Source organism: Marmota flaviventris, chromosome 10, assembly GCF_047511675.1.
Source record: "Marmota flaviventris isolate mMarFla1 chromosome 10, mMarFla1.hap1, whole genome shotgun sequence".
In the NCBI taxonomy this organism is placed as follows: domain Eukaryota; kingdom Metazoa; phylum Chordata; class Mammalia; order Rodentia; family Sciuridae; genus Marmota; species Marmota flaviventris.
The window spans coordinates 80,607,325-80,751,503 of record NC_092507.1 but is presented as its reverse complement, the minus strand read 5'-3'; the positions used below and the strand labels follow the sequence as shown (position 1 = coordinate 80,751,503).

General features: G+C 41.2%; 1 protein-coding gene, 2 long non-coding RNA genes and 1 pseudogene across 5 annotated transcripts; 2 read left to right on the top strand and 2 right to left on the bottom strand.

The window, feature by feature from the left end:
* Positions 1 to 38,311: 38,311 nt before the first annotated feature.
* Positions 38,312 to 45,528, top strand: LOC139707264 (uncharacterized). Its single transcript, XR_011708883.1, has 3 exons — positions 38,312 to 38,526; positions 43,188 to 43,320; positions 44,686 to 45,528. It is a non-coding gene; the product is annotated as an uncharacterized lncRNA (long non-coding RNA).
* A 395-nt stretch (positions 45,529 to 45,923) lies between these two features.
* Positions 45,924 to 128,394, bottom strand: LOC139707265 (uncharacterized). 3 transcript variants are annotated; one of them, XR_011708884.1, is made up of 7 exons: positions 128,212 to 128,394; positions 110,913 to 110,981; positions 109,218 to 109,397; positions 62,058 to 62,176; positions 59,381 to 59,526; positions 58,963 to 59,064; positions 45,924 to 47,782 (listed from the first exon to the last, which is right to left on the bottom strand). It is a non-coding gene; the product is annotated as an uncharacterized lncRNA (long non-coding RNA). The 3 variants fall into 3 exon arrangements; XR_011708886.1 differs by lacking the exon at positions 45,924 to 47,782 and adding an exon at positions 53,313 to 53,949; XR_011708885.1 differs by lacking the exon at positions 45,924 to 47,782 and adding an exon at positions 55,574 to 57,608.
* LOC114092575 (large ribosomal subunit protein eL32-like) lies at positions 123,036 to 123,820 on the bottom strand (annotated as a pseudogene).
* A 717-nt stretch (positions 128,395 to 129,111) lies between the features above and the next one.
* On the top strand, positions 129,112 to 138,958 carry F3 (coagulation factor III, tissue factor). Its single transcript, XM_027935085.2, has 6 exons — positions 129,112 to 129,300; positions 130,596 to 130,701; positions 133,709 to 133,908; positions 135,760 to 135,938; positions 136,641 to 136,800; positions 137,988 to 138,958. The coding sequence occupies exons 1-6, from the start codon at positions 129,201 to 129,203 to the stop codon at positions 138,122 to 138,124; spliced, it is 882 nt and encodes a 293-aa protein (XP_027790886.1). The 5' UTR covers positions 129,112 to 129,200; the 3' UTR covers positions 138,125 to 138,958.
* The last annotated feature ends 5,221 nt before the right edge of the window (positions 138,959 to 144,179 follow it).

Here is a 144,179-nt window from a genome sequence, read left to right as displayed (position 1 = left end):
AGGGTCCCTGCCACTGAGTATACAACATTATTCATGCAGAAGCCAGTCTGGCTTTGATGTAGCTGGCTCTGTGTCCCTGTGCATCCCCTAACATTCTTTGAGCCTCACATTCTTCTGGTGGGAAAAGGGATGATAACTTCTGCTCTGTTCTTCTTACAGGTTTGAATGACCATAAAATGATACAGGGCATGACACAGAGCTTTGGCATCTGTAAACTACTATGTAAAGCCCGGGATCCTCCTGATACCATCAGCATTGTCTGTAGGGTAGGGGCTTTTCTGGCTGACTGGGGATCGACAGCTTCATGGACATCTTGATGTCACCCACACCCAGCGCCTCACAGACATGTGCCTTCTTCCTGGCGCCAGGGTTAAATACCTTTCAGTTATTGTGTCTCTATGGGGTTAAAATGGCACAAAGTGATCATACCCCCAGAACTCGGCCACCACATCCAGGCCAGGGATGTCTGCCAGATGTGCACTTCCCAACCCGCAGCCACTGCAGAGGCAGGAAATTAGCAACAGCTCTGAGTAAACATCTCTCTTCTACATGTCCATAACTCAGCACTTTGCTGTATTAGTAACTGGCTACCATTTCTAGGACTGGACAGTACACATGAAAAGTCCCACAGTCCCCAGTGCCAGTGAGACAGTGATCCAGGATTCAGCCCTCTTCTGTCCCAGCCTCTGGTCAGTGCCCACTCAGATGGAGTGCTGTGCAGTGGTCCAATGATGCAGACTGAGGCAGCCAGGCAGGGACGGGATGTACCGGAACCTGTGACCTTGGCCTGTGGTCCAGGGTCCTGGCTCAGGCTGCAAAGCTAGGTTGCCTCTGAAAAGCAATTTTTTTCTCTTGGTAGGGTGCTCATTGGCCAGAGCTGACCTGGGACTATAGCTGGCAGCATCCTCACCTCAGGCTCTATAGTTGCAGGCATGCATTAGATAAATATTAACCAAGTGACGGCACCAACTAGGTACCAGGATGCATCAGGGAGGAGAATGGATTGTGAACTTCCTTTCCTAGCTAGAACGTATATTCTAGTTGGGGAGCAAAAATAATAAATAACTAGATTATGCAGCATGTTAGCAGGTGATGATCATGGGGAGCAGCAGGGTGTGGGGAGCAGGTGTGAGGGCGAGAGGAACACTGGGTTCTACCTTCAACAGGGAGGGCAGGGAGGGCTAGTCTAGTGAGGAGCCAGCATTTGAGTAAGTAGCAGGGGTAGAGAGAATTTTAGGCAAAGGGAGCAGCCCTAGCAATGGAGACTGAACCAAGTGAGTCAGGGAAGAAGTTGGGGAAACTAGCAGGTCAGGCCAGGGCACGCAGACTCCCAGGCTCTGTCTGGGTGACCTCCATTCAGGGATGCCAAGACCATGCTTCAAAACCTGGAAGAGATTGGGAGGGGAGAGCGGGGAGTACGTGGAATTACTCAGAGACCAGTTGTTAACCACGAACAGTGGGGAGAGAAATGAAGGCCTATGGAGTGGCACCCACTATTTCTCTGTATGTGTGTCTACCAAGTTTGTGTTACACACAAACTGCATTTGTTCTTCCCTCTCTTCCTTCCCTCCCTCTCTTCTTTCCTTCCTTCCTTTATGAAAAAAAAGCCATTTAAAAGCAGCCAGTGTGTGTGTGTGTGTGTGTGTGTGTGTGTGTGTTTGTGTGTGTATCTTTCTGAAAAAAAAAAAATCATGATCATTAAAAGAAATGTCAGCTGCTAATCCTGTCCAGGTAGAGACATTTAACCTAGTTGGGTATAATGTGGGGAGGCTGATACATTTGTTTCAATGGGATTCTCATTGTTCTACAAAATCCCTTGCTGTCTGGAATAGCTGAGGCAATCCAGAAACATTTAAAGAACAGTACGAAAAGTTTTTATTTCCATCTCTGGAGAAGATTCAAGAACCTTGACTCCAAAGTCTCATTCCTGAAGAAGTCGTGACCTCTAGGTGTGAAGACAATGTGGCTGGGGAGAGTGGATGATGGTGGAGTGGCAAGGTATTTCTTGGATTCTGACCTTGATCTACTTCTCCTCTTTTCCTGGGCTCTCAAGTCTACACCCAAGAGATCAACCACTTCTCACTAAGCTTGGGATGTGAAATAATTGTCTCCAACCTGACTTCCACCCACCTCCCAGCTGGTGTCCTCACTGCAGGCTCACTTTCTCCAGTCCCATCCATACAGCAGCCAGGGTTTCCTTCCACAGTAGCACACATGTGGACCCGGCACTTGCCTCCCTTAAAGGTCCCCTACCTGGGGCCTGCACTGGTCACTGTCATTCTCATCATGAGTCCTAAATATTTGGAAATGTAACTTATTTTTCAAATAAAGAAGACACCAATAAAACAAACAAAAGTTATCTATTGGTAGATATATACTTTTTTATTTCTAATTTTTTGGTACTGGGCAGTTAACCAAGGGGTATTTTGCCACTGTGCCACATCCTTAGTCCTTTTTATGTTTTTGAGACTGTGTCTCACTAAGTTGCTAGATTGCTGAGGTTGGCCTCAAACTTACAATCCTCCTGCCTTAGCCTCTTGAGCCTCTGGTTTTACAGGCATGTGACACTGTGCCTCAGTAGATATATTCTTTTTAAAATTTTTTTAAAATTGTAGATGGACACAATATCTTTATTTTTTATTTATTTATTTTGATGTGGTACTGAGGATTGAACCTAGGGCCTCACATGTGGGAGGCAAGCGCTCTACCACTGAGCTACAACCCCAGCCCTAGAAATACACTTTTTAAAAACACATTTTTAACAGTTACTTGTTAGAAAGCCAACTCTGAAAAATGCAACTATTTTGAAAAACATAAACATTCGACATTCATGTCATGGGTGCAGTTGCAATTTTATCTCAGCGTTGGTATCTGATTTATTTCTGCATTTGTTTCTATTGCTCAATGTTGAGAAACTTTGATTCACAGAGATAAGGCATAAGAATAGATGGTAACTATGGGTGATAACAACTAACTGTATATTTCAAAATAGCTACAAAGAAGATTCTAAATATTCCCAGCACAGAGAAATGATAAATGTTTGAGATGATAGATATGGTAATTACCCTGATGTGATTATTACACATTGTATACATGTGTTGAAACACCACACTGTACCCCATTAGTATGTATACTTATTATGTGTCAATTAAAAATTTACGAATTAACAACAGTTTCATTTTACATTTTATTTTTAGGTAGCCTTGAAATTTCAGGATTCTCTAAATTAAACAGATCCAAGATTTTAATGTGGAGTAGGAGGAAATTTTGATTCTAATATTGAACCAGTAGCACATATGTGGACACAGCACATCTAAGTGCTTTTGTGCCTTATATTAAATGTAAAAGTCAAATTAAAAGTAGCCCAAACCAGGAGAGGCACTCATGTAATATTATCCTGACTGCACAGCTAATCATTGTGCAGCATGGAGGGAATGAAAGCCTGGGTTTTACCAGCATCAGAGTGCTTCAGTGTGACCTAGTTTGCGATAGTGCACCAGTCCAAATTAATTGAGATGATTTGCAAGGACTGGATTTTAAGAAATTACCTATACAGAGCTGTACTCTTTCTATCCATTGACACCTTTATTAAATACTCAAAGTTAGACCTGAACTAATTGAAAAGACAAATTTTTGTCTATCAAAGAGCATTTTTTAATATAATTTTTTTCTTTATATATGACAACGGAATGCATTACAATTCTTATTACACATATAGAGCACAATTTTTCATATATCTGTATACAAATATTCACACCATTATCAAAGAGCATTTGCCTGGCAGCATGAATGAATACCTTCCTGGCCTTCAATATGTTAAAAAATTCATACAAATCATGTGTAAATATTTTGTAAAAGTATAGGTTTTTCAAAGTGATTTAAAGTACATATTTGGGAAAGCTTTAAGAATAAATCATTCTGTTTTTTAAATAGAAAATATGACATGGTGCAAAATTCAAAATGTAAAGAATATTTAGTGACTAATAAATCTAACCCCTCCACTCTGTCTCTGACTGATATTCTCCTTAGGGTAAACAGTGTTACCAATTTATTTGACTCCTTCCAGGGATATTTAATGTCTGCCACCCATGTGCGTGCGTGTGTGTGTATCTTAGTTTGGGTTACCCCAGAAACAGATTGACACAACTTCATCTCAAAGGGGCTCCCAGGAAACACCTGGGAAGGGATGAGGATAGATTCTGGGCAGGGATAAGAGCCAAGGAAGGAAAGAAGCCTAAGTAAATTACCACTGGGGCAACCAGAGCTAATCCTGCTGGGGACCCTGAGAGCCAGCACAGGACCTGGAGCTTGGAGTTATTTCTCCCAAGGGGAAATGAAGTTGGAGTTTTATAACAAATTCCATTGTTTAAGAGCTATGAGGTATGGGCAGCCAGCCATATGGCCTGGCCCAGTAGACTTCGGCAGTCGGAGGAAGCTCTTGTCAAAGAAATGCAAGGACCAGCAGTTAAAGTGAATTGATACGCATTGCAATGTTAAGGAGCAAGAGGTATGAGCAGGGCACCAACATTTGTTGCAATATTCTCCTAAATACATTTTGAATGAAATTTGAACCAGGCATTTGCAACAACTATGATCCAGCCCTGTGAGTCAGGCTTTCATAGAGCCCAGTGAAGGCTATTATCATTTGTATGCACAGCAAATAAACCCTTCTGGGGTCTGACTTCAGCAATTAAGTCTAGTTCTTTTCCTATCTTAATCTTAGTCAAGTTTCTGGCCCTTATTATACATTTAATCCATGCTCACAGGCCCGTAGACCTCCCATCCCTGCCTCTGCTCATGAGGTTCTCTAGGCCTCGTATCCTTTTCCTTTCCTCTTACCTGCCTAACCTTACTTGCTCTCCCAGGTTCAGGTGAGCTGGAAATAAGGCTGACCTTAGAGATGCAGAGGTCTCAGTGAGATGATGCCGACAGTGTTTAGCATGGTGTCTGGCACAGAACATGAGCTCAGCAGTGGCTGTCTGTGTGTTTGCCTGTTGTCTGTCCACCTCCCCACCTGTCTTGTGACTCAGAAGACCTCCCCAATATCCCCAGCCTGGGCTTACCTATTGGAATGATTTGTTTTCTTGTCTGGCCCCATTCCAACTGTGCTTCCTTTGGACAGGAAGCAGACTTTGCCCATCTGTAATTCCCCATGGCTGGCATAGGGCCTAGACATAGTAAATGCTTTTGAATACAATTGAACCAAGTACACCGCACAGTGGCCATTCTTCTGTGTTTGTAGGAAGTTTGAGGAAGGAGAAAGCACCATATATAAGCTGACCCAGAAAGGCTTTTTAAGGTGGACACAGCATGTCTTATAAAAGACATGCACATATAAAGACTGCTTCTTCTTTCTTCCTGGGGAGGCTTGAAGACGTGATTTAATTTCCATGCATAACTGTTTCCTCTCTCTCTCTCTCTCTCTCTCTCTCTCTCTCTCTCTCTCTCTCTCATAGCAAATCAGTGCACAAATGTTTTCTGAGTCCCTACCATGTGTTGGGCACTATTCTGGGGAATGGGGAGAGAGTTGTACACATGACAGGAGACCCTCTCGAAGACCTTATACTCCCTTGGAAGGTACAGAATGGACCATTTCTTTGGTGTGGTCTCTATTGTCTGCAAGTTCTGAAGAACCTGGAACAAGTGGGGCTCAGCAGAACCTGATGGATAGAAATGTCAGACTTTTTGGTAAAGACACAAGGGCCAAGACTCCAATCAGAGGAAGGAACCAAAGGAGATCAAGGATATCCTTTAGAAACACACTGAACACTGGTCTGTAACAAGAGAATGGAAAGTTACAAAGTTATGAGTCTCCATCCTTACCTGTGAAGTTCTGCTGTCCAGAACAGAAGAAGCAAGCCTACTGAGGTAATCCTTAGTAAATTACCAGTTGTGATGACCATCCAAGTAACAATTTTTTGGGGGGAGGCTGGTACCGGGGATTGAACTCAGGGGCACTCAACCACTAAGCCAAGTCCCCAGCCCTATTCTATATTTTATTTAGAGAAAGTGTCTCACTGAGTTGCTTAGTGCCTTGCTTTTGCTGAGGCTAGCTTTGAATTCACAATCCTCCTGCCTCAGCCTCCCAAGCTGCTGGGATTACTGGTGTGTGCCACCGTGCCTAGTAAAAGTAACAAATTTTTAAGCCATTTTATTTTGGAATAATTGTAGAGTCAAAGGAAGTTTACAAAAAATAGAGTGACTGTGTATCCTTCACCTAACTCCCCCAATGCTAATATTTGCAGAATTAAAGAACCATATCACAACCAGGAAATTGACATTAGTACAATACACAGACCTTATTCAGATTTAAACTTGTTTTTCATATGAGTCTATGCAATCATATCATACGTAAATCAATATAACAACTAACACAATCAAGACACAGAATTGTTTGGACACCACAAAGATATTCCTGGTGTTCCAACTTTGCAGTCATACCTCCAATCTTTCCAATTCCTCACTCCTGGCTACTGCTGAGTTTTGAAACTTTGAGTTTTTACATATGAGTTCTTTGTTATATATGTAGTTTGCAAATAATTTTTATTACTCCATATCATGTCTTTTCATCTTTCTTAACAAAGCCTTCCATAGGACAAAATATTTTAATTTTGAAATACAAATTATCCATTTTTTTCTCTTATGGATTATAATTTTAGTGTCCTAAGAATTCTCCGTATTGCCCTAGGTCCTAAAGACTGTCTCATATTTTCTTCTAAAACACATAAAGTTTTACATTTAACATTTAAATTCATAACACATTTTGAATTAGTTTTATCTAATATGTAAAATATTGATCAGGGTTTATTTTGGTCTAACAATGTCTCTTTATAAAAAGATCATTCTTCCCCATTGACCATCTTTCATCCCTACATTAAAAGCCAATTATAAATCCACACAAGTATGGATTTATTTCTGGACTCTCTACTATGTTCCCTTAATCTATCTATCCTTCCACTTTACACAATGTTTTGATTACTATAGACATATGCTAAATCTTTTAATTGAATAGAATGATTCCTCCCACATTATTCTTTTTTTCTAAAGTTGTTTTATCTATTCTAAATTCATTGTATTTCCACATAAATTTAATAATAATCTTGCCTAAGTCTATAAAAATCATGCGGTTTTTACTGGAATTTTGAGCTACACCAATTTCAGAATTCACATTTTTTTTTTAATGCTCAATGTTCCAGTCCATGAGTATGGTATGTTCTTCCATTTATTTACATCCTCCTTATTTTTTTTTAATCCTCATTTTGTAGTTTTTACCAGTCCTGTACATGTTTTGTTGGAATTATACCTATAATCCTTTTTGATAATTTTTTTTTGGTAAATGGTAACGTGTTTTAAATTTTAGTATCCACATGATCATTGAGAGTATACAGAAATACAAGTTGTTTTTGTATATTTATTTTATCTTCTGCAGTCTTGTAAAATTTTGTGCTATACCAGTTTCAGAATTCACATTTTTTTTTATGCTCAATGTTCTAGAAGTTCTGTTTTGTTTGCTTGCTTGTTCTTCAGTTTTAATTCCTTGGGATTTTCTATATTGGTTATTATTTCACTGGCAAATAAGGATAATTTTATTTCTTCTTTTCAAATTGTATGCCATCATGATAAGATTATCAATTTTGAGGGCCATGCAGGTCAAAAAATCATTATTTAATTCCAAAATATTCTACCTCACCACTCATGTCTAGATTATTTCCCTAGTAGCCACTGTGTGCTCAGGGAATACAGCCTCACTCTTACAATAGATCAAGCATCTATTATTAGGGAAAACATCTGGAAAGAATAAGATACATTCCAAAGTCAAGGAGGAAGGATTTGGGGGACTTTTCTCATCATGCCTCTTCATGAGCAAGGGTCATTGAAGGGTGACTCTCTGTACTGTTTGTTCCCTTAGGTGACGACCACCCAGGGTGCATGGATGACCTTCTCAAATCCACTCAGGGAAATGAGCAACTCATTTCCAAATACTGGCCAAGGTCGGGACCTCCTGAGGCAGGCTGAGAGCAGGGATTGAGGAAAGGGTAGAGTGAGGCTGTCTGAAAGTTGGGGAGTCTCTTCCTCCTTCCTGAATTTAAAGGGGTTTTTGATGAGTAAGTGTGAGGTAAATCTGTTTCCTTCACCTCAGAGCAGGGAAAGGGGTTCCTGTGGGATCCTGCAGGAGGTAGATTTAGGGGTGGTTAGAGAGAAGGAAAATAAGATGATGATTCCTGTCCTTCTTCCCAGTGGTAGTGAATCTATGTAAAAATAAAAGAAAGATTAAAACAAAAACAACACTAAAGAGCTTCTCAAAATGAAGTTGGGAGGCCATTATGGAAGCAGGACTTATGCAATTTAGCTGATGCCCAGAACATAAACTCTGATCTCCTCCACTCTTTAGCCAGAGGCATCTGGAATATCCTAAACAACTGAACAATTGCATTGTGTCCAGAGATTAAAGATGCATATGGAGAGGTCATTAGATTCTTGTTTCATGGACAATTCCATTATGTTCATACATTCTTTTAGGGGGTACTAAATTCTTATTGTTTCTATCCCATGCCATAAATAGCTGTTATAGCAGTGAAATAACAACACTATTATAATAGCTTCAGAAGTAACCCCACTAGTAGCAGTAGCCAAGAGAGTTTTACCTGAAATGCTGACACTGGCAGTATGAGACCTCCCAATGCAAAGAAAGTAGGTCCTTTAATTTTGTTTCATTGGGTACAAGATTCACCTCCTTTTATCAGGTAGTCCTTGTTCCTTCTCAACATCCAATATCCCATATAAGTTCTTGATTTTCCTGCCTTCTTCAGAACACTGATTCAGAGATATCTGAAACCAGGACTCCTGAATTTCAATATCTAAATGCCAAATAAGCTCCCTTTTACTTCTGTAGCTTATGAATTTGAATAGAAAAAAATACTTGGGGGGAAAAAAAGAGCAGTGTGTCCTTGATGCCCCTGGGGACATATCAGAAGTGAGGTTCAGACAAGAAAATGCCTTCAGTTTCTTTTAAACATCTTTTAGATGGCAAGATACATAGAACTGAAGAAAAAGTAATATAGTATATACTTCAAAATAAAAAGCCAAAGCTAGGGCTGGACATGAGGATCCCAGAGTCATCTGTGGAGCTGTACAAGCAATGCTATGTGAGTGGAAGGATTCAGTACCGGTAAATCTCTAGTTACCCAAACTACTTGGATTCAAAAAAAAAAAAAAAACAGTGCTATTTACTTTTCTGATAAAGTATTGGGCAATTCATGGCTGGAATCTACTGAAATATCACACTGTATGCAATGCTTAATTGATAGATTCGTTAAAGGTGGATGTGTGTCAAGAAGTTGGAACAATGAGAATGTAATTCTCTTCAATGTATGCTTGGCTGTGGAGATTTTTGTTTAATCTAAAATAACTAGTACCTTCATTTGCTTTCTGTAAAACAAGAGACCCAATTACATTTTTTTAGAGAGAGAGAGAGAGAGAGAGAGAGAGAATTTTTTTTTTTAATATTTATTTTCCAGTTTTCGGCAGACACAACATCTTTGTTTATATGTGGTGCTGAGGATCGAACCCAGGCTGCACGCATGCCAGGTGAGCGTGCTACTGCTTGAGCCACATCCCCAGCCCCCCAATCACATTTTTAAAAGCTAGGTCTATCTTGAAAATGGTAAACTAGAAGAAAACTTAAAAGCAAAATGTAGTTAATTGGGATATTGAATTTTTACTGTTTCTGTGTTTTATCCCATATCATGTGCACCTCAAGTGAAATAACAGCACTGTTTTAACAGCTTCAGAAATAATTTCACTGATGCAGATGAGATTTTCCAATCCAGAGGGAGTAGGTGCTTTGGCTCCATCAGATGCAGGATTCACCTCCTCTTACCCCACGTGGGGTCTGAGCACTTCTAGTTCTCCTTCACTGGTGTTTGTAGCATACCAACCCCTCTCTCACTTCTCACCCGAATACTCACCCTTGGATGTCAAGTTGAGCCTTCTTATTCTCTCCAGGAAAACCTCTTAGTCATCAGACATGGGGGACCCCAGACATCTCTCTATCCTAGCATTTTTAGACCCCCTTCTCTGTGCTCCAGAGTCACTGACCCTGATTCACCTTTGTGCCTTGTGTCACCTCTTCTCTCCTTGGTTTCTCGTGTGTTCTAGGCACCAACAGGAAATGCTCCATTGACTCTCAGGTGGGGAGTTGCTGCCTCTAACTTCAGCCCAAGGGGTCACTCAAAACCTGGATCTACAAACATCTGTCTTTGGATTACATGACAAAGAGCACTAGTGTATGGGAGGTTTGATTAAATATATCTTTGTCATCATTGGCTAGGTCTTGCCTCTAGCCATTAATAGTTACCACTGACTTTATGGTAGGATGTGGTTTTCAGCTTCAATTGTAAAGGGCTTTTAGAGGCAAGCTGGCATCTGATCTGGAAACCATTCCATGTTTATTCGTAGATCTCAGGTTACTTCACAATCTTTTCACTGGTAAAAGTTACCCATAATAATTCTTTTCATTTTTCCAAATCCTGAAGAGGCAGCTAGCTTAAATAGGGGAATGAAATCTATGAGCCAAACACCAAACCTAAGCACATCCCTGAGTCAGGGTCATTCCATCTTCCCACATCAGAAAAGCCTGGAAAAACTGACACTGGATGGTCTAAACCACCTTGCCCCTTAGGTTTAATTGTAATGGAGACCTCAACAGGATCCAACATGGAAGTCTGTCCCTAGAAGAGGCAATGGCTTCTGCTAAAGCTACTGATATGATAGATGCTTTCTCAGCTCCTAAAGGCAATAACCCTCTTACCTACTTCTACTTCAAACCCTGAACTGCTTTTCTTGAAAACCCTCACTCAACCGTGTTTTGAAGTCATTGGATAGTGACTTCATGAATTCACTGATTTGGTTCAATGATCTTAGAATGAGTTTTCTCTTAACCGTTGTGTTTTATATTTCATTTGAAGAAATCCACTTGCTTATTTATTTATCCATTTATTCATGCAACAAATACTTATTGGCTTCCTGCTATATATCTAAAATTGTGCTAAGTACCATGAACACCACCCTGCCATCAAAGGTCTCACATTGTGCTATTGGAATCAAGGTAAATTCAGGATAAGTGCAGGTTATAGGTGCTGGAATGGAACAAGAATTGGCTGATATGAAAGAAGATTCCCAACCCTAAAGAATAAAGTTCTGAGTTAAGTGATGCTAAAACTAAGAGTTTGATGGGTAAGCTGGAGTTGGTCTTGAAGAGAAGGGAAAAGGAGAGCTTTTTCAGCAGAGTCAAAGTTTGTGCAAAGGCAGAAAGATACACAAGAGCAGATCATGGAGGTTCATGGGTTCAGCTCAGCTGGAATAGATTAACATATTAGATTAAGGGAAGTCGTAGCAAATAAACTGAAGTTGGAATGGCATTATGGTTCTCTGATAAAACAGAACACACAGGATAGAATTGGCTCATGCAGTGATGGCGGAGGCCAAGTTCCCATGTCTGTAGGGTGAATCTGGGAGAGACCAAGGAAAAACTGTAGCTTCATTCCAGTCTGGGTCCAAAAGTCTGAGAGTCAGGATAATTGATGGTATAGTTCACCTTTGAAGGTTAGGAGTCTTAAGACCCAAAAAGAGCTGATGTTTTTGTTAGAGACCAAAGGCAGGAGGAAAGCCAAAGTCCCAGTTAGAAGGCAGTTTGGCAAGGAAAGTTCTTTCTTATTCAGAGAAGGGTCAGCCATTTTATTCTATTTAGGTCTTCCATTAGTTGGATGAGGCCCACCCACATTAGGGAGGACAATCTGCTTTACTTAAGTCAATCAATTTAAATGTTAACCTTACCCAAAACACCCTCACAGAAATATCCAAAATAATGATCAAATTTCTGGGCAATCTGTGACCAGTCAAGTTAACACATCAAAGGCATGAACTGTTGAGAGATCATTTTTGAATGAGAGGACATTCTGAAGCCAACTTTAGGTTACCTTCTCAAAAAGGATCAGGCTCTCTTACCTGACAGGCCAAGGGGTGCTGTGTTGAGAAAATGTTCTCTCTCACCTTTTAAAATCTTCTTATTTTCTTAACATTACTTAATGGATATCACTTACTGTGTACCTACTAAGGGCTGGCTGGCTGATCAGCAAACATGTCCCTTCATTCTCTCAGTAATCTTATCATCTACTGTAAGGAAACCAAGGCTCAGAGATCTGTGAACACATCCATGGTTATCGCACCAGTAATAGTTGGGATTCAATAAATGTCTGCTGAATAACATGCCACTTGTTAATGGCTGTGCAGCTAGTTAAGTGGTGAAGTTACATCTCAAAAGAAGGTTGTTTCACTTTAAATACAATAGACTTTAAGGAAAAAAAAAAAAAAAAAAAAACGGTGAGTACAGACCAGGAAAAACTATGTGATTAGAGTTTGGGCAGCCAGACCTCTGACATTCTATCTTACTCCTCCATGAGGTAGGCCAACATGACTGGGCCTGAAAAATTCCAATAATTCCAACAAAATCTGTCAGCATCTAGCTTAGCTCCTTGAAAGTGGCCTTGGGCAATTAAACCACACATATTGGCAAACCTAATCTCTGGTTCTGATTAACTCAGAAATTCACTAGCTCCATTCCTATCATGCTTGTGAGTATAAATTTTTCCCTGTTATGAATCCATACTTAAAATGCTTTGGTAATAACAAGAAAGATGAGGGACAAGGTATGGTTCAAAGCCATCTGACCTCTTTTGATTGACAATGTTCAGTTTGTGGAAGGTAGAGATGGGGGAGGAGGGCTGGTTATGGATTTCACAGAAATTATACTGGTCAGTCTCGGTGAGACATTTATCAAGGGACCAAGTCTCTTCCTAGTAATTTATTATATTTAAAAGCATGTTAAGTCTTGGAGGTCATGAGGCATGATGTCCCTCACTAGTGACACATGACACAGAAAAAAAAAAAAAACCCTTAATCACTTTTCCCAGATTCTTCCCAGCTTCCAATTCAAGGGAAGAGCACTGAGCCCTTCCTCACCATCTCTTGTTCTTTGCTCCCTGATCCCTCCCAAAGATATATGGAAACGGTTTTCCATCTTCAAAAAAAAAAAAAAAAAAGTGTGGGTAAATTCTAAAAGGGAGTTTTGTGATTTCATTTGAAATTGCCAAAGACTTGATAAGGATGTCTCTCCAAAGGACAATGTAGTTATTTCAATCATTTTAGACAATCGGTGGTGAATAGTCAGAAAGAGGAAAGGTGGGAGTCGTCTAAGAGAAAAGATTCATCCAGGCAGAGGCTTTAGAAATGCCCTATTGTCTGAAAGCAACATGAGTCATGTTCTTCCAGAAAGGTTTGTGACCCCTGTGATCTGACCACACTCAGTCTGGCCTCTCCCTTCCCTCTCCAACCACCTCTCTTACCCAAAGATAGGACCCCAAACAAAGACTCAGGCTTCATTTTCCAGTCTTAGAGGGAAGGTCAAGGGTTCACCTCAACATGTCCCTCCAAGGAACAATTACTGACCCTCCTTGAGCCTCTCCTGACCTCCAGTGTCATGGAGTTCAACACAATTCACATCAGTCTTAGACAATGGACTCATTTCCATCTCCCTTGCTTATTCTACTCCAGCCACAATGGTGTCCTTGCTCTTTCCCAAGCATACCAGGCTCCCTTTCCCTTCAGGGCTCTTGCTCTTGTTAATGGCCTGTATTCTCCCTCCAGCAGCCTGGCATGGTGCGGCTGTCCCATTTCCTCTGAACTTCACTCAAATGTTTCTTTCACAAAGAGGCATCTATGACTGTGCTATTGATAATTCCAACTTCGGTCTGCCCTCCCCTCACCCTCACTACTCCCTTTCTGGGTTTATTATTTTTTTTACTAGTACTTGTCATCCTCTACTTGACCTCACATCCTATGTATTTAGTTTATTGTATTTCCACCATGTTTCCCTGTCCCACGAAGACAGGGATTTCTATTTTGCTCACTATTGTGTTCCCAGTGCTTAGCAGTGTACTGGGCACACCCTAAACACAGTTCAATAGTTGCTAAGTAAAGAAATGAACGAATAAAGCATAAAGTGAACAGCTAATATGTGCCCAAACCTTGATGTACTCATGCCTGATGTGGGAGGCAAACTGCTTGCCCTAAAGAAGCTCAGATTGCATTTGGGAAGACAATGCTAACAGAACTGGTGTCTCAGTTATTTCATTATGAGGCACAGATACTGCTTCAAAAAATACTCTCAGAAATTGGGGTTGATTTTAAGGATACCCGGTCTGTCATTGGTCCAAGAACCAACAAGCCTTCGTGAGCCAGAGGCAACACTGGGGCCTTCTACGTCTCCTTCCCTCCCACAGTTTCTCTCTCCTGCTATCTCTGGTTCTTCTCACCTGCCAGGCTGCCTGCTTCATTCCTCACTCTCCTGTCTAGATCCCACAGGGAGCTGCTCAGCCTGATGTCTACCATCCCACTGTTGGGCACAGCCCTTCACATCTTAAGGGTCACCCCCACCCCCCAGCCCACCCATGTGTGGGCTGCCTGCCCTTTGCCAGGTACCTACTCTAAGAACAGCCTTGCTCTAGTTCCTAAAACAGGGAGCCAGGTGGGAGTCAGCCAGCCAGGTCCAGGACATGAATAATACAAGACAATTTGAAATTCTTTGAATTTTTATAGCTCTTCTCAGAATCATATTTTACGAACATCATATACAGAGAAATAGTGATACTTAATTTTCAAATAATGTTTCCTTTTATGGATATACTACAACCTATTTAAATGATTCTCTGTTCTTGGATACTTAGACTATATCCAGTTTTAGATCTCATAAAAAATGCTGAAGGAATTTAAAACTATAAGTCCATTATTATTTTCTGAAAATGAATTCCTCAGACCAGAATTTCTAGGTTAAATGGTTTAAAATATTAAAGCAATAATAGCTATCCTTCACTGAGCACTTGCTGATAGTAGTTATTTTAGATGTAATATTCACTACACGTCCATGAAGTAAACATCCTTATGATCCCGTTATGCAGAGGACACCCACAAAAACAAATAACTTGCCTAAGATCTCACAATAAGATTCAAAATCAGGAACTCTTCCAGCTCAGAGCCCGGGATTGCCTCCCTGGTCAATACAAGTCACAATTATAATAAATTAAAGTGCACAGCTCATACATGCTGCAAGATTTTAGGAAGAGGAAATATCTGGAGATTGATATAAGCTGGCAAAGTGAGGAAGAAATGTTTGTAACAGGATGTACTTTCTATGGCCTTGAAGGAAGGGTGGCCAGCCACCAGAAAGACCCAACAGGCCATGTGCTACCAACAGGCCACATGCTGCTGATGGATACTTTCGTTTATTTAACAAATGACATCACAAGGATTTCCAATTAACAATCATGTCCCCTCTTGGTGACTTTGGATACAGTTAATATATTTCATCAGTGAGAGTTATCTCTATCTCCAAGAGTCACATTTTTGATCCACTAACTATTGTATTTTCTTGCTGCCCTCTTGAACTCAGCCAATGGCCCTTGTCTGAGGAAACATAGCTTTTGATCATGACAGGACTAGCAGTTTGGCTGGAGGGATAATTCATTTGTCATAGGAAACTGTGTTCCTGGAAAATTATTAACCTGCCCCTAAATATTATGAAAACATACTCTTTAAAATCTCAATGTAGGGTTTTTATGTTCTGCCTCAGGTCATAGGAAGGACAAGAATGGGCTAAATTTGGGGAGGGGGTGTTTGTAAGTGACGACCAAAAAGAGGGCTGGACCTGGTGTGGTGGCCACACCTGTGTTTCCGTTATTCAGGGGACTGAAGCAGGAAGATTGCAAGTTTGCAGCAACTTAGGGAGACTCTGTCTCAAAATATTAAAAATTAAATTTAAAGGGCTGGGGATGTAGCTCAGTGGTAGAGTGTCCTAGGATTGAAGTCCCAGTACCCAGGGGGGAAAAATGTGGGCCAAGGTGAGAGGTCAGGAGCCTATTAGCCAACTCTTTGGTGGTTGAGTCACAGTGCAGGCAGGTCAGGGCTGGAGGAGGGGGCATAACAAGTCTAGACTTCACTCAGTATCAGTTCTCCAGCCAGCAGCAGCAGCAGAACTACCTGTGACCAGAAAGGCAAATATTAGACAATGTGAAAACTTCAAAAGCTCTTGGCCTCCTCAGAGGTGCAGGACCACCTGTTCCCAAGTAAAGACAAGTGGTCTGACACATAGTTGTCTAATGAGTCAGAATACCTAGAAAACTGAGGCCGGGAATGGAAGGTATCCGCACCGCTGAGTACTGTAGTACCTGACGCAGAATTCCCCTCCTTCCATCTTTTGTCATCCTTTATAGATCGAGGCTCTGGGAGAACATCCACTGGGCTTGTCCTGGTTTTCAACCCAGTTTCCTCACCAGTGTGGAAGGGGAGGCCCAGAGGGCAGCATTCCCCAGGAGAACATCCTGCCCTGAGTTCCCTGCACCTTCCACTCTGCTGGGGATATCACTCCTGCTGCCCTTTCTAAGGCATGTGGCCAGATTCCTGCCATGGGCACTGTGAGGCTGCCTCCCCATTCAAGCAGGGTGCCTACCCTTCTTCCTAACTGACCTCAATCCCATTCAGTATCTCCTCCTTGGTGGCAACCCCTGTGCATCAGGGAGAGACTGGGACCATTCTCAGCTTCCAGAGGGCAATTTCTTTTCTTTTCTTTTCTTTTAAATACTAGTATCTTATTTATTATGGCATAAAGCAGCATGTTATATTAGTTCATTTACAGTAAAAACATTTTATGTACAACTACAGAAGAACCACTGCACAGAGGAATGGGGTGTAATTTTTAAATCCATTGAATTATTTGACACATAACTCTGAAAATATTTTCTCTGTAGAAAATAGTAAAAATGGTAACATTTCCCAAGTTAGCCCAACAGGACCATTTAAGCCACATAATAGCTCAATGGTACATTTATAAATATGGTTAGAATTCTGGGATCCAAAAGAAATATTAGTTTCATTTGTTGAAAGGGCCACATTTTTCTTAAAATTAAATTGTACCAAGTGAAAGAGTGAAATTCCTTTTAATATTCCTTTTCACTCTTGATTTATGCCTGATCATTTTCTGATTGAAGTTAATCCATAATCCACATAAAATTTTTAGCTGTTCCTTCCTAAGGGACAGCTATTGTATCCCCTCCCCCCCTCCCATACCGGGGATCAAATCCAAGGTTTCACACATGGTAGGCAAGTTTCAGAGAGCCATTCTTGATGAATTTAAACCAATCCAATTTGATGCATTTAAACCTCTTGTTAGTTATAGGTTAAACCTGAACATGTGATAGCATTCTGCCAAGAGGAAATATGAGGAGTCTTCTGGAAGGTTCTGAGATTATCTCCCTCTTCACAAGAGACATGGGAACATTTCTTTTTCTTGACATGGTTATGTTGTCAGGTGGCACAACGGTGACTGCCATTTTACAATCACGAGTTCAATAACCCAAGGACAAGTTAATAAATTTTCGCTAAGGAAAGAAGCTAGGTTCTTGATGAGGCCACTAGCCTGGAAACCATCATAAGGCAGGGCTTTTTGTTATGTGAAATAAGAAAATTTCCTCATCATTTGTACTTGGGTTCTTTCGTTACTTAAAGCCAAAAACATTCTGACTAATCTAATCTCACACTATTTTCACATCCAAAATTTCTGATTAGCACCAGGGGAACTTAGAAGTGTCTAGATCTCCTCTCTTCTCATAGGGGAAAGCACTCTAGCACCCTAATTAAATAGGATTTTACCACACCTGGTTGAAGGGGAAAGGGGTGGAATTGATTCATCTATAAGCCCAAGTCAGGCAAAGTCTTTCTGAGACTTGTTGGCAATGACTATATAGCCAGAATTCTTAAAACCTGAATTCTAGGCTCCAGACTTGAAATATTGGTGGTAAGCTTTTAAGAATGATAATTCTTGGCATACCAGATGTTTTAAGGCTACTATTCATCCTACCCTGGGGGGGGGGGGTTCCTGGAAGTTGCCAGTGAATTTCACAATCAGTTTATTACAATAGCATGCAGTGTTTTTGGATTAGTAATAACAGGTAAGTGGATAATCCGATTCTGAAGTTTACAAAATCAGAGCCACTGAATGATAGGTAATGACATTTAGAGTAAGAGATGACCAAAATGGTCATGAGTTTTTGGAAGCAAAAATTCTTCTTATCATCCCTTTATGTTCAAAACACTAGAAAAACTAGGGATAACAGGAACTTACCTCAACATGGTAAAAGCTATATATGCTAAACCTCAGGCTAGCATCATCCTAAATGGAGAAAAACTGAAGGCATTCCCTCTAAAATCTTGAACAAGACAGGGATGCCCTCTATCACCACTTCTATTCAATTTAGTTCTTGAAATACTAGCCAGAGCAATTAGACAGACAAAAGAAATTAAAGGCATAAAAATAGGAAAAGAAGAACTTAAATTATCACTATTTGCGAATGACATGATAATATATTTAACAGACCCAAAAGGGTCTACAAAGAAACTGCCAGAGTTAATAAATGAATTCAGCAAAGTGGCAGGATATAAAATCAACACGCATAAATCAAAGGCATTCCTGTATATCAGCAACAAAACTTCTGAAATGGAAATGAGGAAAACCACTCCATTCACAATATCCTCAAAGAAAATGAGATACTTGGGAATCAACCTAACAAAAGAGGTGAAAGATTTATACAATGAAAACTACAGAACCCTAAAGAGAGAGATAGAAGAAGATCTTAGAAGATGGAAAAATGTACCCTGTTCATGGATAGGCAGAACTAACATCATCAAAATGGCAATATTACCCAAAGTTCTCTACAGGTTTAATGCGATGCCAATTAAAATCCCAATGGCATTTCTTGTAGAAATAGATAAAGCAATCATGAAATTCATATGGAAAAACAAAAGACCCAGAATAGCAAAAGCAATTCTAAGCAGGAAGTGTGAATCTGGAGGTATAGCGATACCAGAGTTCAAACTGTACTACAAAGCAATAATAACAAAAACAGCATGGTACTGGTACCAAAACAGGCAGGTGGACCAATGGTACAGAATAGAGGACACAGAAACCAATCCACAAAAGTACAACTTTCTTATATTTGATAAAGGGGCTAAAAGCATGCAATGGAGGAAGGATAGCATCTTCAACAAATGGTGCTGGGAAAATTGGAAATCCATATGCAACAAAATGAAACTGAATCCCTTTCTCTCGCCATGCACAAAAGTTAACTCAAAATGGATCAAGGACCTAGATATCAAATCAGAGACACTGCGTCTGATAGAAGAAAAAGTTGGCTACGATCTACATACTGTGGGGTCGGGCTCCAAATTCCTTAATAGGATGCCCATAGCCCAAGAGTTAATAACAAGAATAAACAAATGGGACTTACTTAAACTAAAAAGTTTTTTCTCAGCAAGAGAAACAATAAGAGAGGTAAATAGGGAGCCTACATCCTGGGAACAAATTTTTACCCCTCACTCTTCAGATAGAGCCCTAATATCCAGAATATACAAAGAACTCAAAAAATTAAACAATAAGATAACAAATAACCCAGTCAGATAACAAATAACCCAATGGGCCAAGGACCTGAACAGACACTTCACAGAGGAGGACATACAATCAATCAACAAGCACATGAAAAAATGCTCACCATCTCTAGCAGTCAGAGAAATGCAAATCAAAACCACCCTAAGATACCATCTCACTCCAGTAAGATTGGCAGCCATTATGAAGTCAGACAACAATAAGTGTTGGCGAGGATGTGGGGAAAAGGGTACACTTGTACACTGCTGGTGGGACTGCAAATTGGTGAGGCCAATTTGGAAAGCAGTATGGAGATTCCTGGGAAAGCTGGGAATGGATCCACCATTTGACCCAGCTATCGCCCTTCTCGGACTATTCCCTGAGGATCTTAAAAGAGCATACTATAGGGATACTGCCACATCAATGATCATAGCGGCACAATTCACAATAGCTAGACTGTGGAACCAACCTAGATGCCCTTCAATAGATGAATGGATAAAAGAAATGTGGCATCTATACACAATGGAGTATTACGCAGCACTAAAAAATGACAAAATCATAGAATTTGCAGGGAAATGGATGGCATTAGAACAGATTATGCTAAGCAAAGCTAGCCAATCCTTAAAAAACAAATGCCAAATGTCTTCTTTGATATAAAGAGAGCAACTAAGAACAGAACAGGGAGGAAGAGCATGAGGAAAAGATTAACATTAAACAGAGACGAGTGGGGGGAGAGAAAGGGAGAGAGAAGGGAAAGCATATGGAAATGGTAGGAGACCCTCAATGTTACACAAAATTACATATAAGAGGTTGTGAGGGGAAAGGCGGGGGGAAACAAGGGAGAGAATTAAACAACAGCAGATGAGGTAGAGAGGGAAGATGAGAGGGGAGGGGAGGGGGGATAGTAGGGGATAGGAAAGGCAGCAAAATACAACAGTCATTAATATGGCATTATGTAAAAATTGTGAATGTGTAACTGATGTGATTCTGCAATTTGTATTTGGGGTAAAAATGGGAATTCATAACTCACTTGAATCAAATGTATGAAAGATGATAGATATGTCATGAGCTTTGTAATGTTTTGAACAACCAATAAAAAAAAATTCTTCTTATAACTTAGAATCCATTTTTTTTTGTTGTTGTTGTTTATTTTCATATCTCTTCATTTTTCTAACATTTTAATTCACATGCAAACTAGATGTCTGCTACACCATTATCTTATAAGATAAAGACACATTGCCTAATGTAATTTATAACAGGAAGACATGAAGCAGTCCATTTTTCTAAAGGGCTCCAGAAATTTAATATATTTTTCCCATGGCCTGGGAGGTCAGTGTAAAGTAGTTTTAATTTAGAAGACGGCTAGATCTATGACTTTCATGAATCAGGTGGCCAGGAAGTTCCCAGAATCTCTGACTATACTTTCTTAGCCCATATGATCTAGGATTTGAAAAGAATAAATATAATTTGATATCACTGATCCTGCCAAAAGCCAGCGGCAGGCCGGGACCTGGGCTTATGCATGAGTGATAGAGGAAGCTGGGTGCCCACACCCTCTTCAGGGGTTGGGCAGAGAAGACTAATTTAGAGGAAGTAGGGGCTCTGAGTTGCTTTGATTTGGACATTAAATAGAGGAATGTGATTTAATTTTATATAAATAAATATTCTGTTGAACAGGAAGTTTTCCACTTGCTCTTTCTCTCCATCATCCCCTGTGTCCCAGGAGGCTGAGGATCTGCATCAACAGGCTCCTTTGTTCTGTGACCTCTGGTTGGGTTCTCCTGCCAAGGGAAGCCCTGGCAGGAGACTGGAGCCTGGTGGAGAGTGAGGGAGCGTCATTATTTTCCCAGCTCCCTTGTGGGAATGAGAGGCTGCAGCTTCAATATTTTACCCAATGCACAGCTCCTGTTGGACACCCCTCCCATGTTCTTTCCAAATTCTGGTAACGGCTTCAGTACTAGTGGTGCCAACAGCTTCCCCCATTACTTGTTCCTAGGTGCCTCACCATCCCTCACTCACTTCCCTAACCCTGTCTCTTTTGTAAGTGACCCTTTCTTAGCCTTTCACAGGTATTGATCCCCTGCTGAGCCCTGACTGATGCTGTTTGTCAGATTTTCAGATGAGAAAATTAATTTATAGAGAGAAGCAATCATTTCTCAAAATAAAAAAAAAAAATGGGGGGGGGGGACATTTTGATTAAAATGGTGTCATATCTTAATTCAAATTTCCCGGCCTGTTCCTAATTCCTAAGAGGTACTTGCTGAGTTCCTACAAATTTATGATTTCCAAACAAATTGTTTTCCTCAGCTGTCCCCTGTGAACCGAGAGAAATTGCTGAGTCTTCAATGTGGAAACCTGAAAAAGAAAAAAAAAAAAAATCATCAACTCAGGTTTCTACATTTGAAACTGCACAGATAATACATCTTGTCAATGAATTCTGTCACCTAAGATCTCAACAGCTCAGCTTGTAATATGCAGGCTCCTGGGTTCAAAGACATAAAATATGCTTTGACCTTAATAAATGTCAGACTGAGCAGAGGTGTACCAACCGTGCACAATCGGGGGGAGGACTGTAAATTGTTTGGAAATGGTGAGTTTTAGAAGCTCAGCAATGCTATTGAGGAATTAAAGATAAATTGGCAGTTTGGGTTAAGAAATGACAAAAATTTCTAGTCAAAAAAATTCTGAAATAAGACCTTACATTCTCTCTCTCTCTCTCTCTCTCTCTCTCTCTCTCTCTCCTCTCTCTCTCCTCTCTCTCTCTCTCTCCTCTCTCTCTCCTCTCTCTCTCTCTCTCTCTCTCTCCTCTCTCTCTCTCTCTCTCTCTCTCTCTCTCTCTCTCTCTTTCTCACACACACACACACACAATTTTTAAGGGAGTGGGTTGAAGTTGAATTGGGGAAGGTAAAATGGGATTTCATACTGTTTTCATGGGAGGGCAGAAAAGGAATTCTGGGTACAACCTGATATTTGGGAAGGTTTTTTGAAGAAAATAGTTCCTGGGCTGACTTTGGAGAATGAATTATTCAAGTAAAAAGTGGGTATTAAGTAAAGGAGTTTAAGTAGAGGGAATAGCAAGAGTAAAAGGGCAATTTAGTGAATGAGATTATCAAATGAAATTTTGTACTCAGGACCAAAAGAGGCCGTTGGGGCCCATCGGGACTTTGAAGGCCAGACATGGCCTGAGGGGTCACCAGGCACAAGCCTTGACCATGGTCCCAGTCACTTTAGCTATCGTTCCTCTTAATCTTGCCACTCTCCTGTGGCCTACACAGGTTCCAAAAGCAAAGGAAGAGCCTCCCCAACTTTCTTAGGAAGTAAACAGGAGCTGACTCCAGGGAAGAGCACTCCTACCTGCCATTGCCACAGCAGAGAGTCGGTCCAGGGGCAGGTGTTCTCTTTAGTGGAAGTCAGCCTCATTCACTGGACCGCCCACTGGAATTGCATCCCAACTACCTCCTAGTTCTCCCTATCCTGGAGCAGTGAGTCCCAGCCACATCCACAGGGGCACAGAACAGTCTAGGGAATGTTTAGGAATATGGATTTTCAGATACCCCTGGAGTCAGCATGGGAACTGACATTCAAAAAACTCTCCATGTGACTCAGATGTCCAGCCAGATTTCAGAACCTCTCTTGGAGCAGCATTTCCCAAACTGTGTTCCTCTGTTCTGAGAGCTGCTAGGTCCAATGATATTGGCCAGCTGTCTTGATTGCAGGACTGCTCACTTACCTGGTGCACTTTAGGAACCTCCAAGAGGTAAGGCCAGGAGTTAGAGAGGAATACATTACACTATATTTTCTAAGTGTATTTGACCACAGATAGAATCAACATCAGTCTGTCTGTCTCTCTTTGGTGGAGCATTCCTCAAGACCGTGCAGGACATAGAGCAAGTCATATACACTTAAAAAATATAGTGTAATATATTACTCTGGGACAAAATTGTCCTAAAAGCTCATCAGTCAGGAAGGTTCATGCTGCAGGAGTGGGGCCATGACAGGGCAGGCTGCCTAGCACCCCGTTGGCCAGGGATTGCTGGACAGTAAGAAAACTTCCTGGAGGCCAGCAGCAGCCTCCTGCACAAAACCCAACAGGTGAGTGTTCTCTTGCAAACCATGGCTTTCCAGGGAGCTTCTAGTCACCTGGAGGGGATGATCACATTCCTCCCAGGGACACCACTTCCCACTAGAGCAGAGTGACAAGTCTGGCTGTTGCACTATGACACACAGCCTCAAAGTAAGGGATTAGATACTTATTTATGGAGTTTTAGAACTGAGCAAAGAGCACCTCCTTTCTTTCATGCTTGTTTGCTTCAGGGGCTTCAAAGAGACCTAACATGGGTCCATATAACAGTCACGGGCCATCCACACCATGAGGTTGAAGAAGTTGGAAAGGAAGCACACTAGAGCTTTGTACCCACGGGACCCAGACTGCTAAGGAGGAAGAAGGTTGAGTCCCTAAAAGGCAGCAGCTAAAGGAGCCCTCTTTCAATGCTTAATGTTCAATGCAGTGAATGACAACCAGTGCAGAAATGATCGCAACTTGCCACACGTGGCTGCCAGGGACGTGCTGAATGTTGCTGTGACCTTTTTCCTGTGCACAAGGCAGGACTGGCGAGGACAGTGCAGGATGTTCCATAGATCAGCAGAACCAGGAACTGGACATGGATCAGCCCTCGCTGGGTTCAGAAGTGTGTTGCACAGCATCCTGAGAACCAGCTGTGCATGGGCACACCCAGGCTGCTACTGAAGCTGAGATGGAGTCTTGAGGCTGGAGAAGTCTAATTTCAGGAGAAGGAAAGGTTGTAGGAAGAATGAAAAGAGAGGAGAAGGAAAGAAAAAAGAGAAGGAAAAAATAGCATTTAATTGCCCAATACTGGGAACACACATTTTCTTTTAGGTTTTGCCATGACCCCACGAGGTGGGTCTGTTATTACCCCCAGGACATGTTGATATAAATAGGAAATGCAGTGGTCCAGAAGTTTGCCCACATCACACAGTAAGGATCTAGATTTCTGCTTCCCTGACTGAGGGTTTGGGTGCCAGATGGGAAGGAAAGAAGCAGATGGAGGGGAAGAGAGAGAGATGCTGAAGGAAAGATAGACAGCAAGGCTGGCTCAGGGGGTCCTAGGACCAGAAACAAAGCATAAGAGAAAAGGTTGAAGACTGTACTTCTTTAGGATCTAAAGTGGGATCTCGAGACACCCCTTTGTGTTTTTGCTGGATTCTTCTCTCTAGAAACATGTGTTTGGTAATTTCCCCTCTTTCTTGTTGATGTTCGTCTTCTCTGTTTATTTACCTGTTCCCTTAGAGCTTCCAGGAAGGGCTGTGGCCTGTGGCCACTTTCCCTCTGGGTGGGATGGGTAAATGGACTCAGTGGGAGCAGGGAGGTCCCCTGAGGCCCAGGAGCATCTTCACATCCTCATGGGAACCGGGCCCACCCACCTCTGCTCTTCCATAAATGGCGATTTCTGTCTTGCCAACAGAAAGTTGAGCCCTGCAATTTTAGTGAGACCACATGCTTCTCCTGAGATCTGTCCCTTTGCCAATGGCCATAGGATCCTGTGGCCAGAGGGATAATTGGAAATGCATGGGCCAGGCAGATGCCCAATTCTGACAAGAATAGCAGTTTGAATAGCCTGAAGAAGGCTTTCAAAATAGGCAAGGAAACCTTGGCACCAACATCCCCCTCTTCCTCAACTGTAACCCCAAGCTGGGTACTGCTCAACAGCCCTACCAGTTGCTGCACAGCTCCATCCTGAAACCGCGTGGGAATGGGATCTTATCTGGGGAGAATGTTTTGGGCTTCCCTACTGGGTAGTACTCACTTTCAGAGGCAAGGAATCTGTCACAGCAGAGCTGCTGAGTGGCAGCCTCTTTCTCCCTCTATTCCCAGAAAGCGTCTGCACCTGTGTCTTGCTGTCTTTCATGACAGTGGGCAGGATGTGAGCACAGGCTCTGAGGATACAAGTCAGCTGTGGGCCAAAGCAAAAATGAAAATTTCTCCAAGTTCCCCTTTGATTTCCTTTTGTGGTATTACTGAAGACAGGGTCAAGAGGTCATCTAGTTCATAACCCAAGACAAAACCCACTCTAGATGACCAGGGCCCAGGAAGGGGAGACTGCACTCACCCAGGGAAGACAGGGTGACACTGAGTCACACTCTCCAACAGCAATGGAGCAGGCCCCTTCTGCACTATGTGGAGGTGGATGCATCCTGCACAGGGCCCTCCTACGTGATGAAAGTGGGCCAAGAAAGGACATTTGAGCTTGTGTGTGTGTGTGTGTGCATGTGCATGTATTCTAACCACAGGGATTTTCAGTTAGTTGCTTTTATCTTCCAGTTGAATATTCTTTGATCACACACAAAAAATTTTAAACTCTGTCATCGAGATACAATTCATGTTCCATGCAATTCACCCACTATAAGTGTGCATTCAGTGGCTTTTATTATATTAACACAGTTGTACCACTACACCATTTTTATCACCCCAAAAAGAAATCCCATACCCCTTAGCCATCCTTCCCCCAGCTCTTCCTCAATCTCCCAGCCCTAAGCAACCATGAATCTACTTTCTGTCTCTACAGATTGATCAATAATCATCATTTCATTTAAGTGGAATCATATAAAGTATGTTCTTCTCAATGGGCTTGTTTCACTTAACATAATATTTTCAAGATTCATCCATATTGTAACATATAACAGTTCTTCATTCATTTAAATGAGTTTAATATCCCATTGTGTGGGTGTACCATATTACTTTATTTCATAGCCATGTGGCCATTCTCTACTTTTTATCTATTATGAATAATCCTCTGTAAACATTCATGTACACGGTTTATGTGTACAAACATTTTCATTTCTCGTGGGTATATGTATGGCCATGTTTTATTTTTGAAGGACTCTCTGCCCATTTCCCAAAATGTATTTCCAGTGGCAGTGTGTAAAGGTTTCAATGTCTTCACATTCCCAACAACATCTGCTCATCGTCCATCTTTTTCTGATTATGGCCATCCCAATGCTGTGAAGTGGTATCTTTTTTGTTGTTGTTGTTTTTCTTTTTCTTTCTATATTTCTTTATTTGAGCTTTATGGTTGTACATAGTAGCTGGATTCATCCTGACAAACTTGGATATGCATGGAAATGAATGTTTGTTTGAAGCGGTATCTTGTGAGTTGGATTTTTATTTTCCTGATGGCTTGAACCTTTGTTTCTGAGAACTTTGTTTTGTCTCATCCCATTCTCCAGTTCTTTGCTCAGTCTGTTAATCTGCAGTCTGAAAGAGGTAGAAATTCTTCTCTGGGCCATGACACCATCAGTTCCCTGAGCTCTCAGAAACTCTGGAGATATATATATATATATATATATATATATATATATATATATATATATATGTCACAAATGTAAACTGAAAAAAAATATATATCTCACATTCCACTTTATCAATTGTTGTTCTTTGAAGTTCTCTGAATCCTTTGAAATTCTCATACCTTTATTTTTAACAGCAGGAATTCTTCAATAAATTAATAGCACAAAGAAAAAAGTGAAGGAGTATTACTCTAAGCTTTGAAAAGGTATGAGATATAAATAAATTTCTATTATTTATAAACTCCCAGTCTAAGTCATTTCGTTATATTAGTATTACTCTAAGTTTTGAAAAGGCATGAGATATAACAAGTGTAACGTGCATCATTTTTATACCAGTATTTGAACAAATCGGTAATAGAAAGACTTTAGGGGGAATCTGAGAAAACTGAGTTGGCAAAGGTACTAGATGATACCAAAGAATCGTTGTTAATTATGTTAGGTATGCTGATAGTATTATGATCATCTAGGAAAATATCCCCATGTTTTACAGATATCTACTAAAGCAAGTAAAATGATACAGTGTGTAAAATTTGCTTTAAAATACATCAACAAGGGGAAAAAAGAAAGAGTTGAAGCTCGGATGGCAAAATATTCTACAATGGGATTTTGAGGCTTATTTTTATCTCTAATTTCATATATGTTTAGAGTTTATAATAAAATACTACTGATAATAATTACAGATGCAATTCTAAAACACAAATGTAAACTGAAAAAAACTAGAAAATATTTGGGTCCCAGACTATAGAATCCCATTCATCTACGTTCTGTTAAAGTATGTAGTAGGCCTATTACTTGAAAAGTTTAAAAAGTGACTCAAGCCATATATTCTATGTAGTATTTTAGCTAAAAGCCTGTAATGTTAGCTCATGTTCTGATGTTGGGTTAAAGCTTTATTCTCTGAGGATAAGCTTTGTGACTGGCATTTGGGTTGTTATTTTTGAAATATTACTATAATGTTCTTATCTATAATTTTTAGTTTTAACTTCTTCAAAGGGAAAAGAGAAAGTTTAGCTAATACAGTACAACTTGATTGTAAATATTTTTAGGAACTTAGCTTTGCTTGCCACTTAATTTGTTTTTCAGTATAATCGACAACTCCCTTTTTTATACTTGCATTTAATTGATTTATATAATAATCAAGTGAATTATATTGTTAGGATTCCAAGGGCTGCTGCCATAGACCGCCTTGAGAACAAATGAAGTTGGCTCTTAGTAAACACATTGCTCAGTTAGTGGGAGCAAAAGTGCATGGTGCAGTCTTCTAGCTGAGACACACTGGCCAGCACCTTCCACAGGAAGATAGAACGAGCTATATATGTATCTCTTGAAAATTCATATGTTGCAACTTAATTCCCAAGGTGATGGCATTAGGAAGTGGCTGTCTTGGGAGGTGATGCTCTTGTGGAGGAGATTCATGCCCTTGTAAAAGATCCTGAGAGATAGAGAGATTCGACCTTCTGTCCTGTGAGGATGAGGCTATAAGCTGCCATCTTGGAAGGAGAGAACAAGCCTTTACCAGACACCAAATCTGTTGGCACCTGGATCTTGAACACTCCAGCCTCCAGAACTGCAAGAAGTAAATTTCTATTATGTGTAAACTCCCAGTCTAATCATTTAGTTATGTCAGCAGGAATGAACTAATAAAGAAATCATGATGAAAAGAGTAGGCTAAGAGGCAGTCATTTTAAAGCTTGTTCTTATGAGGAGCAAAAAATCTAAGCCGTATGACTAATTTGTTCATCTTCCATAAGTTTTTTGAGTGATGGGTACCTGGCCAACAGGTATGCTGAATCCAGAGAATACTCAACATAGTACTACAGACAGTGATTCATTCAAATAATAAGGCTGTGGCCAAGACCCAGGAGGCAGCAAACCAGGGAGAGGGGAAGTGGGCCCATGAGGCTGAGTGCTTTGATTAAGCATCGTTGGCTGCTGCCCCTTCCTCTCCAGAGATCAAATTTGTTTAACTGTTCCTGTGATGAATTTACGATGAGCTTGAAACCAGCAACTAAAACTTAAGCATTCTGAACTCCATTGCAGCTGCTTTCAAAGCTCCGCTTGTCTCTGTGTGGTGAGGCTGGGAGTGGCTGTTTTTGTTCCCCTCTGCCAGGTGGTTTGGCAACCATGTCCTTGTAGAACACAGTGTGATCCTGTGGGAGCAAGAGGGAGAATGATTATGAATCACTGCATATCAGCACTGGAAGGGGCCGCCATGGGCTCCGTTTCAACTGCCCCATTTTATAGATGAGGAGACCGAAGTCTAGTGAAGAGGGATGGCTTGGCTTTTCACTAACTTGACAACCACACTGACCACATCCAACAAACATAGATAAGCTATTATTCCAAAACCTCTGCTCCAAATTCTCTTTAGCTCTGAGGGACACTCTGTATCACTGGATGATCATAACAGGGGCAAAGTGACCGCTGAACTACAGAATAGAAGAGAGACTCATTGCTTAGTGGGAAAAGATCTTTAGTGACCACGTAACCTGAAGCTTTCATTTTGTAGTTGAGGACACTGAAACTTGGAGCAGATTAGTAACAGAATGATCTCAGGAATGACCTAAAACAAGCAAACAAATTTAAAAGTGTTGGAAATTAATTGGTGGCAATATGTACTACGTGAGCTACTAAGATCTTCATGTTGGCTGGATTAGTTTCATCCCATGCATTTTCTACCTTTCGTACCTGGAGCAACTACAGAGTAAGTTCTTAAAATGAATTGTGAATCTTACCACTATCTTACCACTCGAGCTAACACAGCCTCAAGCACAGTGTATGTTCCATAAGATTAGAGATAGTCAAGGGCATAACTGGCTTAAGGAGTAGGGGAGCAGGGCACAATGGCACACCCCTGTAATCCCAGCGGCTTGGAAGGCTGAGGCAAGAGGATCAGGAGTACAAAGCCAGCTTCAGCAACAGTGAGGCACTAAGCAACTCAGCGAAACTCTGCCTCTAAATACAATACAGAATAGGGCTGGGGATGTGGCTCAGTGGTTGGGTGCCCCTGAGTTCAATCCCTGGTACCCCCTGCCCAAAGAAAAGGGCAGACTTTGAGGTGTGCCTTGGAAAAGGGAGAGGATTTAGAGGGGTGAGTTATGGAGATGGGAACTGGGAAGAGTAGGTTCTTGCATGGGAAATAGTGAACATGTTAAGGATGCAGAGGGCAGTGCCCCTGGTTTGAGAAGACTTGGGACATCCAACTGTCCCCGGAGCAGTGGACTATGGGAGTGGTGGGCAAGGGGAGGCAGGCTTATCACAAAAGGTTAAGAACTATCTGTTCTTAATTTTTCAGAAGGCTCTAGAGAGGCTTCCCGTTCCCAGGAGGGAAGATCATACATAATCCATTCTTAGGAAAAAGTCATTGCAGAAGCTGATATTCATCGTGACCTGGGAATCTTCCCCACTTCAGCCAAATCTTCTGGCTCTGTGAAGAGGTCAGAAATACACTGGAAATTGAGTTTATTGGGAAATATTTTCAGATCATGGGATATCTGTCAGGGAGATAAGCGTCCTTATGATGGTCCTGGTGATTTGGGCCCAGCTGGTTCGGGAAGTGCAAGGATGCGTGAAGATTAGAAATGCGAGAGGAGAATGTTTGCCGAGCACCCTTTGTTCTTCAGAAAGGTTCAGGCTCAGTTCAAGTTTGAGGCTGAGGTTTTGATCCAATATTGATTTTATCAGCACCTGTTTGCCCCAGAACTTAAAAAAAAAAAAAAAAAGATAGTTTGTATTCATTCTTAGGATGCAGTGGAGGAAATAATACTGACCACTTGTTGAGCATCTGCTGTTAGGCCCTCTGTTAGGCTCTCAAATGTATTTTCAGCAATATACCCGCACATATACACATGTACAATCTTTTCAGCAACTTTTAGAGTTTTTTATTGGTTCAGAAAGCTTTTTCATTTTATTTTATTGGGGGTCATGCAACCTGGACCTGGCCAGTTATAATCATTCATCACCTAGCCCAATGACTGGACCAAGGAGTGATGCAGGACCCACTCTGCACCAATCACAGCCCTTTTTTGAGACTAATAGCTTCATGCTGAGAAGAGAAGTGCTGTCTGCTGGGGTTGTTAAACTGAGGCTGTGGTGGTCCCTGGGACAATTGTACTACTGTGCCCCTTCTGCCCAGGCCTGCTTCTTTTACTATCTCAGGCTTTGTTCCTGAGTGTTTGCCTCACCACCTTCCTGCTTATTTTCCTCCTGCACAGAATGGTTTCCCAGGGAATCAACCAAAGAGGAAGAGGGGAAGTGAAGGGGCAAGATAGTAATAGGGGTGGGATGTTGATGTTTGACTCTACAGAGGATTTTCCTTTCATTGCACAGTATAATTAAAATGTAAAAATACAAGCATTCAAGAAACTTTCAGCATTCATTCAGCATTTTTTTCCCAGAGGAAAACTCAAACCAGCAGCCTTTCCATCAACTGTCAGAACTATTTCTAGAATATGTCAGTGATGGTTTAGCCCAAAGCAGAGGAGGTAGTCCAGATAGCCTCTCAAGGATGCTGCTAGTTTCATTTCTATCAATTACCCTTTGCACATCTAAGAGTTGCTTTGATTGGAAGATTTCTGATAAATTTTGCAATTTGCAGGAGTGGAGATTCAGTGCCTTTTAGCTGAATGGGCACTGATGGCAAATGCCTCTGAACTAGCAGGGGGCAATGCCGACATTGGCCAGGCTACTAACTCTGGTCAACTCATTGTTCCATCGCTGACATGATTGCCATTCTCAGATCTATGGTGAACAAATCTACAGCGGCATTCCAAGAACTAAAATACCCTTTCCCCACTCCAGAGCAGGAAGAGATCTTCACAGTAAAGAGGTGTGGTCCCAAGGCCCAGGTTGCCTCACACACAATCACCAAGGAGGGGCCAAGTGCGAGCTGAAATCCACTTTCACTCTGCTTGCCAAGCCATGTGCCTTTCTTTAGTCTTCACAAAAGTTCCACCGCACCCTGACCAGTTTCTCCCTGCCAGGAATACACCTCCTTCCCGTGTAAACATTTTCCCACCTGAAAAAGAAAGGAGCCTGGGCCCCAACGTGAATGGATGCCAGGATCTGGGACACACCTGTAATGGGCAGGTTTGTTCACAATCCATGGAGCATAAAGGCTTAATTTGTTTTTACATTAAACAGACTGACTGTGACAACAATTTCCTACTTCATTATTTCAGTTCAAGGACTGAAAGCATTTTGGAGAACAAGGAAAAGAACTTGCCGGGTTTTGTTTTTCATGTATATATAACTATTCATGTAGAAAGTTCACAGAGTTTACCTGTAACCCAAGCTCACAACCAAACAAAAAGATTAGAGCTGGTCATGTAGGGATTAGCGAAAGGATTCAAGTGAGACCAAAGAAAGACAAATACAATTTTTCCTTTCCTCTCTTTTATGCCCTTGTTAAACTATACACATTAGTCAATATCTTGAAAATTCTCCAGAGAAGGTAATTCCACCTTCCTGAACTACAAATGCTTGTGGGTGACCATGGGGGTATGCCAGAAGCACACTTCAGCCCAGTCTTCACTGCAAAGGCCTTTGGTCATTCTGAAGGGGTAGATATACCCACAAAAGTGGAAGGCCAGGCCATTTCTGATCAGTTAAACACCCTGCAGTGAGACATGGGCTGAAGGTGCTGGAGTTGGTGAGAGCAGTTAGCATATTTGCACTCCAAACTCTCAGTCTGAGGACAAGAGCCTCCGTAGAGATGTTAGAGTCAATGGGAAATGAATTTGGCCTTGAGTTATTCTCTGATCCATTTGATTCAATATTAATATTAATAAAAGAATCCAAAAAAAATAATTTCAAAATAAGGATAGTTTGCCTGGTTCAATGAGTATCACTTGCTTGGAGCAATTTGAATGATTTTGCCTCTGAGTTTGACATGGCTTTTATTGAAGAACTCTTTCTAATGGGAAAGGAAAGCAGTAAGTCACCAGTACTTTAGCAAGAATGAGTTTATCATCTGGAACCAGGGAATGAGAAGAGAAGTCTGGTTGTGTGGGTTGTAATTATAATGGTCAGGGACCTGGAAATGAAGGAGAAAGAAAGCCAACAGGTAAGTTTGTCTCCAACCTTCTCCATGAATTTGTTCAAGGTTAACAGATCAGGCTATCTTAGCCTCGGTTGTGCAGTCAGTGCATTGGGAGATGTGGATTTCCTTATTTTTGTATGACAGGGTTATCACTGACCTCCAGACATAAACAATACATCCCACAAGCCGATGCTGTTGAGTCAGGTTTGGCCCACCAGGATCAGGGCAATTGAAAACCAATCTTTCCTGACAAGCCCTTTTTGAATTCCAAAGTTGGTGCGAAGCATCTGAAAAAATAAACCCAGGCGGAAATAACTACTAGAGGGAACACAGATGCTCTACAGTTGTTCTGTGGGGTTAGGCACCCAGAGAAAACCTTCCTCCTGCAAACAGAACAGACTATAGGATCTGGAGGAGAGAGGCAACAGAGCAGCTAGAGAATGTGTAGCTCTGGGTTTACCTGAACTCCTTGTGTTCCAAAAGGTTTTCTGCATGAAAGACCCATGATCACCTGGCAGCCCATCTAGATACACTGATCCATCCATCCATCCATCCATCCATCCATCCATCCACCCATATCCGTCTAACTGCCCTTTGTCCACCCACCCATCTTCCTATCCACTTGTCCCCCAAACAGTAGTTGATACCTGTTACAAGTGTCAAGTTAAGAACAGATGGTCACATATACCCATCATCTACTCCCTGGGTAGGCAGGAAGTAGGGAGATGTCTTTGGTGAAGGAAATAGCTGATACACAGATAAAGCCCAGCAAGAAGCAGCACAGCACAGAGCTAAGGAGCCCAGGCTCTCGACTAAGCTGTGTTTTAACATGATTCTTTCTACTTGAACAGGAAAGTTACCTAACTTCTGAGTTCCGTCTTTTGTGAAATGAGGGAATTAATAGTAGCTCTCAGTTTACAGGGTTGCTATAAGAATTAAATGAAAGTCAAATGTTTAGCACAGTGCCTGGCACCTACAACATGCTCACGACATTTTAGTTGTTATTGAAAACAGGACATCTGGAGAAGCAGAGGTGAATTATTTAGCCTAAAGAGGCAGCGGGCAAAGGGAGTTTCTTAAGAGACAAAGGGATGAGTCAGATGCCATGGCCAGGCCCTCAGGACATTTTACATAAGCCTAGCCACCCCGGGCATGAAGGGACTAAATTGTGGAGGAAACTAAAACCTGTGGTTTTCTCCATTTATTGGTCTTCATGTTCTTGGAGGTCCAGCAGCACCTTAAACCAATACTGTGGTTGAAAGGCCCTGCTGAGAAGAGTCCTCAGTTGAGGCACATCCCCTACAAGAACAGAGGGAGGGAGGTCAGTACACTTAGAGGACAGAAATCCTGATAAGGGGCTCATTGTCAGCCAGGACAGCCTGCAGTGCAAGTCAAGGCAGCCAAAGCTCCTGAGCCTGGGGGGTCCTGGCTCTTCTCTACTAGATATTCCCCAAGGAAGCAATTGATAAAGGGAGGTCAGAAGTTTCAGGAAAGTCAAAGACAGAGGGGTTCCCATAAAACACGGTGACTTCTGCCAACACACTGGAATGTCTGGAGGAAGGAGAGACCCTGGTCAGAATCAGACGTCTGGGTGGGATGGAAAGGTCAGATTATATGGTCCCTGGAAGGGAAGGGTGAGGAACGCCCTCCACAGGCTTCTTTGGGCCAGCTGGTCCTGGGAACATGGCAGTCAAGGTCAGATTGATGGACGATACTGTGGTTAATAGGGAGAGACTCCTTTCAGCCTGGGGATAGGGACTGGGGAGCATGAACTGAACAGATGGAGGTGAGTGGATTACCAGAGTAGACAGCAGAGGCCCTGGGGGACCCATTGTCAAACAACTCTGGGACTCTTTCTGTCTACCTAGAAGGTGAAAAGCAAGTGTCTGGACACCCCTGTAGACAGCAGTGAGACCTGCCATGTGGGGTTAGCAGCCTGAATCTCTGATGGGAATACAAAGCCATCAGAAGATTGGAGAGACCCTGAACACAGGAAAAAGTGATTGTAAAAGAATTGTGCCTCTGGTTCTGAAATGCTGAGCTGGGAGACAGGCTAAGAGGAAGGTGGCAGTACTTCCATCTTACTCTTGAGAGCCTCACTGCTTGGTGGCAGACACTCCTGCAGCAAGGTATGCCCAAACGCACTGGGACAACAGGCCTGACTTGTTCAGGACATGCCACATGCAGGGATCTCAAAAAATTCTATCTCATCCTTTAATTCACATCAGGATAAGCTCAAATACCAATTCAAAAGCCTGTGGGACATACAGATCACCTCTAAGATACCTATCAATCCTCAGGAGGCCTATCTGTGGTCAGCCTCGGCTCTGAGTTCCTGCTTCCGCATACAATTCCTGACTCAGCTCCCTGTTCTGTAGATCTTGTCTTCATCTGACATCATGGTGATCCACATGTGGAATTTGTCTTTTCCCCTTGATTTCTATGAAAACTGATGCTCCTACCCTGCCTATGTGAATGCCTGTGAAACAGACTTTGCTGAAGGGATTAGGGACACTGCAGAGGGCGTCACATCAGGGAAGAGCTGGTGACTGTATATTCTCAATAGACTTCTTCATTCTCTTCGCAGCTTGTTGACTTCTCAACCAAGTAGCTCGACATCTTTTTTTTTTTTAGAGGAGGAAAGGTTTATTTAGGGGCTCACAGTTTCAGAGGTCTCAATCCATAGATGGCCAGCTCCATTCCTTGGGGCTTGAGGTGAAGCAGAAAACCACGGTGGGAGAGTGTGGCAGGCAGCTCACATCATGATCAGGAAGCATAGAGACACATACCAAATATATATACCCCAAACCATGTCCCCAGTGCCCTACCTCCTGCAGCCACACCCAGCCAGCCTTCAGTTACCATTCAGTTAATTCCTATTAACTCAGTGAATTAACTGGGATGCTCACCATCTTTCTTTTTTTCCCCATCACTCCTCCATGATCTTTCTCTCCTTGTCTCCATCCCCAACTCCTGTGGAATTCCAATTCAGAGTTTAATTATCATGACCTTTATCCATCTTTTTTTTTTGACCAAGCTAGGCCCCTCTTAGAAAAGGTAAAATAATTTTTTCTCACTCTGACAAGCTCAACTGAGGGCAGATCATAGGAGGCTGCTTTTCTTTCTGGCATAGAAAGAGGACTTTTCTTGCTCCTGTGACATCTGTGAAGCTGGTTCAGGAAGCCAAGGTGGCCCTGAAGGTTCTCATCCTTCCTCTGCCTGGGGAAGTTCTCCCTGTGCTGCTGGGATCTTCTCCAAGTGCTGCTTTATCTTCTCTACTAGGTAAGGGATGACCCTACACCATGCATGATGACCCCAGACCAACTGCTAATCAGAGCAGCAAACTTTAGACCTGGAGGTCACCCCTCACAAGCATTATTTCTTTTAGTGAAAATCAAACAAAACTTTAACCCTCATTAGGAAAAAAGGGGCATGGAGTGGTTCAGAGCACTTGCTATGACTATTGCCTCCACTCTCCATTCATTGACTACTCTAGGATGGATACAACTGAACAGAAGGACAGAAGGGAGTTATAGTTATTGACTGGCCAAATAGATTTTTATTGAATACTTTGAATACATGATACCATTTTGTCTTTCAAGAGAATCTTCAAGGTTTCTCCAACAGATTTATGTACATTTTATAGATGAGGAAACCAAGGCTTGGAGGTGAAGTCTTAACCAATCAGGGGTAAAGGTTGATTTGAACATAATTTCCCCTCCTCCAAATCCCAGTGGCTGTTATTGTGCCAGTATCCATCCCCCATCCCATGGTGACTGCATGCACAGGGAACAGATATGAGATTAGGAGAGGAAAATGCCTACAAGTCTGAAGAGTAAAGAAAGACACAATGATGCTGAGGTCCAGGTGGGCCTCTGCAACTACAGCCTTTAGATAGTAAGTTCTTAGTTTTCCCCTTGGTTCTTGTCAAGGCACCTATGGGAAAAACCCTAATCTGTCTCAGATGAATAAAAAGCAAGGAAATTTTGTTAATGTTCTACTACTTTTCCTTTAACATGTCCCAGAGAGTCTAGTGTGGGAGTAGAGCTGCAAAAACAATCACCCTGAATCACACCTGAGCCAGGTGCTACACTGCTGCTAGAATTCAAAACCACATTTCCTCCTCCCAGTAACCCAGTATTGGAAATGTTGACTGGCCTTATTTTCTAAATAAGGAGGTGAAGAAAAATTAACAGCTTGATGACTCATCATATAATTAGTCTGTATCCTCTCATGTCTTAACAGTTTTCATCAAGAGCTTTTAATGCCCTCTAACCTTTCTTGCAAGTATCATATATAATCATGCCAACACCCCCACCCCATTATCCCTCAGAGTGGTCTTAAAAATCTCGTTAAAATCAGTATTACTACACACTGTATGTTAGAGACAGATGGATATCCTGTCAGATCACAAATACGGAAAGTATTATTGTGGCTTGGGGTAACATTTCCAATGACAACATCATACTTAGGTTCAAAAAGTGCTGAATCTCAAGCAGCTTAGATGAATATGAAGATGCTGTGCTTGAGAAAGTGGGCTTGAAGAACCAGCTAGTGAAGATCCAGATACTGATGTCAAATGTGCATTGATGAGTCCGATTAAAAGCTCTGTTGTGAGGGCTGGGGTGTGGCTCAGTGGTAGAGCACTTTCCAATCACGCCTGAAGCCCGAGTCTGATGCTCAGCACAGCAGAAAAAAATAAAATCATATTGTGAGCGGGTAAAGGCAATATTTCTGCTTTAGAAACATGATGTAATTTTTAAACATATAATTGAAACTATTAAGATATTAATAATATTTGTATTTAATATCATATGTGATTTTAAGTATAAGCAATTAAAATACATTAAGTATTATGTAGAGATGTCTTTCTATATCATCTAAGCTTGACACATTTCTATATTCAAGTCATCAGTCTTAGGAGCTCATTAGGTGAATGGGCGCTTACTCAAATGTCATGCACCCTCTGCTCCCCTCTCATGGAGGTGATGGCTGTATCTTAACTTACATGTGATCCAGCATACAATCTGTCCCCAGTCACAGGGTGTTGAATTGTTGCTGCCATTTATAGAGATAAAGAAATAGGGATTCCAACAGGCTAGGAGACTTTGCCAAAGCACACAGCTAATAATGAGCAGGGCTGGTTCTGGACACTTTCCTGGCTTCCCAGCCAGGGTACAAGCTGCTACACCAAGTGGGAGCCCAAGGAAACATTTCCTCCCACCCCACTGGGAAAAGAGCTCCATCAGGCACTTCACAAAGCCATGGCTTGTGGGCCACAGGGTCAGAGGATCTCTGGAGGCGTTTGTTATTCCCAGGTTTGGCCACAGCCCAGGGCAATGCCTTGCACAGGAGTTTAGCCTTTTGCTAATTCGTTCTTAATTCATGACAGCTGAGAAACAGAACTGGCCACATTGGATCATGTGGTTTAGAAATTCCACTTTTTTTTAACTAACAGTATCTCTTTATTTTCTCCTTTTCTTTCAACACATGGTAGCAGCATTACGCACTGCTGATAAACTACGTGGAAGGGGCCATTCCCTGGAACACTCTCAGTGGGAACAGACTCAGTGGAAAATTCTGCAGATGTGTGGTAACGTATGAAATACTAGGAAAAGGGATTTGACAGAACAGGACTGACAGCAAGGTTGCTAATGATGCCAGTTGACATATATTTTTACATGGAATTGAATCACAGAAATTTAATCACAGTTTATGGAGATTCTGGAGGTACATTCCCACAAGTTAAAAAAAAATGTGGTCTCCAGATATAAGAATTATACTTTTTTAAAAAAAATGTTAGAATCCCCTTCTATGGGGCTAGGGGTGTAGCTCAGTGGTAGAGTGCTTGCCTAGGGTGCACAAGGCTCTGGGTTCCACACCCAGACTGGGTGGGAGTGAGGGGCGGGGGGAGAATATGCAGTGTGTGTGTGTGTGTGTGTGTGTGTGTGTGTGTGTGTGTTGGATCTTTCTCTCCTTGGGACAGGAAATGCTCTCCATAGCATGACCATCTCTGGTGGAATCATACTGCAGTCACAAGTGTTTTTCTGCCTTGCTGTCTTCCCACCATTCAACCAATCAAAATGCCCTGTGGATCTCCCCCACTCTGTCTTCTTTCTTTCCAGCCCCTCTACAGACCCACTTCTTTCTCTCAAAGTTGCCCACCATAAAACATTCCTCCTGGGCCCTCACTTTGAAGTGATGAGGTCCCACAGTGGTAGGGTCAGAAGACAGTTTGTTAGCTCCCTCCATGCAAGCCCTTTTGGACACAAAGAAAAGGACTAAAGGACCAAAGAATTCCATCTTTAGTGGTGACCTGTCAGGACAAACTCTGAGATTGACATCTGTAGTCTCTTAGTGCTTTTCCAGGGCCCACAAGAGCAACCAATGGGACAACCTGACCAAAGGGATCGTTCCTTGGAATCTTGGCACTATTCTTGGCCTTGCATCTCTCCCCCATTTGACCTTAACAGCCCCCCAAATCCACCTCTCTGGGTCTGGAGGGCCTACTCACTGTAGGGTTGCTACCCAGAAGAAATTCCAGATTCAGACTGCTGGCAAGAGTGACTCGGAGAGGACGGCCTGGGCTTAAATCCTCATAGTCAAAAGCAAACATTTACTACAGCCCCTTGAAGAGTCAACTTTCATGTTACTGCAAACTTGGCTATTTCAGAGAGACCAAAGGCCAAAAAGGCAGTTGATAGTTCACATTTATCAGCCACCACCTAAACCCTTCAATGTAGTCTCTTCCTTCCCAAGATAAAGCCAAGAACTACAGCAGGGCCTCAAGATGGGGCCTTGCTGAGCTCTCTGGCTTCACTCTGCTCCACCGACCTCTCTTCTGGGGCACTTCAGCCATCCTGTCTCCTTTCTGGGGGAGGTGTTGCCTCATTCCTTAATCCTGGTCAGGCCCCTCATCCCTGCCCCAGTACACCCGCTCAGCAACTTAACAGTTTCTGAAGGGCTTATGCAATTGTAATGAAGTGATGATTGAGAAACCAGTGAGTGTCTACTTCACCTTCCTGAATGTCATCTCTGAGAAGACAGGGCACATCTCTCTCTTGGCCCCCACAATATTAGGACCTTATGTTACATATATAAGGAGTACACAAGAAATAAAAAGATTGGTCAAGGTGGGCAGAATTCTGGGCAACCACACACTGAATATGGGGGTTGGCCCAGCTGACTAGCTGTGGGAGCCCAGAGGGGTGCAGCCTGGGTGGCTTGTGAGGGCAGCCAAAGGACAAGCTGGCAGGCCAACTTGGGAGGGAAGCTCAGGCATGGCGCATTTCACAAAAGGACCATGCACCGTCTTATTGGCTGTGTTTCTCCAGTGTTGAGTAAAGACAGGACTCTGGAGTTTGGCTTTCTGGTTTTATTTATTTATTTATTTATTTATTTATGAGCAATACAAGATTAGAAGAAGAAGAAGAAAAACAAAACTGTTTAGAAGGGAATATGACATTTATTTAATTCTTGAAGGTCTGGGAAATCTCATGAAGAATTACACAAGTTCCGGCGGCCAAACTCCCTCTCTACACTGCACCGCCCAGGAAGGACCCTGGTCATCCGTGAACCTTAGGGTGTTTGTGGCTCCAACTCAAAGAACTCTGCTGGCTTTGGAGTCTGAAAGATTTGGGTTCAAATCTCTGTGTTTCACTTACCAGCTGAATGAACTCGAACCAACAACATAAGCTTTCTTTGAGCTTCAACATTCTGTCCTGTAAAATGGTCATAATTACTGGGTTAACATAGGAATTAACAGACCATAAGTGAATGTTTGACCTAGAGTAAACAATAGCTGAAATGACTGACGGATGGTTTTATTACCTGCCAGCTTCTATTTTACTATTCTGTAAATTTGGACTCTTCTCTTACTGTGAGTTAAATAACCCCCTTGAGAAACAGGCATCACCATTGATAAGGAATTTTTTTCTTAAATAATGGGGGGGGTGGAGAACTTTCTTTAAGCTGTTCTTTAATCCCATTCAATCCAATAGCAGTTCTGATTTAGAAACTGCAGGACGGTAATCACCTTTGGCAATGGATACTTTCCCCTGGCTCAGTGGGAGGGACTCACCCCCATCCTGCTGTCCCGGAGACCACAAGAAACACTGCGCTCAGGTGTAGAGCCCAATTAGCAGGTAAGTTTGGAAGAACACACACAGCGCACACATTCCTGAGCCATGAGCGTGGGGCTCTTTGTTTGCCCACTCCTTATAAGGAGCGAGTTATCATCAGTTCTGCAGAAAGGTCACTGCTATTTCTCTCTCCACAAGTGGCTGAAATCAGCTTTTTTCCTCAGAGGGGTGGGGCAGTGATTAAAAGACTAACTATGCCAGCACTTCACATGTCCGGCTATGAGGATGTTTACAGACCTTGCAACAGAGCTGGGGTTTCTGTCTGATCCTAGGGACTCTCAGAAGACGCATTTGGGGAGTCTCCCCTGTGCCCCAGAGGAAGGTCAGCCAAAAGTGTCATGTCCGCAGCCTGTCGTCAGTCACAAAAGTTGGCCTGGTAGGAGGGGCTGGAGCTGTGTTTTAACCCTCACCGTGTGTCTCTGTGCCTTTCTTCACTGTTGCCTTCACTGATAACTAGCTCGTGTGCGGTAGTTGTGAGAGTTGCCAGAATCAAGATGGAGTCACTTGTGTCATTCCTAATAAATAAGGCCAGGAAGTCCTGAAGGAATGGTTCTCATGTACAGTTGCCTGCCATCACAAAAGATTCTACGGAACTATAAACTTGCACAAAAGGCCACCATACCCTTACACACACACACACAAAAATACTTATTTAAGACATCTGCTCATAACTGCCCACCCAAACTTGGACTGGTGTCACCCTTGCTATTAATCCCTTGTGGTCCAAGATTATTGTTTCAAAATATCATATAGTTCTCATCATTTTGCCTTTTAATTTTTCCCCTTGTCTCCACCTCCTTGGATACACTCATTATGGGCTATGACACATGTATTCCCATTATCCTTGCTCTGCTGTTCCCAAATAAGTATATTAGCCTTTTGAGAATCTCTCTCTGATTGTTATTTAGATTGACATGAGGTTGAGCAGGTGGTTGCTGCAAGAAGCAGGAGACACGGAAAGTGAGGTCTGATGCTTTCCCTCCTCTCAGAAGGATCAGCTCTTTAGCAAGGACTAGATTCAAAGGCCACCCCTGGAATCACCAAAGCTCAAGCCTCACCTCATTGCAGCCCTTATCCTGCTCATCTCCTCTCCTCAAGACTCTCATCCCACCATCTTGCACCCAATGCACGACCAGATGCTCAGCTTTCTGCGGTCTCATGTGGTTTGTGGTGCTTTCATGGGTGCTGCCCCCCCCCCCCACACACACACACACTGGCCTCTGCCAAAGCCACAGTCCTCATAAGCAGGTGCTCTAGCTTTCACCTCATTTGCAACCCTGCAGGGCTCTCTGTGAAAGCTGGTTGATGGACTGATGGAAAGTGGATTTGGCTATGGAGTCCACAAAGCCTCTCTGAACACACCATTTTCTATAGGGTGTTAAGAATGAGCCTGAGGTTGTTGAGAGCTGGTTATCTGGAGGCTTCTTGGTCTCCTCCACTCAACATTTGCTCCTAATTGTCCCTGGAGATGATGAGGCCCAGGAATTCCACTCTCTGTTCCTTTTGCAGGTGGCCACTTTAAAAAGTCACTTTCCAGATTCCTCTCCAGGGTCACACCGACACGACTGCCTGCTGAACTCTACTGTCTGCCCAGCACTGTGCTCAGACATGTCCTCAGAAACATTCTGTGTTAATTCGGGAGTGAAAGTACACACCAAAGTTATCTCCCCATCTCGTCCCTCTTTCTTCTATTTCTTGGGCATTTTATAAGTTCTTATCACATGTCCAACTTCCTGATCTTACTTTCCACAGCCTGAGAACTAAGATCAACTTCCCAATGTTCCCTTTCTGGTCCTCTGACATCTTTCATAGACTCTCCCAGTTGTCTTTTTATGAGTTTGATTGTTAACTGCTATAGAAACAAATTAAGAATAGCAACCACGTGGAAGTTGCAAAAGTTCCTGCTGTGGTTTGAATATGGTCTGTCTTCCAAAGGTTCATAGGCTAGTCTCCAATATAATGGCACTGAAAGATGGTATGGCCTCTAAGAAGTAAGGCCTAGTGTGTCAGGAAGAGAGGATTCGCTTCCACCAGAGTGGGTTGTTATAAAAAAGCAAGCCTGGTCCTTCACTGATCTGTTGCTGCTTCTCTCACCATGTAACCTCTTCCACAGGCACCACTCCCTGCTCTTGCACAGTCTGCCACCATGTGATACCTTCTACCATGCTGTGATTTAGCCATAAAACCCTCACCAGCAGCCAAACAAATGGGTTCTGCTTGATCCTGGACTTTCAGTCTCCAAAACTGTGAGCTAAATGAAACTTTTTTCTTTATAAAATGTACCCAGTGTCAGGGATTTTGTTACAGTAACACAAAATGGGCCAAGATATTCCCAAATCTTTATATGGATGGGAGCTAAATTGGTGCAACTTTTCTGAACATCAGATTGACAATATTGCTTTTAATAGTTCGTGTACTTTAGTTTTTCCTCTTCTCCCTGGTCCTTTGAGACCTGAAAGGGCTAGGTCCACCAGTGGGCAGATCCCTCAGGCGGCCTACCCATAGGAAGTTCTCCCAGTGGGATTCTGGTTCCTGAGAAGACACCCCTGGGAGCTGAGGGACACTCAAGGCTGCAGCCAGAGCTAAGCGGATGTGCTTTGAAGTATGAGGCACTGGTATTTAAAAGATTATGGTATCTGAAAACATGGTGTTACAAAAGGGAACTTTTGCAATGACATTGAAGATCATTCCATTGATGTTCCTAGAAAAAAAGATCTCTAATTTGACTAATAAGAACATGAAAGAGCTTAAGAATTCTACAAAACAGTTGAACATTTACATAAATAGAACAGTTGGACGAGCTATGAAATACCCAGATAAACTATGTAGGAAAATCTTTAGCAGAAAGAAAGCTCATCTTTATCCAGATCTTCCTGATAGGGAAAAAGAAGAAGGAGGAGGAGGAGAAGGAGGAGGAGGAGGAGGCCGAGGAGGAGGAGGAGGAGGAGGAGGAGGAGGAGGAGGAGGAGGAGGAGGAGGAGGAAATGTCCCCTGCTGAGACCAGGCAAATAAAGAAAATGAACTGGCCTATGCAGGCCACCTGCCTGAGAGATTCTGACATGATAGTTGAATAGAGCTGGTTAACTCCAGTGATTCGGATTACTCACAGACAGAAAGCCCATCATTAAAATAGATTGTTCTTTTCCCCTGAGGTTTCTCAGGCTCATGAAATGATGACAAAAACATTGTTCAGCAGGAATTTAGGATTGAATGTATGTTTACCTTTGCAGAGAAAAAGAAGTGTCTGTGAACTTGCAGCTCACTTGGTGAGGATAGCAGATCTTGGATTTTGATGGATTGACTGCTTGCACTCACCAATAGTTTACAGGAAGAAAAGTAATATATCTCACTTGGCTGCTGAATAAACTTATTATCTCATGTAAAATCCTTCAAAGCAAACTTGAGGAACATGCAGTAGTTTAAACTGGCTTCAAGCCATGATAAAAAAAAAAAAGTTGGTGGTCAGACTATCATCAAAACAAATGATAAATTATGGACATATTTCAGATTTTAAAATAACAAGTGGACCCTGGAGATAGAAAAACCATTTTACTTTGGTTTCAGGATATACTTACAGTATAGCTAAAGATGTAAATGTTTATTTATTTCAGTCGAATTGAGCGATTTCATCTTTGAAAGAGTTATTTGTTTACTCAAGACAAGCCAGAACTATATGATTTCCAGGAAAATGTCATCCAAGAATTGTGAACTTTGGAAGAAACTGAAACCACATCTGTCTTTTAAAAGGCACTTAATAAACTTACAAATGAAATGCTAAACATTCTATTTCACATTAAAATGAAAAAATATCCAAAAGAAGTAGCATCCAATTCAATGAGGTGAACATATATGATGAAGATCATTTGATTCTGCTGCACTCAGGATTTATATGGTTATTTGATAACATTGTTTAAGAACTACTCGGTCTTAGTGCAATCCTGTATGTTGCTTAAAAATATAACTTGTATTATGTGAGAAAATAATTCATAGCATTACTAGGAACCAAAAAGATCAATCATTATTAATTTTTTGAAGATCATATTTTATTAGAAAATAGTAAAGCATGTACAGCTATTTTTGTTGTAGAAAAGATTCTGAAAGTTTAGAATTTCTTAAGAAATAATCAATATTAAAACATTTTTGTCCACACTGATACTGCGTATGAAAAGTGCCTTAATTATTAGTAAGTCAATTTATTAAGACACCTGTATCTATTTTAAAAATTATAAAACAAACCATGTATCCATCATGAAAAATAATAGCAGTAAGTCAGAGATTTACAATCATGTAGAATGTTGTTGAAACTTATTCCATACCAGTTTTAGAACTGCAGAATATTCTTATTATCTCTTTTTTTGCCAGAATCGTCATGTCATGTATGTATATTATCCCTCTATAAAAGAAAAAGATGAATGAATATTTGTATGAATGCTTAATAAAAAATAAATGTGGAATTGGCTAGTTTGTGTTTACTTTTTATTATATATACATTTGTAATATTTTCATTTCTGCATATCTTTCCTCATTTGAGAAAATTCACTATGCTAAAAGAAGTTCACATATTTTGATCAGTCAATCCAACTGCAAAACTGGAAATAAGCAGAAAATATGAAATTAAAATTAGAAAGATTTATGTCCAATGACCTTACAATAGAAAAAAAATATTATTTTATACCTACTGAAAATGGTGTCTTAAATACTTTATAATAATATGAGAAAATGCTCAAAATATAATGTTAGCTAAAAAAAAGAAAAAGCAATATACATTGTAAGCTACAAAGCTACAGGTATGTCGGGGTGGCTATTCGTGTATATATGTGGTATGACATTAGAGAAAGCATACCAATATATTCACAGTGGTTCTTTCTGAGTGTTGGGAACATAAGCAATTTTAATTTTCTTTCTTATGTTTCTCTATGTTTTCCAAAATGTCTACAATTATGGTCTTCTGCATGATCAGGAGATAATTTCTGTGAAGAGAAAAAATGAAAAGAGAAAAGCAGGTCTAGAAAAAGCTCTTTATATAACTACCAGCTGACAACAGAGTGATAGCCATGTGCGGGTGCTTGACACAGGCATCCTAAGTGATCTTCACAGCAGAGCTGGGAGGGGGGCCTTAGCAGCCCTGTTTTTTAGATCCAGAAGATTCCAAGGCTCAGGAGGTTTAAGTGTCTTGTTCAAGATCTTGTCCAAGCTTCTTGGGGCAGAATCTGATGTCACACCTGTCTGTCTGATTAACATGCGTAACCCACGAAATGACTTAAATTCCTACCAGGCTGAAACCTGTCTTAACCGTTTCTTGAAAGCAGAGCGAGAAGAGAGAAGAGAGCATGGGGCAGGGCGGTAGTGACTTGGAGAAGAGCAAAGGACATAGAAATGGGAACCTGGGGACAAAAGCAAGAATGGCCCACTATAGAACTGAGTCAAGGGTCAACTCGGGTTCAGTTACTGAGGTACCCTCTGCCCTTGACCTCCTGATCAGAGCAGGGGTCTTATAGACCCTGGGCTAAGGGCCCTCAGTCATAACCTGCTCCATGTCTCCTGGAGGAGTGTGCAGCTGTCAGCAGGTCTTGATCCCAGGCGCAACATGAACAGCAATTGAGAGCACATGGTTCAGAGGTTTTGCCTTTTAACTGTGACATGTTAGATTACAGGAGTCCAGACGGGACCTTTAAAGGACCCCTCTAGAGTCTCATCTCTTTCCATAGGAAAAAAAGTCATCCTCAGAGAGGGAGAAAATCTTTTTTTTTGTTACAAGTTGGCTGTACTAAAATGGGTCGAGTTATCTGTGTGGGTGGAAATTTGTTTGGTTAGAGATTGAATTCTTGATTTGCATCCAATCCTTTCTAATGATCCATTTAAGGAAAGAGAAATACTCCCACACAGTATCAGCATACAAAGTCTTGAGAAACCTGCAACTCTCTGGCTTTATCTAACAATTAGGCTCATCCCTGACTCAGCCTGCTCAAGTCAGGAGCCTTGCCGGAATGCAGTCAGCTCCTGAAACAGATATGCGAGCTCTTATTTCATCACCAAAACATCTTTTTTGAACAGCAGCACTGAGCCCTGACACGCAGAACAGCCTGGATACAATTCTCAGGGTGCAAGTCAGCTTAGAGTGATTGCCTCCCTATTAAGAATATCACATTTCCCAATGACAAGTCCTCCCTCGATACCCTGCCCCGATTCCTGTCTATTTCCTGGCTGGGCCTAAAGTTTCTTTGATGAGGACAAATTCTTCATTGAAACCCAAATTAACATGCATACCCCATGAAATGACTTAAATTTCTAGCAGGCTGAAGCCTGTTTCCTAAAAGCAGAGTGGAGGGGGGGAGTACATGGGGCAGAGAGGTAGTGACCTGGAGAAGAGCCAAGAACCCAGAAAGAGGACTCTAGGGCCAAAGACAAGACTGATCAACTTCAGAACTAGGTCAAGGGTTAGCTCTAGCTCACAGTTAATGAGGCACCCTTTTGTCCTTGACCTCCCTGTTCAACACAGATCAACTTCCAATGTCACCTTTTTTTTTTTTTTAATCCAGAGAGATACACAGAAGGTCTTCAAGAAAGTGGACACCCTAATTTGCCTTTTGTCTGTGAAGGTCATGGATATAAGGTTCACTTTATGTTGTGATGAATAGAGGCATGAACTAGGTAGGCATCAATCAGCTTTGCAAATGATTTCACCTCTCTAGGCCAAGGTTCTCTTGTCTGTAAAAAAAAAAAAAGGTGGTCAAGCTGGAAATTTTCCAAGTCTCTTTCTAATTCTAAAAGATTGCTGCTCCTGAGTCTCCCCCCATCTCCACCAAAATAAATAAGTAAACAAATAACCTGTGCCTTCTTGGATTCAATAGAGCATAGGGAATTCTTTTCTCCTCCGGGAATGAATCAGAAAAACCCGTGGGGCATTTGATCCACCCCTTTGAGGCTCTCCCTGTCCACATTTGATGGCGCATAAGGAACAGGAAACACGAGACTTATCTGGATTCTTGGTCTTTGCTGCTTGCCAGTTGTGTGTGACCTTGGAAAGTCTTTGCACTTCTGCTCTTTATCACTAGAAATGAGTATAGCTTCTGCCTGGAAAAATCTGTGGGAGGTAGGAGTTGAGGCATGTAAAGTGCATAGAATAGTGTCTGCCTCCTCACTAGTTGGCTGCCTTCCTTCCTTCTTCTGTTTGAGTCAGATCTTTCTTCATGTGGTAGGAGGAGGGAAGGCCAACAACCACTCCAGAGAGCTGTCAGTTAAGCTTTAGGATCAGCTGCTGTAACAAAGAGACCCTAAAATGCACCGGTCCAAATGTGTTCAACAACAGTCAGAGGCAGGTGCCGGGTGAGCACCTTTCCTCTATGAGTCAGTCCTAACTTTCTACATTCTAATCTTCAACAAGACTGGCTCAGGGCCTGCCTCTCTAGGAGGCCCCAGGGGACTCCATCTATCCACAGGGATCACACCTAGTCACAACCCTCAGGGGACTTTCAACTTGCACCATTTTGTCAATCACCATGTGATTGACAACTTTAGGTGAGGAAGTCTTGACTCCTTCCCTAGATGGAGAGCTTCCTAAAGTCAAGGGCCTTGTCTTCTTGATCTTTATCTCTACCCTGTCCCCAAACCCAGTCTCAGAAAAGTGTGCACGTTGGGATCTCAGGGTGGATTTGACTCTGAGTATACACGTTCCTGGGGGATCAGTCACCCACGAGCGGGAAAGCTAGAGTGTTGACTTAGTCACCACCACCTTAAATGTTTTTCTGCTGAACTACCATGTGATTTCTTAATTTCTTCCAATAAATGAAAGAAAAAAATGTGTGCCTTTGGATTTTATGTGTGTGTATGAAAATGAACTCTCATGGAAGCCCTTGACTCATCACAGATTCAAGAAATGGACGTTTTATATGTGGACATAGGGAAGTATTAGTTTTCCTGTTATGTGCAAGATAGGAAGGAGCCTTGGACAGAAGTGACTGAAATGTCCAGTGGGGTCAATATCTGTATTATTGTAAGTTTTTATAGAATTAAAATTCTTAGTGGAAAAACAACTACAGTCATGGAGTTTTGGTAAGCGTCGTCCCTGATTTAGCTGCTTATGGCTAGCAATCCCAAATAGCAATATAATTCAGTCATCTACCTCGATGCTGACTTCACAGTGTCACAAGGAAAAACACATTGCTCAAGTGAGCAGGTCAATGGGATCTCTGCAGAGACGTGCTATAGCTGAAGGGCAAGGAGCCATAGTCAACTGCTTTAAAATTTCAAACTAACTTTCTTGTGGTCATCCTGTGATCGACTCAACTTCAGATTCTTTCTGCAGAACATTGTGTTAGGCAGCTTTACATTACTGTAAAAAAAATACTTGAGATAATCAACTTTAAAAGAAGAAACTCTTGTTTTGGATTAAAGTTTTGAAGGTATCAGTTCATAGTCAGGTGTACTCATGTTTTGGGGCCTGTGGCAAAGCTGTACCTCGTGGTGGGAGTGCATGTAAAGGAAGCTTCTCACTCATGGCAACCAGGTAGCAAGAGAAAAGAAGAGGGAGGGGCTGAGTCCCAATATCCCTTTAAGAGCATGTCCCCAGTGACCTAAATTCCTCCCACTAGGCCCGAACTCTTAAAAGTTCTATTACCTCCCAATAGTGCCCTGGGTTGGGGGCCAAGCCTTTAACACCTTGGCCTTTGGGGACTTTTAATACTCAAACTATAGCAAACATCTAGTCTCTGTCCCTGCTGCACCTTTAAACAGAATTTCTACAATATGTGAACCATTATGTGTCTTTTTTTTTTTTTCAAAGCCAATCAATTTTTTTAATAATACTAATAAAACTATATTTTTTAGAAGTATTTAAACTACAACTCTTTTCCCCAATTACGGAGTAGAATTCAATTATTAAAACAGCAGTTATTTCATATAAGCTGTAACAAAGACAGCGGCAGATGAAAAAACTAGGCTCCCCAAATACGACTCATTTGTACTGTGTGCCAGGAAAACACCTGCCTTAAATTTCCATGCCAATTTACAATTCCTGTACTGTACCAAGAAAAAAAATAGTGGCTATTGAAAATACTACCAGGACAGCTATCTAAAGACATGGTAGTGTGTTAATGGTACAAAAAGGACACCATATAGTTTTAAAAATCTTACAAATCTTACACAGCTGTACATTTCAAAATTTCCTTTAAAAAGGAGTGAATTTATGTGCAGAGGGGTTAATAACAAGAAAAAAAAAATACTAGAACCAACTTAATAGTCATCATCTTTCTCCTTTTCCTTCTCTTCGTCTTCTTTGTTTTCCTCCAACCATCAGAGCTGGGTGAGCAAACTCTGATGATCTTCCCCTCCTTTTTTTCCTACATCAGGCTTTCCTTTAGCTTGGTACACAGCAGTTTCCTTTCTGTATTTTCTTTTACCATAATGGCCTTCTTAACCTAAAGCTGCTTGTCACCTGTGATGGTGTTATTCCACAATTCTTCCAGTTTCTTTGCAACATTGTCAGTGAACCATCTGGGGTATTCTCCTTTAATTTGGGGGAATATTCAGAACACAATAAGAAAAAGGCTGAAGAAGACCTTTTGGGTGCATTGGGATCCTTGAGCTTCCTTTTTGTTTCCCCTTTGGGCGGGGAGCATAGATTTTCATTTCTTTTTTATAACAAGCCCTATCTGCCTTTGCCATTTCTGCACATTTTATCTTTCTCTTTAGTAGACATGGTCTTCCACTTCTCTGAGCTTAGAAAACTGTGAGAAGTTGACTGCAGAAGCTGAGTGCTTCTTCTGTTCTTTCCAATAAGTTTGCACAAAGAATGCATATGATGATGTCTTGCTGCTTGGATTCTTAGGGTCTTTCTTTTTTTTTTTTAATTTTTTATTGTTGGCTGTTCAAAACATTACATAGTTCTTGATATATCATATTTCACAATTTGATTCAAGTGGGTTCTTTTTTTTTTTTTTTGATTACTAAAACTCTTATAAATAAATGACAAAGCTTCTGCGTTGGCTGCTGGTTAGAGCTTATGTCTCTATATTTATCCAGTCTCATAAACTGGGGCACTCACACAGTTGTACAGATTGTGCCCTGCGTTACTCTAAGGAGTATCATTTACATGAGCCTCTATGGCAACGCCCAAGTTACACTGATGCATCTTATTCCAGGAAAGCCCTATTCTCTGCAAATAAAAGCTTTCTGTTGTTAAGCTTTCAATGAAGCTTGACTGAGAGACATGGGCCCAAGAGTCATGAAGCATGTCTGTCCCTGGGTCTGTTTCTGGATCTATCCAGATTAATAAGAAGCTGGGTCATTGGCCATGGTCTTCTGGCTGCATACAGTTGCTTTTATGTAATTATGCTTCGGCATAAAGCATTGACCACATTGTAGAATGCAATAAGAGACAGTGCAGATGCTCCAAGCAAGGACCCAGCTGGCAAAATTGCAATCCCTTTAGAAGAAGTTGCTTTCTGGTCTCAGTATCGGGAAGAGCTATATTCTCCCTGATGTGATTTCATGGGTGGCACTGTGACTCATATGACCGAGGCTGTTTACATGTCCATGCATAATGACTGTTAGAAAGTTAGGAGGCTCAATGCCCGATGATATAACAACATTGCAGTGTAAGCTTCCCACCCTTGCCACAGTTCTACCTTCACCTCATTCATCAAAGCAGCAGGCAGCTCCAGGATACCAGGCACACTCATGATCAGAGACTGTGAGCTTGCTGTCCCTGTCTGGAGGGCAGGCAGCTCCTGAGTGCCCACCATCTGCCAGACATTGTACCAGATACTGCTTTGAACATAAGAGACGAAGTTCCTACCCACAGGAAGATTGCAGACCAGTGGAGGAATGCACGATAAACAAATGATAAGTTTCCATTTAATACAATATAATACATCTGGGTGATAAAGAAGTAGAAAATGAATTAGAGAAGAAGAATGAGTACAAAGTGGGGAACATTAAATAGGTATGATACCCAGAAGGTGCCACTTGAGCAAGGCCTGGGGAGGTGAGAAGTGCACTGGGCGGATCACTGGGGAAAGCCATCCTAGAGAATGGGGTCAGCAGGAACAGCAGGTTCACAGTCCCTGATCAAGAGTGTGCCTGGCATGCTGGAAAACAGCAAGGAGCTGGTGGACTGGGGTGTTGGAGGCACAAGAGGGTGTTGGAGGCACAACCAAAGCAAGGTGACACTGGGCCTCAAAGGCCTTTGCTGTACTTGGACCTTTGTGCTGTATAGAATGAAAAGTGGATAGAGGGTTTTGAGCAGAGGAGTGACGGAATTTAAAAGGATCACTCTAGCTAATGAGTTAAGAACAGACATAGGAGACTAAGGTAGAAACTGAGAGACCAATTGCAGGCATCCAGAGGCGACAGGGTCTGAGCCAGCATGGTATAGAAGCAGGTGAGGAGGGGTTATGTTCTGGACAATAAGATTGGTTGACACAATGTGAGATATGAAAGAAATGGAAGAGGCCAGAAAAAGTGGAAGAATGGAGTATCTTTTTATTTTAGGACTTTTTTTTTTAGGTATACATAGCAATAGAATGTCTTGTGGCACATTATGCATACATGAGGTATAACTTATTCTAATTAGGATTCTAGTGGTTGTACAGGAGGCAAAGTTACTGGAAGAATAGAGTCTCTTTAAGGACATGCTCTCCCACAAAGGAGACTGTGGGACAGTAGATTTGGACATATAAATGTGAGAGCCCTGTTAGACCCCGAGTAGGGATGAGTGAACTGGAGGGGATGAGAAGTCCTGGCTGGATAGAAACACCCCCCCCCACCCCGCATTCAGACACCCTGCAGGAGGTGACTCTGGGCACTGTGGGTAGAGAAGAGGCTCTCCCGGGACTGAGCCCCCAGGCAAGGCAAAGCTAGTTTCTTTGTTTTTATTTTTCTGGGGTTTTTTTCCCCCTTCAACAAAATCTAATTTCCTAGGCTGGTATTTAATTAATTTTATTCTACTACATTCAGTTTCATAAACCTCCTGAAAATCTTTTCACATAAAGTCAAACAGAGCAAAAACAAGGCAGAAGTCACATCGATTGATCCTTTAGGAATTGATCCTTTAGGGAACATATAAGTGCCCTCCTGTGTCATGCAAAAGAGCTGAGGATAGCCCAGCCTGCGTGACACTCAGCAGAAGTGAGTGATAAGTACCTAGCATGCAAATAATCATATAATTAAATAATATCAGATTGTAGCAGAGGCAACGAAGAAACTAGAACAAAGAAACAGAGAGTAGATAGGAGAGGGAGTGGTGGCCAGAAACTAGCATGATGAGAGGAGCCCGGCAATGTCATGGCAGCAGATCACCCAGGCCAAGGGTGGGAGTGAGCTTGCCAGGTCAGGATGACGGGAGAGACTGGCTTGTGCGGCTGGAACACACTTCCAGGGGGAGATGCGTAGGTGGTAGGGCCAGGGAGAGGGAAGGATCAAGGTCATGTCAAGCCTCACTTAGCAGCATGGCCAGACGTGACTCCTGTGTTATGGGCACTGGGAAGCCACTGCAGATTTCCCATGGGGGTGGGGGAGTGGTGACATGTGATTTGTCCTGATTGCTGAGTGTAGAAGGGCCTGTGAAGGAGCAGGGAGTTGGCCTGGAGGGTGGTGCAGCAGGCCAGCAGCAGAAGATGGGGCTGGATGGGGCTGGAGGGGTGCCAGTGGGAGGGACCAGGTGTATTTTGAACATGTGACCCATGAATTGAAAGAAGGAACAGAGAAATCAAAGATGACACCTGGGTTTTGACTTGAGCGACTGGATGGATGTTGATGCTGTTCTTGAGATGGGGCAAACTAGAAGAGGGGCAGGTCTCAAGGAGAAAGAGTGAGTTTTGCTTCTCCCATGTCCAGTCTGAGATGCCTGTTAGTCACTTGGCACTTCTGCACGTTATCTACAAAGAAAGTCACACATCCGCTCAATTAATATTTGTTGAGTGAGTGAGTGGATGCCAACCCTTTGCGGACCAGGAAGGCCTGACACAGTTAAAGAGTGGCAGTTCAGAATGATGACGCCAACACCGTAGGAAGCTGTTTCTCTGATGTTATCTTGACCAGTTGTCTTAGCCACCTGCCAAGGCGTTGGCTGGGAACTATTGCCTTCATACTACAGGTGAACCATCGGAGGCTTCAGAGAATGCATGACTTTTGCCCAATGTGCCCACTCCCACGGTCAGACCCAGGGCCTGTCCCTGTATCTCTTCATCCTCGGGTTGTGTTCTTTCCATCACTCACGCCTGGCTCTTGTCAGTGTGCTGCCTGTCACTTGAGTAAAGAGTTGCTTTGGAAGGTGCCCACGTGATGTGGGACTAACTGTGGCCCTCCTGGCCATGGTGATTCTGGCCCATCAGAAGATGTGGGACCCGATTCCAACTCCAAAAGAGACCTGGGCCATCAGTGGGCAACCTGAAGCTGGCTGGGACTTCTGAACAGTATGAATGAGTTCTGTAACAAAAACTATGATACCACTAACAGAGACTCTTCTCCTTGCTCTGGCGAGGCAAAGCCAGCCAGGGGAAGGGTAGCCCAGGCTTCCAAATGGAATTCAGCCAGGAGTCCACCGAAGCACACAGGCCTTTTCTCCAGGCAGTTGGCATCACTAGAGTTCATTAATTGGGAGCACATAGAATGGGTGTGGTGCTTTCCCACATCCTTGAGGGCCTTTAACATCCCAGTTTCTGATCTTACAATTTCACAATCAGCTTGGAACATTTCCCTTAAGAAAATTTGTTTTTGTAAACTCCCACATCAAAGGTAGAAATATAGATTTTTATTTTTGCAGGTGCAAGGGGTGTATTAAGTTATAACCATAACAGTGAACTTCAAACGTAAGTGTAAGGATCACTGGGGAGAGGAGGCGGCAGTGGTTATGAGCTCGCAATCTGAAGCTAGACTGGTTGGTTGTGTTTGACTCCTGATTCTCCACTTTCTAGTTACATGCCTTTTGGAAAGTTTCTTGATCCACCAACACCTCAGTTTACTCTGTAAGATGGGGATGATAATAGTACCTAGTCACAGATCATACTGAGGGTTCAATGAGTTAGTTTTATGTAAAGCATCTGGAATTGTTCCTGTACCAAATATTCTATAAGGAAAAACTACTACTATTGGCAGTAGTATTATTTGTATAGCTGCCTAACTTGTTAAAAGTGCTAAGTCCAGAGTCATACCCAGTTTCTGTTTCACTGGGTCTGTAGTGGGGCTTGAACATTCCAAAGCCCCTCAAGAGATTTGGATGCAATAGAACTAAGGGATCCTTTGAGAAATTGGTCTATCAAAGCAAAAATGGGCATCTAGTGTCAAAGTAGGAAGTACAACAGAGAGAAAACCGAGGGCAGAGAATAATGTACACTTCCTTGATTCACAGTTTCACTCTTTGGTGTGAATGTGTAGAATGTGTAGAATGGAACCAGTGGGCTCTTGTAATAGATACAAAGATGGTTTCCAAAGAGAGGAATTTAAGTGAACAACAGATTTTTTTCATAATTCACAATTATTTTATTGTTTAAAAATCTCCTCTAGTAGGTTCTTTTATTGAGAAAAAATTCACATACCACAAAATTCAATGGGAAAACACACAATTCAATAGCATATAGAATATTCACAAAGTTGTACATCATCACCACTTTCCAATTTCAGATTTTCATCACTCCCTATTCCTTCCACGGTTGCAGCTCCTGGAACCACTAACCTACTTTCTATTTCTCTGGATTTGCCTCATCTTGATATTTCATTTAAAACACATGATCCTTGTGACCGGAGTCTTTCACTTCATGTTTTTAAGGTTCATCAATATTGTAGCCTTGTTGTGTTTTATTCTTCTTATAACTGAATAATATTTCTTTTATATATGCACTGCATTTTATTTATCCTAGTGGATAAATAAATGCTGTCTTCATCCATTGATAGACATTTGGGCTTTTCCAATTTTGGGCTATTATAAATAATGTTTCAATGAAATCCATGTATATTTATTTGTGTAGACCTATGTTGAATTTCTCTTGATTACAGGACTAGGAGTAGAATTTCTGGAGCATCTGGGACTTCTATGTCAAACTTTTGAAGAATTGCCAAAACATTTTCCAAAGTAGCTGCACCTTTTCATATTCCTTCCAGCAATATATGAGAGTTATAATTTCTACACATGCTCACCATCATGGCATTGTCTCTATCATCTGCCTCTTATCTTAGCCATCCTGTTATTGTGAAGTGGTGTCTTATTGTGATATATTCCCATTTCCTTAGCAACTAGTGATGTTGAGCATCATTTCATATGCTTATTGACCATTTATGGATCTTGTTAGGAGAAATGTCTATTTATCTTTTTGCCTGTTTTTAAATTAGTTTTTCTATTGCTGAGTTGTTTGAGTTCTTTATATATTGTGGATATTAAATCCTTATCAGATTTACAAATATTTTTCTCTCATTCTGTGGGTATTCTTTTCACTTTCTTCATTTTGTCCCGTGAAGCACCGGACTTTTCAGTTTTGATAAAGTCCGTTTTATCTATTTTTTTCTCTTTGGTTACTTTTGCTTTTGGTGGCATGGCTAAGAAACCATTGCCAATTCAAAATTAATGAAAATTTATGTCTACATTTTCTCCTAAGAGTTAGCTCTTATATATGGGTCTTTGGTCCATTTTGAGTTAATTTTGTATATAATGTGAAGTAAGAACAAACTTCACTCTTGTAGGTATTATTTTGATCTTTATGTTTTGCAAGTTTTTGGAAATATGCACACAAAGAAAATGAACAAATCAAGATGTATGGCTTGCTGATTTTTCACAAAGAGCCCACTTGTGTCCCCAGCCCCCGGATCAGGAACCAAGCAGTAACAGGCTTAGAGACACTCATGATCCCTTCCAGCCACTGTCCCCTACAAGGGACTCCACTATCTTGACTTTTAACTCAGAGTTTTGTCTGTTTGGGGACTTTATAAAAATGAAATTATATAGCATGTATTTTTTTGTGCCTGGTTTTCTATTTTTTCACTAAGCATTGTTCGTGAGACTCATGGTGTTTCATGTAGTTAGAATTCATCTATTCTCACTGGTATATAGGAGATATATATAAATTCTGTTGTTGATACTAATTTACATTCCCATTAAAAGTGAATGAGAGTTCGAGTTACTCCATATCTTTACCCAAACTGAGTATCATCTGTCCTTTTCCTTTTTGACCCTCAACTGGGTGAGTGGTGCTGTAACATTGGGATTTTTCAATTTGCAGTTCTTCCTTAGTCCCTTTGGGCTGCCATAACAAAATGCCATAAACTGGGCAGTTTATCAACAACGGAAGTCACAGTTTATCACAGTTCTGGAGTGTGGGAGTCGAGGATCAAGGTGATTCAATGTCTGGGGAAGGCCAGCTCTCTGGTTACTTATAGAACCTTCTTGATATGTCCTCTTATGATGGAAAGGAAATGTTTTAGTCAGGATTTTTCACTGCTGTGACTAAAAGACCTGACCAGAACAATTATAGAGCAGGAAAAGTTTATTTGGGGGCTAACAGTTCAGAGGTCCCAGTCCATAGAAATCTGGCTCTCTTCCTCAGGGCTTGGGATGAGGCGGAACGTATGGCGTAAGAGTGTGATGGAGGGAAACAGCTCACATTAGGAAGCAGAGAGAGACTCACCAGATACAAAATATATACCCCAAAGCTAAACCCCCAATGACTGACCTCCAGCCACACCCTCCCTGTCTTCAGATGCCATTCAATTAATTCTATCATGGGATTAATTCACTGATTTGGTTAAGGCTTTCTTGCAATGTCTCACACATGAGCTTTTGGGGGACATGTCACATCTAGACCCTAACAGGGAGTGTTCTCTCTCAGTCCCTTGTAAGGGCACTAATGCCAGGCATGGGGATTCTGCCTCCATATTCTGATCACCTCCCCTCTACCTCCTGCTGCTTTGGGAGTAAAGATTTCAATGTAAATTTTTAGTGAGACAAATTCAGATCATTTATTGGCTATTTGGATATTCTCTTTATTAATATATGCTATTTATTTTTAATCTCTTAGTTCTGATTTTTTAATATTTTTATTGCATCTCTTATCATCTATACATAATATTTTCCCTCTGTTTCCTTGCTACTGAGAGATTCTCTTTTCCTCTGTCTTCTAATTAATTTATGATATTCTGTCCTTTCAGGAAACCCATGACAATATTCATTAGGAAACACAGAATAAATGAAGATTTTTCTTTTAGGCTAAGGAAGATTCCCTTGATAAGCAGATGGAATAGTGTAGGGAGAAAACTGGAGTGTATGCTGAGATCCCCCTTTCCTTAGGCAGTCACATCACCTCTGTTCAGTCTGGGCTAATACATTTCACACTGTGACATTTGCCTGTCTTCTCCAGTTGCTTCATGTTTGTATGTTCTATGCACCCTGACTACCAGTATTTTTTTAAAGTACTATCTTCTCCTTTATATATGCACCCTTCGCTTTGCCCTAAACAACCCTGAATGCAATGGGACCACAGCAAACCTAAGAACTTTGAATGTGGAATTTCATGTTGAAGGCACAGGGCTGACTCTCTCCTGTCATTGACCATGCTTTTTAAGTTTGAGGAAGCTGTGACAGAGAAATGTGCATCCTGCTGTCACTTTCCAACCCTTCCTGTCATCAGGGCTTTGGGTTCCCAGGCTAGGATATGACCTATTTAGAACATTTTGTTAACCCTTCCCAACAAGCCTACAGAGAAGCATGTTTTATAAAGGTAAGAGCAAATATCTATCCCCTTTCTAACACAGATGTGGTTTCTTCCTGAGAACCTAGCAAAAGAAATCGACTAAAATTATTTCAAAATTATTTTCACACACTGAATAGTCCAGCAACATAAGGTGATATAAATAAGATACAACAGAAAATCCAATGAAGGGAATCTTATTATTTAAATACTTACTTGAAAGATATTAATATGTGGTGAAATCTACTCATCCATTCACCCTCCTATGTCAGGCAGGCTGGTACCATTGCCTGGACCACTGGGCGATTCTGTAATAACCTAAAATAAAAGGGAACTTTCTCAGAATGGGAATTTAAACTTTTTTTCACAGGTCTCAGGACAACTAACATACTAGATGGGTCCTGGATGCTGGGGAGGGAGGGAGACAGGAGCTATTAGGCAATCTTTAGTTGCCCAAAACATAAGAATTTTAGTGTTAAAGTTGCCAGTTTTAGGGTAGAGGGCTAAGTTCTTGGGATCTGGAAAATAAAATAATATATCACTAAGAATCTCTAAGCCTAACAGGGATGGGAAATAGACTTGATTTACACTTACAAATAGACTTGATTTACACTTACACTTGACTTACACTTACATTTACAAAGGAGAACTTCCCTGGAAATGAGATCACCATCCATGGGGAATCCTGCCGCGGGTATTCTGGGAAGTGCCAGAACCTTAGGGGCTTGGGAAATCTGATTCCAAACTTGAATGTCTCTTCTCCATGCATGTTCTCTCTTCCTGTGGATAAGTATCATATGAATTTCCCCTGTCTTTTAAGGATTATAGGAAAAGATATCTCAAACCAAAGCAGATTAAAAAAACAAAAAAGAAACTCACCATATTAGAGCCCCTGAGGAACTTGGGTCCCACCATGATTGCTAAAACAGTTTTGACTCCTGCAAAGCAGCTAGCTAGAGAAACATTTGGGGGTGAGGGATGGGGAGCAGAGTGGCCAGGTGCTGAAGTTGACATTCCTAACTTGTGTAAAGGCCTAGGCTTTACCACTAATAGCTATGTGGTTTGGGGTAAGTTAATTTCTATGAACCGCATTTCTTCTTCTGGAAAACCAAGATAAGGCTACTTACCTCAAAAGCTTGACTTGAAGCACAAGTAAACCATGAACATAAAAGCTCATGATGAATTAGAAGGTGACACATAAAGAGACAATCATTTCTTTGCCTTTTCCCTTAATCCTCAGTAGAAATTCCCTTTCCTTTTCAAACCACCTCCCAGACCCCAATCCCAAACCTGGGGAATCATTTCAGGCATTCAGAAGATAGTCACTTAAATCTTTCTTGTCAAGGTGAACAAAATATTGAATAGATGAGTGGCTTCGGTCCTTTAACAAATAGTAGGTGCCTATTCAGTTTCAGGTATTAATTTATGTTATTAAGTCTTGGTAAGTACCAAAGAAACAGCTGTGAACATAACAGACATAAATCCACATCCTCTTGGAGCTTCCACGGCAGAGAGAGGAGAGACCCTGACCACATAAATCCTTAAACACAGAAGAGACTGACTGGTGGTTTGTGCTACAAGGAAAGGAGTGTGGGGCAGGAGAGCAAGAAGAGGCTGGGTGGGGCTAGGCTCTCAAGTGATGAGTTGGGGTCTTCCTCTGAGCCCCAATCAATTCCAAAGGGTGGATTTTGGGGGGGATGAAATTCACTTTCCAAGTTCCTCTCTAAAAAGATATCATTTTCCTCCCAACTCAGCCATCACTCTGGTCCCAGACACACAGCAGCCAGGTCTTGGGTCAGAAGCCAGACAGCAGCTGTAAGGGACAGCATTGACCGGCTGGGCAGACGAAATGAGACCCATGGGTGACGCTCCAGGTCACCACCCTGGAAATTAGATCACCTTGGGAAAGATTTTTCACCTTAGCTGTGTCTAAAAAACCCTGCACTATGTTTCCTTGAATAGAATTGGACAGAGACCAGTTTCATGCTCTTCAAAGCCCTTCCCTGTTTGTATTGTATGAATGACACATTCCTGTCTGAACTCAGCTAGACTAGTAGCCGCTGATTTCCTAGCAACGATTCCTGAATGATTATTGCATGGAATTCAATTAATACTGGCACAGAAATACACGTTTATATTTTATTTTTTAAAATTTCACAATTCTTTCTCCATGTCTCCCTGCTACTCAATCTCCGTGTTGACCATCCTTGACCAAGCTCATAGGAAGCCCCCCTTCTTCAGAAGCTGCAGGGTGGTGTTGTTGAAAGTACTCTACATAAATAATAGTCACCACGGCTTACACTGATGTAGAGCCACCACCGGCTCTTTCTTGACTTTATAGAATCATCAATTTTCTACCTCATAATAACGATAGTGGACTAACCTACAGAAAATGATTTAAATCACATAGATCCAGTATAAAAAAAAAAAACTTGTAAAACTGTCTGGTCGCAGATGACAAATAACTTGTATCTTGTACCCAATCCCAAATGAGTGGTCTGTGAGGGAGGCTCAGGTAACCAGCTGGGAAGAGAAGTGGAGAGTGATTGATTACTAATGTCTGCTGTAGAGGACCTATAGGGAAGGGACACACCTCTGGGGTATTCACCATGCCAAATCTAGTTCTGACTTCTCATTTAACAATGAGGAAATGAATATTTCAAAAGTTAATGTACTGCATCAAGATCATACAGCCAGCAAGAAACAGCTGGATCTGGAACCGGCCCTCTGGATTTCCACTTGAGTATTGTCTAAATACTAATTCCTTTTTTCTCTCTCAGTCATAAGGTCTGGAGAGGACTGATTCAATGAGGCAAGGAGAGATTAGAGACCCAGAGCTCTGTATAATGCCTGGCACACGGTTCATGGTCACCAGCTGCTCCCATGGTCCCAGCCCAATTCCTGCTCCCTCTGCCCCTCCCCCATGGGGCTGCATATCTCAAGATGTTTGGGACCCAGCAGGAAGAATGCAGGGTCCATGCAGAAGTCTAGGATGAGGCCCTGGGCCTGACCTCCTGTTCTAGGCCTGAAGTCACCCCTTTTTTGTGAACCACCCTGCCCTCACCACTCTTATCCCATTTTGGACAGGCTCAATCTCATGATGGCATGCACAGTATTGCTTTTATTTTTCTCTCAGAGTGATATTGACATAAATTGCATTTATTTCTATTTTAAAACTTAGTCTTTCCAGAAAACTTATTTATTTTGTCTGAAAAGACATTCACATGTGGATGTGACCAGAAGTGTTTTATCAAGAGATTGTTTTCATTTTTAGAAAATGAAATAAAGCCTGGATTGACTGATTTATTTACCTTTGGATCAGGAGCTGGTCTCATGACCTTTGTGCTGGTCACCTCCTCCTCCTGAGATGCTCTGCTTCCTCACTCCATCAGCCTAGTGCTTCCCTCAGGTGTTTCAAGTCCTCTTTCGACTCCGGGTGAGAAGAAGATTTGTTTAGTTCAATAATATTCAAGAGACTACCTAGTGTCAGGCATTGAGTGTGGCATTCAGGATCCAAAACTGAATACAGTGAGGGTCTGCTTTGGGGAAATGTAACCTGATCTTACAAAGAGCATATACAATGAGCCAAAGAAACAATGCTAAGCCTAGCACGTTATTATTAATCTATCTCATTTAATCCTCACTGTGAACCTACTCTTCTTGTGGTCATGGACTCTACTCTCTACTCTGTCCTCAGCATCCAGAGCAGTGCCTGACACGTGGCACCTGGGAAACATTCAACTGGCTGGATATCAATTCTTTGTAACCAACCTGCAAGGTAGTCCTCACTTTCCACTTTAACAAATGACTATCTAAGGATGATGGGAGCCAAGCAACCTTTCTAGAAGTCTCACAATTCTAAGGACTTAGGTAATTTCTTCCCAAATCCTTTGCTTTTGCTCCTCTATAGCACCATGGGTCACTGTACTTTTCTGGACTCTGTTTTCTTATCTCGACATTCAGATGCACAGGCTGCATGATCCCATGGTCCATTCAAAGTCAAAATGTCATAACCAACACCCCAAGTTGGTAGTGAACCACATACTCCCATTTTTCCTGGGAGAGTTTTTATGTGTTTTTTTTTTTTCAAAATGTATATCTCCAGCAATCATTGTAGTATACCAGCCTTTGAGATTAATCTTTCATTTTGTAAATTTGTACTACTTCCATATCTGTGTTCTGTGCTCAAGGACATCTGAAGCAGTTTGAAAGTTCAGGACTTTCTGCTATTCTACTTCATCCTAGGACTAAGGGACCACATACTTCACATCACCCCAAGATTTTTTCTGTTTAATCTCAAGGACAGCAATAAGCTTTCAGTGCTCTATGGCAGGCCTCAAATAATCTCTTGTCTTAAAATACAGAAAATATCTTTAAAAATAATCATTGATTTTGAAGGAAAAACGCATAGATTTTAAAATTTTGTGGTATCATACAAAAATCAATTATATTTCTATAAGTTGATAATGAACAATCAAAAAGTGAAGGTAAGAAACAATTCAATTTATAATAGCATCAAAAAGCATGAAATACTTAGAAATAAATTTAACAAAACAAGTGTAGACTTGTACATTGCCAATTACAAAATATTGTTGAAGAAAAATGAAAGACCTAAATACATGCAAAAAAAATCTCATGTTTACAGGCTAAATAACTTTATTTGTTAAGATGATCACATTCTAGGGCTGAGGTTGTAGTTCAGTGATAAATCACCTGCCTACCATGTTTGAGGACCTGGGTTCAATCCTCATCACCACATAAGAAATAAACAACAACAATAAAATGATGTTTTTAAAAAGGATGGTCACACTCTATAAATTTTGATCTAAACATTCAACAAAATCCTTATCAATGGATTGGGGTGTAGCTCAGTGGCAGAGTGCTTGCCTAGCATGTGTGAGGCACCATGTAAAAATAAACAAATAAAATAAAGGCATTCTGTCCACCTAAAACTACAAAAAAAATTTTTTTAAATCCTTATAAAAATCTTAACTTTTTTTTTTCAGAAATTAACAAAGTGACACCTAAATTCTTATGGAAATGCAAAGAACTCAGAATAGCTAATGCTAAAGCCATCTTGAAAAAGAACAAGTTTAGAGGACTTTACACCTGCTTCCAAATTTAAAAATTTATTGCAAAAATACAGTAATTGAGACAGTGTGGTATTCCATGGATTTATGTATCTTTCCTTTCCTAAGGAAAGATACATAGATCCATGGAATAGAATTAAGAGTACAGAAATAAACTTCATCTTTGTGGTCAATTGATTTTGACAAGAGCACCACAACAATCCAGTGAGAGGAAGAATGATGTTTTTAACAAATGGTGCTGGAAAAGATGATAGCCATGTGAGAAGAATGAAGATGGATCCCACCTCACACCATCTACAAAATTTAACTTGAAATGGACCAAAGATCTGGACATAAAGAGTTAACACTAAAAAAACTCTTAGAAAAAAACATAGATCTTATCCTTTATGACCTTTTGGTAATGGTTTCTTAGTTATGACACCAAAAGCACAAGGAAAGGACAAGAAATAGCCAAGATGGACTTCATCAAAATTGAACAATTTTGTGCTTTAAAGGACTCTATGAAGAAAGTGAAAACTACTGCACAGAAAATATCTACAGATCATCTTACCTGGTAAGGGTTCAGTATCCAGAACTCTTACAACTCAACAATAAAAAAGGCAAATAGCCCAATTTTAAAAAATGAGCAAAGGATTCGAAGAGAATTCTCCAAAGAAGTTATAAAAATGTTTAATGATCACATGAAAAGATGCTCACTGTCATTAGTCACAAGGAAAATGTAAATTTAAAAAAACACTAAAATGCCACTTCACACTATAGGGTGGCTATAATAAAAGAAAGAAAGAAAGACAATAGCAAGTGTTAGGATGTGGAGAACTTGGAACCCTCCTACATCATTGGCGGGAATGTGAAATGGTGCAGCTACTCTGGAAAACAATGTGGCAGTTCCACAAAATGGTCAACATAGAGCTATAATATGTCCTGCAATTCTACTCCTAGGTATATACTAGGAATGAAGACATAGGTCCACCCAAAAACTCTCGCATGAATATTCATAATAGCTGGAAAGGGGAAAGAATCCAAACACCCACCAACTGACTAATGGATAAACAAAATCTGGAATATCCATATGGGATATTATTTGGCAATAAAAAGAAATGGAGTACTGATTCATGCTACAACATAGATGAACCTTGAAAATATGTGCCAAGTAAAAGAATCCAGTCAAGGAAGACCACATAGTTTATGACTCCATTTATAAAATGACGAAATGCTCAAAACAGGCAAATGTGTAGAAACAGAAAGTAGATTAGTGTTTGCCAGCAGCTGAGGGAGTCATGAATGAGGAGAGACTGTTAAATGGATGCAGGTTTTTGTGGAGGAGGGGGGAGAATATTCTAGAGTTAGTGATGATGGTTGTGCAACTCTTCTTGCACTTTAAAATGGTAAATAATCAGATATATAAATTATTTCTCCATCATGGTGTTTAAAATGAATTTTGTGTGATCAAAGAAAATTCAATGGGAAGAGGAGAGAGGCTAACTGGATACCCCCAGTGAGGCTTTTGCCCCCAGAAGTTTCCCCATCTCCACTACAGCCAGGTGAACTCACAGAACTCTAATTCCAGAAGGATGCCCAAAGGCCAATGGTTCTTCACCTTCCCTCTGTATCAGATCCACTGGGATATCATCCAGCCTGCTCTACATTAGGCTTTTCCTCTCCTCCCCAAGCATTTATTATCAGACACCGGCTATGTGCTCAGTTCTGCTCTGTGCATTGTAAAGTCACTTTGCATCATTCTCCCCTCAGTGCAACAAACATTTATTTGAACATTTGTAATATGTAAGACATTTGACTGGTTTCCATGCCTTTCTGCTTATTTATATCCCTTTGAGTTTGGATTCTTCCAGAAGTAGACCTTGAGACAGAGATTCAAGTAAACCACTTGGGGAATACTTGTAGCAAAGTAGGGAAGGGACACAGGTAAAGAAAAGAAGCCAGGAAGTGGTGACTATGAAATCAGCCACTACCGTAAGCCACTAACAATCCTGAGGGGAAACTCCAAAAGATGGAAAACACAGGTCTGAAAAGCTGTTCCACAGAGGGATGAGGGCACTGTGATATTTATATACTATTTCCTGAGTCTTGGTGGAACACCAGAGCTGTGGATGTGCTAATTATGAGGCACTGACTATGCATTTCCTAGTCAGGACAGGGTGGACAGGAGAGCCCTCAGGCACAAGTGTGGAGTCCAGGAACTGGTAATAGGTGGGACTTGTGGCCCAGGGACGAGGGTGGGATGCTGAGAGCAGTAACAGCAGTACCCTTCCTCCTTCCCTGGGGGTTGAAGATGGTGAACAAGAACACATGAAATTCCATGAATTAGGTAAAGGCGAAGAGAAAACAAAGGATTAGAAGAAAAATAAGTCTTCCTGGCAAGGTGATGACTCTCCTAGTCGACCCAGAAAATAGATGCCATTTCTCAGCCTATCCTTTTTCAATTGTTGACTATTCAAAAACACTTATTGAAAGTGCAAAATGAAGTTGCTTACTCATGCCAAGAAGGAAGATCACTTCCTGGGCAAAGTCTTGTTAACACCTCAAAGGGAAGAGGCTTTAAGGTTTGGGGGTCTAGTTAAAAGTGGGTCTGTCTTACAGGAGCATGATTAGAATTGGGTAAGGATCACAGCATAATCCTGAAAGGTTGATGGACACAGGAAAGCAAGGGTTTTGTTTTGTTTTGTTTTGTACCAGGGATCGAACTTTAGGGGCACTCAACCACTGAGCCACATCCCCAGCCCTATTTTGTATATATTTTTTTTATTTAGAGGCAGGGTCATACTGAGTTGCTTAGTTCCTCACTTTTGCTGAGGCTGTCTTTAAACTCTCAATCCTCCTGTGTTTGCCTGCCAAACCGCTGAGATTATGGGAGTGCACCATCATGCTCAGCAAAGCAAGGGTTTTTAGGGAAGGTGTCAAAGAGTGTTGGAAAGGAAATAGTTGTTTGATGTTAATTATTGAAAAGTTAAATAGTCATGAGTTCATTCAAATGGTTTTGAGGGGAAGTTCCTGAGGCAAGACAAGTGTTTTCTGGAACAGTGATGTGCAAGTGGAAACAGTTTCTATTCTCACCTTCAACATAATCCTAACACACATGAAATATAATTTAGTGAAAACAGTTTCTAGAAGTAACACTATGCAGTCCTCCAACAGAGCTCTGTAATTCTGCTGAATAGGGGAAACACCCACATTCTCCATCACTGAGAAGGAGCAGGATTGGAGGGTGAAGTCCTAGAGAGGCAGGGCATGACAGCTTCGTGACTGTCATCAAGCCATGTCACCCTGGAACCTTGGGCCTATAGCATCAGCTGAGGGTGAGGGTCCCCTGCAGTGAGGTTGCCTAAATGACTCCTCTGTGGACAATGGGCCTCTGGAGTAGATCTGGACCTTGCGGTCTGCCACACTGGGCAAAAGGAAGTCATGGCAAGTCTGTCCTTTTGCCTGCCCCATCACCCACCCGGCTTCTTCTCCCCAGCTCACCCTGGCATGTGGCTGGTGACCTAGTCTCTGACTAGGGAATCCCTTGAGTGCTGTGCTTAAGGACAGCTGGAGCCTGAATGGGAATAGTTCTGTGACCATTGCCTGATAGAATCATAAGAATTTCAGGGGATTCACAATAGTTTCTTCTCCAGGGCCAACTGATGGCAAGGCAGGGCGTCATGGAGCCTCTGACTCATCAGCACTCTCTTCCCCTCACTGGAGTCTCACAGCAACCTGGTAGGCAGGTAGGCTGGGAGGGCTGTGTGGTTCTCCCAACTCCCAGACCAAGAACCAGAGGCTCCAAGTCATGTCAGCTGGAAGCGGAGGGAAAGCCCTGGGATGGACAGCTGTGTCTTCTCATAGTCCTGGGCTCTTTTCTGGAGCAAGAATCTTCCCCGTGCAGTCATCCCTGAAATAATTGAGACAAAATTATTATATCTGGCTATGGCTTCACCAACATGCTTGAACCATAGAAACCTCTCGTTTTAATTGGAAATGTGCTTCATTTGGTTGCAATACACATGGCCTTTTTGTTCAAATATTTAAAAGCATGGATGATTATTTTTTTCATTTTAAAAACAGTAATTCTCATTAAAAAAATCTTCTTAGTGGATTTATGGATTTTTGTGTTTCAGAAGGAAAGCCTTCCATCCATTTATGGGGGAAAGGTAACTTCATTTTAAACAAATGAACAGTCTTGGGGAAAGTCTGTGTCAAGGTCATGGTGGTGCAGTGTTTCTATGGGAGGATGGTCCTTCTTCCTCCCCAGGAAGGTAGACAAGTCCTGTGTTCCCAAGGTTTGAGGTTCTGCTTTAATAGCCATCGCCATCTTTCCAATAAGCTATTGGGCCTCATTGTGTAAGAGCCTTGTTGTATAAAGAAAGAAGCAGAATGACAGCTTTGGTGTGAAAGAGCTGGCAAGGGCAGTACTCCAGAGAAAAGGGACCAAGCCAGAATGTCTCAGGTGCCTAAGAGTCCACCACTGAGGGTGATCTAATAGTGGGTTCTGCTGTCCTCAAAGTGTCCTTATAGCAAGGCTAGAAGAGAGAGCACTGTGGGAAAACATTCTGATGTCCAAGGGCTGTGCTGAACCAAACACTTTCCCCTGTCCTTGTCCCTACCCCTGCCCCTGTCCCAGGGCAACCTACCCTGCTAGTGCATCCTATTGAGGGTGAGAACTCTCAGCTCCAGTGTCCTTGTTCCTTACCCCACCTCAGCACCCCTGGTGACTCATAAAGGCCAGCAAACTGGGCCTGTATGGGGTGTATGGAATCCCATTTCCAAATCTGGAGGCCAGACAACCATTTGTGCACCCTGAGTCAGAAGCTAAGGGACTAGATATCAATATGGCAAAATATAGGGAAGTTGAAAGAATGCCCGCATGCATCTTTCATCCCAGAGCACAGTTAAGAGAGCTGGGTCCTAGTCTCACAGAGCCCTCTCCACAGCCCTCCCTGAAGAGATAGTGGGATGGACTCTTGCTCTCCCCACAAGATAGGCTGCAGCACCCTTGCAAATACAGCTTTCCCCAGAATATTCCACCTCAGACAATGATGAGCCTTGCCACTCAGCAACCAGAGATAGGGACTTTACTGCCTTTCTTGTTCCCTAAGTCAGTAGCATCTTGCAGTGCCTGAAACTGGTTTCAGCCATCTGGAATTTTTAAATCCAGGTCCCTGCATGTGCTTGGGGCTAAGGGTAAGTCCTGGTGGCAGCAGAACATCTGAGAGGGAAAAGGACACTATTGCTGGGGAAACAAGGACTGGAGTTTCTCAGTTTCTGGGGGTGAGTGCAGAGTACATGTCCTCCAGTCACCCCTGCTTGGGCCCTAAATGGGATTGAATGACTTGTTTGACTATCAGGACATGACCAACATCCAGTAGTCTCTTAGTTACTGGTTTTCATAGTTCACAGTACACCGGATGTCCCTCCACTCCTGTGAGGCAAGGTGATGGAATGGGGGTGAATCTTGGCTGGGATATTGTGAGGATCACATGCATTTTTGTTACAGTAAATTGAATTCTATAACATATAAGACACAAATAGTAAAATAATAGCTCCCCTACGTTGTCTGTGATATAACCCCAGGACCCGTGAATAAGTTTGGTTGTATGGAAAAGGGAAACAAAGATTACAGATAAAATCAAGGTTGCTAACCAATTGACTCCAGATTGGGAAAAGGTTGTAGCTCAGTTGTAGAGCACTTGCCTAGCATGCATGAGGCCCTGGGTTCCATCCTCAGCAACACACACACTACACACACACACACACACACACACACACACACACACCAAGATTACCCTGGATTATGCAGGTGAGCCCAAGGGATTACAAGGGTCCTTAAAAGTGAAAGAGGAAGACAAAAGAGGAAGTCAAAGTGATATGGTAAGAAGGACTCAACTTGCCATTCAGCATTTTTAATGAAAAAAAAGGTCACATCTTTTTAGTGAGCAATTTCTAGAAACTAAAAGAGCACAGAAATATATTCACCACCAGAAACTCTAGACAGGAGTTATTATAGTTTGGATATGAGATGTCCCACAAAAGCTCCAGTTAATGCAGGAATATTCAGAGGTGAAAGGATTACATCATGAGAGCTGCAGCCTAATCTGTCCACCCTCATTTGAATGGACTGACTGGATGGTAACTATAGGCAGGTGGGGTATGGCTGGAGGAGGTGGGTCACTGGGACATGCCCTGGAAGTGTGCGTCTTCCCTATGGCCCCTTCCCTCCTTCCCTGTCTGTCTGGTTTCTGAGCAGTTTTCCTCTGCAGGGCCCTTCACTCATGATGTGCTGCCACCCTGGGCCCAGAGTTGGAGTTCGCAATGTACAAGCCTGTGAAACCTTGAGCCCCAAATAAACTTTCCCTTCTTTAAGTTGTTTTTGTTGAGTATTTTCATCACAGAGATGCAAAACCTGACTAAAATAGGAGTATAGCCCGCCTGACACCTTGATTTTAGCCTAGTGAGACCCACGTTGGGTTTCTAGAAAATAAAACCATGTTACTTTATTCCACTGACTTTGTAGTAAGTTGTTATAGCAGCAATAAGAAACTACTATACTATATATCAACAAATCTTTGAGTAACAGCTCCACAGGCATGGAAAAAAGTTTCAGAATTTACATATTTTTGCTCTAAACAAGGCAACCACTCTTGTTCTACTTTCTAGATTTCTCCAGCTTTTATGTTAGAAGAAGAAAATGCTTTAAAAAAAAAAAAAGTTCCCCCCCTTTGAAAAAAGCAACTTGAGGAATCTCAACCAGGTGGGAATGAGTGTGATGTTTTATTTTCTGCCAGTCACCACCTTTGCCCATTCTGTAATGATGCCTTAAAGGTTTTCCATAACTTACCTATCATATGCAGTGTCCAATCTAGTCTGGCTCAAAATTCCAAACTCATATCCAATTTAAGTCCCCCATCCTCCCTCTCCCTGGGAAAATCAGATTCCAGCTAGAAACTTGAGGTGGGTGAGTGTATGGTCTGCTTTCTCTCTCTCTCTCTCTCTCTCTCTCTCTCTCTCTCTCTTTCTCTCTTTCTCTCTGGGCAAGTGGCTCTAGGTTGGGGCTTGGGAGCAGAGATGATGTTACCCTGACTCAGTTGGGATCTGTATAGTTTGCCAGTGTAGTGGCCTCATCATAGAAAGTCAGCAAGGTCTTCTTTGGGTTGTATCCAGCCACACTCTGTCCTTAGCTCCCCTCCCTGCAGCATCTCCTCAACACCTTATGCACGGCTCACGGGGCCCAAGGAAGTGCTGCTTGTGCCCTTAAGTCTTACAGATATTTGGGGTTTTATTTCTTTAACAAAGAACACTTATACTGTTCTCAGTCATTTCCAAACATTAACTCCTTGGACTTCATAGCAGCACCTTCAGGTCAGAAACAGTATGGTGGTGGCAGAAAGATGATAGAGAGGGAATTACCCAAAGTCTCTCAGTTCGTGAACTGTGGAACAAAGAAGAGCTGGGATATATATATATATATATATATATATATATATATATATATATATATATATATACAGTGGAATGCATTACAATTCTTATTACACATATAGAGCACAATTTTTCATATCTCTTGTTGTATACATAGTATATTTACACCAATTTGTATCTTCATACATGTACTTTGGATAATAATGTCCATCACATTCCACCATCATTAATTACCCCTTGCCCCTCCCTTCCCCTCCCACCCCTCTGCCCTATCTAGAGTTCGTCTATTCCTCCCACGCTCCCTCTTCCTATCCCACTATGAATCAGCCTCCTTATACTAAAGAAAACATTCTGGCATTTGGTTTTTGGGGATTGGATAACTTCACTTAGCATTATCTTCTCTAACTCCATCCATTTACCTACAAGTGCAATGATTTTATTCTCTTTTATTGCAAAGCTTGGATTTTTAAGGAACAATTTATTTTATATGTTTTGTTTTACTGGTAGGCTTTTTTTTTTCCCCCTGTGACCCAGATAATGTGTGCTGAGGACAGATTCAACACAGATGAAGACAGAATCTTCCTTGCCTCCAACAGCTGCCACTTTGCTCCTGGCTTGAACCACTGTGCCTGCTTTCTTTCCAAAACAAATTCCCTCCCAGAAGTCTCCTCACCACTTAAAATCAGCCATCATCAGACAACCTTACCAGCTCATCAAGGACCCAATCCCCCCACAGTGTGGGAAAGCTGCAGAAGTGACAGAGGGAGACGTTGTCCCTGTAATCTGAGACAATGCTTAGAGTTTAGCTTTGATTTCTTTCTTCTTAGGCAAGATTGTTGGGGAATCCAGGATCTCTGAGTTGATGGAGACCAGTCTCCAAAAGCTCCTGCATCTCCTCTACCTGATCAGAGAGCTGGGGTCTAACCATAGAAGGAGCACTTTGCCAAAGAGAGAAATGTTTACCTTTCTTTCTTCTCTCTGCTCTCTACTGAGGAAAAAGCCCAGGTATGATGCAGTTAAGAACTGAGGAAATTCAGAAGACACATGGGAGCATCAACCTAATCTTATCAGGAGGAGGATGGAGGCTGGCCCTGTAGGTTTCCTTCATAGCAGTCAGTACCTGGGGGTAGGGTGGAGCTGCTGCCAGCTCAGTCCTAGGCCCCTGTCCAGCTCCCAAGCCAGCAGTGACAAGGGCCATCACAGACTCCACAAACAGGAAGGTGGCTGACCAAGCACCAAACTATTCAGACAACCACTGGCACAGGGCAAAGGCAGCCTCCTCTGTCTTGCCCTGCTCTCCCTCGAGGGTTTGGGCTGATTTCTTCCAATGCTAATGAACAGCTCATAAGTACTACAAAGTCCTCGCCACCTGCAGGCCAGACAGAATTACTTCCAATGTGCATATAGGCCAAGTCTAGACCCTGATGGAGGAGCTAGACTTGGATTTTGCTAGCCTACTGTTGAGACATGCATACCAGCTCAGGTCGTTCCCAACAGCTGTCTTATCACACCCAGCTGAGGCCTCTCACACATCTTTTTCTAGGTCACAGAAACTTCTACCTGCTAGAAGATAGAAGATAGATACAAGCACTGAAACCCTCCCTGATACTAGAGTGTAGAGCAGGCTCCAGAAAGTCCGGATGGATGCTGGGCCCCAGAGAATACCTGAGAATGAAAAGCAGGACCGAAGAAGATTCCCTAGCCAGCACCTGTTCCTACCACCAGTGTAGGCTTGTGCAAGAACCATATAAGCAAGACTTTCAGCTTACACTGAGGCCATCTTTGGACCTAGCAAACCTCTTCACACATGTGTAGAGCTAATTCAAACCTTTTCTCTGAGTGTTTATGTATTTACACAAGGAAACTTCTCTCAAGAGAGCTGTCCCTGTCCACTGTGGCCACCCCTCCCCCGCTTACTCCCAGGCGAGGCCTTGAGGATGACATTCGTGGGTCCTCGTTCCTCTTTCCCAATAGGTATTATCACGGCCATTCCCACATGGTCTGCTGCTTTTCTTCTTGTCCTGAGGTGGTTTGACCTCCCATGGACGCTATGCTGCCTGCAGGATTTCTCAGTTAGGTGTCTCTGGTCACAGCAGGGGCAGGCCAGACTTGCTGGGGAGTTAATGCCAATGACAAAAAGATGGGAACTTGTAATCACATCCCCCAGCTTCATCGACTGTCCAGTGGACAAGGTTAGGCAAGTTGTACCCCATCTCCCCGAGGTCTCCAGTGAGATGAGAGCTGCTGTCCACAAGGGAACCTGCTCATTCAACACATTTCATATTTGCTTCCTTCTCTATCATCCCCCTTAAACCCCACAGTAGAAGGAAGAGTCAGAAAGAAAGAGAAAAATGCTCAAGAAAAATTGACTTCTTCAGGATTCCATCAAGCCTAAATTCAGGAGAAAAGCAAACTCCAGTGAATAATTTGTGCAAGCAGTGAGCTCTTATCACTGTCCTGGGATAAATTATTATCCATCTCCTCAAGTGCTAAATGCCTCAAGGATAAGGAGGGAAACTTTGATTCCAGCTTGGAGCTGGGCCTATCCTTAAGGACAGAAGGTCAAGCCCTGGACTGATAATTTACCCTGTGCTCAGAACTGGGACCCAGAACAGGGCTCTTCTAAATGTTGTCTCTTCAGGGCCCACCCTAGACGTTGCTTCCACATTGTAATAATATTTGATTAGAGCACTTATTTATTATACATGGGAGGGACCCAAAAGGACATTACAGAATCCTGAATGGATCTCAGCTTGGGAATAAGTTTGAGGAACCCATCTTATCTCATCCTTCTAAAGAATTTCCTAATCATTTAAAGAAGAAAAAAAGAAGAGAACCTGCTGGCACCAACTGTCATGTCATGTGTGTCACCCACCCATCTTACATGGCTGGTTCCCCCAGGCCTCCCAGTTACTGCCTTGAGTTTTCCAGTGTCTGCACACACTCCCTGGCTTTAGTAAGCCTGGACTAGGACTTAGAAGGAACTGATGAGCCAAATGTGTCTGGGCTTCCCACTTCCTTGACATGAGTCACACCAGCAAACTCACCTCTCCTCCCCAGCGGGGCGCTGGGCCCCCACAGATAAATGCAGGGGTGGGGGAGCCATCCTGGGTGTGGCAGTGCCTGGGACTGAGCCAGCCCCCAGATTCTTTGGCTGCAGAGCAGCCTGGCCAACTCACACAGGTAGGGCCGTTTTATTCTTGGAAAGGAAGCTCTAAGTGGAAGGGATGATGGAGGGAAGGGAAACAGGAACTTTTTTTCTAAGCCTCTCTGCCAGGGGAGTTAAAATTTTGCTGGTAATGCCTTCTTGAAGAAGTTACTTTATAAAATCAAATCTGTTCAACTGTATGTATTCTTTTGGGGGGGGAGGGGGAGGTTTGCCAAGGATTGAACTCAGGGACACTCTACCACTGAGCCACATCCCCAGCCGTATTTTGTATTTTATTTAGAGACAGGGTCTCACTGAGCTGCTTAGCACCTCGCCGATGCTGAGGCTGGCTTTGAACTTGCCATCCTCCTGCCTCAACCTCTCGAGTTGCTGGGATTACAGGTATTTGCCGCTGAACCTGGCTTGTACTCATATTTTTAAATACTTCCCAAGATATGCCTACCTTTAGTCCATTCTGTAATATTTAGATAGGGATAAAAGATGAAGTCTGAAGCACATAAAACAAACCAAATATAGAGAAATCTGTCACAAATTTGTACCTTGTTTGGGTAAACATTACAGTGGGTCTTAAGGGAACACACAGAGTAAAACTTTCAAGAAATAAACCTCCTTTGATTCACATTGTTAATCTGTGAGAAAACCTGACCCCTGGCAGACCAATTGGTCCTTACCAGGCTCAGCATCCCCATGGATAGTTAAGCAAGAGGAGGCCCATTCTGAGTCGATCTTCCCTCATGCCCTATCTTGCTATTATCTAATGGAAAAGGGATGGGTGAGGGCTTAGGAGGTGGCTGCCTTCATTTCCCACTTGTGCCACTCTCTGCCTTTGTGAACTTAGTCAACTCAACCTCTCTGAGCTTCACTCTATAGATTTATGAATGGGAGCATCTATTAAATGCAGGGCTTGGTCCAGACAGTGTGTGAGTCTATTCCAGCTCTAATCCTGGCATCCTCTTGGATGTGGAAGAATGAGGTTAGAGACAGGCCACACAGCTGCTGGCAACACATGGCAGGTGCATACTGATGACCAGAGCTCTTTCAGAGACCATGTCCAGATTATGTTATGCCACCCCCAGGATATACACACATAGGCACTTAGTGTAGTATCACCCCCTGGGGGTAGCTGGTAAATATTTGTTGGTATTACATAATGAATTAACATTTTTTTGAGGACCTTCTGCAGACAATGGGCTGAAGTCATCTACAAAAGAGGTACATATCAAGACCCTTGTTTTCAAGAAGGTCAGTGTCCAAATTCCAGCTCTGTATGAAGTAGACTGGGTGGCCTTGGGCACACAACCTCTCCAAGCCTATTCCCCTCTCTTGTGAAACAGGATAAGACTTGTCTTGCTTGGTATAAGAATTAGAAGTAATATACAGTCAGCTTGTTGGATTTTTTTCCTAAGATTGGACTATTATTAAGAAAAAGATATTCAACGTTAAGCTCCTAGCACAATGTCTAGTATACATCAGGTATTAAATTAAGGGTAATTATTATTGTTACTAATTAATTGTTAATATTAGTAATGTTATTGCCAATTATTAATACATCATTGTCATTATTCTCAATATGGCCAGTGTTAAAATGCTTCATGGGAACCGGAGTTGTAGCTCAGTGGTAGAGCACTTGCCCAGCACATGTGAAGCAGTGGGTTTGATCCTCAACACCACATAAAAATAAATAAATAAAATAAAGGTATTGTGTCCATCTGCAACTAAAAATGTTTTTTTTTTTAAAAAAAAAATGCTTCATGGAAGAAAGGAGAACTAAATGTGACCCCGAAGGAGGATTGGGACTTAGACTCCATCACCTCACTAACAACCTGCATTCTGTCTCCTGCTTGTCCATAAGAGGCTGCTCATATGTCCTAATTCTCCAGAATCCCTAGACATACCTTTCACAGGGTTTTTTAACAGGAAACACAACCTTCAGGGACTGGTGTGTGTGTGTGTGTGTGTGTGTGTGTGTGTGTGTGGTGTGCACATTGGAAGTAAAATAAAAGCAGCATTAACACATTCCTTCAGGCATTAACTGCAATCTACACAGCCTCAGGACTCTGCTTCTGGCCTGCTCTTTGAAGAGACAAACCCTGATTTCTTTGTGCCATTCTGATCTAGCAAACAGTGGGTGGAATGACAGGCGCTTTGTTATCCTTGGTTCAATCTGGGGGCTTTGGAGCTTGCTCCCTTAAATGGGGCTGCTGAAGACCAGGGCCACTTTACTGCCCTCAAAGGAATTTAAGAAATTTCTTTGATCTCTAAAGAATCCAGATTAACATGCCTTATTGGTGGGCAAGGAGACTTGCTATGAATTCTAGTATCTTAATTCAAATGCTTTCAAATTCTTATCTTTATACATAATTTTAGTTGTAGATGGACACAATACCTTTATTTTATTTGTTTATGTGGTGCTGAGGATCAAACCCAGTGCCTCACACCTACTAGGCAAGCACTGTACCACTGAGTCCCAGGCCCAGCCCAAAATCTTACTTCTTAAAGTCACTGCAATTATTAATTCCCTATAGGTCACCATATATAAATCTTTTTCTTTTCCCCCCCAGCTCTAATTTTTCTATGAAACCATAAAATTATTCTTAGAGTTAACAAGTTTGAATTGTAGAAAAGATTTTTACTTCTTCAGCCTCACCTCTCCTCTCCCTTTACTTTCCCTTCCCCACAAAACTTTTTTTCTCAAGTGTCTGTTCTGCTTTCTGTAGGAAAATCATAAATTACATCATAACACAATGTATTGATACTTGTTACATTCTAGGAATTAGTAAAGTTCCTCACTTCCTTTATTTAATGTAATTTTCTCAGTAAACCTCCCTTATCATAATTAATATTGCTATTCCTCTTTTAAAGCTGAAAACCATGAGGGTAAGAGAAATTAAGTAAGTTGCCCAGAGTCACACAGCCAGTAGAGAGAGCTTGAACTTGAATCCAGAAAGCCAATGACTGTTCTCTTTTTCACCACTATTATTTATTCAAATTTCTGGAAACCTTCATGAATTCTCTATATTCCTTGAGGCAGTCCAGATGTCTATATTCCTGAAGACTGAATAGCTATTGCATTTTAAATAAACTTTCCATGGAAACAGTTACAAGCAAACAGGAAACAATGCCTAGATTGGCAGCTGACTGGGTTACCTTCTTGATCCAGGGGCACTGGAAAATGGAATGATCAGTCATGGGATGGGTGTTTTGTCCTTTTTAGAAATAAGGGAAGGGGCAATGAGGCCTAGCTGATTTGGGTGATAGGGGACGATTACAGCTTAATGCCCTTAGGGTGGCCAAATTGCCCTGGGAATTTCCAATATTCTACTGCTGAAACCAAGTTTTGTAACTCATCTAAAAAAATCCTTAAAATGTTATCCCTCCAAAATCACTAGATTCCAGATATCAAAGTATGCATGTGTCAGGGCTCCAGGCAACAGTACCATTGGGGAAGAGGGTTATGGTACAGGAACTGCTGAGTTTGAGAAATCTAGACGGAGGAGACCTGGAGAGATGGACTTGTGAGCTTTTCAGGGGCAGGACAAAGTGCAAAGGTGGATTCATGAGCTGAGGGATCATCTTTTCCATCCACACCATACCCAGAGGAAAGGTTTCAGAAGCCACATGTCGCCCTAAGAAGTTTGTTTGGCTCCAGCCCACTTCCTAAGTTTCTGAATTCTGGAATCTTTATCTTCCCAGTGAATAACCCCAAAGCCTTCACTCTAATGCAGCAGATCTATATAACATTTGCATGTAATCTGATAAGAAATCTGGGGTGGATGATGGTCATGAGTGACACTGTCCCAAAGTACCTGTGATTTCTGCCTGACAAGCAAAGAGGGGGTGAGCAGCATAACCATGATCAACAGAGATGGTGGGGTAAGTTGAGCTAGGTGATCTCGGGTGTAGGTTTCCTACTCCTTTGAGGTCCCCAAAGCTGACTTCTCAAAGTGGCAATTCTTCAGTAGTCACTGACTAAGAAGAGGTCGTTTGGTAATATGGGAGATGTCATGGTTATCACAATGATTTGAATAGTGTTGCCAATATTTAGTAGAAGGAATGAGGATATTAAACATCCTACAGTGATGGGACCTTCAACACAGTGAAAAACCATCCACCCCCTAGTGAGTCCTTACCTTCAAAATGGTGCTTGGTTCTGTGTCAGGTGCAGAGCTCTGCACAAACAATCTGAGCTTTATTTTTGAGGAACTTTGTTAAAAAAAAAAAACACTAATAATATCATCAACATCATCCTGCACAAATGTGTACCAAAACTAAATGGATTCAATAACACAACTCTTGGTGTGTTACAATGATCCCGGATGCAATCTGTCCCCCTGTCTCTTTTCTTCTTTCTACACAAGTAAGGGTTTGCTCTGTAATGCCAGGAAACAAAATCCTCATGTACAAGTTTCCATCAGCAGTTCCATAATAGTGTATGATCTTCTCATATAATGCACTTTCAAGCCTGCAGACTTCTCAGAATAATCAAAAGACCCTAGATGTACATGAAAACTTAATAAGGCTCTGCTCCAAAATAATTTTTCAGTCCTATCTTTTGGGTAGACATTTTATGTTGTGTTTATTCCAAATTTAGCCTGCACAAATTACACATGAAAAAATATTTCATTCTCAAACATTCTGAAATTGTTTCCAAAGTGGAAAATATTTACAATGACCAAACTTGTAGAAGGCACTTTGCTTTAAATGCTCACTTTTTTTTTAACTACGAAAGGAATAAATGAGTTATGGAAGAATATGGATTTTATGACCAACAAGAATCTGCATTTTCTGAACACTGATGTGTTTGAAGACTCCCTTCTCTGGTATAAAATAAATTTTTATGCCATGAGTTTCTCCCCAAATAACACTGGGCTAAGCCGATTAAGAGCTATGAAATCTCTCTGCTAACCCCTCCTCTCCATCTCGCAATCATCTGAGCACCCTTCAGTTCTAAACTTCTCCATTCCTATCCTTGCCCAGGGTCCTGAAACTTCACCTTTTACCTCTATGTATGTCACCTAAAACTACATATTCATTTCTGACCTCTCACCAAATGCCCAGTGTCACATTTAATATTGCCCAACATGCGTTTCGCATGAAGGTCCCGTCTCCCTGCCAACAGACAATATACCCAAATACCACCTCTCCCTTATTCCCCAGAGTCAATTCCTCTGACTCCGTTGTGTCCTTTCCACTGACAGAGAGATTGAGGGAAAGAAAGGGAAAGTGGGAGAATAGATTTTAGGACAACTTTAATCCATAATATCTTGTTATCAGCAACTCTCTCTACCATCCCATAACAAAATAGGAAACATCTCTGGGGCTAGATGACTCTTGTATCCCCAGAATCCACAATTAAATAAATGGTCAGTAAGGTGGACAGTGATGAAATAGTAATCTTAAATTTCTTTGGATGGTGGGGAGCAAGAACTTAAATATTACATAACAATGGGACAGAAACTCAACTTAAACCTGCTTAAGCAAAATCAAATTTATTAGCTTATTTGTAACAGGGGAGCCTGGATTTTGACACTGCTGGACTTTGGGCACCCAGACAGTGTCATGAGAGACATGTCTCCTCCCTCTTCTTCAGCTCTGTTTTCCTCTGGATTAGTTCCATTCTCAGGCCAGTTCTCCTCAACTTCAGCAGACATCCCTCAGCCCTTCCTATTCTGCAACACCACCGGAAAGCAAGCTCCGATTTCCTATTGTTGTTGCTAAAGTTCAGGAGCCGATGCTCATTTGCCCTGATTATCCAGCTAAGCCATGGGCTCACTCCTAAACCAACTACAGACCAGCTGTTCTCATTAAATAGCTTTCAATCTAGTCCCCAAGAGCCAGTCAGTGGGGTCAGCCCCAGTCAAAGCACATGGACTGAGGATGGAGGAAAAGTGATCCCCTAAGGACGGCCAAGGTGATGGTACCAGAAGACAGAGAGGTGAATGCTGGGCTGGCCAACCCAAGAGGTGTTCCCCGTGGCTCCTAATAACGATACCTACCCTGTGGGATTGTGTTAAGAATTAAATGGCATGGATTTGAGAAGTCTGAACACCATAAAGCAGCTATATCTAAACGTGTTCTTATTGTTAAACACAAAGTTCTCCTTTTCTGCACAAAAGACTTAGCATGCACAGACAAAAAAAGCAATAGCCACTGCCTGGGCAGCCACCGGTCAAGTGAAGTCAGCCTGCATTATGTGGAGAGGCTGGAGTGGTAGACAGGACATTGGCTTTGAAGTCGTGCAGATGTGGATTCTGGTGCTGGCCCCGTCTTCTATTGGCTGTGAGAACTTGCATATAGCTCTTAGCCTTTCTGGGCCCCACTTCCTCCAACTTTGAAAAGAGATTAAGTCACTTTCTTGAACCTCCTATGACTGTTAAGATGCCATTTGCAAAGTACCTGTGGTGTCTAGCACAGGGTAGACAGATGGTCAATAAATATCAGAAATATTGGGCCCTTCTCACTCTGCTCCCTCCAAGACTCATTGTTTTGCTTTATTATTATTGAACCCCAATAAATTAAGGCATCTTAATACTGAAACGGGAAACCCAGAAAATATTTTTAATAAAGAGACACAAGCCAAATCAATCTTTTTTTTGTGTGTGTGTATTGCCATTTGGGTATTTTCTAAATAGCCTCATTGGTGGGGGAGGGAGATTTGGAAATGGAATCAGGAGTTTGCATTAAATATCCATTAACCTGGACCATGAACTTTGGCTTCAGATGGGTAGTTATCGCTCTCCTGGACACACCAACTCAAACAGCACACAGGCAGACCCAGCCAGCAGTCATGGAGTTATGAAATTATCCTCCCAAGGTGTAAAAACTGCTGTTTTTAAGGCAACTTGTGAGTCAGCAGCGGGAGTGAAATGTGAGCAGGGAGACCGTCATCGATAAGGAAAGAGTGACTAAACGAACAAGCTTTCAGCACGCCTCTGTAGGGGTATATTCTGCGGATCTTGGGTGCAAAGCTGGGGAGCGTGGACAGGCAACCTCAAGACTGTAAAATCATAGCTGTCTTCCTGAAGGAGCCTGGGAGGTACCCCAGAGAACACCCACGCACTCCTTTCTGCTGATGGCTTCTTTCCGCCCTCAAATCCTTTTTTGTTCCAAGAATCATTCTCTGGGTAGAATATCTACTCACTTTCCTCATTGCTGTCACTTTTCCCCCTAAACCACATGCCAAGGCTCAAGAACATATTTTTCCCCCCTCTCTGCCTCCCTAAATTTGCAGAACTACAAAAACCTGCCTTAGGAGGTTGCATGATTCTCTCAGCAATTCCCAAAAAGATTCAGGCCCACGTATTTATAAAAGCAGTTACAAAAGGAATTCCATGGATTCTTCAGCTGGGTGCCAGTGTAAACAGGTTTCGTGCATGATGGATCACCATGGGCCTGGTGAAAGCACAAATTTACCATCTTCTTTTTTCTGCCTTCAGTTCAAGCTGGCTCCCCACCTCACACTGTGCCCCCAGAGCATCACACGCTAACACATAACACATGCAACTTTCTGAGCCTGTGGAGGACAAGGCAGCAATCATACTGCAGGTTTTATTAATCAAAATATCTGACTCACTTAGAGGTCCAAGGCTAACTAGATTGGAAGCTCCTGGAAGGCAGGAGCCTCATCTGGGTTCTTTTCTCCTCCTCCACAGTCAGCACCCTGCTTCGAACAAGACTTATTAACCACTTGGTTGTTGCTGAAATGCTGACTTGGTCAACTTGGGATGAATCTTGGCCAAAATGCATGTCCAAAGTTAATAAAGTTGTACTGACTCAGCAGATTCAAACCCAGATCCTGTTGAGCCACTCTGTATTCCTAACTGGAGACCTCCCCGCTGTACCTGACCAAGGAAATACCCTGGCTGAGTGGATAAGAGGTAACTGCCAGTCCCAAGGCCCAAGACCCAAGGAGGGAAAGCAAGAAGAGAAGGATTAAGAAAAAGATCCAGAAAGAGGGACACAGGAGAGAGGTAGGCAAGTAGAGAGAGATTGGAGCAGAGAAGGCAAAGACACACAGAACAAGAGGGAGAGAAACAGAGACAAATTCAAGTGGGGCTGAGGCAGGATGGTAGAAAGCACAGGAGGGATGGGTGACTGTCATTCCTTAATTTGTCCTGATTATTGAGCACCTACTCTGTGCAAGGAACTATGCTAGGCCCTGGAGGTACCATGGTAAGGGAGACAAGCTCTTCCCTTGAGAGGTTTATATTTTTTAATTTTTTCAATTTGTTCTTTTTTAGTAATACATGACAGTAAAATTTATTTTGACATACATACATGGAGAATAACATCCTGTTCTTGTGGCTGTACATGATATGGAGTTACACTGGTCATGTATTCATATATGGATGTAGGAAAGTAATGACCGATTCATTAGGCCATCTTTTCTATTCCCATCCCCGTTTTCCCTTTATTACCCTTTATTACCCTAATCCAAAGTATTTCTACTCTTCCCTCCCCCACCCACCCTGAGAAGTTGATAGTCTAATGGAAAACAGTGATAAATATGTAATAATAAAGCGTGTTGAAGAAAAATAAAGCAGGATGTAGGTGTGCTCTCAAGTGAAAGCAATCTTCACTTAAAAGTCTTTTGACTTCTAGCTCAGTGTTAACGTGAAAGATGAAATGCACAAGACCATTAAGGAAATGCTTCTATTCTGGCTATTTCAACAGGGAGAACATGCACAGAGGAGAAATGTCTCAAAGCAAAGAAAGGGACCCCAGTGAACAAAGGAGTTATCCTTCAGTCAGTCTTAGGAAGGACGGAGGCAGAACTTACTCAAAATATTCAAGGGCAGGGCAGTCCTTTGAGGTTTGACTTCGAATTCAAAAGGATGGAGGGAGGGCTTCAGAAAACAGAAGTAAGGGGGGGATTCCTTAAGCTCAGGTAAAGTTTAACTTTGTCACTAATATCCGGCTACTTCCATTGTTCTGAGAGCTAAGAATGGAAATTTCTCTGTTCAATTGCTTATCACCTGCTCCATAACTTGGAGTTCCTTCAAGTGGCACCCAGGAGCCTTTGTGATCTGATTCCTTCCAGCTCCCAATGGGTAGACGTAGGGAAGCACCTGGAACAGAAGACAGGAAGGATTCTTATGGGCCAGCCCAGCCCATCACCTCTACAGACCTTCCATTGGCCAGAATTCAGTCTGAGTCACACTTAAATATAAGGAGCACCCTGGAGTATAATCTAGCTCTGTGCCAGGAAGAAGCAAAAATGGAATTTAGGGTCACAGTTCCTCATCTTTGCCATATCTGCTTCTCTCTCTACAAATGTCCTCCTGCTTCCTTCCTGGCCCTACTCTGATTACATGGCTCCTTCATCTTTCAGGAGTCATTTAGGCATGCCTTCCCCTAGGATATCTCCTTGACCACCAATGTGGTCAGGTACTCCCTTCTGTAGCACCCAGAGATATCTTGCACTAATCACATATCACCACTGTATCCTGTCATATGCTCACAACTCCTCCACAATAGATTATTGTGCACCTACTCTGATTATTGAGCACCTACTCTGTGCAAGTAACTATGGTAGGCCCTGGAGGTACCATGGTAAGGGAGACAAGCTCTTTCCTCGAGAGGTTTATATTTTTTAATTTTTTAATTTGTTCTTTTTTATAATACATGGCAGTAGAATGTATTTTGACATACATACATGGAGAATAACATCCTGTTCTTGTGACTGTACATGATATGGAGATACACTGGTCATGTATTCATATATGAATGTAGGAAAGTAATGACCGATTCATTAGGCCATCTTTTCTATTCCCTCGAGGACCTTGGCATGAGAGACGATGTCTTTCATCTCTCCATCCTCAAAGCCTAGCACTGTCTGGCACTGGGTAGATGTTTGGCATTGTCTGCCAAATAAATGTGTGGCCCTGGCTCTGAGTTCTAAACTGCCAGGATCCCCAGGTGTGGCCCACAGTGATAATTTCAACTAAACCCTATACACACAGAGTCCCCACAGTAACTCTGTTATGAGTCTGCATGGAACATTTTGGCCTGAATTATTCTCCCACTGGGACCCTCAAGAAGAAATTTAGTTTTGCCAATGTTAGAGATGCAAGGAGAACTCTGATGTCATATTTTGAGTTCAGCTCACTAACCATCTTTAGATCTTTAAACCTTTAAAGAGAAAGGAGAACTGTGGCCTCAGCTTCCTGGCAGGTAAGGAAGGAGGGTGACGGATGCCCATTGTGTGAACTGGACTAGGGCTGCAGCAGGTGGGTTGGAATGGATCCTGTTTGCATAGTATCTGGCCAAGTCGAGTAAACAGTTACATAGTGACACACACCAGTACCTCTTCTATGCTCCCCGCATTGCTCTGAGCCGCTTTGAGTCAGGACCAAAGACAGTAAAATCTTATTAAAGCAGGAAAGAAAGGCTGAGTCATTTCCATAATGACTGGCTCACAGCGAGAATCATTACCAACCCTAAGAATGAGAAAATGGAGGCCTCTTTTTATGTGGAGTTATTGGCTGGTATCTTGCCTTTACAACTTTTGAAGAAAGAATTTATGGCTCATATATCTAAGAACAAATAATCCAGGCAAGTTACCTCATGGTGGATGAGTAACCAACAGCAATGTGACCTGTTATCTCCTACCACACGGGGGTGTTGAGCAGGGTCTGGGAGGAGTTAGGTATCTACAGTTCTGGGGCCTTCCAAGGTCCTCCTGCTATCTCGAATACTCAGGTTTCAGGCCCATGAGAGCCAAATGGGTGAGAAAAGGAACAAGAATAAACACATTTCAAAATCTTAAATGGTTAGCAAGTTCTATAAGTAGGAATATCAATGCATTTTTAATCATATGCCTTTATTTACTTCTGTTTTTCTAGTTCCTACCAGAGTCTTTTGGAAGGGCTTGGAGTATGTCTGAAGGCACAAGGACAAGCCTCTTCAAGGGTGCTGTCCTCAGGACAATTCCCAGAGGCCTCTGTTCTCTGTAGCTATCCTCACAAGAGGGGGAAAGCACGGCAATCTCTCTTCTGTGGAATTGTAGGTATTTGCATCTGTTCTGCTGGAAGATGGAGCTGCTCAGGTGTTGACAGCTAATACTTACAAAAACTTAAAATTCACTAGGCATTAAGTTAGGGGGTTAACATCGCAGGTCTTGTTTAATCCTCACAATCACTCTATAAAATACACATCACACGCGTCACTGTAGGTGAGAGACATACCAGTGGAGAAGATACTGAGAAATTCAGATCCAAACTAGAATCAGACTGACGACATCCATCTATCTAGAAGCCCTGGCAAAAACAAACCTCTGAGTTCCATCATCAGTAGTGGTTGTACTCTTGGGAGCTAGCACAGCCTCTTCAGATTTTATTTTAGTCTTTGGCATTTGTCACCACCCCTGCTGTAATCATTTTAAGCTAAGCTATCATTTCTCAGCTCAACTACAAATAATCACTGATATAACTGAGCTCTCCTTAAGGGCCAGACATTGTTCTAAGCCCTCAACCAGCCTCTCCTTGGCTCACTTTGCTCCAACCACCTGGGGCCACTTGGGTCTCCTAAGCTCACACCAGGCTTGTTCTCACCTCAGGATCTTTGCACATATTGTTTCCTCTGCCTGTTGTCTATTCTTTGCCTGGATCATCTCGTGAGTCTATTCTTTACTTAATTCAGAACTCTTGTAAAATGGCCCCTCCTCCAGAGAAGCTTTCCTGATCTTTCCACATGAAATAAACCCCAATCCTCACCCACCATTCTCTATGCCATTATTATCCTATGTCTTTCCTCACAGCACCTAATAGTTTTCAAAATTATAGTTCTTATTTATTAAGGTAGAGATTAATTAATCCTTGAATATAAACAGCAACTATCACATCCTCAACACCCAAGTCTCTAGGGCTAGAAGAGAGCCTGGCACATAGTAGGAGCTCAATAAATACTGGCTGAGTAAATGAATGAGCAAAGGATGTGGTGAGCAGGGCCACTTGAGCATCAGCCCCGGGCACACAGTCAGTCCTCAGTAAGACCAACTAAGCAGAGAGGATGGAAGGAGATGAAAGGAGAAGAAAAATTCTGTCCAGAATTCAATTTAACAACATTTATTTGATGATTTTTTTGGTTCCAACCATGTTGACACATTCTCTCATTTAATTCTCACCTCCTGTGAAATAGGCAGTTAAGCAAGAAAGGAGAAATACATGAATGGTGGCCTAAGACACATTTGTATCGATTCCTTGAGGTATTCTTTATCTGAAACAGGAAAGAGCTTATCTTAATGCAGCCCAAACCACAAGAATTTTGTGTTTATTTTTTATGATTCAGCTGCATTAATCCTACAGACTATTTGTGTTTACTTTTACTACATCTCCAAGATAAAAGGTTCATTTCTACCATCCACTACTTCTTAATTAGCTTTTCACATCTCCCCAGTCTACGTAGTGATCCAATTCATTAAATACATGAGTTTCCTTGTCAATTTTTTGTGGGAAAGTCCTGAATTTTTCTAAGGGTGTGTCTAAACTAAGATATCATTTTATAATAGCATTAAAACAACATTTTCGTCACTTGATCATTTTAATCACATGCTGGAGCAGTGGTCCAAAAGTGTACAATACTCAAAATCTGCATAGTGTCCTAATCTGAAATCCTGACGAATCTTGTCAAAAAAAAAAAAAAACCTTTCAAAACTTTTCAGGAGTCCTTCCAGTTAAGGCTAACAGAACCTGGCCTAACACTTAGCTGATCCTCTTTCTTACTCAAACTCCTTCTAACCCCAGAAAACATGACATGTTGTTAGAAGCGCCCCCCACCCCCCAAAAAAGGAGTTTTTTCTGCTTATTAAGAGCATGTACTCTTCAGAGGGTAGGACCCATCCTTGTCTCTTTGCCCAGCAAGGCACAGCTGTTTGATTAATTTGTGATTAAACCTGAATTTACAAAATAAGGATGTGCTACTACACAGTTTTACAAACCAGGGGAATCTAAAAGAGTCTGGTCTCTGAGCAGCGTCCCAGTTTATATAGGAAATCCAATCCAACAGCTCCCCATTATATTGATGGGTCAGTAGTGAGCCTGAAGGGCCCCTTCTTTCCTCCCTTTGTGCACCAGGGGAAGCCCATGAAGTGGGGTTAGAATCCTATTACAATTGAGCACCCTAATTAAAAAATCCAAAATACTCCAATTCTGAAAATCTGGGGGCACCAAAATGATACCACAAGTGAAAAATTCTATACCTGATCATGGATCACAGCCAAAATGTAGGTGCACAAAAATGTATAAAGTTACCTATAGGTTATGTCTATGAGGAGCAAAAGGAATAAAATTAACTTCATGTTTAGATTTGGGTCCTATCCCCGAGATAGCTCATTACATATAGGTAAATATTCCAAAATACAAAAAATATATCTTTTTTATTTAAACACTGATAGTTCTAAGCATCTCAGATATGGGATACTCAACCCGTGGAGCTCAGGTTCATTTAGGGCTGAAGGAGCCCATGGCCACTTTTCAGAAGTGTCCAGGGAGCTTCAAGGGATGGTAATACTAAAATAATAAAGGCTTAATAAGAGACATTTAACTCCTGAACAATGTCAAGATAAGGGAAATGGTAAACCAACGTCATCACTAGAAGATATTTTGAGGATTCATTTCCTGATTCTCATCCTCCACAGAGTCCTGGACACTAAGCTTCATAAGAGGAAGAACTCTTCACCTTGAAACTCTCCTGATGAATCCGCCAGTGTCACCCCTTCACTTAAACAACTGCTCTCCTCATTATCAACTCACACTGCTCTAAACAACTTACTCCTGGGAAAATAAATGCCTAGAGTGAAAGTTGAACACAGGCAGGTGTTTTTAGTGAAATGAGCTCTCGTTGGCACTACATGTTATAGTGTATGACATAGTTTGATCCTCAGCCCTGAGCAGGGAAATGTTATATAACTGTTAGTGGGAAAATCAAGGCACGGAGGAGCAGAAATTTTGCCCAAGTAGCAGCAAGAAGAAGAAATGGAACTTGAATTCTGATATTTTGACATCACATTGCAAGTAAGCAAGACTAATCAAAGCAAGCCTAAGCAAACCCAACTCTCTTCCAGGGTTGAGACCTCTAATGTCAACAACAAATATGGGTACCGCACTTTACAGTTCACAGAACATCTTCAAACTCTTGTCCAGGAAACTATACAGAGAAAACTAATGTCTAACAGGAGGGTTATGGGCCAACAACTACTGGGTGCATTGAGGGCAGCAATAAGCAGCCAACAAGCTTGGGTAGCTTCAAAGGGCAAGGGCAGAATTCAGAACGACCCAAAAACTGGTTTTCACAATAACCTTCTCCAGTCAGCAAAGCAGATGGAACCTGATACGTACTACATTTGTCTCATAAAGCAGTGGTTACACAAAACATTTGAGCAAATCTTCCATCAAAAATGTTCCACACAAATGTTAAATCCCTCAAGGGGTATGACTTAAAATACCTGAATATTTTGTTCTTCTGAAACACCTCTCTCCTTGAAGGTCCCCGACAAATAGGATGTTAAAATGTACCTCCACTAATCTTTCAAACCTAAGTTCTAAGTATTCAAAGTTACTGTTTTAAATAATAATAATAATAATAATAATAATAATAATAATAAATACAGTTAAACTTCCCTCAAACCTGTATTGTTTCTTTCTATGAAAATGAAAAGAAGGTCTTCTTTTATCCAGTGAGTCTCTAAAATTCTCAGATCATTGATAACAAGTGAAATGTTGATGTGACTTTTGTTTTAAATTGTCAAAGTGTTGTTTTTCTTTTTCAATCTTCCATGCATCATATCTTCAGTAGGTGCCAAAAAAACTAGACATATTTTCTGGAGTAAAATAAAGTATATTCCCAATTCTTATGGCTTCTTGGGAGAATTGAACATTATTTAAATGACAGAGGAATTCTTCTGACAAATCTCTCAGATATTGGAATACTACAGGTGGTAATGGAAGAGGACATGAGGAATATGGTTATCTGCTGACCAGTCACCCAACCTGTGTCCTTCATTCCCTGAAGGAAAGTCTGGCTTTACAGATGCCCTGGGCCTGGGAAGGGGAAGCTCCTGCCCCTCCAGGTCATTCTCCTGCTTAGCTTCTGTGGTCACCCCGCTCCTGGGTAGCCATGCTAAGCCTGAAGCACCAAAGAGAAGAGCTGTACCTGGGCTAGTCACAAGAGCCTCCTTCTCAGTGGTTTGGCTATTGGCAGCCTATTCAGAAGAGAAAGGAACAGGGCTCATTCTCCACTTTGAGTTTTTCCCATAGAAATTTATTATCTTTCCATGGAAAACTGAAAATGCCCCTAGGCCCTTTCAATTGATGACTTCTTTTGGTCTTTTGCCTTCTTAGAAAACACTGCCTGTTAAATTTTTTATTTTTATTTATTATTATTATTATTATTATTATTATTATTATTATTACTATTATTATTATTTGTGGGATAAAATGAGCCAGTGCAGTTGTGCATGCCTGTAATCCCAGAGACTTGGACAATTGAGACAGGAGGATCACAAGTTTCAGGCCAACCTCAGGAACTTAGCAAGACTCTGTCTCAAAAAATAAAAAGAACTGGGGATGGAGCTCATTAATAAAATGTCCCTGGGTTCAATCACCAGTACCAAAAACAAAACAAACAAACAAAAAAACAAAGGAATCCCACTATGTCATCTCTTTTACAAATCTTTTGATAACTCCTTACTTCCTACATATTAAAAGCTGCAATTCTTGTTGTAGTAGTATGTAAAACCTGCCACAAACTAGCTCAAACTATTTTCTGAGTATTCTCTCTCACCTCATTCCACCCCCACTTCCATGCCCACCCATGTCCATTCTTAAGACACCACATGCACGCGCAGGCACACACACCACACACACACACACACACACACACACAATCTCCAGAACTCCAGGAGTTCTAAACTGATAACTTTTCCTAGATCCTCTCTGCTTTTTCTTGCTTGTATTGTGAGCTTTCTTTGAGGTGCTCTTTGACCAATTCTCCAAGTTTCACCAAGATACTCTAATCTGGGAGTCTACAAAATGAATGTTTCACCAACCACTTGCTTTCAGGAAGCTAAGTCAGGAGACTGCTACTGTGGCAGGGTTGACCAGTACCCAAAATTTGGGGGGATAAGAGTTGTGTAGTATTGTGGTAATGGACGTAAGGAAAGAGATAATAGGCTGGGTCATCCTGCATGTTGTCCCATGGGCCTTCTGAGAGATCCTAGCAGCAAGAACTTGGAGATAAATGTCTTGGGACTGAAGAAGAAACGCTAGCTAGCCCTCAAAACAGAGATGCCCTGACTTGGAGCCAACAGCACTGCCAAGGGCATTACTTTGTGGGGAGCTGTGAATTGCTTCTGAAAGCACCCTAAGGAATCAAGAGTCAGATTTAAATGACTGGCAGCTCCTAAAATGTAAGGCTGGTCCATGATAATCCCACTCAAAGTGAGACTATTCCTCACCTTTCCCTTCTTTACCTTTCATGGGCCAGGCCCCCAGGGACTAGGGAGAATCTAACCACAGAATTCTCCACAGCTGGCTTCCAGCTGGAAGACCCATTAGGGAGGAAAAGAGGTTCAGAGTTTTAATTGCTCTCTTGGACCAAATATTTGAATTGCTAAATTAAGTCAGTATATACTGTTTAAAGATTGAAGGATTGTCCTTATACCTAAGAATAAGCAAAACATCTTGGTCTTGCTGGAGTTTTTATCCAACAGCAGGGAACTATCAATAATAGTAAGCAGAAAATAAAGGAACATTGAGAGGCTACAAATAAATATGCTTTTTTCTTACCTTATGAGTCTGCTTGTACAACACTGGCAGCTACTGTTTATATGTTAAGCTCATGTAAACACAGCTGCCCTGCAACAAATCAGTAAGGTCTCCAGTGTCACATCTGAGGAAACCATTCTGAGCTTCACATGACATGAGAGATGTGCCTGCCCACGTCAGGAGACAAGGCAAAGGGAAGGGGGACCCACTATCTATGAGGGGAGAGAACCCTCACAATTTTTCCTTTGGACTATGTTCTTTCCAAACCACTAGAAGGTCTAGCAAGAAAACCCCTGACATAGTAATCCTGAGAGCCACGGAGGTTATAATATGAGACCCAACGTGCCTCAAAGCATTCACCGGGTCCCTCATGTAAAGCTTTCCTTCTGGGAGTACTGTTCACACTCCTGTTGTGAGATTATATATATATATATATATATAACTTTATCTTCTCCTTAGAGAAAGGTGCCCCATACCTTTAAATTGTCTTCACAAAAGAGTCATGAAAGGAATCCTTGTTCTTCCCAAGTTCCTCAATTTGTTACTATCTTTAGACCCTAACTCTACGTGACCTTGCTCTAGTGGGAAAGCACTATGGATGCCACCACCAGGTAGCCCCTCAGAGTCACCTAGCCAGGTGTGAGCAACACATTCATCTTACATGAAATAAAGTATGGCTTTAATTAGATTAAAACCAAAATAAACTAAGAGAAAAATACCCATACTTGCAAGGAGCTATAGGGCACAGGGTCATTATATATGCTGGCTGTGCTACTGATGCAGGTTTCTCATTTTATTTCAATAGCTCCTCAGGGGAAATACTCCAAACTCCAGATTTTGGTCTAGTAGGATGGAATTTAGGGGAGGAGAAAGGAATCCATACTACTCCCAGTTTGGATGAGGGAGTTGTTTGTGGGGAGATAATAGAAATACATACTCTTTTGGAAAGGCATATTATGATAATAAACAAAAGATACCAACTGAAGTATCACATCCACAGGCACCTAGATTCTCTGTTCCTTTCTTTCCACAATATATTTTAAGTGACTACATTCATTAATCCAACAGACATCCACCAAGCTAATGGGATAAACACTATTAAGTTTGGTTATAAATAAGGTACAGCTTCTGCCCCTAAGGAACTCACAATCTAATGGGCAAGACAATTGGCACAGAAAAGATCTAAAGGAGAACATGGCACTTTGGTTCCCCAGGAAGCAGACTCTGAGGCAGGGCCTAGCATCCAGGTTTCCCTTGCAATCAACATCTCTAGAAGGGAAGAGAAGAAAGCAGAGTGGACACAGATGTTAAGCTGGGTCTGATGAGCCTCAGAAACCCCACGGTTAGCTCTACATCAATCAGTCATAGAACATGAGCTACCCAGAAAGGGGAATAACAGGTAACTGGGGTAATCCCTGAGAGGTTGACAGCTGATGGCTATTTACCCACAGAACTTCTAGCAACTAGGGGCAACAAATCCTTCAAAAAAAGAGGATCTGAGTGATAAATCATAGTGCCATGTGTCACAGAGTGCTCTGAGGGCAGGTAAAGGAACAATAAACCATGGGAAGAACATGAAGACTTTACTGAGAAGACTCTTAGAGGATAAGAGCTTTCTGGATTGCCAAAGAGGGAAGTAAATTTAAGATGTGGTCCATATGGACAGTTGTTGCCTGGTGGACTGGGGAGGGTATCTTCAGAGGAAAGTGAGAAAAGGTAATTCCCATATCACTAGGAAGACCTGACTTTGTCCCCTCTTCATTCTTTCTGTGTAAAGCCAGGAAGCCCCCAGAAAGTTCTATAAACACTAGATGAATATAAATATATGATCAAACAATAGTAAGCTACTGTGGCCAGAAAAATATCAAATCGTAATTGGCTAGTGAGCACTTCAATATGATTTATAAACCTGGAAACACCAGTTAATAAACATTATAACTTACATAGCTATATATCTTACTTTTTTCCCAGGGCAGAAGTTTGGTAACTGCCGTGGATATAGAGGAAAGGTTGAGTGCTTTAAACCAGACAAAGCCAGGACCCAGGCCTGACTCAGCAGCTCATTTCTGCATGATCCTGGCCTATTCTCTTCACTCTGGGTTTCATTTCTGTAAAGCTAACATCCACTTTCAGAGTGGTTGTGAGACTTAAATAATGTTTATAAACCTATGCAGTCTGTAATGGGTCCCTGGTACCCATTTGCCATCTCAGATGCCTCATTAGAGCTGCAGGGAGTGACCTCAGCCTGCTTTAAGCCCATTGTTGTTTTCTGTCATTCTCTCTTAAAATACATCATTCCCTCTAGAGTAAGCCAAAGGACACTTTTTATGTCCACAGTCTGTTCCGACAAAGCCAAGAGCTGGTAATAAAGAGAGGCTGGGGAATAAGTGGCCTCATTCTTTCTCATCTTGCAGAATCTGGACTGGGGTTAAGACGGTTGCTTAGTGACGGTATTAATTCGTCGGGGTGAACAACAGGGCCAAATCTCCCCCTCCCATCAGGAAAGAAATGCCACCATGCCAATCAGAGCTCTTGTTTCCAGGAGATTCTTTGGGTGCTTTTCCCAAATGAAGGGTTTATTCTGAGGTAAACTGGGGACATTCCTCTGGTGGGAACTACCTCTAAAAATGAAAGAAGAGCTATGAAATGCGGGGATGGGGGTGGGGTAGATGGAAGCTGTAATTTGGGGCTCCTGCCTCCTCTTTTCATGTAGCAGATTATTCTGGAACCCAGGCAGGATGACCAAAGAAGAGCTGCACAAACGGGCTTCTGTTTTACGCTTGGCAGAGAGAGCACACGGTCGCTTTTACTCTTAAGTCTTTCTGACTTGCAACCATTGTGCTGCCTCGATGACAGGAACTAGGTTCCTGAGCCTTTTAGAACTGGGGGTGAGAGAGATGAGTCAGAAAACACCAAATTATGGTGACACCTATAGTGAGTGACCTGTGAGTTAGGAATTTCTGAACTGTTCCCATTGAGCTGGCTTCCCAAAGCTATATGGTCCACTCCTCAGCTGGAAGCCTGGATTCCAACTGCTACTGCAGATTGAAACCAAGAGTCCCTAATGGATTTTCCACAAAAAGACTGAAAGACAGGAACTTGTGATATTTTAAGAATATAGATTTTTCCCAGTTAGCATTTTCAAATTGCTTTTCAAGGTGGAAAACAACAACTAGTCGAATCAATGTATTTTAAATTCTTCTCTAATGCAGGTTTTCAATTAAGAAAAACTCTTATTAAGATTAAAAAACATAAAGGATTCAATTGTGCAATAAAAATCCTGCATCGAAAATAGAGGAAAAGCCTCTGAGAGATATCCAGATAGTGGTTCTGTCCCTCATAGTGCTGGTCTCCAGTAAGTAGGAATATGGGCACCTCTGACTCCTCCCATGTACAGGGACAGAATTTACAGCCCTCCCTGACTGATACCAATCTCACCAGGTGAGCTGGAACTGCCCTAAATTTCACAGTTGCTGCTTAAGTCTTTTTTTTTTTTTAATTCTCAATAGTCAACTATGCAAAATGGAAGTACAGTCTGCAGCATTTTTCTAGTTGCTTCTCTTTTTTTATATGTATATATATTTTTTAGTTGTCATTGGATCTTTATTTTATTTATTTACATGTGATGCTTAGAATCGAACCCAAGGCCTCACAGATGCTAGGCAAGTACTCTACCACTGAGCCACAACCCCAGCCCTAGTTGCCTTCTCTTACTGGCCAGAGATGCAAAATGAATTCTTGAGGAATTCTTCATTCCCCTCCTAACAAATCTAGGAGTCAGCCACCTCCAGGGCTCTCCGCTGGGGCGACCATCTGCTACAAATTGTGAAATGAAACTGGAAATGAAAGTGCTGAAATTCTCTGGGCCCCAAAGGAGTGCCCCCTCCTAAAGCCAGGAGACCAGAGGAGGCCATGAGGAGTGTAAGGTGTAATTATCTCAGTCTGGTAACTTAGAATCCTGAGGTCTGGAATATTTGCAGTATTACTAATGAGTTATCCAGCCCCATTAACATAGAGAATCCATAACAAAATAATAATTTTTATCCATAATAAAAAAGCTTCAGTGGAAAAAAATGGAAGAAGTGTATGCATCTGTTATGGTTTTGCTCTTATGGGTGCAATAAATGTCATCTTCACTCAAAACAATGGAGGTATATTTTAAAGAATGCACAAAATCCCAGGAAAAGAGACAAAATATTCAGGAAATGTTCTCAGCCATTCTTTTTCTCTGCCTTTCTACCTTTTGCCGTTCCCTGCTGGGTTTTATTTTCCCTCTTGGCTTACTTAGGGTGTTAACTCCCTGTAGTTTTGGGTGTCATGAAATGGACAGCATGATCTCAGCTTTGTCTGCTTTTCAATGTGTTCCCTTTTGAGTTCAGTACCTAGTACTAACTTTGATCTCCTGGTATTTTCAATTGAATTTCTAAGTTCATTATTTTGAGCTAGTTCATGTCATAAGCTGCTGGATAACCTATTTATCAACCCAGGTCAACAACACATCCTAAGTTATTTACTATGACTGGAAGATGGCTTTGGAGAGGCAGTGCAAAAAGATGGATCTTATGTATCAGATACAACTCAGAGTAGGCCCCTTTAGCAGAAGCACTTTAGCAGAAGGTATGATGCTTAATGATGGTCTTGGCTTCTGTTGACCAAGACAGTCTCAGTTTTTGGCAAACTACATTGAATAGGCAAACATATTAGAAAATTATTTCATTTAGCAGGAAATCTGTTCCACATTTCACGCCTTAGATGAACCATGAGGTACATTCCAGTAGTCAGTGAATTTCAAGTTTTTGTGGAGGTTCTCTCTGAGCAAGATGCTGGTTTGGGAGATCACACAGAAATTAATATGCTAGCAAAGTGTCTCAGCTTTTGATCCCAAAGTATTGGTCTGACAGGAAGAAACTCTGTATCTCTCCTTGGAACACAAGGAAATTCAGAGAAGATGAACCTCTGTGTCAGGGTTAAGGGAAAGGAACTGTTACCTTTTCAAAGTCAAGAGTCTGGCTGGAGAAGAGCTTCTCTCTGTCCCCCATCATGCTGCTGTACAGAGGGCAGTGGGCCAGTTGAGGGGAGGACTTGAGGCCCCCTCCACTTTACCAATTCTCCCACTCACACCACCCTGTGCCTTCATCAGATTATTTCATCTGCTTATGAAGGGAGGGAGGTTTGACTATGACAGTTTGTTCCTTAAGAAAAGTCACACTTGGGTACTCTAAATCTTAGGCTCCTTTAATGGTTTTACTTTCACAAACTGTAGCCTGACCTAGGAAAGAGTATCTTTGTGCTCCTTAGGAGGGAGAGGGAGAGGGAGAGATAGATAGATAGCTATCAGTATTGAAATAGGCCATCACTGTTGGGGGACTGAGGGTTCCTGAAATGACACTGAGCATCCTATTGGATGGAAGCAATGGTGTCAGATTCAAGCCAGCTTGAGAGAGCAAAGTGTTTCCTTGTGGGGGAAGCTGGTTACCCAGAAATCCTATGGCCTTGAAAAGTCAACACTTTTGAAACTTGAGGGTTCTTCATTTAGGAATGGTTCCTATGTTATTATGGTTTATTATGGTTTTAAATACTTTAAATTATCAGAAACAGCTCTAAGTCCAGATTTTTTAAAGTAACATTTAAAACTTTCATAGCTACATTAACTCAAGTGAGAAAACAAACGTGTGATTTAGCCAGGACAGGAATTATTAACCCCATTTGCAAATGTGGAAATTTAAGGTAAGAGAAAAGAGAGGACTTGTCTCATATCTAGTACATAACAAATTTCAATGAATTTGAATTCTTATTTAAAATCCAGGGCTGTGCAACTACATTCTTCTATCTCTATTTTATAGGTCGTTTAATAGCACATTTACATAAATTGAAGTTAAAAACAAAACTAAAAGTGGTTTCATTAAAATCTAGAAGAAAATTACTTCATATGGCTGCTAACTTGTCATTAAATAAGGTTAGAGAGAGAAAAAAAAACTGATAAGGTACTTTTTCACCCCCCATGGCTTAGAATATGAAACCCGCTATACAAAAAATTTATACTACAATCATCTGTTTAAAGATTTAAAATCAAAATTTTCTGAGGCTGGAGGATTGCAAGTTTGAGACCAGCCTTAGCAATTTAGTGAGAGCTTCAGCAATTTGGTAAGTCTCAAAATAAAATTAAAAGAGGACTGGGGGTGTAGCTCAGGGGTAGCACGCCCCTGGGTTCAATTACACACACACACATACACACACACACACATGCACGCGTGCAAATTAAACTTTTCCTTCTTGGCAAAATATAGATTTTTATTTGAAAGAATTTTTAAAGGGCCTCACTTAAAGCTTTACTAAGGTTCTTGGATATATAACAGCCTCTCACATTATATCCTAGTAGCCTTCAATATTAGTAAAGAAAAGTGAGTATTTTGTTTTCTTTCAAACATAATTTTAATTAGTAAAAATAATTACATTTTGACATTTTTAAAGACTCAAGCATTTTAAAACAGTCTTAAGATATTCCTTCTGATGAGCTCAAGATATGTCCAGATTCCCACATTATAACAGAATAAAACAACTTTTTAAACCAGTTTTATTTTTATATTGAAAAAAAAATCATTAATTTATTTGATTTCATGTCTTTTTGATAGTCTCTTATTAATAATAGTGACCAATCAGTTCAAAAAATAAAGAACAAACAGAGCACTTCAAAAATTGCTAGCGTGGCAGAGCTCACGAGACCTTCTTGTAGCCCGTGCTCCGACATCCTCACAGCTGAGCTATTCCAGTTGCCCTTTAACATCAGGTGACTCTAAGAAATCTCACATTGCTAACTAAAATACACAAAGCCCCCGCCAATGGATAATCAGCACTGCAACCTTGCCATAAAAGAACATGTACTTTCCTGAAATCTTTGTGAACAAAAGAAATAGTTAACTGATGGCTCATATGACCCCAGGAAGAGCACCTTGAAAAGTCCATGCTTGTCAGCAGTGTCCCAAAGCCATAATGCAGCAATCTGTGAATCATTAGTCCTCAGATATCACAAACACTTTATTGTGTTTACCAAGGAGGCCATCATGGAAATTTTTGAAAAGTCTTAAAAGACTTTCTCACAACACAAATTACAAAATGCAGAAAGGGCCAAAACACAAATGAGGGATGTCAGACTATAATCAGAAAAGACTTTTTAGCTAAGGAACTAAGAGTCACTTGTTTTCCAAATATCTTAATAAAAAAAAGATTTCTAATGAAGTGAAATATACTTGAAATATTCTTAAAAGGTACTTGTTATTCATATACAATTTAGTGAGTTTTTATAAAGATTACAATTGTATAGCCAGCCCTCAGAACAAAAAAGCTACCATCACACTAGATGATACCTCCTCACCCACTGGATAATTTCTACTCTACCCTAATTCATGTCCCTTTTCTTGAACTTTATGTAACAGGAATCATGTAGTGCATACTCTTGTGCCCGGCTTCTTTCACTCAACATTCTGTTAATGAGAGTCTGCCATGTTGGTTGCATTAGCAGTAGGCTGTTTATTCTAATTGCTGTAATGCATTCCATTGTGGTGAGTATGCTCTCAGATTATTCATTCTGTTATTGATGGACATTTGTTTAATATGTTGTGGAGCAAAATTTGTTGTCAGAGTTTGGAAGTTAATAAAAAAATGCATACTTAAAAAAAAAAACCACTCGGGGTCTTTTTATACTAACACACAGAAAGAAAATCAAGGGGCCATTCCCAATGCTCAGACTCTGCTGTGCTTTGCTTCCCCACATCAGCCTCAGGAAACAGTGTGAGTTATGTGTGTAAGCATGATGGTTACAAGGAAGATGAGATCTAGAGTTCAGGAAGTGAACTGCATAAATGTCTGCATGAGTGATCTGCAAGGAGTAAACACGAAGTTGCACGGGTATGTAAACACCAGAGAAGCTCTCTAGTTATTCAAAAGTCAAGTATCTTGGAGCAGCTAGGACACCTCATTCAGCCACAGGTTATTGTGATTTCAATCCAACGAAATTTAGGCAGGTCCTAGCAGATTTATCTTCCTATCTTAATCTTTGGCCTCTCCTATGACCAAAACCTTTCTTATCCATACAGCCCATATTTTCTCCCTTTTCTAAGAATACATTTACCCAGCTTAAGATCTGTTTCAAGATTCTAAAATACTATCAAGTTTCCAATAATTTGAGGCAAAGCCAGCTTACTTTCAGTCTCTGTTTATCTGAGTGCCATGGCTTAAAATTTTTTACATATGTTAGAGGGGGAACTTTTGATATTTTATCCTCTGATCACCAGGACATGATTTCAGAGTACCTTTGGGATCTAAAGAAAACCAGTGTGTTCATTTGAAAGAGGGAGACTGGGAAAATAAAAGGAAGAGTCATATTTAGATTTGTTGGTTTGGAAAGACTTTAAAAATATTTACACCAGTATTGTGGACTTGTTTATGTTCTGTGTCTTGGATAGAGTTTGAAGAAATTATATGTAAATCCTCAAAGATTTTAAGCATTTTTTCATAAATACTATGGTACTGTTTATAAACATAAATGTATGAGATAACTGTACATATAAAAAGAATTAAGACTTTAAATTATATTCTAAATTTTTCCTGATTCTCTTTGACTGCATGTTTCTCTTCACTTGGTTTCTTCCAAATTTTGTAAGTACTCCAACAACATGAGATAGTGGTTTATATCTCTAAAAAGACATCTGAAAGATGAATTAATGACATCTTAGGTTGAACAAGTACTCATGTTACAGTTGGAACCATCCTAATCTCTGGATGAAATTAATATAAAGTTTAAAGAACAGTAAAAAATAATTATAGCTAGGCCGTATGGACCTGGAAAAATAAAAGAAAGAGTTCTTCCTATCAGTTACTCAAGGTAACATTTTTTTGTGCTTTTAACTTTTATGCCAGTCACTGATAACTTTAACACAGTTGAAAAATTGATCTTCACGGTGACTTTGAAGTGGGTAACAGCATCATCCTTGTTTTATAGATTTGGAAACTGGGCCTAGAGAAGTTCGTACCTTACCAAAGTGACATGGTTGTGAATGACAGAGCCAGAACTTGAATCCAGCTCTGGCCTGAAGCCTAAGCCTTAACCACTGTGCTTTACAACCTCCCTTGTGATACAATCTCCCCATGAAGGCTGACACCAAGGCCATGTTAGCCTGAACACAAAGGCACCATCAGGTCCTAGAGAACCAAAGGCCATAAATCAGTAACTCCAAAGGTATGGGCAGCTTCTATTGAATTTGTTGAAAATAATGAAATCTATTTCTTTGGCAATTTAGGGAACAATGTTAGCATTAAAATTTGGTGTTTGGGTTTTGGCTTTCTCTCTTTCTCATTCTCTCTCTCTCTCTTTCTCTCTGTGGTGCTGGGTATCGGACCTAGGGGCACTTAACCACTGAGCCACATCCTCAGTTTGCGTTTGTTTTCAGTCAGGGTCTTGCTAAGTTGCAGAGGGCCACACTAAGTTGCTGGCTTTGAACTTGCCATCCTTCTGCCGCAGCCTTTGTCTCTCTTTTTAAGTATAAAGAAAATTCCATTAGGAGAACAAGGACTGTTATGTTCATTGATTTTATTTTAATCAGGATCCACACTCCACTCCCTAGGAAACATGCTTCTAGAAGGTGAAAGCCAAAGTGGTACCACCAGCCATATAAAATTCCTGATCAATCCTTTCTTTTTAAAATGGAATAATCAAGACTCTGAGTAGCCAAGTGACTTGACTGTGGTCACAGGGTCACAAAAGAATAAAGAACAAGTCCAAGATCTGAATGCAGGTCATCTTCCTTTTTCTACAACTATAATTCATGCGAGACCACATCGTGTGATCAGAGAAAGCCCTGATGTGAGCTCTACTTCATTTCTCACAATGCTTGGAACAAGTAGATTTTCAGCAAAAGTTGGTTGATTAAATACACATGTGGGAACTCCCAGGTTCTGCTCCACCCCTAATTACCTGCACCCATCAATACCCAATCCACTCTCTCACTGCACGTCATGTCATCTTTCTTCCTGGACTAAGCTTCCCACAAATGCTAATGCCACTCTTACTTGAGCAGCAACAGCAGGAACAGCATTTCCAGAAAAAATCTGGGCAGAAATAGAAACCACTCAGAACTATTTAATCAGCACACTTGGTAGGTTATATTTTGCTAATTAGCCCTTAGACATACCACAAAGAGGATGAAACAAGCCTGTTTTAGTAATAAAGGTTGATGACAAATTCAGGACCTGGGAGTAGAGGGCATTTTAGGCCAACACACCCTAAAATGCAAAAGCTAAGGAAAATCAGTGAGCTTGCTGACTGACTCAAGGTCATACAGCTGTTTGGTTCCAGAGGGGGAAGACTAATGTCTGGAGCTCTACATAATGTCGCTCTCCCATTCATTGTACCAGACATCATATAGACTAGTTGGGAGATGTTTACAAAGGGATAGGAATGATGTAGAAAAGTGAAGGGCAAGAGGCAAAGGAGGTTACATATAATCACTAAAAGTGTTTATGGAAAAGTTACCATGTTAGACATTTGTTATGACCTGAATTGTGTCCCTTCAAAATGTGTATGTGGAAGTCCTAAATCCCAGTGTGACAGTATTTGGAAATAGGATCTCTAGCCCATTAAGTCCAAGTGTTCAATTCTGCAAATATTTCAACAAAATTGACACAGATGCATTAAAATAAGTTGGAAATCATAATGGAGAGAAAGAGAAAGTGAGAATGTGTGTGTATGTATATATGTATATACACAGACACACACACATATTTGTATGTGTTTATATTCATATGTATATATGTCAATTAATGTTATGGTTTTGATATGTGGTATTCCCCCAAAACCTCATGTCTGAGAAAATACAGGAATATTTGGGGGTGAAAAGATTAGATTCTGAGAGTTATAACCTAATCAGTAGATTAATCCATTTAGATTAATAATTCAAATGGATTACTGGATGGTAACTGTAGGGCAGGTAGGGCATGGCTGAAGGAAGTATATCACTGAGGGCATGACCTTGAGGATTGTATTTTGTCCCTGATTCCTGTGTGTGTGTGTGTGTGTGTGTGTGTGTGTGTGTGTTTCTGGCTGCTATGAGCTGAGCAGCTTTCTCCTGCCATGCTCTTCCAACTCTGATATTCTGCCTCATCTTGGCCCAGAGCAATCGAATTGAATGAAATTGGCCAGAGTAATGGAATTGGCCAGCCATGGACTGAACCTCTCTGAAACTGTGAGGCCAAAACAAACTTTTCCTCCTTCTTAGTTGTTCTTGTCAGGTATTTTGATTGCAGCAATGGAAAAGTTATTAACACAATATTGATTAATATTATATTATAATATAGTTATGTTATTATTAAATAATTATATACTATGCTTAAATTTCTGTAGATGTTTCCTATCTGGAATGATGGGACACAATGAGTTAAGGAGATAATTATGGTCATGTGAAGTCATAAGGGTGGGGACTTAATTCAGTAGGACTGGTAAATACTTAAAAGAAGAAGAGTCTCCAGGACTATGGGCACACAGAAATAAAAGCTTTGTTCTGGCACAGTGAGAAGACAGTCTTCTGCAATCAAAGAGAGTGGCCTCAGGAGAAATCAATTTTTTTAGCATTTTGGTCTTAGACTTCCAGACTCCAGAGCTATGAGAAATTAAATTTCTGTTGTTAAGTCATCTAGTCTGTGGTATTTCATCAGAGTCTCCCAGGCTGACTAATGTGACACTGATGGTCAACAGTAAGGGGGCTGCTGAAAGCAGGCTTGCCTGGGCCGAAGGAGGATATAAGGAACTGACACAAGGTCAAAATGTAAATGGAATTTTCAAGTTAACTGGGTCCAAACAAGCAAAAAGACAAAATATTTGTGAAATTTATAGACGGCCAAAAACAATTTATCTTTTTCTGTGGTTTATCAATTTATCATCCTTTTAATTGCCTTTTTTCATTGGTGGTTTTATAAAAACAAACATCTCACAAAACTCACCTTTTAAAAACAGAACAAATATAAACCATTTGGGGTTTTAATGTTTTTAATGTTTAAAAAACAATAGTTTATGTGAAGGAAAGGATAAATGACACGGAAAGAATCTGTGGAGGCACATCAGTGGAAATAACAGAGTATGGACCTCTGAAATTTTCTCTATAATAGCAATGAGAACACCAGAAAAAAAATTATCAGAATCAACTCTTTCAGAACTCTGGAAATTATTCAAAGGCTTATTCAGTAAAATGAGCAATAAAATAATAAAATAAAATTTAGTAATAACAATTATATATTAAATATAATTATTTAATAATAACATAACTATATTATAATATTAATCAATGTTGTGTTAATAAGTTTTCCATTGCTATAATCAAAATACCTGACAAGAACAACTAAGAGGAGGAAGAGTTTGTTTTGGTCTCACAGTTTTAGAGGTTCAGTTCATCACTTTATTCAAAAAGTTGTCATTTATCAGAAAGAGCAGCAAGACTTATGAGATTTTAACTTTCCCTATCCCTGTTTCCCCCTCCTCAAATCAATGATAGCCTTGAAAACCAATAGCCTGCAATACAGTGAATACCAACATCCTGGCAACCACTGGAGGGGATATAATGGGGTTAGAGCTCCTTCAAAGTCCCATCCAAGAGAATTAGCATTATTTTGCTCTATGGTGGTTCATAAAAATATTTTACTCAAAAACTGTCTTTATTTGAACTGACTTGGAGCATACCCAATGTGTAGGCACTTTTCCTAGAGGCATTGGTTGGGAACTCTACAGTTGCTTAATATGTTAAGTAATAGTTGAGTCAAACAGTAGACTAACTAAAAAAGTTAAAGGGAAAATCTGAGACTTGAAATTTCTTTAAGGAGCTTTGAAAATTTTTAGTATATTTCTGGGAATCTAGAAGGCTATATGCATCCCTGGGCCTGTGCATATACTCAAAAAACACCGGGAAAGTCCTTAATTTCTCAGCTTTGCTTGACTTTGAGGTTCTGCACAAGCAAGGACAAGGCAGAGTTAGAAACTTCCTGGCTGAATGTTGAAGGCTTGTTCCAAATACTCACACAGATTTCTTTACAAAAGACAGCAAAGCTTATTGGTCTTAGATATTTAATGAAATTTCTGTCCAATCATTATTGACCACTAAACTCACTGAAGTGAAGAGTCTAGTAACCATACATGACAAAGGATATAAACTTGACAGAATTAATTCAGAATCAAACCAACAATAATAGTAAATCCAGGGAGATAGGAGAGCATCTGATTTCCAGAGTTGTCAAGTTATGTTTTTTAATGTTCAGGTTTTTTAATGTCTATAAAATTATGAAGCATGCAAAAAGAAAAACATATCTGGAGGAAAAGCAGTCAATTGAGACTCCCTGGGAGAATAATGTTGGACTTATTAGACAAAGATTCAAGTTATCTATTCTAAACATATTCAAAGAACTAAGAAAAGAAAGTATGAGAAGGAAGACTCACTATATAAGGAGACAGAAATTATTGTGTTTTTTTAAAGACCCAAATAGAAATTCTGGAGTCGAATAATACAATTACCTAAATAAAAAATTCACTAGAGTTCAACAGCAGGAGTTGAGTGGGAAGAAGATAGAATTGATAAACTTTAAGATAGGTCAATTGAGACTATTTAGCCTGAAGAAGAGGGGGAAAAAGAATAAAAAAATAAGTATACAAAGCCTCAGAGACCCGTGGGACACCATAAGTGCATGGTGGTAGTTAGCAGAAGGAAAGGAGAAAAAGGAACAGAAAGAATATAAAGAAACAATGGCTAAAAACTATTCAAATTTTATTTTTTAAAACCATTAAGCTACACATTTGAGAAGCTTAAAACAACAATGAAAAACTCTAAGTAGGATAAGCTAAAAGAGAGGGAATGGAACTCTTCAGGAGCAAAGCTTTGTATACTCTCAAAATTATGTTGTTAATCTGGTTAAAAATTAAGATGTGATTCCCAGGTAAACTGATGAGAAACCCGTTTAAAACAATCTGTGGTACAGATGGTTTAACAAATCCAGCAAAGGCTCATTGGTACACACAAATATGTATGCACTACACCTAGAAAGATTATGATAAAATTACTGAAAAATAAAAATAGGGAATCTTGAAAACAACAAGAAAGAAGTGACTCATTATATACAAGGTACCATATTTTACAAGTGTTCCCCCAAGGCCCATGTGTTAAAGGGTTGGTTCCTAGCTTATGGCACTATTGGAAGGTGGTAGAACTTTTAAGAGGTGAGGACTAGTTGGAAGTCTTCCAGCCATATGAGGGCATGCCCTTGAAAGGGATATTGAGACACTCATCCTTCCTCTTTTTCTCTTTTTGCTCCTCAGCCTCCATGAAGTAAGCAACTTTGCTGTAATACATGCTCCCACCATAATGTACTGTCTCACCACAGACCCAAAGGCAACAGGGGCCAAGTGCTATGGACTGAAACCATGAACCAAAGTAATCCTTTTCTCCTTATAGGAGAATATACTGAGATTTATCTTGGCTAACACATGTGGGATTCTCAATAAGAGTTATAGCTGATTTTTCATCAGAATTTATGAATGCCAGAAGGCAGTGGATGGCATATTCAAAGTTATGGATCAAGAATTCTCTCTCTGGGGGCTGGGTTGTGGCTCAGAAGTAGAGCGCTTGCTTACCATGCGTGAGATGCTGGGTTCGATCCTCAGCACCACATAAAAATAAAATAAAGATACTGTGTCCACCTATAACTGAAAAATATTTTTTTTAAAATTCTACCTCTAACAAAACTATACTTCAAAAATGAAGCAGAAATTAAGACATTCACAGATAAATAAAAACAGGATTTTTCAGAGCAAACCTGCACTACAGAAGTTTCTAAAGGGAGTCCTTCAGACTGATATTAAAGGTCACTAGACAAAAACTCAACCCCAGAAGAAGAAATAAAGAGCACTGGTAAAGATAAGTACATAGTAACACCCATAAGAATGGGACTCTAATTAGAATAAGATATTTTCCATGCTTGTCTAATTATATCCAAACAGATTCTGCTGTCATGTATAACTAAAAAGAACCAATAAATCAAAAAGAAAAGTACATAGTAAATAATATGTGATGAACATACAATATAAAGATATAACTTATGTGTAACACATATGAATATGACAACTATAAAAGAAGGAGAGAGGGAATGGAGCTCTTCAGGAGCAAAGCTTTGTAGAACTCTCAAAATTATGTTGTTAATCTGGTTAAAAATTAAGACGTGATCCTCAGGTAAACTATTGAGAAAACAGCTTAAAACAATCTGTGGTACAGATGGTTTAACAAATCCAGCAAAGGCTCATTGGTACATACAAATAGTAGCAAAACCAGTATGACTTTGAAAAATCTCTGAAGAGAATTAATTATTCATTTAGGATGTCGTTTTTATGAATTTCTCAGTATACATTAATTGGAAAAGCAAGCAAGGTGTTCTTTCATTCATTTTAGATTGAGGTCCTCCTCCTATGTGTCAAACACTGTTTGATGCTGGGTAATCCTGCTTATCTGAGTCTGTCTTGATGAAGAGCATTCCTTATGAACTTGTAACTTCTACCAAACTCCCTTCTGTTACTCTAATTTCATAATGACTCAGTGTCCTTATTAATCACCTTCATACCCAGTCTGGTCTATTTATTCATTCCATAAATATGCTGAATTCCTGTTACATGCTGTCCATTGCAAATGAAGTGGTGAACAAGGCAGACTGAGTTCTTGCCTTATGGAAACTTACATATAATGTGTAATATAATGTTTTGTGTATAATGTAATGACAATGAGTGAATATACCAGGAGGAAAAACAAAACCAGGGTATGAAGATGAATGCTTTTAAACAAGATGGCTAGGAAAGAAATCTTTAAGAAGGTTACATGTAAGAAGAGATCTAAATACAATACAGAGATCTGGAGAAGTTTTCCAGGAAGAGGAAACAACTACAGAATCTAAAGTGGGAATGAGCAGAGTCTCTTTGAGGATGAGTGAAGCCAGTGTGAATTGGAATTTCTTCATTCAGCAAGTCGTGGATTCAACATGCACCTTCATGCTTCTTGAAGCAATTTAGATCTTTCCCTGTATCACTCTTATTAAGTCACGAGAACCTTCTAATATTCTTCTTACCTAAGTCTGTGTCCCCTACAATTCCTTCTAAGCTCCATTGTCAGAATGGCTTTTCCAGAGTAATTTTATCATGTCACTTTGCAATTAATAAAACTACTTCCCGATGCTAAGAAGACCAGGTCTCTATACTCATAGAGCTTATATTCTTGAGGGATCAGACTGACTGTAAACAGATAAATGTCAAGATAATTTCAGATAATAGTAAATGTCAAGAATAAAACAGAGAAATAGTAACGGAGGAGACAACCTGAGATGCTCTAGAAAATCTGGGGACAATCTGTTCCAGCAGAGGAAACACCAGACGCCAAGACTCTAAGGTGGGGCTTTTTGAGGCTGAACTTCATGTCATCTCCATTGGGAAGTCTTCCTCAGTGCTCCTGGGTAACAAGCTCATCTGAGTGACTAAATCAGTGCTCATATTTATATTTCAGTGTTTGTCAAAATTGTCAAGTTTATCTCTCTCCAATAGACTAAGTCTATCAAGTACTAAAAAACTGAGTACAGAAACCCTATCTAAGCCATTCAGCTATCTAAAACACTGTAGTTATTTATAAGTTATCTGTGGAACTGAACTGGATGAAGCTTCATGTCCTAATCTGGAAGATAAAACCATCCATTAATTGAGCTGCAATCCAACTTGAACTCACTCTCATGGCTTCTGTTAAGCCATCCTCACTGTCACTATCTCTCTGGGTAAAATCTGGCTGTTGGCAAACTTTGATAAATCAACATTAAATAAATATAAAATTGTAGAATTCAAATTATTGTGTGCCTCGTTAGAATAACTTCAAGAATTAACATGCATCAACTCTTGGACTGAATTAATCAATTACCTCTCTGAAAAACTGCTTAGACTTTTAAAATTGATACTGACGATACTGACTTGTGAACAGGCTTTATCTTGATTTCAGAAGTTTTTGTTGAAAGATGTTAGTCAAAAGACTGTCACTAATGGAACATTCATTCTATTGCTATTATTTTTAGGTACTTCTATGTGCCAAGTATAGTACCTCTTTCTGGGTATGTGAGGTTAAAGAAGTGCACACATCTTTGTGTGTTTACCTTTGTGGAATTTGTGGTCTTGTCAAGACACAGTAAAAAACAAGAAAACAAACAAACCAATGTATAATGACAGCTTATGATACACACTATTGAAGACACAAACAGTGTACAGGCAGAGAATAGCAAGGGAGACCTTTGCTTTGGGTAGTCCAGGAAGGCTTCCCTAAATAAGTGATTTTTGTTGGGGGGAGGGGTGGGGGGTGCAATGGCACATGCCTGTAATCCCAGCAGTTTGAAAGGCTGAGGCAGGAGGATCCCGAGTTCAAAGCCAGCCTCAGCAACAGCGGGGCACTAAGCAACTAAGTGAGACCCTGTCTCTAAATAAAATACAAAAAAAAGCTGGGGATGTGGTTCAGTGGTTGAGTGCCCCTGAGTCCAATCATTAGCACCCCCTCACAAAAAAAAAAAGAAGTGATATTTTAAACCGACTTCAGTCGTGCAAAAGAGGAACAGATCTCTCAGCCTTTAATAAATTCTAGATAATTTGCTTAATTTTGAGAGGTAGTTCACAATGTCTTGTGGCTATTATATTTTTCTATGTTCTTATGAAAAAAAAAAAAGACTTTTTAGCAGAGAGCATTGGTGCACACCTGTGATCCCAGCTACTGGGGAGATAAACAGGAGTTTCACAAGTTTGACGCCAGCCTCAGCACTTAGCAAGACCTGTCTCAAAGTAAAATATGTAGTTCATTGCTTGTCTAGCATATGCAAGGCCCTCAGTTCAATCACTGGTACTACAAAAAAAAAATGTGTATTTTTTAGCTTTGTCCTACAACTAATCAGAATTCACTGCATTTATAATATAATATGTCATTATAAAATAAGAACACTTACCAAAGAGATGAGGCTGTGTTCTTTATATCCCTTGAGCATGATCTTCATTCATTCAAGTTGGGTTAAGTGACAGCATTTGTAGCTGTGTTTCCTAATGACACTGATCCCTCTGGTAGTTCCAAAAACGCACTCTTGAAATCATGCAGTTTGTCTGGTTAGAAGTTGGTGTCTGTGGATCACCTGGGGACATTCAGGTTGGAGCTTGGTGATGGGTCAGTTCCATGGCCATAGGTCTCATACCAGCCCTGACCAGCAACTCTCAGCTTTGTTCTGTAGTTCTTATCAAGGCTGCTATTTCACAACTTCACAGAGGTGTTGCAGGAAAGCACTCAGCAGTCGGATTAAATGTTTCATTCTGAAGCACTTGAAGCACTGTCCCCACTCTCCTCAGAAGCAGGACAAAGGTAAGGCAGAAGCAGCATGAGAAGCACACAGCTACTGACGGCTGTGCCCGAAATCAGAAGCCCCTTCTGAGAGAGATGATTGCTTAATAGCTCCTTATGGCTGTGTACCCCTGACCTGGACAGTGAAATTACTGCAAATTCCAGTGACCTAAAAAACACATGCAAGGGACCCTCCCTTGGGTGAGGGAGTGTGTTTTAATAAAGAAGGAGAACTCAATAGTCACAGGACAGAACTCATGAATTCTTTGAGTCAAAATTCACTATAAAATTTCAATTAATCAGAAATTTTATGGAAAGGAAAAGTTTTATGACTGCACTGCTCTATATAGTAGCCACTGGCCACATGTGATTATTAACAACTTGAAATGCAACTAGCACAAATTGAGATATTCTATACACTTAGTTTTGAAGACTTAGCACTGAGAGAGCTCAGATGTAAAATGTTTGGAATATATTGGGCTCAGAAAAATATACACTGGAAATCAATTTCATCTGTTTCCTTTTGCTTCTTAAAAGGTGGCAACTAGAAAATTTAAAATCACATATGTGACTCAAATTATTTTTCTGTTAGTCAGCACTGGTATTATAAACTGAATTACCCAAAGAAATCCTTTGTTATTTCAAGATTACTGAATTTTTTTCTAACATGTGTTGTTCATTTTCTGGTTTTAATGAGCAAAGTCATTAAACTCTGTAGCTAATGTAATTGGGTCTGTTTTGAACAATGTGTTGAATGACTGTTCATCATCAAAGCTTTGTTCTAAACATTTCTCAATGGCCTCATTATCCTGAAAATGGGAATAGTGGTTCTTCCACAGTGACCTTGCCCTTGGAAGAGCCCTGATGTTGGGGCTCTCTGCTTCACATTTAGAATAAGGGCCTTGGGGTTTTCTGGCTGAGATATTAAGGATATATTTCTCAAGAGTTGGTAGAAGAACACTGCTTTCCAGAAAGACAGGCTTTTCCATATCATTCTGTGTGAAACCTTGCTAATTCATCTTTTCACCTCCCAAGATCAAGCTAACCCATATATTTGTCATAGATTGGGCTCCAAACCCAGGAAGAGCAAGGAAAGCTAGGTGGATCCCCTCACCAGGAGCCAAGAGGTGGTATTGGGAATGGAGTAAGGAGCAGTGTGTTTATCACAGAGACACAATGTGAACTTATCTTAAGCTGCATCTCTCTCAGTCCTATGGTGGCTTCCCCACTTTTTTACTACCTACAAATGGTCAAGCTCTAGAGGAACAAGTCAAACTGTTCAAGTTCACTTCATACTCCAAAGACAACTTACCAATTTTTATGAAGAAAACAATTGCCAGGGATCAGAACATTTGAGTTGGAGTCACTTCACTCTTCTTTCCTTGAAAAAAAAAAAAAGGCTATTTAGAAGAAAATTCATCAACAGGAAGGGGTTGTTGGATAGGCAAAGGTGGTAGTTAGGAGAGATAGAATGATAACCCAACCATTTGAAAAGGGATTAATGGACACCCTATAAAGAGTTAAACTAAAAAGTCAAATCACTTAGTGGATCAGAGCAGAGCCATTTCTACTGGTTAACTTGGAGTGAACACTCAGGAAAATAACCTGCTGAGTGCATGCATGTCTAATCCAATAGTGAGACAGAATGATACCAAGCCAGAGCAAGGTTTCTGTCTCACCTTGGGTCCAGAGCAATGTGTTAATCATCCACAGACTCACAGAAAAGGAAGAGTTTCAGAAACAAACTTTGACATTTGTTCCATGCTAAGGGAATAGAGGGTGCCTTGACTGGAAGTAACTATCTGAGAATAGCCTCCTCATGCCAATGAAGGCAGAGGGATTCCAGCTGAGGAGAAGAACACATCCTAGCTGTCAGAGTCTAGGTCAACCAGCATCTGAGTCCTAGAAATACGTTCCCTGGTTCTGATTCCAATATCATGAAGCTGATAATTTGACATCCTGTGTACTTTTCAATGGGAAAGACCACGCCAATGAACTTGGTTTGATTATCTAGTCTGCTTAAGGGTTATATATTTTTAATCTGGCAAATTAATTGGATTTATGGTTGGAGACAGCTGTTGAGCATGGAATTCATTCACATTATGAAGCAGAAAAAATGAATTGTGTTCCCTAATGTACTCAAGAGACAGATTCACTAAGTCCACCATTATATCCTTGCTATTTTGTGTTACTGAATTCTACTGCCTTTCAATACACCTTCAGCAGTGAGCGTAAGGCATGTTCAATCTGGCTAAGATGACCCACTTGGAATTTGCTAGTTCTATCAGTTGACCACATGCTTTGGACAGCTAGAGGCATAGAGAGGGAAGAGACTTTGAGTTATTGTTACCCAAAATCAGCTTCTGAATTAAAAAAAACAAAAACAAAAAAACTTTATTATCAGACTTTTGATGTATAAAATATAAAATCAGGATTATTATTTATTCACTCATGCATTCAACAAACTGAGCATCTGTTGTATTTCAAGGACATATGTTCATGAATAAAATATACAAAGATATCTGCTCTCAAGAAATTTACAGTCTAGAGGGTAGGCAGGAAAAGACTATCAATCAAAAAAAAAAAAGAACTATGTAGTATCTTGGAAAGAAAAATGTGTTATTTAAAATTTTTAAAAATAAAAATAGAGCAGGAGAAGGAAAATCTGGAGTGCTTAACAAGCAGATGGCAAAATTAAAAGGCTTAATTAAGTATTGTCTAGTTCATTTCCACTTTGAGCACAGGCACATGAGAGTAAACAGGTAACCACATATGCTTTTTAAGAGCTAATTTGCAAATACCTATAGACTAGGAAAGAAAGTTGAAAAGAGAGGCATTCTAAAGACATCTCTTCTAAATCAGGACCATTCACTTGAGCCCTCACTGTATTCTCATTAAGAGCTACTTTAGGACCAACCTTCATACACGCTGCTTACTAAAATTATTGTTTAATAGTCGGAAGTACTTTGTCTCTGGGCTATTTACCAGTTTGTATTCTCACAAGTCAGCACACTCCCCACACAGAGAGCCCAATCTCCCCACCCAACCCCCATTCTCAAAGGGCAAGAGGAAAGAAAGGCTTTCTTCAGCTGCCAATCAGGTCCTTCAGTCACCTTCCATAGCAAAAGATGAGGAATTTTGATGTTCAGTACCTCTTAGACTATCTAAGGTTGCTAGGCATGTGGTTGCTCAGCAACAGAACAGTGATGCTCCAAGCTGTTCCCACCCTGTGCTTTTCCAATCTACACAATCAGCAGTTGGTGGGATGGTTTGGGATGCAGGATTCTTCCTCACATTTCCCAGCCATCTACCTTACTTTTTAAAACATTGCAATGTGAGTTGCCACTAAAAAATTAAATTAAATTAAAAGCTGAAGGCATTTTTAACAGAGTTAAATAAACTCAATAGGATCAACAATACAGTTTACCCAATCTCTCAACAACATAAATAGGTCCCTTTCAAGGGAATTCAAATCAAAAGCATGACCTTGATATCATGCCTTCCCACTTAGAGTTTGGTTGAGCCAGAATTCAGCCCACAGTTCGTAATGGAAAATACCTTCAGTCCCTCAAGGTCATGCATTCAGAACCCCAGTTTCTGTCAACATCATTCAATATTACCAAGTCTAAACTCAGGACTTTTCAAAGTTAAACATTGCTTATCTTTTCCTTTCTGTATCCTACTTGTGAGGACTAAACAATCAAATGTGTTTGATAAGTATGCCAGATGAATAAACACAGAAAAGAAATCAATTAAGGAAGCTAACTTGTTTAGTTATTGGGTGCCTTAAAAGGTCGTCGGTTCTTGGTTATTTATGAGCACACCTGGAAACAGGAGTAGGCTTTGGGTTCTCAGTAGACCTCCTAGAGCATGACCTACCTTATGTACGGTATGAATGGTAAAGGAGACAAGCTAGCTTTTAGGAGCCAGATCTTAGATTTGTAAATGATGTCTGGGGTCATCCAGGGAGGCATGTTTTTTTCTCTGAGGCAACCAGCCTAATGTAAAAGTCTGATGCCTTTACCCTAATATAAACCCATTGGCAGTAAAGCCCAGGAAGCCTCAGAGTCTTGGGAGTTCCCTGGTCACCTCATCCCAGTAGGCAGGACTCCAATTACTTGGCAGGAGCCACTCAAATTCTATAGCAGAGGTCTCTTGGGTTTCTTTAAAAAAAAGAATAGAGAGAGCAGGCAGAGAAAAGTGCTAACAATCAATGCATAGGGCTCTCCAAGATATACTGTAAAAAAGAAAACAAAAAGCCATATTCAGAGTACTTTCTATACTATCTCACTTATGTAATAAACAAAAATAGAACACCTGCATAGGTCCTGTATGTGCATGTAAGCATATGGAAATTAGCAAGTCAAGCTGTCAGCAAAACAGTGCTCCAATTTTTTCAATCTGAGAAGTTTCACATTTGCTCCAAAAGGGATAGAAATTAAACATTCAGCACGCAGAGAAAACCCTTGGCCTTTCATATTCATGATTCTCCATCCATGGATTCAACCAACCTCATACTGAAGAGATTTGAAAAACAATTACATTTTTACAGAACACACGCATTTTTTCATTATCATTATTTGCTGAACAACACAGGATAATCACTATTTACATAGCATTTACCTTGTATTAGGTATTACAAGTAATCTAGAGATGAGTTAAAGTACATAGGAAGGTGTGTGTAGATTACATAGCAAATATAATGCCAATTTATATGACAGACTTGAACTTCTGCAGATATTGATATGTTTAGGGGGTCCTAGAACAAATCTCTATCTTGGAACAGATACCAAGGGACAATTGTATTTAGATGCGTGTTAATTAATAACATATGCATAGTACTAATTTACCAGATAGTCTAAGATTTCAGAAATCTAGATCTTTCACAAACAACTGATCATCACAGCATCTTGTGAGGGTGTCTGTTATGGTTCGGCCATGCGGAGTCCCCAAATGCTTCTGTGTCAATGCAGGAATATTCAGAGGTAAAATGATTGGACTGTGAGAGCTGAGATTTAATCGGTCCATCCTAGTTTAGATGGACTAACTGTGTGGTAACTACAGGAAAGTGGGGCATGGCTGGAGAAGGGTCCCTGGGAGCATGCCCTAAAGTTGCATCTTCCTGGCAGCCTCTTTCCCCACTCTCTCTCATTCTGACTGATGTGAATAGAGTAGCACACCTCTACCATACCTTTCCACCATGAGGTTTCTGTCTCACCTTGGGTCCAGAACAATGGACTCCGCTGACCATGAATGAAACCTCAAGAACCATGAGCCAAAATAAACTTTCCCTCCTCTCAGTTGTTCTTGTCAGGTATTTTGGTCACAGTGATGCAAAACCTAACACAATGCCCATGGCTTTGTGAGAGGGCTTCATTCCACAGGGCAGTTAGAAGTGGGAGCTCACATGAAGTCAGCAGTAGTACTTGTATTCTGCATCTGTTGGAGTCTAGTCAGAAATCACCCCAGCTTTTTTTTTTAATTTTTTTATTGTTGGTTGTTCAAAACATTACATAGTTCTTGATATATCATATTTCACACTTTGATTCAAGTGGGTTATGAACTCCCATTTTTACCCCGTATAAAAATTGCAGAATCACATCAGTTACACATCCATTGATTTACATATTGCTTGTTGGAGGAATTTAACTGCAAAGATAAGAGAAGAGCTGAGAAACCAGAAAGGACACAGTGAGTCAATCCCAAGAGGAACAAGAATTGATATCTGCTACCATTCCTAGAGACAAAGGGACAGCAGAAAGAGATGGTGCTACCAGATCCCAGGGTTGGACTGACCAACAGGATTCAAGGGGGCGGCACAGCCAACAAGGACATGCTGACCAATTCAAGGGCTTTGGGTGGGGAGAAGTGCCCTCGCTTTTCCCTTCTCTTACTCTCTACTCTTCTGCTGGCTCCTCCCAATAACTGAATTTAATCAAAGCTAGACACTAAGAGAGTCTAGGAAATACATTTCCTTGCCAGACAGAGAGGAGCCAGCCAAGAATCTAAGGACAAACATGCAAATGACCAACTATATGCTGAAATCAACCATATGGTAAGGAATAGGTTACAAATACGGCAAAAGGAGAGGTAAGGTAGGAAAAGGAGGGAAGTGTTGCTGTAGGTCTCTGGTTAAAGAGGAATAGGTAGCGTGCAAGAACTTTCCTCTGCTCATTCCTGCAAAGGGGATATTCTCCCTAAATGCCATAGTTTGGATCTTGAATGCCCCCAAAGGTCCATGTGTTAAAGATTTGGTCACCAACTTGTGGAGCTATTGAAAGGTGGTAGAACTCTTTGGAGGTAAGGCCCAGAGGAAGGTAGTTGATCCATTGGAGCATGTCTCTGAGGTGTGTGTTGGAGTTTCAGACCTTTCCTGTCTCTCTTTTTGCTTCCTGGCCACTATAAGGTGAACAGACACTCTCTGCCACGTACTCCTGCAATCCATTTGGCCCCATTTAGATGGGGCAAAAAGTGGAGATCAGACATTATTTATGTCTAAGACTGATTTTCTCATCTTAAGTTAATGTTTTGCAAAAAGTGCCTAGATAATTTTAACTAATCCATTACTATAATTTACTTTATGATTTATTAGTAATTAGAGCAAAATACATCCAAACATATTTTTGGTGTTGCAAACCTTTAAAAAAAAGTATTCATTTGGTGATAAGGAAAAAGAAAACTCCATTCATTATTTAAGATACTCAATTTTTTTTCTATCAATATGCTCAAATTCACATTCTCGGAACAATATTGTTGTTTGGATCTTGAATGTATTAAAAATGCAAATACATTTCTGTAAGAGGGAATAAGTCATGTGCCAACCTGAACAACCTGGTGTAGAATCTCTGCTTCCAAGAGTATTGGCTTGAGAAAAGTTAATTTTTTAAGCATAATCAAGGATTTGGCTAGCCAAGTATCTCCACTTACTCGGCCAAAGGATATTGGATATAATGTTGTAGTTTGTGCAGGTCTCTCAATCTGTGTTTTCAAAAAAGAATAAGGGCCACTGGAATCTTGTTGAGACCTTCCCCACCCTTCACCCCCATGGGAATTTGCAGCCTGGAACTCCAGCAGGATTGGAAATCCACTCCAGTTCTCTGTGTCCATTCTAACCCATCTCAACCCATGGTTTCCTGCTGCCTCATCCTAAGTGAATATGTGTGAGGCCAAAAGTCTGCCTGGATCCATTCTTATGTAGCAATTTGATCATATACTATTCTAAGATTTGTGCTACTTTCAACACCTGAAAACATCAGTAAAGTTTTAGGCTTTGCCTGTAAGATCAAAACAGTGTCACTATTGTCGTTGGCTGGAGAAGTCAAATCAAAACATTGCACATTGATTAAACAAGTATTTGGGAACTTGAGGGTTGGGTGGATTTTTGGTTTGTTTGCTTCTCAGACTGGCTTTGTTGACTAAAGCAGCTGGAGCAGTTGAACAAGTATGGGAAAGGGTGGATCATTTTAAAGACTGTTCCTCCTTGTCCTTCGGTGTTAATTAAGAATTTACATCAACGTTAATGCCTTGGAAAGTAATGAAGTTGGCTGAAGCTAAATTCACCCTTGGAGAGGATAGACAATAAGAGAAACAACAACAACAGAAAGAACAGAGATGCATTTAAATATTCCCTGCCGACCGGGGGGCACCAATGAGAAAACAAGCTTTGAAATTTTACTTGAAGCCATCGTGTGTGAAAAAGACCTTTCTCCTAGTTTTCAAAGTCTGAGTTATCATTTTAGTATACAATAATTCATTGAAATGAATTATTGAAAGATGAGATTGAAAGATAAAATAGCCCGCCATCCAGAATTGATGACTGTTTTCTCAGTTGCTTACTATGGCTCTATGATCTACTTGGATTCTGGACTTGACCCATTGTGTTCTCTTATAGTGTATATTTCTGCTTTCATCCAACAGGTCCCCTTGATGATCTGAGGAGCCCCTGGTTACCTGCCTCTGTGCTGATGCATACTGAGTGCTCAGGGTGAGGGTACTAGCAGGATGGATCATGGTCATGTGTCCACACTTGTGTCACTTTGAACCCTAGCTCTATACATTTCAGTGTGTGATCTTCAGCTAGTTAAATTAGCTTTGCTAACCCTGTTTACTCAAGAGTAAAAAAATATATAAAAATAAAAATGTAGTATCTGTCTCCCAGGGTTTCATGAAAAGTAAATTAAATAATTCTAGTGCATGGCAAGCACTCAAAATATCTGGGGTATTACTAGTGACTAAAAAATAACAACCTAAGTAGACTTTATTATTGATAACCCAATCACTTATTTACGAAGTGTTCAGGTAAAGGGAAAGCTACTCATTTAGACAGATGCTGAGAGCAGGATGGAGTCTTAAGAGGTGAGTACTGGGGAAAACCCACCACCACATGTCATTATCACCAAGAAGGCTTTGAAGAATTGAGAGTTCTGGAGCTGGTAGTTGGAGGGAGAATCCAGTGAGTTGGCCTGGGAAGTTATCATAGGTGATAAGAGAATCCAGAAAATTGCTTTCTGCCTGACTCTGAGACCTGTTTTTCCCAAGTTCTCTCCTCCCCAAAGCCTGTCTAGAACAGCACATCCCTGCTGAAAATGGAAAGTGATGAACAAACTGATAAACAGGTGCAGAATCTGTCATGCATCCAGTTTCTACCTGGCCTTCCCCTTTGGACCTCACCCACCCTGTCCTGAATGTGATATGTGCCCCACCAGTGTGCCTGCCTAAATTATTCTGCCCTGAGAGCTGGTTATTCATTGTGTACTGACTAAATGGCTGAGTCTCAGTAAAAATGAACTGTGCTAAGCCCACAATAGCATAATTACTGCATGTGCCAGTGCTGAAATACAGAGACCCATAAGCAAATGGCCCTCATGTCCGAGTTAATTCTAGTGAAAAGTAAGAATGAGTCTGCATTTGGGGTCAAATTCTCATGATCAATTATATCTGGAAACACCAGATGTTTGAAGTAAGTGAATTATCAACATATGTTCAAAGAACCTATGAAATATAATCATGATAAAAAGACAAATGTCAATGAAAAACTTCAAAATAAACCCAGACATAAAAATTATTCAATACAACTGGCATAGATCAACTGTGAAAATAAGCTCTGGCCCAAATGTCCAAGTCTTTAAGTAGCAAAGCAAACAATATGAATGTTGGATCACTGGTCCCTTGTCCCCTATCACACATAGGGAAACTAAAATTGTCAGAAATGGAATGGCTAGACATAAAAGCACAAGCGTGCACACACATGCACATTCTTAGTGGCAGCAGGGTGTGCCACTTTTCCATGCCTATGTTTGACTTTAAGACCTAAGCTATTTCACATGGCCTCAAAATTCAGTGTGCTTAGCTTCTGGATTAAGTGAACCATTTGAACTAAAGGTTTAACTTGTCCTTAATCTTCTCTTTCAAATGCTGACAGCAGAGCATTTATCGCCTGACCTAACAAGCCTCAGGCACCTAAGGAAGCCAAGAGCCAGCATGCACACTCTTTAGCAACAAAAAGGGCCTGGGCCAGAGATCTGGGGAGCAGATCTTCATGGGGCCCATGCTGGAGACAGCATATCAAAACCAAAGCTGGGCCAGGGAGTGAGCCTAGGTCATCAGGGGAGCCATCACATGCTATCAGCAAGGTGTGCCACCCAGAGCTGAGGCTGCAGTAAAGGAGTCAGAGCTCTAGGGTGATTTGGAGTGGGTGGAATTCTTTGTGAAAGAGAACCACAGAGATGGCACTTCTTCACACCTAGTGTCATTGTAACCCATCACCATAGGAGGTGATGATTAACCACCCTACCCCACCCATCTCAAAAGCAGCTGGGACTCAGTCTATTGGCACTGCCTGGTATAATTAGAGTCCTATCTCCACTTTAAACATGGCCTTTCTGTCTTATGAGGGCAGAGGCCAGAGGACCTTCTCAGATATGGCACAGAGCTCTCCTTTATCTCTTGCATCACTGGGAGGCTGCTGGTGGGTCCTATGGTTCATGTCCACACAGGCAACAGCATGTTCTTCCCTGTTATAAAAGTAAGACTCTCTCCTGCCCCAAAACCCTCTACAACATACATTGTCTCACTTAACTACCATTGCCCTCATGGTTTTTTGTTTTGTTTCATAGCTGCTCTTAATGAACCTGATTTCTAAACCATGAAAAAATATGTCTGATGTGAGAGAGGAAAAGGGCATCAAGAGGTTTCTCCTGGGATCAGCCTCACTGTGCATTCTGCAGACATTAATGGCTACTCTGAAGGTGAAATAGGGATGACCACAGAGGAAGATCACAAGGTTGGGACTGATCAACAAAGAGGGGCCCAATACCTAGGCACTGTCCCAGAGGCAGACTCTGAGGTTTGCATCAGACATATGTTCAGACATATGTATCAGTCTTTAAGTAGCAAAGCACTAGACCAAGTTTGGGGGCGTAGCCATGGAGGAGTTGGGTCAGTGATGGAGACTGACTGACATTTCATGGAGAGCTCATGGGCAGAGGCTCCCTACTGGGTTCCCAGGTAAGGAGGAACCATCAAACTAATAGACCAGAGAAAATACAAGGGACTTCATGACAAGTCCTATCTTGAGCCTGGACCACTGAATCATGATGATGAATAGGACATGAATTCTTAAGTGAGAAAAGTATGGTGGAAGGGCCAGTAGATACATGGAGGTGATTATAGATCAAACTTACTCATCATCTCACTAATGCATAAGTGAGAAGTAGGTCAGAAAGGGCTTCCTAACCCCGAGTCCAGATTGTCACGACAACCCATATTACTTAATGAATAACTAAAAGAGCTGAGGAGCATTTATTTCATGTTCTTAGGAAAAATGAGCCATTTTCAGGTACAGCTTCTTTTTCTCTTTTTCTGTTCTGGAAAAAAAAAAAGCAATCTGGATATAGAGAAACTTTAAGAACAAAATAAATTGGAAGCAAAGCAAAATAAAGAGCCCTTTATTTTTGACTAAGGCCAGGTTTTGGCTCAGTTTTCTTTTGGAAATTCCCCATGTTTAGAAGCCAGGGACTGCAGAGAGGGTCAGCTTCACAAAGAAGAAACATGGGGAAATAGGAAAATGGGACTTGGATTGATGCAGTGCTTTTCCCTGAGCCTTCATGGGACATGTGCACATTTTAGCACCATCACTGAGGTGAAGTGACATAGCACTGTGGTTACTAGGGTGTGCCCTGGAGCTCCACCACCTGCATTTAATTCCAGCTGAGACATTTTCCAGTGGTGTGCAAGGGTAAGCTGTTTAACCTATCAGGGCTTCAGTTAACTCATCTGTAAAGTGAAAATTTCTACCTGTCTCTCACAAGATTGTTGTGCGAACTAAACAAGTTAATACCCAGAGGACACTAAAATGGTATTTTCTGCCATTTTCATTGGTAGAAAATAATAGAAATAAACTGGTATTGGGAGCCAGTAAATGATTCTCAAAAGATCACTTGCTGTTCCACTGGTATTATGACATGAGCTAATAAGAAATAATAGAGGGAACACTGTCATTTTTTGCAGAGTTCCTGGATTCTCAGAAAAATTATGCCCATAACCATGATAGACTGTTATAACCATGTCAGGGCTACGTCCTGGTTACTGTCTATTCATTTGGCAAAGATCTGGTGGTAGCTTCTAAGCATTCCTTCAAGTGGAAACTGCCTGACATCCCATAGGAGAGAGCTTGTCCCTTCTGGCATGTGAGGACACAGCAATAAGTAGACATCTAGGAGCAGAGTGAGCCCTCGGCAGACACTGAATCTACTGGCATCTTGATCTTGGACTTCTAAGCCTCCAGCACTGCTATTTCTGTCATGAATTACCCAGTCTAAAGTATTTTCCAATTATTATTTTTTAGGTATTTGTTTTAATAGCAAACAGTCTGAGACCTAGGTCAAATACTGTTTTCCTCCAGGGAAACTTCTCTCATCACGCTAGTCAGAAGTGGACTCTCTTCTTGGAGGTCCTGTACACCTTTTATATCTTTATAAAAATCTTGATGGTTATGGGGAACCTATGCCGTAGTCCGGCTGGGCTAAATAACCGACAGGTGACAAGCAACTTGAAGGTTGAACTACTTTATTGCGAGTAAACTCAGCAGGAACTGAGCGAGAACTCAAAGTAGCGGGCACCCGAGGTAGCAGGAGCCACTTCTCTGCCAGACAGCAGAGGTATATATACCCAACTAATTATACACAGCTTAACTTAATTAACATCATCTAGATACAGCAGTCAGCCAATAAGAAATCCTCATCATCTTAATGGCTCGCTGGCGTTGCTTCACAAACCATTCCTCCGGGCAAAGTGCCAGGCGCCATCTTGACTTGATTTGCATCCCCAACAAACCTACAATGTGCCAGGTTCTGTGTCTGTCACTAAAGATAAAGCAGTCTCTGCAGGCACAGAGCTCTCAAGCCACTAGTGACAAGTGTGGCCACATCTCACTTCATAGCTACTGTTTTCCTTTTTGTTATTACCCTGATTTGACTGCAAGAGACTTTACAAAAAGGATTAATATAATAGTTCCCGGCAGATTCCTCAGAAAACTTGGAATGGAACAACCATTTGACCTGGTTATCTCACTCCTTGTTTTATGTTCAAAGGACTTAAAATTAGCATACTGCAGTGACGCAGACACTTCAATGTTCACTATAGCCAAGCTATGGAACCAACCTAGATGCCCAGCAACAGATGAATGGAGAAAGAAAATGTGGTATATATACATAATGGAATATTACTCATCCATAAAGAAAAATTTAATTATGGCATTTGCAGGTAAATGGATGGAGTTGGAGAATATCATGTTAAGTGAAATAAGCCACTCCCCCAAAATCCAAAAGCAGAATGCTCTCTCTGATATATGGATCCTAGCCCATAACAAGGGAGGGGAAGATTAGAAGTTCATTGGACTAGACAAATGGGAATGAAGGGAAGGGAGTGGGGGTGGAAATAGAAAAGAAAGTAGAATGAATTGGCCATATCTTTCCTATCCTTATATATGAATACACCACCAATGTAACTCCTCATAATATTACAACCACAATAATGGGATCCTAATTGGAACAAGTTATTCTATGTGCGTATAATATGTTAAAATATACTCAACTGTCACATATATCTAGAAAGAACAAATAAAAATTTGTGATAACATGGCCACACACACATAGTAACCACTCAATAAATATTTATTAACCTGTAGAAAGCAGGATATTGGTTAACAAATCCATAATGATAGAAGATGCAAAACAAATGCTGTTCTTAAAATAAGGTCCAGGCTTAAGATAATCCTTTTAATTTAGTTGTTTCAATAGCTGTTTATAATGTTTACCAAATTCTGAAAAGCCAGTTACTGCTATGATACCAAAAGCACTTTCTAGAGTCCCTTCTGACTCTATATCCTAGACTAAGTGTCTTTATTTATTTACTTACTTAATTTTTAGTTTCTGCGGTTTTATTTAACCGTGCACGCGCGCGCACACACACACATACACACACACACACACACACACACAAGCCATGTGAACTGTCTATTCGTTTTCATCACTGCACAGCCTGGCATTGGGATTGGTGACTCTGATGGCCAGTTGGGCTGTTCTCTCCACAATGGCTTTGCAGTTCTCAGAGGAAACACTGTGAGCAATCTCAGGACAGTAAGGTTTGTTGCACAAGAGCAGCACTTCCAGCTCCTAGACATTATGGATCAGGAACTTCTGGAAGCTACTGGGCAGCATATGCTTTGTTTTTCTTGTTGCTCCCATAACCAATGCTGGGCATCAATCAAGATCTGGCCCTTGAATCTTCTCTGCACCTTGTTGTCAATACCTCTGGGTTTCCACCAGTTGTGCTAAATTTTGACATATCAGTCTGACTGGTGCCAGATGAACTCCTTGGTCCTCATTTTGACAATTTTGGGCTTCACAAGAGGTGTGAGGGCAGCCGTGATGGTGAATACAGATGGCTACCACCTCTGTAGGCAGCACCAAAGAAGAGCCTAAGTGTCCTTAAAACAACAGAAATTTAGGTCTCCCAGTTCTAGATAGGAGACTGGGAAGTCCAAGATCAAGGTTCTGGCAGAACCCGCTTATGAGTTCCATTTTCTGGTTAATAGATGGCTCTTTTCGCTGTGTTCTCACACAGCACAGGAAGAGGGAGCTCTCTGGAGTTATTCATAAGGGCATTAATCCTATTCATGAGGGCTCCACCTGTGCGCTAGCCACTTACCAGCAGTCCCATCTCCCAACCATAACATTGGAGATTAGTTTTTCAAGATATGAATTTGTGGGGGAGAGAGATACAATATTCCAGCTATAGCATCCTGTTTTCCCCCTTATGATAGGGAACAGAAGCTGTTCCATGGTTTGTACTTTATTTAGAACTATGAGTTACTACAATATACTAACTTAATGGGTAATGGTTGAGGATGACAATTACAACTAGGTGAACATTATAAATATGTTCCCAGTGTGGAAACAACTTCATATATTAGGGACTTACTTCCTGGCTTGAAAGCTCTACTTGAAAGAGGAATTGGTATAATAGGATCGTCTATCAAAACATCATCTATCAAAAGCAGCAAGTGATTAGATGGGTGGCAGGTACAAAATTTGGAGCATCTCTCCACTAGGCTATTTTATAAAACATCAACAAGTATACATGTAAATTACAATAAAACTGCCTTCACACCTACTTTTAAACTTTAAATAATATTTTCATGACCTGAGAAATCTCATACCTGGTTATTTTTCTTCCAGACTTTTATAGAGTTGTATCTTTAAAAAAAATTTTTTTTAGTTGTTGATAGACCTTTATTTAATTCATTTATTTATATGTGGTGCTGAGAATCCAACCCACGTGCCTATCATTGAGCTACAACCCCCAGCCTAGAGTTAGTAGTGTTGAGCATATGCAAAACTTAGAGTCATTAATACATTCAAACTGATGAAGTACTTGTGTTTCAGTTTGCTGAGTTAAAGATACCTGTTTGATTGACTGACTATAATATACCTACATCTTTTTGTTTGGGTAGGGGCATGGAACAAAATTTACTAATAAACAACATTGATAAGATTGCTTTATATCCAAAGCAAATGCTGATAGAAAATCATTAAAATATTGGCAAAAGCAATGATGATATAGTTAATAAGAAAAGGACTTTTCAGTTTTACTCATCGAAGGTCTAGCAGAGACTTTGGATAATCAGGATAATTGTTTTTATTGTACAGACTTTCAACTATTTAATTTTGGTCTAAATGTAAACGGTTAGACCAGTACATAATTATTTTCACAAAATGCATAATCATGACTGCCAATTTTTCCATGACTAACTATGCCCTGCCAGATGTTTGTTAGGTTCTGCTGAGTCACTTTTTTTTTTTTCCAGAACTCTATGTTCCCACTAAATCCTAATTCCCTCTGGCCTTTTTTCATACTTTGCCTTTTACCTGAATTTGGGGGGAAATAATTTCATTGCTCGTTTTGCAATTCCATATATATAAAATAGGTTTTTTAAAGATTACTCTCAAGTTTGCCCACTTGCATAAATCTTAATCCATCCCTTTCTTGGGGACACAGACATTTTGAGGAATTTATTCCAAGAAGCCTCTGTAGGCAAGGAAAGTTATCAACAGCAACAGCATCATCACATAGGGGATGACTGAGTATATTCTGAATCACGCTAGAAGGAAAGCTTTTTTAAAAATGTAACCAGTTCCCAAACTTTGCATTTGTTTCTGCTCTCAACTACAGTCCTCCTGATTAGATTTACTGGTCACAGGAAGGATTGTCAATCACCGCTCAGACAGAGTTTGCTGTCAAATGCTGCCTTTCTTGGATTTGCATTTTCTTAGCAATCTGAACATTATGGACTGCTCACCGTCTGGTCCCTAAACAGAAAAAGTTCAGTAACAGATTTAGTCTCTTGAATTCCAATGAAAATATTTGGCTGCATGCATGGTTCCATAAAGCCTTCTTTCATTGGTTGAAAAAAATCACCTACTATGTGCTTAAAATTGTGCAAAGGATTGGGCAATGTAAAGAAAATCCCAGTTCTTATTTCCCCAAGGAATAAGAATGGGAAAGACTGACAAGCAAATGCACAATTGAAATCAAGAAAAGTAGTTGATGAATATGAGTTGGTAAAATCAGTAGCAAGTATTATAAAAATACAGAAGAAGGGTTGAAACAGCACCCTAGACATTTTTGCCACATTTAATCACTGGTTATGCAAAGGGAACTATAACCTTCTATGTGCATGTATGTTAAGGAATAGCTGACAGGATATTTCTGCTAAGAACAAGTTCCCAAAATTGCAAAGTGTTTTCTTTCTTTCTTCAGTTTTTTGTTTGGGGGGTTTGTTTGTTTGTTTTGGTACCAGAGTTTGAACTCAGGGGAAGAGGCGCTTTACCACTGAACTACATCCCCAGCCCTTTTTATTTATTTATTTATTTATTTTTAAATTTTGAGACACGGTCTCATTAAGTTGCTGAGGGCCTCATGGAGCTACTAAGTGCTGTCTTTTAACTTTCAGTCCTCCTGCCTCAGCCTCCTGAGTAGCTGGGATTACAGGCAAGTGCCACTGTGCCTGGCTTCACTGCAAGTGTTTTCCACACCACCTGCAGAACATTGTTGAGTACCTATGGGTGGATAAATCAATCATGCAGTCAATGGAGTTTGTGATCCAATCTTACTTGCATGCAGTGGGAGTAGAAGAAAGCATGATAATAGAAGGAAAGCCCCTAGAGTGGGAAGATCAGATCTGTGTTGCTCTGTTAAGAAGCAAGTTCATTCAGGTCAGCAAGTCTCAGGATCTTGAAAAGAATGTTTGTGAGATCCTCTCCACCCCTCTACATTCTAAGATTTAATCAGAAAGGACTGGCCAGGCCAGCATGATTGTCATGACAGCTTAGTAACTTAAGGCACTTTTCAGAGCCTTCAAGATGTATCAAAGCTTGCCTTTACTGAAGGGAATTTAAAAAATTGTGTAAAGGTAGGGAGTAAGTAGAACAATAAATTTGTTCCTGTGTAGTAAATATCAATAGTGAAATTTCAGGAATGTGCTTTCATTTGGTTTTTGTTTGCTTTTGTAGTACTGGAGAATTAAGCCCAGGGTCATTGAGCTACACCCCCAGTCCCTTTTATTTTTAATTTTGAGACAGTCTCTCCAAGTTGCCCAGGATGCCCCTGAACTTGAGATCTTTCTGCCTCAATCTCCCCAATAGCTGGATTTGGAGGTGTGCACCACCATGCCCAAGTAGAAATGTACTTTTAATAGTGCCAGACAACAGTTGTTCTAGAAATCACTGGCCACAATCTCACCAACTTGAGAAAAACCTTGCTTTGAAATGTGACTTACTATGACCAGTTTTCTTCCTCCTCTTCTTGAAAATAGTAGTAATTTCAGCAAAGAACCATATTTCATATTTACTCAAAAATCTATCCAAACACCCTGAGTATTCTTCTCTTCCCTGCCTGACAATGGATATGCAAACAAATATTCATCTAATTCATCAATATTTATGGCACTTTGTGTCACATATTTTTATTATCAAATGGTTGATCTTGACATTGCTTAAAATTCTTTCGTATGATTTCTGGACATTCAGTAACTCCAAATGGAATTTCTCTGCACAGGGAGGAACAGTTTCTTGGGTCTTGGAAAAATTGGTTGAAGTGTAACAATTTTTTTGACCTTTAACTCTAGAGAGCAAAGAATCCATCCCAGGTGAGGCTGAAGATCCCAGTAGGGAAAATGACTCTGGCCAGAGACTGCAAAAAGGAGTATTGCAGGCTTAGTTTTGCAAATATAAATTTTGTGGGTTTTAGAGCTGGAGGAGAGCTCAAAGAGGAAACCAGTAAGCACAGTTCTCCGCTTCTAGGAAGGACTGCAAATGCTAAGCCTGCGTGTGTTCCCTCCACTCAGGCAAGGGGAGAAAATTACAATTTTGCAAGGTTTACTTGGTTCAAAATGAATTTTTAATACTATGCCTCAGCAGATTTATATGGAAATGTGTATACTAAAAGGCAACGCTGACTTCACAAACTCCACTCTCCAAGAATCTCCAATACTATCTGTAGGCAACTACAAAGTAAAAATAAAGGAGTGATGGGAGATGGTGTATGATGCCACACGAAAAGGATAATAGTTAACATTCTTATGCCTGATAACTTCACAGCAAAGCCCAGAAGAGGAAACAGGAAAATTATTCAGAAAAAAAAACAAAATGGGGAGGGGAGGGGGGGGGGTGGATAGGAAGGGCAGCAGAATACAACAGACACTAGTATGGCAGTATGTATAAATGTGGCTGTATAACCAATGTGATCCTGCAATCTGTACAAGAGGGAATAATAAGAATTAATACCCCATTTGAAACAAATGTATGATATATGATATGTCAAGATCAATGTAATGTTTTGAGCAACTAATAAATTTCTGATGTTTAAAAAAAAAATTAGTGGCACAGGACTCAGCGACAGAGTGTGAGTTTAGTTTGTGCAAGGCCCTGGGTTCAAACAACAAACAAACAAACAAACAAAAGCGGGTGGGGGTGGGGGAAAACAAGTAGTCTGAAAGTCGGATCATATTTTCAATTTCATTTTTGGTTTCCCTACACTTGGAAGGAACTCACTCAATCCCACAGATGTCTTCTTCAACGTGAGAACCATCTTTTCTGGAACCACAGGGCTGCAGATGTCACACTGAAATTCTCCCAGAGGCAAACTGCCAGATTTGAGGCTGCTGGTCCTCATTCACTATCCGAGTTGGACTCCCTGGCGTCTGGGACAACTGGCCTTCGGACCTGTGGGCTGAGGGCCGTTTATATCCACAGCAAACATGTGCATTTTCATCACCCTTATATAATGCGATCCTAAAAGGCCTGTTTGCCAGGCAGGCCAGAGGTCCTTGCTCCTCAGGAAAACGAGGAGACCGTCGCTGGGAAAGGGACTTGCTCACCACCGCGCAGTTACTTTGCAGCACGAGCAAAGCCTCAGTCCCGCATGCGCAAGGTCGCGGGAAATGCCCTCTCTACCCTAGCTGAGTCCTGACCCCTTACTTTCTACGAAATGTTGCAAACGCTTCCGCTCCCACCAGCACAGACGACACGATCGCCAAATGGAAGGCAAGAATCCCTTCCCTCTAACTCAAGAACTGTTTTCCAACGCGCCTTTCCCCACCCCCCATAGACCTGCGGGCCACCCGGACCGAAGACTGGGAGACGGGGGCCCCGGAGCCCGGGTTCTCTCAGCACCTGGACCCGCCTCCGCCAAAAGGCATTTTGGCGCTCGCCGGCGCAATTGAATCACGGGTGAGTCATTCCTTGCAGGGTCCCGGAGTTTCCTACGGGGAGAAGGCGGGGCAGGGGTGTGGATTCGCCAGGGGCCGCCCACCGCGGCGGCCAGTGACCTGGGCGCGGGGCGGGGAGTAGGGAAAGAGTGGCGGGGGCGGGGAGCCCGGGCCGCGCGCCTCTTTATAGAGCACCCCTCACGAGCTGGGGCAGACTCAGTGTTCCCCGTACCCCCTTTGCTCCTTCTGTTCACCCCACAGCGCCTGCAGCCCAGCCTCTCCAGCCTCCGAGGCGCCTTGGAGTCCTCCCGACCTCGCAGCCCGCTGGAGGACATGGCGAGCCCTGCCTGGCTCAGGCTCCCGCGCCTAGAGACATTGTTCACACGGACGCTTCTGCTCGGCTGGGTCCTTGCCCAGGTGGCGGGTGCTACAGGTGAGTGGCATCCATTCAAGGAAGCGGGAGGCGCGCCACCCGCGGGAGAGAAGGGCCGGTCCTGGGAGCGCGCTGCCTGGGTTCCCGCGGCGCCGCAGGGTGCCTCCCACCTCGACTCCCGCGGAGCTCCGCAGGGCTCACCTCGCCAGGTTTGAATGAACCCGTGCCTCGAGGCGCACGGGCGAGAGTTGCGAAATGATTTTAAGTGTCCCAGACCCGTTTCGCCTTACATTAGAGATGCTTAGCTTGGTGTGTCCATTATTTGTATAAGCGGATTTTGGGATCCCGCTTTAATTTTGAGTAAAAAGCTTCCTAATGAGTTGCGACCTTGACTGTGTTGAGACGTGGTCCGTATCCGCACAGGTTGACACGCAAAGAATGATTTAAATATTATCTTTCAACGTGTGTTCATCTTCCCTTAATAAAGAGCACCCCTGGTCTTTCTTATGTGGTCTTTGTTTTAAAATTGGATGGAAGCAATCAGTACAGTGTCGCTAGGATTGGATTAGGCATGACAGTGTGCCTATCCCATGCCTGTTGGGGCTGGGCAGAGATTTCCTCCTTTAGAGTATCAGCAGAGAAGACCTTAATAAAGCATCCTAATAGAATACATCCAACAGACCGGCCACCATGTCCATCTTGATCTCAGTGAAAGTTTCAGGTTAGAGACGTTTTGGATAAAATGGAAAAGGTCAAGTTTGACTTTTTTTCATTTGTATGCATTCCTAACTCTTACACATGTGGGATCTACCCTTTTCCTAACTCACTGAAAATTCTTCCTAGCTATCCTTCTGTGGTGAGTTGACCCTGAGTTGTGCATTTCTCCGTGGCTCCTGGGCTGTGCTTCCAGGTCAAGTTATGACAGGGCTTTCTGAATAATTCCAAATGAGGAATTCAAGATCCTTGCCTGTTTCCATAGAAAGGTGGATCTTAGAAGTTTACAGCCTAGGGCTGGGGATGAGGCTCAAGCGGTAGCGCGCTCACCTGGCTTGCGTGCGGCCCGGGTTCGATCCTCAGCACCACATACAAACAAAGATGTTGTGTCCGCCGAAAAAACTAAAATAAATAAATAAATATAGAAAGGTGGATCTTGCCAAGAGGAAATTCTGGGTCTAGAGAAAATTTGAAAAGTGTTTTTTCTCCCCTCTTAATAATTCAATAGCAAAACTTTTGCAGTTGAAACAAAAATGTAAAGTTTATGGTGATGGGAGGCTGAGAAGATGTTTTATACTGTTAGCACAAAGTTACGGACTGAGAGGTACGTGTAATAATAGCTCATTCTCTGTTGTTTGAAGGCACTCCAGTTAGAGCATATAATTTAACTTGGAAATCAACTAATTTCAAGACAATTTTGGAGTGGGAACCCAAACCCGTCAATTATGTCTACACTGTTCAGATAAGGTAAGTTAGGTCCAAAAGAGAGAGAATTAAGATTTTTGATGTTTCTGCTCTGAATATAAATGCTGACTTTAGACTGGATGAGGTTATTTAGGGATGACAAAAAAGAGGGCATACATGATAATTTGCTGGCCAGTGTCATGCTCTTTCAAGCCTCAACATTTCTGGATCTTAAACTTATATAATGTTTTCATTGTTTTTGGAAATGATGAGAAAATTCATAAGCAGAGTATAAACTGTAGAGAGGTGAACCATCCTGAGCAGGTGCTGATCCTGTGCTTTAATATCAGTGATAACTAATCTCATCTAAACATAGATGTCTTTTTGCTTTGCTGTCTAGACTAAGCTTCATCCAACTTGTTAGGGAAAAGGTGGGGAGGAATTCCAATTCCAGTGTATACATTGCCCTTAAGCAGTGGTTGATTCATTAATCTTTGGACTCTGAATCAAAATTTGGTTGCATACATGATCTCAAAGGAAGCCAAATTCCTGACTCACTGAGCCGCACAGAAATACTGCTAAAGGACTTCATTGTCTACACCTTCAGCTGTCTGGGGCTCCTTGGCTCATTCAAGCCTCATCTCTAATTGACAGCTCTCCCCAGGAGCCAGTCTAAGCATATTTGATTTAAATGTCTAGGGTGTGCCACATGTTTTCCTTGATGGTTTTCACCATATCCTGGGCAAGCTTTTGCTAAAATGTCATGGGAGGCTTGGTAGAGATTTTAAGAAATAGAGGACAGCTGCTATGGAAATTATTTTTAACACTATTTGTATAAAGAAACAAATGTATCACTGGCAAAAATTAAAAGTGTTTTACAGTTTTGTTATTTTGTCGACTTGTGTCAGACTTTTATAGCATTAAGATGCAGCTCCTAGGAACAGGGTGGGTCTTTTAGGTGGACATTGTTGTTTTTCAAAATGAACTCTATGACAACTATTGCCAAATCATTAGGGAAGATAATTTGCATTCATGCATGAATGCATGTATCTATGTGCTCCATACATAGAGAGAGAGAGCAATTTTGTAACCCAAGTTTATAGTCAGACTTGTCAAATCAGCTTCTACTTTCTTTGATACAGACCTTAAGTAGACCTTAGTAAACTCTTTTCTTCTGGATGACAAAAATTACATTTTGGGAAGAATGCTAAATATATTCTATCTTATATTTGAGCAACATGTGAAAACATATTTATGATTTACTTGAATTTGAAACATTAGCCTTTGTCAACTCTTAAGTTCTTGGACTTTTAAAAGCTGCCATTATTTAAATGAGCATGACCCCTGACCTGCCTACATCAGACCTCAGGTATGGAGAAGTTGGCCCTGCCAGCAGGTCTATCTCCTCATGGTCTATCTCCCCCATGCTGGAGGGCCTCAGAGCATTTCCATCAGCCACAGCCTGAGATCTGAGTGCTTCTTTCACCTCCCCACGAGCAAACTGGATTCCTAGGCTGAGAGGATCACAGCAGTTATAGTCCAGATCAGAATACTGTTACTCTGAAAGGTGAAGGATCTGTGATGCCTGTGCTGGTGGGTGGGATGCCCTCTCGGGCCTGGAGTTCCAGTTTCCTGAGACCCTGGACTGGGGGCTCTTCCAGTCTTAAGTGTGGCCACAAAACTAGGAGAAAGAGGGAAGGCCTGGCCCAGCATATCTCCTTGGTGGGCTTCCCTTCCCTCCCATTTTCCTCCCTTTAGGAAACATCTTAACTTTAGCCACCCTTCCATGCCCACTGCCCTCACCCTGAAGTCTGGCTCTATCGAAGGGCAGCACTGTCCCCCTAAAGTCCCTATGCAGAGCTCCAGCTGCATTTTCCCCTTTTCCTGGAGGAAGGGGATTAGGAGCTTGTCCTCAAATAATGGGTCAGACTCTGGCAAAATAAAGGGCAGAGCAGTGACTTCTATCGCTTCACCTGGGATGGGAATGTGTGGATCAGGATGCAGTGATTGTTAACCTGTGATTGTTTGGGTCCTTTAGAAGAATTTCATTTTTAGTAAGTTCTTTAAATCATTTCCCCTTCAATGGTATCTTACAAAGAAAGATCTTTTAGCCTCGTAGTCTTAAGACTTTACTAGGTAGATACTAACTGTATTGTTATCTTGTAATTTTTGATAAGATGTGTTCACATCTTGTATTTACATCTAGCATATAGTATAATGAGATCAACAGACCCAACATGGCTCTGCCACTCTTTAGCCATGTGAATTTGGAAAATTAGTGTCTCTAATCTTCCATGTTCCCATATGTTAAAAAAAAAAAAAAATCCAGTACTTTCTTAGAAGGAGTAGATCAAATGAAGTAACATGTGTAAAAGGCCCAGTATAATATTGGGCATACAGCAGAGTCAATAAATGATTATATATATATGTATATATATATATATATATATATATATATATATTTTTTTTTTTTTTTTTTCCAGACAGGACACGGTGCGGGGGGTCTAACCCAGTGCCTCACGCATGGTAGTCAAGCCCTCTACCACTGAGCTACAATCCCGTCCCAATAAATGATTATTAACCACACAAATAATGATGGTAATAGAATAGAATGATACAGAATATATTAATAGATGAATTATTACCTTACAGACTATGTTCTACATAGAATGTAGAATATGATGTAATTAACAGAATGTAATGTATAGAAAGTAGACTATAATGAAAAGTTGAGTGGAAATCTTCCAAAACTTTCTCCCAAGTAACTACAACAGAGCATGTCCACTTTAAGAGATATTTAACAACATGGTTCAGAACACAGACTCAGGAGGCAAATAGCTGAGTGGTTCCAAGTGCAGGTGTGGTTCTGAGCAAGTCACCCAGTCTCCCTCTCTCAGTTGCCTTCTCTGTAAAGTCAGCCACTCGGGGTGCTGCAGGCACTCATAAGCCTCTGAAGGACTGGTTATGGATGCTCTTGTCATTAGCACAGAACGCCACAGTGAAAGCCAGCTGTCTTGTTGTATGCAGCTTGTTACATTCCATTTCTTTTTCTTCCTTCCTTCCTCTATAGTGCTGGAACAGGGGATTGGAAGGGCAAATGCTTCTACACGACAGACACAGAATGTGACCTCACTGATGAGATTGTGCAGGATGTGCAGCAGACATATTCTGCAAGGGTCCTTTCCCTCCTGCCACGGGACTTAGATACCACTGGTTCTGCCAGGGACCCTGTCCTTCAAAATGCCCCCAAGTTTATACCTTACCTGGAAAGTAAGTAGCTCAGTTTGTAATACATTTATTCTTCTTGTTCTGACTGTCTAGATATCCTTCCCACTTGACCTACAAGCAACCAGCTGAACATATGTGGCCGTGGGTGACTTTCAGCTTTCCCCACCATACATATCACACCCCATCTGTCCTATCATCAGACCAGAAATCCCAGTTTAGGAAATTCCCCAAATGGTCACTAATTCATGAAGAAACCACAGTTTCCCTTTGAGCCTGTGCTGACCTATTTCAATCGTTTGAACTTGAGTCCCATGATATGCCAGCTCTTGGCCTGTGTCATTGATCTTGCACTTACTAGAGGTGGCTCTCACCCTGCCTCCCTCATGCTGATTTTGAAAATGTGGGATGCTTGCCTGTCTGTCTTCCTCTAGTAAGCCAACCCTGGGATCTAAGGAGGGAATGCAGAGAATTCCTGCCAAGTAGCAGAATCAAATATTTTTTATCACAACTATGGTTCTGAGCTAGGCATTTTAAATAAACATGTGTACCATATTAAGAAGAGTGAAATCAGCTTTTATTTTAAAGCTTGCTGGTTAGAATGAAAGTGTATATTATTGGTGTTTTCATATATACCCCTCTGGCTACCCTGTGATGGTGAAGGGTGCTCCAGGTAGGGATAGTGAGAAGAAGGGTTAGAGAGACAATCAACCAATCTTTTCCTTCTGTATCCACTTTGCCAGTCTCATTACCCCAGATGAATGTGGCCACCTTCCAGGGCCCTTATTGGCAAGACTCTGTCTCCAAACTCAGTGCCATAGCTGTACATCTCTGTGGCACTAGGCTAAAGCATAGATAAAGCCAAGCCCCCTCCCATAACTACAGGATCATTGGTACTCACTATCCCTTAGTTGATGACATTTTCATAATTTCCTTCTATAGTTGTTGAGTCTTGGTAATCCAATTCAAGTCTTTGTGAGTACAAGATAGAAAATATTAGCCAGGTGTGATGGCACGTGCCTGTAATCCCAGCGGCTCAGGAGACTGAGATAGAAGGATTGGGAGTTCAAAACCAGCCTCAGCAACTTAGCAAGGCCCTAACCAACTTAGCAAGATCCTATCTCTAAATAAAACATAAACAAAGCGGGCTGGAGGTGTGGCTCAGTGGTTAAGTGTCCTTGGGTTGGATCCCCATACCAAAAAAAAAAAATATATATATATATATTTTTTTTTTTTGCATGCACACACACATACTTTGCCCTGTGACTTGCAGGAAATGGATGTTAAATGGGATGTGTTTTACTGTTATTCAACTAAAGCACATGAGAAAAATGAGCCATTGCAAGGACCTAGAGGTTAAAACAGATTCCTTGACATACCAAGGACATTTCTGAGGCCTTCCCACAGTCCCCCCCAACTTTTTGTGCATAAACTATGGGAACTTTCACAACTGCACACTCTTCAGTATGGTAGCCATGACCACTTAAAATATGGCTAATGCCAGAAGTATAAAACACACACTGAATTTGTAAAAATGTAAAATATTTCACAAGTTTTTGTGTCAACTACATCTTAAAATGATAATAGTGGAAGTATAGTGTCCTAACGTCTGTTACTAAAATTAACTTCACCTGTTTCATTTTACTTTTTCTAATGTGACTGACTATAAGGAAATTTAAAAATTCCTCTGAGGCACCCTTTGTATTCCCACGGGGCAGCACTGCCAGGGAATGTCTTAGCATTCAGCTCTGGGGCCACCACGCCGGCTGATGCCTGTGGAGTTGATTCTGTGAGTGTTTTATATGAGACAATAGAGCTGTTAACTGTGACAGCTAGATGAGGTTTATTTTGTATAGACTTATTTGGTCTCAACCAAGATCATTTTCTACATTTCAGCAAAACTTGGACAGCCAACAATTCAGAGTTTTGAACAAGTTGGGACAAAACTGAATGTGACAGTACAAGATGCACGGACATTAGTCAGAAGGAATAACACATTCCTAAGCCTCCGGGATGTCTTTGGCAAGGACTTAAGTTATATACTTTATTATTGGAAAGCTGAAAGCACAGGAAAGGTGAGACTTTTTCACTTGCTTTTATGTCTTGTTTTAAATTGTGGATCCTTGATTTTTATAGCCCACTTCTTCCCCAATTCAAACACAGCAGAACAGGAGTGGTTGAAAGGATAGTGGGTAAAGTAGAAGGGGAAGGGGAAACAGGTCTTGGTTCTACCTGTGATTCTGAGCTGATTTGTCGCTTTAGGCAGAGCCACCTTGGAAACCTAGGATCCTCAGCCAAGGGACTGGACCAGATCTTCTCTAAGGGTCCTATCAGCTCTTACATGTCACATTTCTTCCTCTATTGAGGATCCCAGAAACAAAATTTACTGTACTTTTTTTATTTTAACCTGGACTAGAGATCAAACCCAGGGCCTCACACATGCTAGGCAAGGACTACCCCTGAGCTACATCCCCAGCCCCCAAATTTACTTTCTATTCAATAATTAAACCTTCCTTCTTTCTTTTCCTGTAGATAGTTTTCAAAGGGGCTACATTGGATTGGATGCCTAAATTGGATCTTCTTAGTCTTGGAAAAGTCATCCTTAGTAGTTATCAGGGATTACTGGTTAGCCAAGTCACTTCTAATCCTTCCTATGTCAGCTCTGTCCACATGGGCTTTGCTTAGAGCCCAGGTTTTTACTTCCACAGTGACTTAATAAAAGGGAAAGAATTCACTCTGAGCCTGGAGGAATTAAGAGCCCTTTCATCTTTTCACAGAAAACAGCCAAAACAGACACTAATGAGTTTTTGATTGATGTGGATAAAGGAACAGACTACTGTTTCAGTGTTCAAGCTGTGATCCCATATCGAACTACTAACCAGAAGAGTCCAGAAAGCCTTATCGAGTGTACGAGCCAAGAGAAAAGTGTCTTCAAAGGTGAGTGGCCCTGACTGCCATTTGTCCAGGAGGCTTGGACGCCCCCACCTCGGGGTCAAGATGGACTTCTTTTGTTGAACATTCAGAGAGTAACTACCTTGGCTGTTTGAGGGTTTGTTTTAGGTTCTCTCAGGCTTTGGGACATTTAGAAGTGATTCTGTGTGGTTCCCTTGTATTAGCAAGTATTTCCCTGAACACGTACCACATGCCAAACTCTGTGGAACACTAGGTACATAAATTTTGTTTAGGATTTAGCATCAAGTCATAGATTTCTTTGGGCTCTCTCTCTTTTTTTTTTTTTTTTTTTTCTGCTGACTTTTGGATCCTAAGGGAATGGTTTCTGGACCGACTATAGCAATACCTGATAGACTTTCTGAGTACCAGGTTGGGCCACATAGTAGGGACCACACTATGTGTGCACATGCACATAGCTGGGGCCCAGATATGTGGCTCTGGGAGATATGACAGGTGCCTGAGGTGGAAAGCCTATGAGTCTCTCTCTCTCTAGGCTGCCCAGGGGAAGTGCTCTGAGTATTTTCAGGGACCCAAATGTCAGAGGACAATAATGGTGACCTAGTTCCTTGATAAGATAAGGTTTTAAATTGTAAAAACCACTTTTGAGTGAAGTTTCTCTCCTATTTTTGCTGTTGATAAGAGAAGGCACCTTCCCTTTGGTACCAAACCCCTCTGGGCCATCCTACCCACAGCCTGCTCTAATTCTATCACCTCTGCCTTTGTGCACAGCCACGTCTGTGCTTCCCCTGTCTCTTCTGTCTGCTGAAATGTGCCCCCTGGGAGGTGTTTCAAAGGCCACCTACATCACCCAGTTGCCTCTCCTGTTCACCTGCAGGCTGGTAGCACTTCAGTCTCCCTCTTCTGTGAGACTGAATCATCTACAGGAATCAATGCCACCAAACTCAGCTTCATTTTTAGCTACTTGTTTCCAACAGCTGTTCTTACTTCCAACTACGTGTATCTTTTCTAGACTGTGAACATTATCAAGTGGTCCATTTAACACTTTTAACCTCAAAAACATGTAGATTTGACAAATTCTTTGCTAATCTTAGTGAGGTGCAAAAAAAAAAAAAAAAAAAGGATTGGTGTAACTTGGCGTAATGCTCTCAGTTCTACCCACTGGTAAATGGATTGAAGCTCTCCAAACTGATGTGGTTCTTTTTATTTTTCAGAAATGTTCTTCATTGTGGGAGCAGTGGTGTTCGTGGTCATCATCATCATCATCATCCTGTCTCTATCACTGTATAAGTGCAGAAAGGCCAGAGGAGGGCAGAATGGGAAGGAGCACTCGCCACTAAATGTTGCATAGAGAAGGCTTGTTGGAACTGCTGACTGAGGTACTGCTACACTGCACTGTGACCAAGAACGTTTAAGACAATAGAAGATACAGAAGCACAAATGAGTACTTTGGAGCACAAAGGCCGCTGGATCCCAAAACCTTAACATTCTGGTTTTGACATCAGCATTAGTCACTTTGGAATGTAATGAACGGTACAACCAATTCCAAATCGTTTTTATTTTAACACTATGGCACCTTTTGCACATATCATGCTTTAGATTGTATATTCTACACTAAAGAAGAAACTAGGTCATCCAAACAGAAACAAAGGAACAGATGCCTTAAAATATCCCCGGTGAATTTGTAGAGAGCTTTTTGAGAGGCTGACTATAAATGCTATAGGAAAGTAAGATGGAAATTGGGTGGGCTTTTCTAACATACATCTGTCCTTTTGTAATATGGTGTTTAGGTTCCTTTCTTTTTCTTTTTTGTTTTCTTCGGTTGGAGTACTTTGGGAAGTTGAAAGCAATTGGCAAACTTATTTTAATATGTTAAATGCAGGAGACATCTGTGTTGGACACTTTCCTAATATGCATTACAGTTTAGCACTTTAACTGACTACGTGGTGTCAATTAGACATTTGACAGCTAACTATATTTTTATAAGACTACTATACAAAGAAACTACATAGAGTTTATGATGTAAGGTACTTAAGACTTCTGTGGTTAACACTGTATATATTTATAACTTTTTTTAAAAAAGGTTTTGTATATGGGGATTTTCTATTTATATAGGTTCTATTTGTATATATTGAGTTAATTTATTTAATGTACTTTTATAGAAATAAAGGTGATTGGAAATTGAGACTATTGTGTTTATTATATCTTCCATTTATTATTTACAATGTGGTATTTGCATTAGTCAGCTCTGCTACAATAAGAAAATTACCCTAAAAAAATCTCAGTGGCTTTTAACAATATACCTTTATTTTTCACTTGTACTATATTTTGGTAACCGTAGGTTGGCTATAGGTTCCCATAGTGTCTCTTTATTGCAGGACTCAAAACAAAGGAAAAGTCTATTTGGATCAGGGCAGAGGTAAAAACAAAAAACTGGTAGAGACAGGCAGCCCCATCTTCAAGATTTCAGTCACCTCTTAAAACTTATACTCTGCACTGGCTGTGTCACTTGTGTTCATATGCCCACGCTCTGCCTCCTGAGAGGCACCACAAGCTTGTGACAATGGATAGGATATAGCTCTAAAAGGAAAGAAGAAAATGATGCGGCCTAGAGCAGACTTTAGAGAGATTCCTTCCCATGGGCATTAGTTGGAGTTGTGGATGAAGATTAAAGAGGAGAAAAAATTATTTGGATCATTGGGTTAAAAGAAAAGTAGGTAAGCCAGGCACAGTGGCACACACCTGTGACCCTGAACTGGCTTGAAGGATGGCAAGTTCAAAGCCAGCCTCAGCAATGGCAAGCCATTAAACAACTCAGTGAGACCCTGTTTCAAAATAAAATACAAAATAGGGTTGGGGATGTGGCTCAGTGGTTGAGTGCCCCCGAGTTTAATCCCTGGAACCAAAAAAAAAAAAAAAAAAAGAACTATTAAAAAAAAGAAAATTAGGTAAAAGGAAACTAAAAAATAAGGAGAGAAGTGGAATGAGTTATCTAGATTGAGCGCTCTTGGCAGGCGGAGTGTCTGCGTGTGTACTGCTCTTTTAGGGAGGCTGCACATGCACAGCTGAGCGAGCTGGCTTTCTCTCTAGAATGTGAAACAGTGCGCTCCATTCACATGCAGCAGACTCATGTTATAGAAATAAGATTCTAATGAGATGAAAATAATGTTCTTGGCACCTACCTGAGTCACAAAACTGCTTTCGCTTACTGCTGTGGAAAGCTGGCTGCTGTCATTTAGGAAAAATATCCAGATGGCACACCCACCTGGAAGTGGTCTCACAAAGACACAAATAAAGTATTAAAATATATGAAGACTCAGTTTGCTCTGCTGTCAGTAAATTTTAAATCCATTTTGTTCCTTTGTACCAAAGAACTCTAAGCCTGTCAATAGAACTAAGTATGAAATGTTGGATATAATATCATATCCAAAGGAAAAATAAGCAAAATGAAACTGATGTCCTCATAAAAATGGTAGCCTGAAAGGAGGGGAAAAAGACATTTTGGGGGGGAGAAATTAAGGGAAACAGACCAGCAGTCCTTTTATTTAGTTAGTTTGGTTTGCTTACCATTATCAGTCGCTGCCTATGCTGAATGGTGCAGCATTTTGTTGCACTCTGAAGCAGAGTGAACAAGAGAGAGGACCCAGGTATGGGTTCATGTCCTCAGAGGAAGGTTCATGCACCATTATCTTGAGTTCCTGCTCACATGGGTCAGGACAAAGAACTCGGTGTGCCCCACAATAGTACAGCAAGCTACAGGAGTGGGTGTCTAACTAACCAGGCACTTCCCTGCCAGGAATAATTATAGCATTATGCAATTCCCAGGCTTCATAATCTAAGGAATTTGAATTATCCCACTGTAGAAAGTTTTGGCAGGCTGAAAGCAGGTCTGGGTACTAATGAGGTGAGTATCTGGCTGTTCACAGGGAAGGAATTCATTATAAACCTGAATGAGGCTGAACCACGAGGCTCAGAGAGCTTCCACACTGCAAACATTAACCACTCCTCTGGCTGCCACACCTCTCCTTTTAGCTGCTGCTAAAACCAACAGTGCAGTTAATTTGCACTGGAGCAGAAAACCATACTTGTATCCAGAAACTACTGCCCTCTGGTGAGCCAAAGTATACTTCATTACCTGGCCTGTAACATGCCTCATAAACCTAATTGTTAGTAAACATTCATGCTTTGAAGAGATAGTTTTCCATCTTAGATTACTGACTAAATTTGGCTTTTATATAAGAAACCAATATTCATGAAATCCATATTTTAGCTTAGTTATGGTTGATAGTCTGTAACCTAAATAACTGTCGATTAAATAAACAATTATCTGTATCCATCAAATGATAAACTCATTCCCAAATGCCCTCCTTACCTGTTCTAGGAAATGTCTATTTAACATTCCTTTCTTCCAAGCATTTCCCAAGAAGGTGCATTACAAAGTGAATTTCATTCATTTATTCAGCTTTGCGTGGATATTAATTCTTTCCCATAGCCCTTGCTTTTCCACCTGGGATCTGGGTGATTCTGGCTTTGTCAATCAGCACATTTCCTCTCTGTGGCTGCAGAAATGGGTTAGGCACACGACCTGACTATATCTAAGAAGAGTGAGACTCAGAGCCTTTCTGGGAATGGAGGGACGCTCTCCTTTTTGATAAACACTGGGAAGAAACATGGGGCCCCCAGAGCTTAAGCAGTCATTTTGGGACCAGCTTTTAAAGGAGCTGACGTGTTGGAGAGTCTCACAGAGTGATGATAACAAGCTAAATCTTTGATGACATCACCAAACTGCTAGACAAAGCCCTTCCCACAGCCCCCCCCCCATGGACTTTTCACTGCACATATCTGATGAGTTGTTTAAGCAAGCTTGGGTCAGGTGTTCTGTTACTAGTGGTCAAAATACTCTTAAGTGATGCTGTATAAGCACTGACCATGCCGTATAAACACAAAGGAAGAAGGTCCCTGGAATGTAAATTTACAATGGAAAATAACATGCCATTTTCATGCTTTCTCAACTACTTAATGACTTTACTCCAAAAGCATTCCCCTTCCAGCATTCTAAGTTTCTTCCTTATTATCTGATCAGTATGTCAGAATACAGACATACTGTATTATTTCCTATCTTAAAGAAGCAGTCTTCCTTATCTAGAAATAATCTTCCTCCCATCTTTATATAAAATACATGTATGAAGATTTGAATTTGATGTCAATATATCTTATATACAATCAGAGATAATAATAAACTGTGGTATATAAGTGTATTAAGAATTGTAATGCAAAAAAGAGAGTGCATGCATAATGGCATAATTTGGCGTGAACATACTTTATATACAGAGTTATGAAAAATTGTGCTGTAAATGGGTAATAATGAGTGTAATACATTCTACTATTGTTATATAATAAATAAATAAATAAATAAATAAATAAATGCAGTCTTCCTTACTCTGTAAAAGCTCTAACCTAGATCTTCTTATTTCCTATGTCTTCTTGGACACCATCCTCCGCTTTCCAACTTCTAAATGGTGGATTCTCTTAGCACTTGAACCCACTCTTCATCAATGATCCCTCTCTGGGCAACACAGCCAAGCCCATGTTCTATTATCCAGCTCTCTCACACTACACACCCATAACATCTATATACTATTGGCTCCCAAATGCACCCCACCCCCAGCTTCCTTCCCAAACTCCAGAATTGTACTGTAGATAGAACTTCATCCACAACATCTTTACTTGGTATCTAACAGGCATTGTCATCTCAGTATTTCCAAAGAGAAATTTTTAATTTCTCCTGACCCCAAAACCATTTATCTCCCCATCTTTCCCATTTTTTTAAATATTTTTTTTTATTTTTTTAGTTGTAGTTGGACACAATATCTTTATTTTATTTATGTGGTGCTGAGGATTGAACCCAGGGCCTCGCACATGCTAGATGAGCGCTCTACCGCTGAGCCACAACCCAGCCCCTCCCATTTTTTTGAAACATTTTTTAGTTGTAGTGGACACGATACCTTTATTTTATTTATTTATTTTTATGTGGTCCTGAGGATAGAACCCAGCACCTTGTACGTGCTAGGCAAGCGCTCCACTGCTGAGCCACAACCCCAGCCCCTATCTTTCCTATTTCACCAACAGCTGCACCCACAGCTCAGGCCAAGATTTTTTGGTGCCATCCCTGACACTGCTGCTTTCAATCAGTCAAGATGCTAGCTCCATTTTTAAAGTATGTCCCAATTCCAACAGTCAACTTCTCCTCTGCTCTCTCTGCTTCAAGTCACTTTTCTCTCCTACCAGATAAGGCAGTAGAATCCTAGCTGGCCTCCCTGTTGACACAGTTCGTTCCTACAGTCCATTTTTCTCATACCAACCAGAGTAATCCTTTTAAAATATAAATTCTGTCTTTAAGGGCACTGCTCTCAACTTTCCAAGAGGGTTGGTTCTATGATAGTGGAGGGAAAGTTATTATGTGGCAATCTGGCTAATCTGGAACCATGCTTTCCAGAATCCTCTTCTTAGTCATATTCTAGATTAGATCCCAAAAGGGATCTCTGCACAGAATTCAGACAGAAGTGATGCAGGAGCCATTACAAGGTTAGCATGGTTAGAAGAAGTAAGAGACAATTTGCAGAGGTGTCTGCAGGTTCTACCCTGCCCTCCTCTCCCTTACTGTGACTGGTTTTTCTCCCTCACCCCTGCTGACCAATAGTGACTCCACACCTCCCACTAGATACAATCTTCCATAGGCTTTCCCCCAGCTCTCCTTTGCCAGCATTCTCTCTTTTGGAGTCCAAGGGAATGACGACATTCTTCCATGGGGGACTATAAAGGCCTCAAGGAACTGGTGGATGGGAATCCATACTGATCCTTCTTTCTAAGGTCTCTCCAGTTTTTAGAATAGAGCACCCGATTTCTTGGTGGCTTCCCTTGTTGTGTGAAGATCAAAGGGCTCCTCAGCACAAGCTGGTTCATGAACCAAGAGCTTCCTGCTCAGCCCTGCCCCACCAGGGGACCTGCCCTCCCAGGCAACCACCCAGCCCTTCACTATTGAGCTGCTTACTCCCTGATCCAAAGCTATGGGTTTTTATGACTTCCCACACACAAGGACACCATAATAGTACAAATGGGTACACAGTCCATGTACACAGTAACCATAACATGCTTCATTTTCTAACACTTAATTTTTAATTTGGTCTCCCTTTCTACCAGACAGTAGAAACCATCCCCAGCAATTTGATGATTTCACAAGGTAAAAATCCCTTTTCGTTGGAGTTGTGTCAATGTCCACAACCCCACTACTGCTGTTCTTGCCCTCTACCTCACTCCGGTTCCCCACCAACTTTCCCTTCTAGTAAGGAAATCCTTGTGTCTAGGGATGGTGAGCTGGGGCAGGGGACCCTTATTGCTACTTATTG

Coding starts and splice junctions, on each gene's coding strand:
- F3 (XM_027935085.2), top strand. CDS start 129,201: ATGGCGAGCCCTGCCTGGCTCAGGCTCCCGCGCCTAGAGACATTGTTC. Junction 129,301..130,595: donor CCAGGTGGCGGGTGCTACAG/GTGAGTGGCATC, acceptor TGTTGTTTGAAG/GCACTCCAGTTAGAGCATAT. Junction 133,909..135,759: donor GTTTATACCTTACCTGGAAA/GTAAGTAGCTCA, acceptor TCTACATTTCAG/CAAAACTTGGACAGCCAACA.